Below are 139,753 nucleotides of genomic sequence, written 5' to 3'. Positions count from 1 at the left end.
GCAAGGTATGTTTGACCTCTTTAGAACAACAGCTTATGTACAGCTAGCTGTCCCTCCCAAGGAGTGGTCTACGCAAGCCAAGGTGCTCCAAAGAAGGAGTGGGGGATCTATGATAGAATCTTGCAACCCCAAAAAAAGAAAGAAGAAAACAAAAGTTTTGTAGCTTACCCCTCTATGATGAACCCTCATTCCCTACCTGGATGTACTGCCTCCAGTTATTTATCCCTCCCTGGGGGGGACCATGATTCCTTGTTATTGGTGACTGATATAGAGTTGTTTTGCAATAGTGAGCCCTCGTTCACAAGGCTCAAGATCTACTGGAGGTACTGCCTCCAATAACAGTGGAGAAGAAAGTACAAAGCGAAGGAGAGTATCTGCAACAAAGCAAACAGCTGAAAGCTCATCATCCAGCGATGATAATCTAACTGCGTTTCCGTGTCTTGTCACACTAAATCCAGGAATAAGGATAGCTAGTGTTGCTGCCGGTGGACGCCATACACTTGCATTGTCAGGTACAGTACAGGACCTTGTAATGGACTAGTTTTAAACCCAAGTCCAAGATTTTATGTGTGTTATTTTCTTCCCATTGTGTAACGCAGTTTGATTGAAACATCTTTGATGTCTAAGACGTATCATTGATTTTGGTTGAATGAGAGTTTCAGATACAGGACTGGTGTGGGCTTGGGGTTATGGAGGTGAAGGGCAGCTTGGTTTGGGTTCAAGAATACGTATGGTATCCTCTCCTCATCTCGTTCCATGTATTGATTCCTCTTATTATGGTAAAGATAGATCTGCTACACTGGTTCGAGGAAGCATGGGTTCAGAGGGACAGAGTTTTAGAGTTCCTGGAAGTTACATAAAGAGAATTGCCTGTGGAGGTCGACATAGTGCAGTCATTACAGGTACATATGTGTCAGTCTATTCAGCAACTAAACTGGACAGCCTGCACTTTAGATCTTTGAAGAACCTAAAATGAAATATCTATATGCTTTGTTTATAATGGTGCAATTTTCGTACATGGTGTCAAAATTTGGTGCTTAGTGGTGTTTAGGAGAAAACTAGTTTCTTAACGGATCGAATGGACTGATTGGGAATTGTCTGATTTGACAAGGAGACATAATATCTTAACATTAGATCCAAAAACTTGAAAAAATATTGATCTATATAGAGCGTTGTCTTTCTGGGTACTAGATTAGGAGTTAATTTTGCTAGTATAAAAACTTGTTTCGTAAGCTTGTTTTTGTTTCAAAAAACTTTTGTCATCTTTGGTAAATTTGTTTGTACTAATATTGGAATATCTATCTTGAGTTGACAGATGCTGGAGCCTTGCTTACTTTTGGTTGGGGACTCTATGGACAGGTAAAATTTAAAGTGAACTGGGATATTATTTTTAACTTCTGCAAGTTCATTTCTATTCGGCAGTGTAACTGGACGAATTTGTAATTATGCACTGTCACCAGCATATTGCCAATTCATTTTCATGGCTTCATAACTGAGGTTATTGATGTAATGGGTATGTTATAGCAGATCAAACTTGCAGAGTTTTTCCATAAATTTTGTCAGCGTTTATAGTAAATGAAATCTTCTGATGTGTGCAAGGCTGTAGTTTGCTAGCAATGGTTCCTGAATCCTAATATTAGAAAATCCCTTTCTGATGCAGTCAGCGACTGAGCTTAAATTCTCTCTCTTCCAGTTCTGCTTTTTCCTTTAATTTATTTTCATGGGAAATCCATTTTGCTTCATCATCGGCCATTTTATCATTCAGATCTTATCAGATAATAGTAACCCCTTGATACTGAGGAGCACCCCATGCTCTGAATTACCTCACTTTGCATGATATATCACCAACATCTGTTGTTTATCTTGCTATGTAATACTTCCTTGGTACGGGGAAAAATTTGAAGTGCAACGTGTACTTAATTAAATTTGTGATTTGACTTGCCTTAGATTGTGGGAGTATTATCATACACTTGAATCCAACTGAATTGAATCCAACTGAATTATGTGATACTCGGTTGAAATATATTCATCTGCGGCACTGTTTGGATACCATCACCCCTTAACCATTCTTAAGGATGAATCTGTAGGTAAAGTAGAATATGGTGGACAAAAGCAAGTAGATGTTGAAGATGTGGTTCACTCTAACAAGGGATTATTTATTCTATTCCTTTACAATATTTTATCTTTCTTGTCACCTCTTGGTCAATGCATGCTTAAGCTCATTATACTCTATTTATGTCATCTTGTTTTGGTCAAGTGTGGGCAAGGAAGTACCGATGATGAACTAAGCCCAACTTGTGTATCTTCCTTATTGGGTATCCACATAGAGGGGGTTGCTGCAGGACTGTGGCATACAGTCTGTACATCTGCTGATGGTGATGTGTATGCATTTGGTGGTAATCAGTTTGGACAGCTAGGTACTGGTGCCGATCAAGCTGAGGTATGCTATAATTAGTGTCATCCCATATTCCCCACCCAGTTTGTCTCTAAAACAAATAATAATTACATATCAGTGTGCTGTGGTTATACATTCGTCATAAATATTGATGTCACTGAATGACCTGCTAAGCACGTGGTATTATTTGATTGTTTTATTAGTTGAGGCAACCTGTGATTCAGTTTTTCAAGTATTAACTTCAATTTTTAAGCAGACTCTACCAAGACTAGTGGATTCTCCGAGTTTGGAAAATATTCATGCAAAGAATATATCGTGTGGTGCTCGTCACACTGCTTTGGTAACAGGTATACCATCCTATACCTGCTTATATAATTTTAATAGCTGTCTAATCACAGTTAGGCTTCCATTAAAGTCATTTAACACATATCTAAACACTATAAATCTGAATATCTGTTTGATATCTCTCAAGTAAATGAGCTGTGAGCACTTAAAATTTCCCCAAATGTTAATCATTCGTTCACCTTCCCAATGTTTGGTTGGATTCATTTTTTACCAACACAACTGCGAAGAAAACTGTGGTAAAAATAGGCTGTAACATTTGTTTTGTTAAAAATGTGGGATGTCGGTTCCACTGTGAAGGAATGTAAGGTAAAAAGGTTCTTTAATTATGTGATGTCCATAAAGACAACGGTGCTGGTCAAACTGAACAATCTCGGACATGGTTTGTTATGAATGGGTTATGTAATCTCTGTTTTAGCCAAATCCCACACGGGTTAAATAAGATTTCTAGCATAACTCAAATTCTTAAGTACCTTACTGTATTTAATTTAACTTTTGCAGTAGTCATCAGGATCTTATGCACAACTAATTTTTAATTTTTATCTTTTTTTGCACTTCAAAGAACATACACATGTAAACTGCCATGTCTATTCTTCCACATTTAATTAGTTTCCTTTCGTTTATGTTCTTCAAGAGGGTGGAAGAGTTTTCTGCTGGGGATGGAACAAATATGGACAGGTGCTTATATCACACAACCTTTTTCATATGTACATCTTTTTATTTCATGTTTTAAACAAGGAACGTTTTTTTTACCACTTCTACTGTAAGTGTAGACTTGTGCTGGTATTAGTAACATTCATGTCGTGGAATCATTCTGTTCTAAGTTGTGATTTGTGGGTGTGACAGCTGGGCCTTGGGGACGTGATTGACCGTAACGTTCCTTCTGAAGTCACCATTGAAGGTTGTGTTCCTAAAAATGTTGCTTGTGGTTGGTGGCATACTCTTCTTCTGGCCGAGTCCCCCACCTGATGTCATGCTTTATCGGAATCTCTTCATCAAATTTTGTTAGTTAGATTCGCGCTTCTTCTGAAAGGCAATGGTTAATGTACATAAAGTAGTGGTATACTACCCATACACGTGTGTATTGTTTCATGGTGTGCGATTTGTGAATAACCATGACTAGCTCTAGTATTTAACACCATTGAAAAGCGATAATCTGGCTTGGAAAGAAGTATTCAGTCTTTCCACCTATGTAACATTCTTAACCATTGTGTATATTATATTTTATTGTATAGACTATTCAGTATAGTTATATGAACTGGGAAGTTAGTCTGCTGGCATGTAATTGTTGGATAGGTGTAAATGCAATCCTTTTAATCAATACAATATAAACCAAATTTCACCCAACTCAGCTTCCTTATTTTTGTTATGGATTACTTACTGGCTTCTTGCCAGGCACCATTTACAACCATTACACATTTACCCGGATCAACTTTTTAGATCATTCAACCAGAGACAAATTGATTACGTCCCTTTATCTCTAGAATCTTGGAATCCAATTCAAATATTCCATTTCGACTAATTAACATCAATTTGTTCTGTACCATTTTGGCATGAAAGTTTATTAATATTAATAAGTGAATTTTAAATTTAATTTAATTTTGTAAAATTGATTTATAAAATGATATTTGTGTCTATTTATATATTATTTATTGATTTTATTAAGATTTTTGAACATTCAACTTCTTTCGAGATTGACAAGGACCTCAGAAAGAGTGAAAGAGTATCCTCTGTAAGGACTACCTCTCCCATCCAATACGTTTTTTCTGAACCAAAATAAAGCATGCCTTTTCTTTTATGTCAGTGGCAGAAATAAGATGGAAGTGATTTTCTTTTTCTTTTATTTGACGAAAGTAAGGTAATGTTTTTCCAATTTCATGTAAAAGCGTGTGTTTTTTTATTATTCTTTCTGGTAGAAAACAAAAGATAGCAATTAGGAATTGTTCCATGAAAGCGAAGCTGGGCCTAATAGTCAAATTAATTATCGTAGAAGATGCTCTGAGATCCATATTTCTGGTACTTCTCCAATTTCACCGTCAATGGATTAATAAGGTTGTCTTAGACCATTCACTGGGCTTTCACTGTCATATTCATCCTTTGATAATGATATATGATATGCTCTGGTGTGACTTACGAAACAAAATTGTGGTTCCAATTTGCAATTGGTCACTAATCACTAATCAACAACGAAAGAACAATAACAATATTTAAAAAGTGGAACTATCATTCTGTAGAGACCATAAAAAATCCTGTAGCCAAATAAATTGCCCTGAATACTGAGTATGAAGCTCCACCTTCCATTTCAGGTTGATAGACCTTGGCAGTTATGGCATATTCCCCATCATGAATTCAACCTAGTATTTATGCTAATCTTATGCTTGACATCACACTGGATCTTCATCATGTTCACATTAGTTTTAGTAATTGCTTCTTAATCAAAATCAAGTGGGTGAGGTGGCTACTATCAAACTCACTTTTGTTAAACAGAGTCTGTCAAAGAGTCAAAACCTTTCCTTTAATGCACCCAAAAACTTGTTAATAAATGTTCTTAAAAGCATTTATGAACATTATGATCGTTTTTAATGTAAATTGTGTGCCGTTTGGAAACAATAATATTAGGCAGAATCACTATCAGTAGGCAAACTCTCACTTTGAATATTTTAATATTTAATACAATTCCATATATACAAAACATCTGGTTAAGTTTCTCTAAACAAATAATTCTATTCTGCTCTTAAGAATGTAACTCAAAGAACATACATGTGATCTATATAAAAACATTTATTAAAAAGTTTATATAAGAAAAACATAATGACTAATATTAGTGATATATAATTCTACGATAATATTTATTGCAAATATTTAATTTATTGATTCTTTAGTCATTTTTATTTATTTCTGACTTTGGAGCTTCATAACTTCAAGCACAGGGAACTGAATTCATTGACCAAGTTACTTTTAATTAGAATAACATCAATGTTAAGCCTTTTTATTAATACTCCATGCCAGCTTATCTGCCACAAATCTCGATATACTTTTTTCAACACTTTTCACATTTTTAATAATTATAAATTATAATTTACTCTTCGTTTTTATAAAAATTTTCTGTTTCGTAATGTCAGACTTAATTATTTTAAAATGTTATGTTAAATTTGCAAATTGAATATTAATAATCAATACACTAAAATTGCATGACCAGATCTAAGACTCGTTATAATGTCAAAGGAAACTCAAAATTCAACACGTTTGGTTAGGCCATTTGCGTGTAAAATAATTATCCTTTAGAGAAAAATTAAAATAACAGAAACCAACTTAAATAAATTATATGTTTCACATTGTCACCCTGTCCCCATGTTAAATAGTTTTATATAATAATTTAAATAAAATCTAAAGAATAGAAGTGGACTATGTAACGCCTTTTTTGGTGAGGAAATTTAACAATTTTGCTTTATTTAAGTATTCAATAATAAATGAAGAAAAAATTTCCACTAAACATTAAATGTTTACAAACTTTTAATTTATAATTTTTTTTTCTTGACTGAAGTAGACCACAAGAAATACCCTAACAAGGGGGGAAGTTTAATATAAAATCAATAAAAAATATCTTCTTACATAATAAATTTGAATCTTTTGAAATAATTTTTAAAATTGTTTTTAAACAAAAATATTTCAAAGAATTGTTATCAAGCAAGAACGTTTGAAGACTTGCTGTCAGTCTTATTGATGCAAATGTATTGAATTAATCTTGTGTGTAAATTTATAATGCTAAAATAAGACATTTAAAGAAAAAGACAGAATAACTGTTTTTAAACAATATTATGTATTAAGTTGGTAATTTAAAACGTTTTACAAAGGAAAAAAAAAACTGATTTTGTATATACAAAAGCATGGATATATTTTTTTCAGAAAAGGAAAAAAGAGATGGAGAGTATCTATCAGGAATATGCCAGTTTGGCGCCACTAACGCTGATTGTGAAATGTGAATTTATTTTGTTGCCCTTGGCTGAGTGATTATTTAACTATAATTAATTAAGCAATACTATAATGACAGTTACCAACGACCATTACTCTAGTATGAAAAATATAATAATACTGATTAGATAGTGAAAGATATATAAGATGGTGAATTAATATTAAAGAGAGTATTTAATATTTAAGAGTATATTTGTGAATTATGACGTTATAAAATTAATCTAGCATGTGATAAATAGGATAAGTTAATATATTGCATTTAATTTATGTTGAGATGAAAAAAAAGGCATTGAAAAGAGAAAGGAAATTTCATACAATGGTACAACAATAATTATAGAAAGAACAAAATGTGGAAGAAGGCAGAAACTTTGGTAGCATGTGAAGTACAGAGAGAAAACAATAAGGAAATAGCACCTTACGATTATAACAACAGAAGATGATTAAAGTTAACACAAACAAACAGAAGAATGGCCAAATTCCGAAACAGCATATCAAGCCACCGACACTGAAGAAAAGGAAAAATCCACGCCCATAGGATAATCTTTTTTTATTAATTAAAATTTGTTAAAAATCACGTGGAAATCTTATCCTGTATAATTTTTTTTCTAATTTTTAATAGTTTTGAATGATAAAAAATATATATTTAATTATTTTTTAATCTTATAATAGAAATATACACAAATTTGTTGGTTCTTATGATCATTATTTTATTATTGGTTTATGTTGTATAATAAATAAAATAAAATAAAAAAGTAATAATTAAGAAAGAGTAGTTATAATTTACAGTTGGCGCGTGAGGGTGTTATATAAAGAGGAAGATGGAGGAGAAGAATTTGGGGGTTGTTCTTATTGGATTCGTTCGTTGCAGTTGTGGATTCCGACTCGCCGCGTTGACTCGGTCCGGGTTGGAGTAGACTCAGCTCGATTTTAATTTTCGCCGTCGCCGATCTAAAGGTATTTCTCATTGAACCAATGCCATTGCCGTTTCCTCTGTTCTAATCAATCAGTGCATGTTGTTTCCGAATTCTGATTGTTTAATCGCAACGTTCGTGCTCCTCATTTTTTTTGCTTCGAATTTTGCTCTGCTTTTGATTTCCGTTAGATATTTCAGTGTTCTACTCAGATCTGGTGCTGCTGTGTGGTGCGGAAGTCCCTGCTCTCTCTCTCTCTCTCTCTCTCTCTCTCTCTCTCTCTCTGTAGTTATTTTTCTTTTGCTCTGTGTTGAATTGATTTATTTGTTCGGTAAATTTACTTGAATTTTCATGGATTTGTGAAATTTCTGGCTGAAGCTGGTACAGAGGAATTGAATTATATGTAATAAGAAATTTACACTAGTTTGGAAGAGACAGGGTTTTTCTGCAAAGACCTTGGATAAACTATTCTTAGCAACTATACGTCATGTCATGCTACTTGTTCTGTCCAATTCATGTAACCTCATTGCATATCTTGTTTCATTTGTGACATCAGTTTTAAGTTCTGTCTTTTGTTTCCTTTATGTTTGGTTTTAAATGTTATTTACAGAGTATCCCATGTGGATTGAAGCTAGCCAACCTATTATCCCTGTCTGGAGTGTTTTCGGTTCACGTGTGCTGAACTAATGCAGTATTTTCACCTCAAGGATTCTCTTTTGGATTTTTCTTTTTTAATAAAAATCAAGTATGAAAATTTCTCCCATTGAGAGAAGGAAACAGCCGCCTATTGTGTTTTTTATGTATGGCTAAAACATTGTGTGTGTTTTACTTTCAAGTTCTAGCCTATGCTTCCCGCAGTGACACATAAATGGATCCATGTCACACTCAACAGATTAATTGTCATTTAGGTGTTCTTTGCTAGCTCTTCTTTCGTTCCTAGCATTGATACTTACAGAGCACAGTTGAATTTATCAGCTCATATTTAGATCACATTTTCTGTTTGCTTATTCTGATCTGTTTTTAATTTATAAATTTCCAGGGAAATAAAGGGCACAACAAAATGAAGGCATTGATTCTGGTTGGGGGATTTGGAACAAGGTTGAGGCCACTAACACTCAGTTTCCCTAAGCCTCTTGTTGATTTCGCTAACAAACCTATGATTCTGCATCAGGTAAAGTTGCTTTAAGCTTTTTTTTAGAAGGTTTTCATCTTTTGTTAATAAAATTGAATCAGGGATCTACTTTTTTGTAGAACCCTTTTTCATGCAACATTTGATGCCTCCCTTCTATATAACAGAGACCTATACATTTATGAGAAAAAAAAATCTTATTTATCCTAGATATATAATAAAAAGAGCCAAGTTTTTGTGTGTGCATACATACAGCATTAGTATGTATTACACGTGTCCTTTATGTCTATTTCCTTATATGATAATAAAATTTAGTATACTTCTGATTTCTTTTTTTCCATTTTTCTTGTTTTTCAGATAGAGGCCCTTAAGGCTATTGGAGTTACTGAGGTGGTGCTAGCCATCAATTACCAACCAGAGGTAACGATGTCTTTCCTTTCAACATTGTTTTTAAGTCAATTCTTAAAAGAGATGTACGTGGCTAAATTTATTCATTTTTTACTTTGGTGTAATACTTCCTACTGCAGGTTATGTTGAATTTTTTGAAGGATTTTGAAACAAAGCTTGGCATCAAGATCACGTGTTCTCAAGAAACTGAGCCACTAGGAACAGCGGGTCCCCTGGCTCTTGCTAGGGATAAGCTGATAGATGACTCTGGAGAGCCCTTTTTTGTTCTCAACAGTGATGTTATCAGTGAGTATCCACTTAAAGAGATGATTGAATTCCATAAAGGCCACGGAGGAGAGGCTTCCATAATGGTAACAAAGGTAAGTGATTTGACAAAAAGTAAATCTCATTTTTTACATGCGAGAGTACATTTGAAATTGGAAAATCCAACATCATTTTTTCATCTACTTGTGTAGGTAGACGAGCCATCAAAATATGGTGTGGTTGTGATGGAAGAGAAGACAGGGCAGGTTGATAAATTTGTCGAGAAACCAAAATTGTTTGTTGGCAACAAAATCAATGCTGGAATTTATCTGTTGAACCCCTCTGTTTTGGATCGAATTGAACTGAGGCCCACTTCTATCGAGAAAGAGGTGTTCCCAAAGATTGCTGCAGAGAAAAAGCTCTTTGCAATGGTACTGCCAGGATTCTGGATGGACATTGGACAGCCGAGGGACTATATTTCTGGCCTGAGGCTTTACCTAGACTCATTGAGGAAGAAGTCATCTTCTAAGTTGGCCAGTGGGTCTCAAATTGTGGGGAATGTCATTGTGGATGAGACAGCCAAAATTGGTGAGGGATGTCTCATTGGACCTGATGTTGCTATTGGTCCTGGCTGCATCATTGAACAAGGTGTTAGACTCAAAAGCTGCACAGTAATGCGAGGAGTGAGGGTTAAGAAGCATGCCTGTATATCCAGCAGTATTATTGGGTGGCATTCCACTGTTGGTCAATGGGCTCGAGTGGATAATATGACCATCCTCGGAGAAGATGTCCATGTATGCGATGAAATTTACAGCAATGGTGGTGTTGTTTTGCCCCACAAGGAGATCAAGTCAAATATTCTGAAGCCAGAAATTGTCATGTGAGTAAGGCCAATGATGTTCAAATTGGTAGTATGTTGTGAGATGAGGTAGCAAATTAATCAGTCTGAAATATGTTTGTTCGTTTAATTTGTTTTCCTTTGTACTTCATCCCATTTCTCTCTTTTTTTCTCTACGAATCAGTTTTTGGATTAGAGCGAGTGACGCCATTGCATTGATTAAGAAGGTCAGAATCTTTGTAAAGGGCGTATGTTTGGACTGTGCAAAAGTTGTGTATTTTCAGTGTGTATAGAAATAAATTATTGGTTAGTTGTTTCTCCAGTCATTGCAATTCTCACTAACACCAAAACCAAGGACGTATTTTGATCAACAACGTATTGGGGCATCTTATACTGCTACAAAATTGACAATTGGGTTAGTTGATAGGTCATATTATCATAAGCAGGTAGACTTCATATCATTGAGTTTATATAAAAAGAACATTTATATATTATGGGGTCGAACGAGTGAGTGAGGCCTATATCTACTGGCAAAACCATGTGATGGAGGGACCATAATGAACCAAAATCACTGCCAAAATATCTTTGGAAATAATTGTGAGCATAATTTATTAATGAATTCTTACTCATCTTATCCATTGAAATAAAAATTACTGGAAGTTTCGATTTTTATCCTTTCGGTTGATTGATGTGCAAGAGGGTTTTATCATTGGATAAAGTTATACTACTATTTTAATTTAAAATTTATCTCTTAAATATATATTTCCATATACAAATTCTCTTTTTCACTAACCAAGAAGGTCATGCATTACTCAAGCATGGGTAACCTGGTAAGTCGTATCTCCTTTTGGATCATTTCATGCAGAAATTTTCCGGAGTGATGGAAAATCAAATTTGATTCCTTTTATACAGAAATCTACGACCTTGTTTGAGATTTGAAGTCCAGCCAAAATTTGAAAAATCAACTTATTTAAACTTTTTTATCTACTATTTTTCGCCTGTGATTGTGGTACGTTTGCGCACATGCCTGGCCCCTAAATTTTTGGATAAGTGTCCCTGAAGTCATGTCACATAACATGAACAGAAACTTTTGGTTGTACGGCCTTGCCTTTACGTTCGACTATATTACAAAACTTTCAACACGGTGGATAGAAGTGGAGCATCATTCATTATTGCAGCAATTTTTCTTGTTCAGGACAAATGAAAATGCTACACATATAAACTTCCCACAAAAACATTTTAAAAAATAATACGAGGCATTGCTTTATGAAAAAAGAGAAAGTGACAGAAAGAGCAAAAGAGAAAATAATGGGTGAGTATATGGCGCTTTGGATGGTAGTGAATTTATTTTCTATTCAACTAAAAAAATGATAATTTGTTTTTCTAGTCAATAATGGTTTTTAATTAATGGGTAGCTTAAAGACATTAACAAATCCAGATCCGCAATTACATGATTAATCAGGACAAACCAAACAATTTTCTTGACTCAGCCCTTAATCATATATCATTAGATTACTTTTGGACTCAATACGTCTATTTAAACTTGCTTACGGTTAAGCCTAGCTTTTAAATTCTTTTTAAATGGAAAATTTAAGACATTAAAATAACTCTTAATAGAATAAGTAACTTAAAAAAAGTAATTATGTCAGACCCGCTGACATTATAAAAAATCAAGACCAACTTTGGCGACCTCTACTTGTCTCTCTTAAAATTGGTGTCATGATTTTCAGTGATGAAAATAAATTGCAAAGGTAAAAGTACGAGCAAGACGTATTGGAAGTGGACAATCTCCACTGAATGTCAATCAATCGACTTTGCTTTGGTTAATCTCAGTAACTCAGTAATTACAGGTCAATAGATCACTGGTCCTTCACAACCTACAACAGGAGAATCTTAAAATAAAGCCTACAACAAAGAACCCAAATAGTTACCGAGTGATTGTCCACAAATACAAACTATAATTGGTCCCCAGTAAAACCAATTACATAATCTTATAGAAAGACCTGTTTATCTCGTGCTATCTTGAGAAGCACAAATTTAATCAACAGCCACGCCTTTTTTCCTAAGATGCAGCACGGTCACCTTTTCAGCAATCAACTTAATTTGGTTCACCTTTTCCTGAACTAACTTCTGGAGTTGCTCTTCTTGATTAGCCAGATTGTCATCCATTTGCACAGTATTACTAGCTTCGTTGGCCTCTGACCTGAACATGACAAATGACATCTCCTGATCATCACTTGGTACATCAAAAAGTTGCTTCCCAGATGTCCCAGAATCTTTCCCTAAGATGTCATACTTAACATGGTTGGAAATAATACTAACAAAGTTCTCCGTGTACTTGTCAACAGGATTAAGGCCAATGTAGATCAAAACCTCCCAACACTGGAGAAACTGCTGCTTGTTAATTTTCAGACTTTTCCTTACATCCTCCACAGCACTGAGAGGAGGCAAAAGTCGAGGACAATGTGTTTTCTTTGATAGCTTTCCTTGCTTTAGAAGGGAAACAGCTTTTGTAACTACATTCTGAATTGGGTCAAATCGAAGAAGGCGAAGGGTATCAACACAAGTGCGGACAATTTGGAAGTGATCTAGTGGCTCTTCTACGGTGAAATCAAAAACATTTTCAGCTATTGCAACATCATAAAGCACCTCTAGAAGGAATCGACCATAACCCTTGTGCTGGTACGGAGGTAATACCAGTATCTGCCATAAACAGCAATTATCGTCAAAAGGTGGCAAAAGTAAGCATTTGAGAGAACTTTAAGATCATGTTAAAAGTTATAACTGATTTTGACATAACAGCATTTACGGAATGTCCAGCATCTTACAAACCTGACTTAATCGCAATCTGGAATCATCAGGATAGTGATAAAATCGATAAACAGCAGAAAAACCAATCACCCTATATTGGATCTCTCCCTGCTGATCAGTTGTCGTCTGACACACAACATACATCTCCCACTGTGAATCAGTAACATCAATAGGACTGCTTCCTACACGGCAAACAAGGTAAAAATATATCAGCTACGACAATATGCAATCTAAACAGTTTGTAACAAGGGCATATAAAGTAGTATAATACGTGAAAATTACCATCAACAAGTAGTAGTGTGAGGGGTATTAGATGACTGTAAAGTTGCCCAGTAGCCATGTTCCCTCCCACCAAACGGACAACCTGGCCCAGATGTTACACAAAAATGTCATTCATCTTCACAAAATGCCCCTAAAATATGCATATCAAGTGTCACATAATAAGCGCATTAGGCCACTGGCTAACCAGAGAATGAAAACACCACAGACAAGTGTGACACATGACTTATTTGATGAACTTTCCCATTAGAACCATCAAAATTTAGAGCTGAAGATTTGGCAAAAATCACCGATAACAATCACAAATAGGTGGGCAGGTACAGTTCACTTTCCAAGAATCATTTTAGCCTAAATCTATTCATGCCAAGAAAGGAGAAAATTTAATTGACCAGACATGCAAGTTTTCCAGAAGAATAGCGTTATTATAAACCACCATAAGCAATTCAGCATCATCACACACTAACATAGGCCGATTACATATTCCACTCCTTCAATGTAGTGAAACAGAATTAACTTGAGACTTCACAAGACTGCACTAGAAATTTGGAAAACATTTGTTTAAGATAATCATACAGCCTAACTCTTGACCAAAGAGCAATACATTGAGCCTAAATGTAAATACAACCTCAACATTTGAAGCAGATGAATCTGTATGCTGATTAGAATCACAAATCTTCTCCTTGAAAGCTTTGTGCTTCAAAACTTCTCCCTCTGAGATGTTTGTTCTGCAAATCAATTAAAAAATCATCCACAACCCTCCAATTTTATAAATCAGTTTCCAAACATTACTAAGGAAAGAAAACTTGCATGGCAAGTGTGTTGCTTTTGTGTTGAATGTACAGCATAATAAAGACAAAATACCTAACAAAATCGTTATCCACCATAAATTTTTGAAGGAATTCATCCTTGCTATCAACAAGAGTCTCAGCAAAAATTGTCTACACAAACAATAAACAAGTGGCAATGTCATGACAGAGCACAAGGTGTTAGTGGTCACCCCAGGTGATATTGATGCGTACCTGAAGAGCAGATTTTAGATCAGTGATACCTTTGCCTCGCTTAAAAAATTGAGCAAATTAAAAAAAAAAGTCAGTCATAATGCTTGATGCATAACAAATTAAAATTTTGAACATACATATGATTTTTCCCATTAGTCAAAATTTCAGAACTTACATCAGATGAACTTAGAAATGCAATATCAGCATATGAGTAAAAAGATATGCTGCTAACCCAGATGGTAATCTGTAAAACAAATTCAAAACAGCTGAAAAAAATAAGACACCGTATCATATAAAACATTCAAATACAGTTATTTTTCAATAAATAAATTTACTGTTGTTAAAAATGAATCTAACCTTCAAACCCTCGTAGCCATAAATTTTTCCATCATCATTAAAATAGTTATTCAAATCAACAGGATGAATGACAAAGCTTTCAGGAGCATCAAATTCTTCCTTGCTTGAAACTGTACAATAGTAGCAGACATTAAATAAATATTAAAATTAAAGTATACAATGCAGCTGCAGAATTACAACATATTCACAAGCAACTCGAAGAAATGAGCAAAGAAACTAAAGAGCACTAAAGACCACATAAACGAACTTGAGTAGAAATTGATTAGCAAGATCAAGCCCTTAGCAAACCAAGCTCAAAAGAGGTCATTGACAAGAAAAGAGACACCCCACACATAATTAGCAAAATCATAAGGTCAGCAACCCATTTCCAAAGAAACCACCTTTGACCATTACATACTCAAGTTACACTATAACCATCCAAATTAAGAACTACAGAGCAACATGACAAAATTATCGCGTATTTTAAGCATACCTAGGTAGATTGTGATGCAATCTTTGGCCTCAACTCCATCATCTACAAAACCCGACCAAAATATTCATATACGTCGCAGCCCCATGAAATGAATAATTCAACACAATAAGTACTACAAAATAAGTGAAACTCACCTATTACTGAGAAACCGACACGTCGCCGTTTCTTCACTTCGTTGTCGACATCAGAACTTCCTCGCTGTTTCTGCCCCATTCGCTCTTGCTTCCCTTCCCAGTTCACTCAATCTCAGAGGTAGTTAGGGTTTTCAGAGCGGGAAATCAAATTTCACCAATAATCGGGGGCTTTTAAATAGGGCAAATTCCCGGCACCCTTTATTGGGCCGAACTCCTAACTGTAGGCCCAAATATACACTTGAAGAATAATAGACATCTTTATTTCGAGACAGTCTTCATAAACATTCCTTGGTTTTCGTAATGGTTGGGTTTGCTTTGAAAGGAAAGCACAAAATAACATATTTACGAGGAAACAAAAATAGATTTTGGGTTATTCCCAATAGTTTCAAGTTGAATTATATAATTCAAAACCTTTTTATAGAAAAAATGACTTTGAAATTGGGTAACCCAAAAATAAAAAAATTATTTTTCGGATTAGACAACCGAAAACTTATTTATGTAAAAAAAATACTTATAAATTATTCAATTTGAAAGAGACTTTTGATTTTGGTACTATATAATCTGAAAACCCACCTTTTAACTTCCACATTACACAATCTCTTAAGCTGTCAGATTTTAAAATTAAAAAAAAAAAAATCAGAAGAGCAAAATGAGGTTTTTCATATTTATGGGATGCAGAAGGAAAGTATGGTGGTGCAAAAAATAAAATGGTATCTAAATGGGACGAATTTCGGGTATCAGTTATTGGGCTGAACCAACAGAAACGGACCCAGATTTACAGTTGCGTGTCAAGATAGCTATATAAATTTAAAATGTCTTAAAAATATTTCCCAATCCACGTCCTAAAACCCTAGTAAAACCCTTCCGTGTTTGGCTATGGCGTTCAACTCAATTCTTCGCAAGTCGGGTTCTTTTGTGAGGGCTCTTGCTGTGGCGGGTCAATTGACGAAGAATAACCACCTGGGTCACCGCACGTTAATTTTCTCGGCCATCAACCACCACAAGGATTCGTTTGTTCCAAAGTTTCACTTTTCTTCTGCAGCTGCCCGGAAGAAACCAACCTCCGATGAGAACCTTCTCCGAGTCATCGAATCCGAAATCGCATGCGCCCAGGAAACCGACGATCACAACGCAGTGAGTATCTTCATTGCTTTGCAATTCATACATGTTAATAACTATGGTTGTTTTAGCTTTGAGAGTGTTTTTGTACTGAAAGTTGATTTGGTTTATAGGAGGAAGGAGTTCCGAGTAATTTTCCCTTTAAAATAATTGATAGTCCCGGAAATCAAACTATAACGCTCGAGAGAACGTACCAAGATGAGGAAATTAAGGTAGAGGTTCACATGCCTGATTTGGTTACTGGGGAAGGAAATGACGACGATGACGATAATGAGGGTGAAAGAGCTCCTCAGTCTAGCATTCCACTTTCGGTCAGTGTTTACAAGAAGGGTGGACCCTATCTAGAATTTAACTGTGTGGGTTACCCTGATGAGATTGTTATTGACAGTTTGTCTGTTAAGAATCCTGATCTTACCGAGGATCAAATTGCCTATGAGGGACCTGACTTCCAGTACGTCCTTCTTTCTTCAACTCTTTGGAAAATTTACTTTTTGTTTGTGGTTGTGGTAAGGTGTTGTATGATTGAACTTACTGTGTTTTATTGTCTTCTACAGGGACTTGGATGAGAATTTGCAGAAGTCTTTCCATAGGTATTTGGAAATCAGAGGAATCAAACCCAGCACAACCAATTTCTTGCATGAGTACATGATCAACAAGGACAGTAAAGAGTACTTGGTGTGGCTGAATAAGCTCAAGAACTTCGTTCAAGCGTGAGCCTTCACGTCTTCTTATGTGCTTACCGCGGTCGTTTAATTTGAAGAAAGTATGGTCGTGGCTGAAATTTTGGGTAATCATTTGCTTATACATTTGAAGGAAACAATACCGAAAGATTTTATCTTAGTGGTTTAGTTGTAGCGCTGCTCCTATTACCTATTGAAGGGAGATCATGCGTTTAAGTGTTGGCTGAATTGATTTAGATGCAATAAGTTTGATGGAGAAAATTGTTGGTTTATGTTTGATTGCATGCCTTCAGTGTTTTTCAACCTTTCTTATTTTCCATTGAGTAAATTGCTGTATGTCTTCTTTTAGAAAGTTATCAATTCTCAGCTTGTTATAAACTGATACATTTCTTTTTAAAAAATTGCAGTTAAAAATATTCCTGAAACCCTTTTGCTTTTCTTAACGAGTTAGCATGAGGGTTTCTGATAAGTCAAGTCCAAATCGATAATTTCTCAATTTAATTCTTCAAAATGTAATAAATTATTACTTTTAAGATCATCACTATTAGCTGTCGGTTTGCATAGGAACCGGACTTTAACCAATTCCAACCTGGAATGCCAGGGGTTCCGTCTCAAGTGGAAGAATTACAGCATCGTACATATAAAAATTAACTCAAATTGAAATTGCAGTCATTCAATTAACGTTAAATTGAATTGTAATCATTCAAGAATCGTTAAACATTGTGGACCATAATTGTTGACAGTAAAGATTCTAGACAAAAAGGAACAAGCAAATGATATAAATTACCCGGTTTTATTTAACCGTACAAATGCCGTTCTCTACATGAAAAAAAAACAAACGAAAAGGCTACAAAAGGAATCAAAGCACCATTAAAATTAAATTGCAAGGTCTTTGTGGGTGTAGACAACGCTTCTATCACCATCTACCACTTGTCCCCTTCCTTTTAGTATCCTGCGTATGTAGAAGGCAAAAGACAATACGTAAAACACGAAGGAAGCACCACATAACATGGAGGTTTATTATAAAATGATTGTTTGTGATGAAATTCAAGATTCATGCATGGCTTAAGAACGTATTCTAAACTCTAGAGTAGCCTTATAAGATATATTCCATTAAAAACGTGCAGGTGCAACATCTTTAATTTGGCTACTTTCTGTGATTGTGTTGCAGCAAGTTATTGATATTTAAGATGCGGTTTACACTATCAGTGACAACTGTCAAATGAATGACTGAATTTTGATTGTAGTAATTTTAGCACTGTAAATTGACCATCGGCTCATACCATCTTGTTGTTAACAATCCCTCAACTCCTACTGGACCTCGAGCATGAATCCTGCTTGTACTAATTCCAACCTATTAAACCAAAAGGGAATTACATACTATATCAACAACCATAATGAAAAGATTGATTATAAAATGCAAACAATATTTCTACCTCTGCGCCTAGTCCAAATCGTGCCCCATCACTGAATCTGGTGCTTGCATTGTGAAAAACAGCAGCACTGCCAAGACAAACAATATTTACATAAATGCTATTGCACCCATGTGTTGATGATATGATCATACATAGGTCAAAAATGAAGAGTTTAAAGAGTGACAAAAAGAGTAAAATAGGTTTTTTGGCGTGTATTTGCCTCTTTTGTCTTCTTTCGTTTATTTTGGTTGCAGAGAAGTTTATGCTATTCTATATCAGTTGATATCTTCTTGGAAAGAAGTGAATAATTTAAAGAAAATGTTTGTTTAATATTTACATATGAGCAACTTTGTCAAATCGTAGAGAATAAGAAGCAGCAAAATAGAAAATTAAGAGAGAAATCTTTTATATTATTTCCGTGAAATATTTATTTGTTAAATAAAAAAATAAGATATTTCAAAAGTTACCTGTCTACTTGGCGTAGAAACACATTAGCTACTTCGTTATCTTCAGCAACGATCGAATCAGTATGTGCACTGGCATAAAAAAAAAAAAACAGAAGATGAGATACTCTGCCATAGATGTCAACTGAAATGGAGAACAGCAAAGATAAATTAAAGCAAGAATATAATTCGACATTATCAAGCAGAAAACGACGACGTGCCTTCCATACAGATTTATATGATCAATAGCTGCATACACGTCATCCACAATTTCGACGGTGCAAGCCAGCGAACTGTACTCGTGATGAAATGAATGTGCTTGTGGAATATTTAACAGAGAACTTGCCACAGGTCCTCCATATAATATAACGCCTGCATAAATCTACATATTTTAGTTGTTCCAAAAACTATAAAAGATAATACCTTAAAATTGGTATAATTTGTACCTAAATGGACCTCAATTACCTAAGCTTTTATATGTTAAAAACGATGCCAAGAAATAACTCACCAGTCCAGTAAGGATGTAAACTGGAGTCCATAAAAGGACAACTGACTAAACCTCGGAGCTGCCTTTCAGTTCTAAATGCCTAAAGGATCATTTTAATGGCTAGAATATTTTTGAATCGACAAAAGCAAAAACTAGGTAACACATTTATATATTAATTCTTAATCAACATTTACAATTCAATGTCACCAAGGTCTTTTTGAAAGAACAAAGCTTTTTAAACAGGAATGCTCATTTTAGAAATATTCACAGGATAGATAATATGTAGACAAACTCAAAACCATTAAAAACGGTAGAACTTGTCCACAATAACTTGGATCCAGGAACTAGCCATGTAATGTAAATCAATCTAGCACTACTGAAAGTTAGCATTAGCACTATGAAGATCAAGTTGCATTGATGTTTATCTTCTCACCATAACTTGCTAAAGAGAATTCAAGAAAACAGAAGTGCTAGCAATACACTCTCTATCACATTCAAATACACTTGGTTGACATTTATTGAAAATCAGGAAATTATTAAGTAAAATTCAAACGAGAAAGTGAATTCAAATAATTGAGTCCTAATAAATTTCAATTAGTGTTAGAGGATTATTGATAGCATTTCAAGAAAACATACTACAGAGTTCCTAATTATCCATTTAACAAAATTCAGTTTTGTCAAGTATTCCAAGTACGTGCACTATATGTAGTTGAAAAACGTCAGAATAAGAGGAACGGCGGCTAGAAATCATACCTTCAGTACGAAGGTCAAGAATGATCTCATTGAGCCAACCTTTCTCTATCAAATCCTTGTGGATAAGAAGTGTTTCCTGAAGTTGAAATTTGAAAACAGAAGTTATATACAGCCGATAATGCTAGCTTTACCAATCTTGTAGAGTCATTAGAGCATTTAGTTTACCATGGCATTGCAGGCTGCCGGATAATCAATTTTTGCATCTAATACAATCCGCTTTGCCATCTCCACATTAGCAGACTTATCAACATAGACATGGCAAATTCCATCTGGTTTAGTAACAGCACAGTTTATTAGTCCAAAAAATTAAATAGTCATATGGTTTACCATACCATAACAAGCACCGTTTATACACTATATTCATAGCTTAACTACACTTTTGGCCCATTAAGTTTGGGATGTGTAAGGTTTTGATCTCTCAGATTTTATTCAAGCCAAGTACATTTTATTTTTAAATTAAGCAAAATTTCCTTTTGTCAAATATTTTCAACTAAAACTCAAATTATTATTTTATTCCGAATAGTTAGAAAGTTAGGGAAATATAAAGTACACAATAAAGCTCAACTAAATTTGTTTGATTTAAAATATAAAGGAATTAATTTACTTGAAAAACCTTGAGGAACCAAAAAATTACACAGTACACAATAAAGCTCAACTAATGCTATATTTAAACATTAGCATAATGGTCTTACCAGCATGACCTAAAACAGGAATTTTAGTTGAACTCTTGATCTGAGAAACAAGTTTGTTACTGCCTCTTGGAATTACCAGATCAATTACATCATCCAGCTGAAAGTTCAACAAGAAGGTGCTAATGCTTAAGGGGAATAAGTGTATAAAATGAAATCAAGGTTCACTAATAAATTCACCTTAAGCAGCTCAGGGATTTCTTCCCTTGAGGTCACAAGTCCTATAAGTTTTCCACCAACATTATCTGGTATGGCCTCAATAATTACCTGCATCTCAGGCATACAGAATCACCCCATAAATATTTTATTAATGGCGACTGTGAACAAATCAAATTTAAACAGGAAATAGTTTAGAGATTAATTTATTTGGAACCAAACTTTGTGCAAAATTGCATTTGATCGTTTAGCTTCTTTGCCACCTTTCAAGAGAAGCCCATTCCCACTTCGGATTGCCAATGAAGCTATCTGTACAGATGATAATAAACTACCACTAAAATGTAAATAGACAGCATATAATACAAACACAACATAACTGCTTTAAGCTCCAAAACCTCATTCATACCATAACATTAATCCCATTACAGATCAAAAGTGACAAGTAAAAAAAATCTTAATTTAATAATTACAAACCTATGCATAAAAGTAAAAAAAAAAAAAGGAAAGGAAAATAAAACATAATAGAAGTAAAAAATATTATGCTCCTAATTAATGGGAACAATATGAAATAAGAAATTCATTACCGCAGCATACCACCCTGTTGCAATACATTGGCATAGAGAATCATCAGTAATTAAAAATATGGCTGTCAAAAATTATACTCAATCAGTCATTGGGACAACAATTTTCAAGATTATGGAAAATTACATGTCAAGGATGTAGTATATTATGACTGATTGAAGGAAGTGAATAAAAATACAAAAAGCTCGTATGTCTTATCTAATGTCTATGCATTAAAATGTTCCACTTTTTTTATTATGCAGGTACTTTCAACTCTTACTGCTAAGGAGCGTATGAATCTTAGTTAATTTTTCATAGTCATGATATCATAAAGCTCGTTTGAAAACTCTCACTCATTTGGTAAATAGATCTTCCCTAAGACCTTCAAAGCCTGATACTATAAGCAGAAGAAGTAAACAAGGATAACAAATGAATGTAATGTAAATGCCGAACACTGAGTACAGAGTTAAATGGAGACAGCACGTTTTTCCTTTCCGGAAAATTGAAGTACTTAACCAAGTTTAAACCAAAGGTGAAAAGAGAAAGATAAAAGATGAAAAAAGTTTAATTCACCTGTACAAGAGCATCAGGACGTGATTCAAAAACAATAAGGAGCACTCCCAAAGGAGATGATGTCTTTTCTAAAATTAGCCCATCTGAAAGCTGAATAAAAAAGTAGCTGTCAGAAGCCTTATATATCAATATATAAAAAAATTTGTACAATTGCTGTCCAACAGAAAATTGTTCATTCTTAAGACAAAAACAAAAAACTTAGTTTAGAACAAAGCAACAATCACACTAAAATTCTATCTTATCTAAAGTTATAAGATTGGAATATCCTGTTAATACCATGATCTAAACTATATATTTCCAAATCAACTTCTCATTACCTCAGTACGTTTTAATACTCGACCAATTGGATCTTCCATATTGGCAATAATTCGCATGTTGTTTGCAAGACTTGCAATCTGTCAGTTATCATAGTTTATCATAATGAATTCTTCAGTTTGTTAAAATATGGATAATTTCTTCTAGAAGAGACTTTCTTGCCTTCCCAGGTTTTAAAGCTAGCCTAGCCACCAAGGATTTTTCATATCCTGCTTCTTGTGCAGCAGTAACATCAGCTTCATTTTCAATCCTGATTATTTTTTCATTTGCTTCCAGGGCATCAGCTATTTTAAGTAAAATTTGTTTCCTTTCCTCTGAAGATAAGGCCTACAAAGTGAAATTAAAACATCAGAATTGCTTCACTAACATCTCAGTAATATCCACGATTTCACACATTTTATAAATGTGAAGATACCTGGAGCCTTCTGGAACATTCCCTGGCCGCAACAGCCATCTCACGTGTATCAACCTCTTTTACTTGAGCCCACTCATGTGCATCTTTATGGAAGAGAGTTCCTATACGTTGTCCTTGTAGCACATTAATGATATTCTCAGGTGCAAAACCACTGTAAGGAGAAAAAAAAATGTGAAAGAAACAAACAGGGACAAACCAACTCGCACAGAAGATCATCAATATAGTAAGTTTACTTCTAACACTTGATCTCACAGTTTTCTTGGGGCAGAACGACAAATGAAAAAGTAAAGGAGGGATCTCATAAAGTGGTTTTTTCATTCTCTATGTGGGCATGCACACCATTTTCATTTAGATTTACAAACTCAAAACAAGTGGTGGGCAAGAAGACCAAAAGAAAAGAAATTGAAAGGATAAGGAGTAAAGAAGCAGTCTGTTTAGATGTCAAGACATAACTAACCTATTTCTAATTGAAAACGGCACTGATAAAAAATGCATCGAAGTAATAATCTTTCTCAGAAATAGTGAAATAATATTTCTCAGCAATATGGTGTAATAGTGCACCTGGTAATAACAACAGGAATGCCAGCATCAGCTGCATGAACCGCAGCTTTTACTTTGGCAGTCATTCCGCCTCTTCCCACTCTAGACTTGTCACCAAAAGTAATTTCATTCTGATGTTTTTCCTTGTTATATGTATAAATAAGCTTTGAATGTGGGTCACTTGGAGGGCCACTGTAAAGACCTTCTACATCACTCAACAAAACAAGGAGATCGGCTTTTAACTCCAAGGCTAATAAAGCAGATAAACTATCATTATCCCAAAATATACCAGAAGAATCCTGCACAAAAAATGCGCTAACAACACTTAATGTACTTAACTAGATAGAAATGAAAATAATAAAGCAATCAATCCAGGTAGCAAACTCCAAAATAAACTTTAAAGCCAAAATGAAACAAGTAAAATTTCTGATCTCCAAACAAACAAGTAAAATTGTGCTGAAGGAAAAAAACAGTTTTATTTCCTATATAAAAATTGTTATTCCCTCCCTCTCGTGTAATACACACATCTAACCGAATAATTCATAACACCTATTCCCATGATAAAATAATCTTATCTAACTAAAAACTCTCATTTCATATATGATTAACTACACTGCACAGTTATAGCTACATTTAGTGGTGTATTTATTGCTTGATGATATTATAAAAAAATAATTAAAGCTTTTGATATTTTAAAGAGACAAATAAAATGAGGGAGGAGTATATGCCAGTGATCAGAATTCCAACAAAATGTTCAGAATATAATCCTTGGATACAGAATCAACATTCAAGTCTAACACAACATTAAGGTCTTGTTTGAATAAAAAATCAATCTAAATACTCATAGGAGAAGAAACCAAAAAGATAAAATGAAATTAATCGTCTCTCATATGTTAAAATTTATGCATAAATTAAAATCAGATTTTGAAGAAGTTAAATAAGAGTCAATTCAAGTGTGTTTAAGTCAATCATGACTTATGAAAGTCAGCTTCTTATTATCTTTTCCTATAAGTAGCAGAAAATTGTCCAAATCCCCTGGGTATTTTTCTTGTTGGTGGAACCTTGATCATATCATGCCACAAACTATGAAAAACACATTCAAACTCTTTCATCGGTTCCACGAAAAAATTAGGTATTGTCGTCAACAAACCTCATAGGGAGCCTTCCTGGTACTAACGGCATCGTTCTCATTGAACACCGGAATAACCTTCAGCGCCAACAGCGACTTCACAGTCTCAGTAAGCTGCTTCCTGAAATCCTTATCTCGAAAATCGTTATCCGTCACAAGAAGCTGAGCCGATGTCACATCGAGCTGAAACCGCGAAATGAAAATTAAAATTTAGACGCTAGTGTTATTCTCCTAATAAATTTCAGTTTCTCACACACAAGGTTTTAGTGCAAGACGCAAAATATTGCCAATGTAAAACTGTAATTCTAAATCGAAATCAAAATCCACGAAACTGAATCTAAATTTTGTTGATGAACGTAACTACTAATTAATGCAATAGTAATTACAAATATTTACTTACCTGAGTGAACAGCGTATCGTAGAGAGCCATGAGACTGTTCTGTCCAACGGCGGCGCAGGCCTTGCCGTCGAGTTCGAGTTGGGGTTTCTGAAGGTCGGCGAAGCTGCTGTTGATTAATTTACGGAAACGTAGCCTTTGGCGGCCAATACCGACGGCGCCAGAGGAGACGAGTATAATGTCGTATCCGAGAGAGTTGAGTTGCTTAATCTGCTCGCACAGAGCTCCCAATCTTCCAACCGCTAACCTTCCTTCTTCGCGAGTGACCACCGCGGTGCCAACTTTGATGATCACACGCTTCACGTCCTTCATGAACCCCCGAGAAGGATCCACCGCGCTCTCCATGGCTGAGCACTGATACGAGCAATAGCAGAGAAGACCTTCGAAAATGAAAATGGAATCAGTGGAATCCAAGTGAAAATAAACGCCCAATCACAATCGTACGCGTTTCTCTCGTTCACCTTCGTGGTAAACCCTTCATTAGAAATGGTAATTATGATTATTTTTTTTCTAAATTAGAATCGTTTTTCATTTACCATGTGAGACAGGCGCATATATATTTATATATAATTCGTAGCTAGAATTTCAGTTCCGTTGACCACACACTAAACCACTGAAGAATTTAATTTGAAATTGTATACTAATATATTTTTTTTAAAAATCATTCTTTCAATTTTTTTTCATTATTATGTAAAAATATATATTTGTTTCTAATGTAGAGTTTTATTTTATTTATAATAATTGGAAATTTTCAATGAAAATTATAATTTGATTTTTAAAAATTAAAGAAAAATATAGGTTAAAAATAAATCAATTTGAATGAGATTACGCTCCTATAAATTATTGTTTAAATTTTATATATGCAACACTAATAATCTTAATTTCATTAAAGAAGAAATATATAAATAATAAGTGAAGATAGGTTATAGAAGATAATTGGACATATTAAGACATGGAGTAAACTTCTTTAACATATTAAGACTTGTTGGTACTTAAAAGCTTTTGATTTAATTGATGAAAACTATTTTTTTGACAACAAAACTACAATTAGCTGCTAAACTCCTCTAATTATATTTTAATTATAATTAGATGATACTAAAAACTCAGCATGCATATCATGCTTAAGCTCAGGCGATAGGACGCCTTGTTGCACTCTACCAAGTTGTTATTGAACTAAAAATAAGAAGCAAGGGTGATCCGAGATACAATGTCACTTTCCAAAGGATGATGGCATGACAAAATTTTGATTCACCGTACAAGAAATTGCCTAGGCTCCACGTAAAACAGTCACTTAAAAAATCAATTAAAAAAAGATTTACTTGATTCTGTATATTTACAGAAACATGCAAAAAGCTCAAAGATACACAGATACTACAAATCATGATCATTCATTATCCCCTTCCCGGGTATTGAGTCTTCCACATTAAGCCAAAATGATACAGAAACTCTGATCGGGCTGATACTGAAATTCGCACTAATTCCTCTGCAATTCTTTACCATTCCATTCTAGTAAATCGAAAATACGCAAACCAATTCTGCTTCAGACAATTCCACTCTCGTCTTGAACAAAGTTAGCCAATGCAGTGAGTTCATAATGACAGTGTTCGGGGCTTATTCTTCACTGCTGCAGAGCATTTTAGCTACGGAAAGAACCAAACCTTGATGAAGATTGCCAAAGCTATTTGCAAGAAAAATGCAGCAATAATCGCCACCGAAAGCTCATTGCCTTCTATGTAAGACCTCAGGTTTAAAGCAACAAAGCTTGCTGAGGCAACACCCGTAAGGAGTATTATAACCCACCGAAGAAACTCAACAGGAATTAACAACAGGAACTGAAAGTGTCCAAAGAAATATGAATTAGATCGAAATGCGAAAGTCTCCACAAAGTTAAAGTATGATTAGTGAACTAGTGATGTAATTTCCTATCACAAATTATAAAATTCAGTGACAACTTAAATACAAATACGTGAAAAGAAGTCACGCATCCAATCTGGACATTGGGATATATTATAAGAACGCAGTACAGAATCGGAAAAAAAAATTCATTCTACGACACAATCCATTCACTACAACGTCCTCACCACCTGAGATTTAATGGTATTTTTTGCATGGTTTTATTTTTGGTCAACGTGCTATTTACATGGTGAGGAGGGATTGGAGTCTGAGCCCAAAGGCCCTTCGAGCTTTAAAGGAAGAGCGCCTCACTTGTTGAGGCACTGTCCATTTCAAATTTCGCCTTCAGGGCCACATTCCCCCAAGCTGAACATGTGTGGTATAAATAATTGTGCAATATTATTTGTAATATAAAAACCTTCAGAATGAAATTTACCACGTTGGAGAAAGCAGAAACTTACCGAAGATATGATGAAAATGGTGAGAGAATACCCCCACATGCACCAAAATCTTATAAGGCTGGCATTTGAACCCATATACTGAAGGAAGAAGTAGTATGCCAATGGGACCACAATTGCATAACCGTAGATTGAGCATGCAGCCACGTTCATATAGCTGACATCAAAGCTCCACGACGTACTGTTATCAGCATGTTTTTGCATAAGGAACGTAGCCAGATTTCCAAGTGCGGCAAGCACAAACACCAGTGTTGTTGAGATCCATATAAGCCCATATCTATCACAAAAGAATCGCAACCTTAGTATCCGATATCCATTAAATGCACCATTTACGATTTTTAGGGAAGGGTGCTGAAAATCTAGTCATGACTAGCAAATGTCCCCTTTAACTAAAATAGATATAGAAAAAAAAAATGGAGGGGTGTGAAGAAAAAAAATGTTATGGTAACAGTTTAATTAAATTAAAATTTCCCTCAACTCCCATATATTCACTATGTAATCAAAACGAGTTTCTCTATTTTGATAATTGAAAGTATAAAAGGTAAAATAATAACGCACAAATCAGGGTTAGCATCTATCTTGCTGAAGAAGTCTCCCGCAACTGGATTCAGAGAACTTATTAATCTGATTACGACAACATCCGTGTCTACATCAAAATACTGTGAATACGATGAGATGCTAAAGACTCCCCTCCAGTTGCTTGCTGGCTGTTGTTCAAAAGCTTCTGAGATGAAGAAACAAGAGAATAATGAACACCATTTCTATATCAGCAAGTGACCATGGAAAATGAAAATACAAATGAGCACTATTCGCAAATCTGATTATAGAATCAATATGGGTGTAAACCTTGGTCAATGGTTAAACTCAAATTTGTACATAATATAAAATCCAGAAAAAAATTGGCATAATATTTGGAACTGACACTTAAGATATGCAATTATTAGTGTTGACTGTCTTTAATGATCATAATTGGGTGGCAATTTAATGAAATTGCGTAACTTTTAAACTTTGTTTTACTTTATTCTACTATAAATTCTTTGTAAGTCTAATTAGGGATTGTTTTTATTACCATTTGAACCCTGTTATGCAGGCATAAAGAGAAAATTAAATTTTATTATCTAAGTGACAGCAATGCATAATAGCTTTCTCATCAAGTAGCACAAGGCAAAAGGGGTCAAAATATAGCTAAAGTAAATAGATAATTTGGTCAAGAATGGAAATAAAATAAAATAAAATAACTATTTATTTTGAACTTAATTATTGGACATATTTAAGCAGTTCACGTTGGCTTCATAGCCTGGAAAGAACAAAGGTAAAAGGAACATAGATTAAACAACAATACTTGGGAGTATTGAAAACAACTTTTAAGAATGCATAACATTAAAACAGTAACACATTAAAGAAATTGAAGAATATGCTAACTCTCCCCCAAACGATAGTAGATTAAAGATATGGGATTATATTTGGTGTTTCCTACAATTTCAATTGTTAGGAGTAGGTGAAATTCACTAATGACAACTAATTTAGAAGATATAACACAAATCAGTAGACAATATCATGAGACTAGGCAACATGGAGGGACTGCTTGAAAGTTCCAGTTAAATTGTTCAGTTGTAAGATGCCTACAGCTAAAAAAAAAAAAAAAAAAAACTCCTGATCCCCTTCATTAGTCAAGAATTGACAATACAGTATACCGATTAGTGTCTCACTGTCATGTACTAAATTCACCAGGAAACAGCCATAGACTACCAATATATTGTTAAATCATTTAAAAGGAGAGAAAAGGAAGAGAGAAAAATCAGATAAAGAAACAAATCTCTGAACTCTCCAAGTCACAAAAATTAGAGAACATACCAGTACGGCCGCCAACCGTTTGATATCCAGTTCCTCGGTCTACTCCATTGTTTGGAGGGAATATTTGCATACTCTCATCAGTGGCTACATGCATCATATATATGTGTTCATAAGCAACTATCTAGAAGCACTTAAACTTTAAAAGTAGGAAATACAAGAAACGGAAGCTCGATGCATAAATCCATACCCACATGTTTCGTGCTATTATTTTCTTCAGTAATGACAGCCTGAGTACCAAACAGATTAACAGAACCTGTTACTTTACTATCACAAAGAATCACACAGGAATAACAGAATGATTATAAAGTAACAAAGATCACGCATGCTCCTCAACAAAGTAACTTTTCCATCGCTTCAACATGAACCATAAAAATCAAAACTGAGTTAACAAAATCAATTAATGTCAATATCTTAAAATCACAAACACATTTAACGGAGGCGCCGCGGTTCTCTTACTTAATTTAGAAATAACCTTACAATACAGCTCTAGCTATTTTATAATCGTGGAATCAACCGATTACACTTGTCATTCCATAATTTCACTTCATCCCACTCCTTCCGCTAAATTTCCACACAATTAACTTAATTCCTAAAAAAATATGAAAACAGTTGAAGACGATCGAGCATGCAGAGAGTGAAGTGAAGCGATATGACAAGCAAAGAGCGCAAATTAGAAAAGAAAAACGAAAGATGCTCTCGCTTACAGGAACTGAACCAAGCAAGTGGCTAGTGGGAAGACCGGTGTAGGAAGACTCCTCCATGGAAATCGATACAATGCAGAGAAAAAGCGTAAGTGAAGACGACCTAATTAGTTCAGATAAGCATTGAGGGGGTTCGGACTCGGAATCGGAATAGAGCCCTAGATAGCAGAACGAAAGTTGTTTTTTCTATCGTCGTTTGGAAGGAACGTGTTGCAGAGGGAGGACTCTAAACAAAATAGCGTGCTCTTTCATACACGGGATTGGACCCCACCCTCAACTTCAATTCGCCGGGTCAGCCAAGCACGTACCTAGCACCTTTTTTAAATTTAATAATTAATAATAATAATTGGTATTTTTACTTTCTCCTCCTTTTTCCAACGAGGCTCGCGTAATTGGGCTTCAAGAATGGGCCCGATCTATGGGCTCCGCTACTTTTGGTCAGCTTTTTAACGAAGCGCACCGTGCCGGCATGTGGTTTTATGTATGAAATTATGAAGACTTTTAAAAAAAAATGCCTATCCAGGGTGAATCTGTAAAATTATTATTTTTTGTTCTTTTCTTTAGTAAATTGTTTTTCGAATATTATTTTAAAAGTTATTTTTAAAAAATGTCTGAGCCCGGGTTCGAACCGGGGACCTCTAGTGTGTGAGACTAGCGTGATAACCAACTACACCACCCAGACAAGTTGATGCTGAAGTATTATTCATTGTTAATATTACAAAATATTTAATTAAATAAAATAAAATGAACATATGGTCAACAAGGAATTCTGGACGTACGATAAACGCAGGTTTGACTTTTCTGAAGCACACGAACGACGTGTCGTGGATAGGGGAAGCACTGTGCGTAGGGTTCGTGCTGGTGGTGGTTTCGGAGGGACTGTTAAACGACATGCCGTTTATGGATGTGCTGAGGTGGAGAGAGATGCAATGTTTGTGAGTAGTGTGGGAGGAGTGACGCGTGTGTTGGGTGACACGTGGAGGGGACGTCACGAGCGGATGAGAAAATTGGGTGTGGGCGCGACACGCACTTCTAGTGGAACCAGCATCCTCTGCCGTTCGATGCGTTAAATACTATCATATATCAGCTGTGGCTCAGACGCAGCCATACCGTAAGATACGTTATGGTGCAATAGATATAAATTGAACACGTGGTTTCGACATTATAATATTTGTTGTCGAATTTCACAAATATTATATATTGTTACGTTAATTATGATTTTGTATTTCTTAATTTACAATTGAAATAATCACATTAAAACGCCTTCCTACTGTAAGTTAAATTGTGACTTTCTTCGGTATTCCAAAATAAATTAGCTCTTCATACGGTAAGAGTGTACATTTCTTTGGAAGCAAAGATCAATACGAGAAAATTAACCAACGCAGTAGATGTATCAAGTGAATGTCCAATGGCGTTGGGTTGATGACAAGCACACACTATTGAATTTTCAGAACCGAAGTGCACAACCAGCTCAACAATGAACTGTGTCAATGCCAGAGAAAACTCACCCAGCTTTAGAATGGAAACCCAATCTTGAAGGAATCTTCAAATTCTCCCAACGAAAATCACTTCTTGACTAAGTTCAACACATCCCCAACAAGATGTAAAGAGCCAGTTACAAGGACCTGATTCATCAACCAGATAAATTTGCAGTCAGAATTCTGTACAGATGAAAAAAGATGTATATTTTGCAGATATTATTGACTGAAATTCATTGAAAATCTCTAATTTGATGGTTCTCATGAATTAGAAGTGGGATTCACCAAATTGATGATTTCCAAGAAATTTGATTCAACATTGATTAAATTTCCCAACTGTGATACTAGAGTGTAATCTATGACACCTGTAAACGAAGTGACTGATTCTGTTGCACTCTGTCCCTAAGCCATTTGATTGCCAATGGCAGTGACGGAAACACTGCGCTGTGTTCACAGTTACTGGCACTCGTTTCCATGTCATCTTTTAGTTCTTCAGAAACAATGTCGGTGTTTTTACCTGCTAAGCCAAGTAATCTCAAACAGATTGTTCAAGCCATAAAATATTCTAAGGCCTCAAACTTAATAGGAACAAGTCGTGAAGGAAAAAAAGAAAAGGGATGTGGAAAAATAGAGATTATTCTAGTTCCACATACGAATTCCTGAATCAACAAAAAGGCTAAGTATATTCCATAACCTACAAAGCAATCCTGAATCATCACTACCTTTGCTGCTTTGCATGAGATTTTCCCACACTCTTTGAAGATTGAACTGCCATGACAGATCAACTTTGGGATCAGTGAGAGTAAAAGCCTGGGGTCCAACTTTATTAAACACAGACAAACTTGGTACAAAAAGAGCCTTCTTGAAGTAGACACCTACAATTTCAATTCAGTTCTTTCTTAATTTCCATGGACCAAATAACTTTATTCAGAGATAAAAAATCATTGGGAAAATGTTTACATTACTTTTTCCTTATACTAAACATAATTAATTACAGGACTAACAAAGAAAGAAGCTGCTAAAATCCCAAATGTTAAGCTTTAATTAAATATCTTTTAACAATTTTCATTATTTGGTGAGTATGTTCTAGCATAATCAAGAAAACTATTTACCGTTATCAGCACACGTTTTCATTAAGTGAGGAAGAAGCAACTGCGGATCCCTGACAGTCAAACAATTGAACAGCAATATCTGCAAGTAATTCAATGACTTCAATTCCAATTAAAAAAGAAATAGTGGCATTTTCACTCGTGTATCATGAGTTTCTAATTAAAGTGAAAACAAGAAACTTAAAAGACATCCGATGGCATCTGATCATCATCCTGGTATGAAATACATCAGGTTCATTCGAGAAAAGGACAAATGAATCAGTTGATTTTAAACAAAAACATAAAAACAGGGTGTTTGACGTCAAATCATGACAGTTGACACACGTTATCTGCATCTAATTTCTTCTGATAATGCAACCTAGTTTAGTGGTCAACATCTCTCACCTCCCAGATGTGTTAGTCAAATGTCAGCCAAGAACAGTGTGCAAACTAAATTCTCAACAAACAAGGATAACAAAGCTACAACCAGAATTCTTTTTGCATGAGTAAATTGTTCAGATATGTAACATGGTAACATTCCATGGGTGATTTTAATGCTCTAAACTGATATCTAAATAATAGAATAGGATAAGCTTACTAAGAAGATCATTGCCTATGTCAAGTTATAGACTTAAAAAACATCAGGTCTGAAGAAGTTTATAATCTGTATTTCTAAGGTTGCTATAAGAGTAATCCACATGCCTTCCGGAAGTAAAGATAAACACATGACAGGCTCTCTAAATGGTGATTTTCTAACTAAGTGCATTAGATATTACTCAACAATAGCTATTCTTGGTTAAAATATCTATGGATGGAACCTGCTCAACAGAACAGACATTGCATAACTTCATTTTACAGTGACATATCCAACTTCAGTTTGTATGTGCTTAAATTAAAACAAATCTAGTTTTTAAATCTATACTCTACCGGAGTGGATTTTCCCTGGGATACTCTTTCTCCATTGTGCGTCTTCACTACTTCATGTGAGAATTTAGAATTATCCAGTTGCTGATGAAACAAGGTTTGGTCTGGGCTGTACTCTTTAATGGCCAGAGAAAACCACCTTGCACACACTTCCATGCTTTCAGGACTGTGAGCCCCATCTAAAAAGAAAACAAGTCTATTTGATCTTTCACCCTTCAGGTGTTGGTCAGGAACAATCTGTGCCCTTCCTTGCAAACTTGCACTGATTAAACCTTTTATGAACTGCTCTGGCAACTTGTCCTTCATGCAGGTATAGAATCACTTCAGCAATAAGGTATAAAAGAAAAAGATAAAAAAAAATATACTTTTTAAAACTTACAGTTTGTTCCAAATAGATATCTCCAATATGCTCAGTCCTTTTCAGCCATGTAAAGCACAGTGAAATGGCAAGAGCAGCATTTACATATTGGTGCTCACCTTCAAGCCCAAGTCTTAAACCATTTAGCAATTGGGCATCTAATGGAGTAACCACTTGAAGAGATACCTGACATTGGCAAGATTTACTAAGCTGATTGAAAGCAAGGACCAAAGACTTAACATTTTCAATGAATGCAGCTACAAAAGCTACTTGGATTTAATGTTATGTCTGCCCTGACTTTCAAAAGACCATTGAAAGATGAAAAAAAGTACACCATACATGAAGACACAAGTTGATAAAATGCACTATGAGAATGACAAGACACGCTGAATCACATCGAGGGCATTTTTTTCTCTTTCCAAGAAAGACAATTCTCATAATTAAGTCTTAGTTATATAACACCCTCTGACAAAATAAATAAGATCCAAACAAAGTATGTTAAGTTTTACTCAGTCATCACATGTGTAGTAAATTTGAACTTTTAATCCTAAACGCACTGTAAAATTGTACCATTTTACTTAATATTGACATGCTGATATATATTCATTTAATTATCTTAGAGAGTGAATTTTAAGCCTAACGTAGCCTTCTAAAATTAAATCATAAGATAAGGTTTGTACCCACTTATATACTGTAACTTGTTGATATATTTTGTTTGTGTAAGATCTCCAACAAGTTACACTACCGTTTTATGTAGAGTCATTCAAACTTATTTTATAAAGCAAAACAACTTCATGAAAGAACATACATTTAGTTGAGAAGCCTTCTCTTCAAGTACATGCATTGCTTCGTCAGGTTGAGGCACTGTGAAAGCTGGAATCCCATTCTGAAACCAAACAAACAAATAAAGAAATGAATTTCTCAGCAAAAAAGTGAACACTGCAAAGAAGCAGCAAAAATAATTTTTATCCTTCAAAAGAAGATTTATATTCTAAGAAACACCTTGAAGATACCCGCCTTCTCACCAGCAATTTCTCCCAGAGTATTCCCTAATTATAAAATGATCAAATTAAACTCACTGAACAAAGCAGTGGCATAGCAACATTATGTTCAACGATATTCTGAAACATTTGTATAATATACAAATTTCTAAACATATATTTTCAAACACAATAGCCATGAATTAAACTAGTGATTACCTAGAATTCAAAAATAGAAAACTAACCAAGAATCTCCATGTGGTCATACCCTAGAGAAGTTATTCCACACACAATAGGGGCCCGAACCTGAAATATCAACACATCTGCATGAACTTGTTCCTAGATACAGCTTCATAGAAAACATACATATCCAAGGTTTCAATGCTCATTACTCTTGTAGTCTTGTAATGTTAGACAAACATGTTTCCAATGAAATTTTAAACATACCACATTTGTGGCATCATACTTGCCACCTAATCCAACCTCCAATATAGCAACATCAACCTACATAAAAGTTCAGAAAGAAAGAAGCTCTTATTCATTTAAGATAACATAAAGAAAAAATAGAATATACACTGAAAGATTTTTCTTAGAAATTTAAAGCATGGAAAACAAACCTGCTCTGCTGCAAATATCTTGAAGCCAAGTAAGGCAAGAAAACGGAAATAAGTGGGCATTGGAATGTTTTCATCAGTTTTTTCCTGCACACCACCAAAACATGAACCAATTACATTATTACTATGAGCAAGCACATCAAATTAAATTGTAAAAGTGACCGGAACATGAACATTTTGATGATATAAACTTAACTACGGTATTACTGCTATACTACACCACAATTGTTATTGTCATGGTACAAATATGCATTGGTTTGCAGAACAGAAGGTGATGCTAATAGACTCACCATATTATTAAGTAAAACTGTGTTGCTTTTCTTCTTATTTTTCCCATTTTTATTTTGTCACATATGATTTTCAAATTGACACTAACCACCATGAGTTTAAAACATACAACCTGTTGTTCCTTTTTCTCAAGTTACATTACACTTAAGACCCCTTTCTTCCGTATGTTGTACCAGTTCACACAATCTTATCAAGGGTGCCAGAAGGACCAGTTAGTTGCTCTTCCTTTACTATTTTCTTCTGAAACAATGCAATAACTTCAAAGGGAGCAATGAAATAGCTTCAAAACTTCAGACTAAGTTAACAGAAAATATTCTTTTGGTTGCTCTAAGAGTAATTGGTGGACTCTTAAAGAAATGTAGAGCTAAGTTGGAATAAATTACTAGTAATAGTGTAATCCAATAAAAATATAGTAGCAAGGCAATTTGGCTCAGGTTCAAAATAAATTAAGAAAAGGATGACCTGCTTTTCCACCCCATCATCAAAAGGCTGACAGTATAAATGTCAATGAAATATTTATGCACATAAGCATACCTTCAGTCTGTCATAACACCACCAGAAATATGCTAAAAATTTCTCTTCACAGATTTCCTTTCTGCAGAATTAAAGAACTGCAATTATGTTGCAAGTAAAGGCATAATACAATATATTCTCCTATCCTAGATCTGCATGTGTAATGGAAATTAACAAAAGTACCAATACTAAAGAATAATTTCGTAGGAAAACAAATCAATTCAGAAAATAACTAGAATTCACTCGCTAAATTTGTATTCACCCTATAAAAAACAGATGATAGACTCATAATGACAAACAATTCAAATCCCCAATCAAAATACCAAATTAACACAAAATGAAAAAAGACACAAGTAGATGTTAACGAAAAACACCAAAAGATCAACATATGAATATGAATCACTCACCCATCCAAACGAAATCTTTCTCGGATATCAATGAGATGAGGAGATGTAAAGAGTCCGGTGCGAAAACCACAGTTACGTAATATAGATTCTGTGAAGGTGCATGTAGATCCCTATAAAACCCCAGTATAATAAAAACAATTTCCATCATCAAAATAAATAGAGTTACTAACCGTGAAGAAAAACATAGAATAAGAAATCCAAAGCCACACTTATCAGTTATCTCTAACTATAACGAGCCACAAAACACCAGTGACCAGCCACATAGCAATCACTAAACAAATTCAACTTATGGGCTCATTTCCAAGCAACCACCAAAGTGAAGTGAGAGTACCTTCCCTTTGGTCCCAGCCACATGGATAACCTTCATATTCGCAATTGGCTCCTCCAAATCTAGCATCTACAGGATTAGACAATGCACACCATTATCAATATCTCATGAAAAATGACCCAATTCACAAACATTTTACCTTCAGGTAATCAAACAACAGGTCAAACTGATCCCCCACATTGCTAGCATCAGCCCGAGTGCGTCTAGTGATCAAAGACGACAAGGCCTCCATAGCTTCTTCATAGGGACTCAAAGAAGAAGATTTTGGAGACCCTTTGCCGACTTCTGCAAACAAGAGAAGACCCCGCAACAGAAAATAAATAATCACCATCAAAATCAAAACTTTAACATGGGTTTAAGCACCCCAGAAGAAAAAAAATGAATGGATAATACCTTGGTCAGACATGGCGATTGAGGTTTTGAGTTGTGAATGAAACAGAAAGTGTTTGTCTGAATGGAAGGGAGATAGGAGGAGGGTGAAAAGTGGAAGGTGAGGTTGAGATTTGAAGGACCGAAAAAAGATTGAAGAATTTGTCGTTTGTGGTAAACGTCTTCAGATTAATTCCATTTATTTATTTTGTTTTGGCCAATTGAAAAGAGAAGTACATGCGCTACGCTACAGAAGAAGAATAGGTTCATCCTCAGCTACGTACACTTTTGCTAGTACCCTGTGGCAGAGTGTATCATCGCAGTTGCAGTTGAAAGTTGCATTGAGATTAATATTTTTGGTTTTCTTGCAACACGATTTTGTTCCTCCCAACACTAAAACTATTGGATTTATTTATAATTTTGTATCTTTTTTTATTAGAAAACGTAAGATTTGTTTTTTAACTCTGAAACGAATAAAGATTAAATCAACTTAATTCTTTGAATTTTTAATATTGAATCTGTTCTTAAAAATTATAAAATTAATTTAAATATATTATATTTATATGATTATCTAATTGTAAATTCTTTTACATGATAATATCCTTGATTTTTATATATATTCGTTATTTTCGCATTCTAAACTTTTATATTTCCTAGCCGTATATTAAATGTGAATTAAAAGTTGTTCCAGAAATTTTGAAAAAAAAAATAATGTATCAATGTATTATAAATTAACTATAACGAAAGTTGAAGGATTTACTATAGTTATATTTAGACTTAAATGTTTACTTCGTTCACATGTTAAACATGTTAAGAGATGAATTTGTGTTTAATATCCGGTTTTAAAAATGAAGACACATGTTAAATATGTTAAGAGGTGAATTTGTGTTTAATATCCAGTTTTAAAAATGAAGACATTGGGTTCCTATATTATAAAAAATATATGAATAAGGTCATGTCCGTTAAGTTGACAACGGCGTTAAGTCCATGCTGATGTGACCGTACTTTTTCTCTTCTCTCTTTTGCTGTCCAGTTATTTCTCTCTCTTATTCAGCTTTTTATTTGATGATTTGTTGAACTTGTTCTTTATTTGTGGACATTATTCATACACTTTTTATAACATAGAGACCCAATGTGTGTTTACCTTCATATTGGAATACATGTGTAAGAATATGATATGATAAGTAACATCTTTTAAACACATTCTTATGCAATATTTTTATTGTGTTAATTACTCTCAACATATTTGTAATTTATGGCCTTTGTCAAGATGGTGTGAAGTCATGAACAAGTAAGATAATGCGTTTAAAAAACACATTGTTTTTGTTAGATGTTCTATAATATTGATTTTATTTGTATCAAGGTTGAGTATGTTTACCTCTAAAGAAGATATTAGGAAATAATATGTTGCATTTTGAGCTCTCATTTCCATATGTAGTTTCAAAATCTAGGACACTGTTAAACTAAATTTTAAGAGCAATTCTCCCTCCACCTCCACCTTTCCATCTTGCACCTCCAAAATTTTTATATTACTCTTTTAATAACGAACGTTTGAACACCGATTAACACTTTGTCGACGTTCGAACGTCGGTTAATACTTCGTCGACGTTCAAACGTCTGTTAACACTTTGTTTAGAACGTCGGTTAATACTTCGTCAGCGTTCCAATGTCGGTTAACACTTCGTCGACGTTCGAACATCGGTTAACACTTCGCCGACGTTCGAATGTCGATTAAATTTTTTTAATTTTTTATTTAATAATGCAGATCTTCTTTCAATTTTGTCCTTAATCTCGTTCTTGAGTTCGCTCTCTTTCTTGCATTGTTCTATTCCTTCTTTTCCAGTTAGTTTCCACTCATGGTGGCTCTCACTTATCTCTCTTTCTCTGTAGTCACTCACTGCCCAAAAAGAAAAGCTAAATTTTCCTCACCTCTTTTTCTCGCCACCTCTTCAAACTTCTATGGCCTCCGCACCCATTTCTCCTACCACCATGTTGGCGTTCGAGCTTCCACTTCTAACATGGTTGTTCAATGCATGTCTTCTGTCAGAGGTTCTTGTCTTTCTTTTGAACTTGCTTTGTATGCTTATGTGTGTTATAAGATAAACTTAAGTTATTTCTATCACCTCACAAATTAAATAAAAAATTAATCAACATTCGAATATTGATAAAATGTTAATCGATATTCGAATGTCCGTACCAGCTATAAAATGTTAATCAACATTCAAACGTCGACAAAGTGTTAACCGGTGTTCAAACGTTAGTGGTTATTAAAAGGGGAAGAACCGCTCAAATTTTGAAATCTTGAATACTTTTAAGCACAGGGATGAGCGAGGGAGTGAGTGCGCACAATTTGGAGGTGCAGGACATGAAACTTATAAAAGAAGAAAGGTTTTTACCCTACTTAACCTTTTTACCCTAATCAAAGTCAAAGGTTAATAGTGACATTTTGAAAAAATTAGGGGTGCAAGAAAAATAAGGGCTACAGGAAGAAACCCCCCTATATTTCAAATTTATGTACTCCTTTGACAAAACGGCTCAATATTCCTATTATTAAATAGAATACTTCCCCAAAAAAACTAAATGATGTCACTTATGGCTATACTATACCCTAAGAAAAGACGAACATCAACCAAATGGCGGATTTTCAGGACAGCAAAATGACAACAAAAATGGAAAAATCACTTCAATGCAAAAGGGCGTCCAATACCATTCCAAGTAACACAATTTAGTGTAATTTGAAAACTTGACATTCTTTATTTTATTTCCCCAATTTTTAAGAAAATTGAGAAAAACAATAATTACTCTCGAGATTGAAGAGGCTTTTAAGCGTAAATATACCATTCAACAAAGCTTCTGTAATTGGAAAAATCATGATCCTGTACATTTTCAAAGCCCTATTCTAGTAGAAAGCAATTATCTCATGGTATTTTTCTTCAACCACCACTGACTAAAAACTAAGATGCAATCAAGATGAGGACAGCAGGCATACATCAATTGTTAGTTTTTGAAAATCAAAAGACCCCACAATACAGGACAAAGGCACCCCGCAACAAAAATATATTCACACCCATCAAAGCATTTGTCTGAGTTGCTGATTTTCCTTACGAAGGGACTTCACTTCTTTCATCAACTCAGCTTGGTTTTCCATAAGAGAGTTCATTACAGTTGACATTTCCGTCTGTTGCATGAGACAATTGATTAGGGAGGAATTAAAAAAGGAAAATCAGCATCACTAATTCCAGATACACACCTCTTGCATATGAAACTGTCTTAAAATTTCAATATGAAGGTTTCTCATATCCTCGTGTATGGATTTCTGGAAGGAATCCAGAGTTTCTTCCAGGGTCCGTTGAAAAAGCTGAAGTGTAAATGAAGATCCTTGTGGGTCAGGCTGAGATGCTTTCTGTTGTGGGATTACTCCCTGTCATAAATTTGGAAAGTGAATAAGAGCATTAGAGCAGAGCATAACTAGCATTCCTTATAGCATTGAAAATAACACCATCTATATCAATGAAACCCACTCGCCTGTACCATTCAATGGATGAAGAATCAGAAGAAAAAATATCTACTCTCTTCCAAACACATACATCAATATATGCAAGCAATAATCGAATCTAATTAATTTGTAAATATTAACATACACTTGTCAGTGGAAATGACCCAGATTCTGTTGGAGCAGATGTATCAGACTTCAACAGCAAGCTATTTAGAAGTTCTTCTCTGGTTTCGGCTCCTGATTTCTTAATCTTAGGAGAGCCAACTGAAAGGGAAACTCCGTCGCTGAAGGTAGATGTAGTGCTTATTCTTTCAGCATAAGTAGAAAATCTTCTATTGAAAGCTGACATTCTCGGGGAATCAAGGATTTTTGGGGACTCGATGTTTGCTTGTCCAAGGCTGGATTTTGCATTGACGGGCAAAGGCAAAGAAGTTGAGAAAGTGTGATCAGTAAACCCCAAGGAAGTCTCCTGGCTTGTAGAGGCATCCTTGGTACGTATATTAGCTAAACTCAGGCTTGAACTGGCATAGGAACTAACACCCATAGACGAGGAAGTATCCTGTAATCCAGATAACATTGATCCTGCTGTCTGACCACTAGAACCCAACATCCCAAAACGAGATGGTACAGTGACAGGCTGACGCTGATAAGCATACTTCTCACTTAACCGCTCACCACCCCAGGCTTCAGGAGGAGTGATAGAAGAATCTTCACTCTTTGAAGGAGGAGGAGGAGTCGACCCCGCAAGTGGAAAGGAAGACTGAGTAATATCCTACAATTAGATTGCAGTATAATCAGTCAAAATTAGTCTGATAAAACATAAATGTGTATGGAATACAAAAAAGAAGAGGGATTTAACTTAGTATTCAAATATTATATTTGAAATGTTCATAAAAAAGGAAGCTATTTGTTTATAAAAATATTATGGGTCGTTGCTTTATATTTATAGATACTTTCAACTATGATTGAATTTGCATTAGATTCTATTCTAAATTAGTAAACAATTTTACCGTTACTCACTTCATCATTTTACTTTGCAGAAAAATAAAAATGTGAAGTACTTAAAATCAAATCAATTCCATTTTTAACTAGTTCCAAACAACAGATTTTCAAATCAATTCCAGTAAAATAAAAGTAAATTATTTCCAATTTTGGTTTATTCTGAAACAGAGAACTTCCCCAAACAGGCACAGTACAGAATTCAATCCAAACAAACAATACATAATCTAGGAAATGATTTGATAAAACAATTTAGAAAAAACAGACGATCTTAAGTGGCATGTCTTCCTCAAAGATCACAGCTCAATCAAATGACTGAACTAAATGCATCTAAACAATTCTCCTTCTCAAAGAAATTAATCTTTTAGCTGTGGTTTTGGTGTCAGGGGGGAAGGCAACTTTAACCATGAAGAGAATACGGGGAAGGAGGGGGAGGGAATATTAGCAGTGCAACTAAGATCTGGAATAGTTGAACCTATAAAGAAAACAAAAAAATCTGTGCAAATATTTTGTGGGCATCAGGGCACACTTGGTTGACAAAGTAATTAACAAGAAACATGCATAAAAGATAAATGGCCTTCCTAATCAAGTAATTCCAGTTATGGAGCTCCTATAAACAAACAAATCCAGTAGTCCTCCCGCTGAATCTCAGGGAATTAAAGTGTCACAAATTGACAATGTTTAACTAAGTGGCATCAATATCATGAAACACAGATTTATGTCACTTTGAATTGAAGCTTTATATATCGGTATTTCACAGAGCAGTTAAATTCAAAATCAGGGTCAAGTGAGAAAATAACCTGCTTGACAGATGAGCCAGATTTCCAATCAGATATAGGATGGTCACTCATTCCTTCCTCAGAATTTGAAAATCTTCGACTAGATGAAGGAAACAACATAGGTTTCCTATCAGAAAATAAATTATCCTTCTTCATCCCATTTTCATCCCATAGAGAGGGCGTTAATGGTTGAACATCCACAAGTGGAGAGAACACCTCCATGTCATCCTTTAGGTTATAACTACCACGGGGAGCATGCAATCTTGACAGGTTTCCACCTGGCCATAAATTGTTTCGTTGTGGAGTTTCTTCTGCAGTTGATACATTTGGTACGTTGGATGGAAAACTACTGCCAGATGCCACAAATGAAGCAGCATCAATGGAGACACCCACCCGACCAGAGTTCCTAGGATTCAGCATGGATGTCGATAGAGAAATGTTTGATGAAGTTGTAGAAGGTAAAGGATCAGGCATAAGTATTGAATCTTCAACTGTATCTCCCACAAGAGCAGTCTCTGCAGTGCAATTTCTTTCATCAACAACAACTGGTTTAGACCTTTGCCAGCATAAGCTCGTAACAGCCTGTTACATGCTATAATTATTAGATAAAAAGAAGACATTAATTTTACAAACATAGATCAGTGATCAACATTGGGAAATTTTAATGCTTCATATTAAAGTGACACCAGTTTATATTGTGTTAATGGTATAATTATTTATCACCAAATGACTTGGGATAATATTTTCACTGCTTAGAAAACTCTAGGAGTTTAATTCTGCCTTTACATAATCATCTACAGAAGAGAAAACAACCATGTTACGATCTAAATTTAATTAAATACAAACAAAATCTTCTGCCATTCAATAGTACATGCAACTATAGGTTTATACAAACAAAATATCACTAATCACAGTACTCAATAAATATATCACGTGCCATCAAGCTATTTTCAAACTGAAATTAGATAGAAGAATAATTTTTTTGTCTCTGTTCTGTTATACACAGTTAAATATATATATATATATATATATATATATATATATATATATATATATATATATATATATATATATATATATATATATCAGGTGAAAGAATGGTTTATCATAAGCAAAGAATAAAACTGGTCACATAATCTAGGAACATTGGTCAAATAAAAAGATAAAGTAGTGTGAACAAAAAAATGTAGAAAGCAGGTATTAGTTGTAGATCATAACAGACCTAAAGAACTTTCTTAGAACATATCTGTGTTACTAGTCAACATGAAATTCAAATACCCCTTCCTTAATACATTTGTGTACCACAAATTTGTAAATCTTATGCTCAACAAAATATGAAAGATAGATCTTCATAAGCTTTACAGATCATGTATATCAACAGACATAAATAAGGTAGCTTGCTCACCCATTACAGAGCATCAAAGGAATTGCTATGAAGGCTTAATTCTTGGATAGATTTACTTTCCCCTCTTGGGGTTGAGAAAAAACTAATTTTAAGTAATTGTGAAAGCTTGAAGTGGTCTGGGTGAGTTCAAGCCAGTGGTATATGTAAAATACATCAGGCAATTTTCAACTTCCATGAATCTATCTTAATGTCAGATGAGACAAATATGAATGGTAACCAACTAACAGACTTAAATACATTAAACCACGCAGGTCCAAACAAAAAAAAACACTGTCGATGAGGCTAAGAATTACCTCAGAACTACCATAGGCGTGAAGAACAGCAACAGGTTGTGGTTTGCCACGAACATCATAGAATGCCACACGGCCATTGCTAGTTCCAGCAGCCAGCATCCAACCGTCATCTCTAAAGGCCAATGAAGAGAAAGGTGCTTCATAAGAAATGTAAGATGATGGTCTTCTAGATCCAGAATCATAAATGTACATTTTTTTATCAAGGCCAACACTAGCAATGATCTGTTAATTGAAGAAGGAAATCAGAAAGCAAAATAATTGTAACCCAAAGAATGGGTCAAAAGTTTACAGCGGGATGAAACAATCTCACTGTATACTATAAAAGTCAAACAAGCAATAAAACATGAAACCTTGTCATTGGATGGAGAGAAGCTAATACCAGCAGTTGGAGCAGAATGCTGCTTTGTCCATGAAACCTTTTTTTCAAACACAATGAAAGAAAAAATATATTGTCAACTCAAAATTATCTATCTGAAATAATGATGAAAAATAAAAGGCAAGAAAGGAGAAACTTACTACAGAAAGAGCTAATTCGTTAAACTACAACAGTACCAAATTGATCACTGAGACATATGATTATGAAGATGTTGCAAATACAAGTTATTCTTTATTATTATTTTAATTGGAGAAGACCAATTCGTGGTTCCAACTATCAACCAAGCTCATTTTTGGTAGAATGTTGCAGCATAAGCTATTTATACATATAGAGAGAGCATATTGCATACCTTAGGGCTGCGACCAGTTGTATCCCACAAATGTACTGTCCCATCATCACCAGCAGTCACGAGAAGGTGACGACTAACTCTAGAATAATCAAGAACTCTCAACATCTGGTCTTACAATTTCGAAGATGGAGGGTTAGTCCATACACACATACAAAACAACTCACAATGATGCAGAAGGATCAAGTACAACAAAGCAGAAAAACCTGTTGATTGGGATCTTTGAGCTCAGCAGCCTTTTGCCCAGAAGCAAGGTTATGAAGCATTAAGTCTCCACTAAGGCTGATAGACGCCAAATGTTCATCCTTACAATTGTATATTACACCTGTGACAGTATTAGTATGACCCTTTAGCCATTTAATACAGCGTTTCCTTTGCAAATCCCATATCCTTACAACTTGACCAGTGCCTCCAGAACATACATATCTGGATGCCTTGTTGCTGAAGCTGAGAGCAAATATAGATTCCTGAGAATATAAAAAAAACAGCATGAAGCCATGAATGAAGTAACAGAGAAAAAAAAAAGTAACAGACTGTCTGACTGCTTCTACCAAAGTTATGACCTACAAGGACTATCAGAGAGGAACTAGAAGCATTACACAAAGGGGTCTCCCTGCCTTTGTCACTTCTTCTGAAAAATCCAAGAGCCAATTTTGACAGGATAATCATCCCCCTTATGCACAATCAAAGTTCAAATCTCTGTTAATTGGATCAAATGTTGAAGGAAATTCTTGAATGTAATTTTTTTCCTTAAGAATATCATTAAATTTATCCCACAAATTTCACACAAAAGTTTGTGGTGATATTGACACTGCATCTTCACGAAACATCAAGTGAAAAGGCAACAATTTTAAGGCACTTCAAACAAGTGCAAACAACCAAAACAGGGCATTGAAACTTGTGCACAATGTTGACAGGGAACTGATAAAAACTGACATGAGCAGTCAGGTATAATTGGATTTTAAGTCTTCAAAGCATGGCCCTTTCCACCATCAATGTAAAGTGGATTATATGCCTTAATTTAAATCAATCATGAACTGTTAATCACTCTTTCACAGTATACGTTTCACTTTAGAAGATCTAATTTTTTATATTAGATGCATTTCTAATAACTAGCCTTCCACCCAATCTCAGTTGAAAATGAGAAGTGCAAGTAGTGATATTGGTATTGTAGTGTCCACCCGAAACTGGCCAAGTGAACAGATGCACATCCAGCCCGCATTTTTCCCTGGGCTGTGGAGTGTGGTCAGATTTTAGTATCCAATTGAAAGGTATGAGACTTTGGTCCCACATTGGAGGTATGGGATTCTAGGGTGAGACTTATAGCCCGGTACCCTTAGTACAGCTAACTTTGGTGGCAGATTCTCCCAATATTCACTGTCCCGTTGGTAGTTACGATAGAGTTAGGAGTAGCTACGTATTATCAGACATCGTGCCATAAAATAGCTCATCGTGTATTACCTGCTCAGTTCTATATTATAGAATCAGAAACTGCCTTGATGAGAGTAATGCATTATAGGTTATGTAATTAGGTATAAGTTGTTGTCATTTGAATCTGTGGTGTGTTATTGACTTTTGAGCTTTGTCTCCTGGAGAGCAAGAGCATTGCCACATAGTGCAAATATTCTGTCAACTAATTTCTATTTTTCTACCAAATGTTGCGTAAGGAAAACATCAAATAAGTAAAGCATATGTCAGAAATGACCTCAATGTTGTCTCCACTATCACTGCCGGCAACCGGAATGGTCCCCATCGTGTGCCCATTCTTCCGCCACAGTGAGATCTTCTTATCGTCTCCGGCACTGGCCACAACTAAGTCTGCGAAAAACTCAAATTCAGCGCAATCGACGACGATAAGGGGAAATTCAAACCCTAGAAAGCGAAAATGTGAGAGATGGACTCACTAGTGTGGTTCCACTTGACTGAATGGACTTGGGAACCGGGAGAAGGGGTGAAGCTGAGGGCACATGGATCGCCGGAGGGCGTGTACACGCCGGGCTTGACGGCGGAGGCGTCGAAGAGTTTGACGGTGTCACCTCCACTCGCCGCCAATAACGCCATTGACGGATCGCTAAACTTGCCGAATTTGAATTTGAATTTGAAATGTTAGTTCGAGGAAAAGTAGTTTTGCGAGGGTAGCATTCCCGATTTGATTTGAAATATGAATATGAATTATAAACCCTACAAAACAACCACTCTACCAGAAAGAGAGAGAGAGTGAGTGAAAATTTTGAACTAAGAAAAAGTTAAGACAGTGGGCGCCTTTATATGCTCTTCATCATCGTTCCAACGCTGCAATTGCAATGACTCTAACGCTCATACTGATTACCTCTTACTTTACTTTATTTTATTTTAATAATTATTAATATTAGTTAATAAGTTAATTAATAATTAATATAACTTTTTACACTAGATGGACTGCAAGATTATATTTTATTTTTTATCTTTTATGTTTTAAATTCCTGTTTTTATTCTTTAACTTTTCAATATTACCCAAAAATTTATATAAATTTAAATACTTTTTTAATATCTTTTCTTTTAAATATTTATTCTTATAGTAACATCCAAAAATTACCTAAGTATTTAAATTGATTGTTTAAGTATTTAAATTGATTGTTTAGTAACTTGGTGTTGTTTTGTGTGTACTTAATTCAACTCTTCTATCTCTTGATGCTTAGTCTTAAACACTGTAGATCTAGATCAGTATTTGTCAAATGCTCTCCCAAAATTCGAAACTCAAATTAGTAATCTAATAAATGGTGATCATAATAAAATCTTAAATTAATACAATCATCTATTTTAAATTCACATTAAATTGAATAACCTATTTCCTTATCTCATACTTTTAATTAAAAATTATGTGTTAAGACCCTGTAGGATTTGAGACTTCGATCAACCCTTTACTAACCCGTATGAGTATACGGTATATTAATATTATGATAAGTTAAATTGTTAAAATTATTTATTTAAAACATAATGATGGCTAAATCACTTCAATTTTAATGTTTCAAATCATCTCTTCTCATCAGAAGATATATTTAATAGTTGAGTAAACTTTACAAAAATACTAATATGGATGAGTAGTAGAACTTCTCATTAAAAATATATTTTAATATATTATTAGTTTAAATTCTTAGATCATTCTCATATTTGTTAAAGAATTTTAAGGGAATTCTCGGATTTTAAACTGTAAAAATTGGATTTATATATTTATAAAATTAAACCAATTAGATCTAAATATTTGTAAAATTAAGTGAATTAGATTATTAAGTCTTCACAGACAACTACTGAGCTATATTTTTTTTACATGACGTGTAAATTGAATAGGCGATTTATTGTACAATCATCAATTCCACGAAGTGCAAACAAAACGGATGTGCAAACAAAACCAACAAGTTATACTTCCTCTACGACCACCGGAAACCTTCCTAGAATTGGCCCACTGGCCGCGGCGGCCTCTTCTCCAACCGCCACCCTTCTTGTAGATCTTGAAGCAAAAACCAGCAAAACCAATGGCTCAACTCAATCTCAGAAAGGTACTATTGTTCTTTGTTGTGTTATTGCTTTCTCTCTCCATTTGCATCAGTTCTTCTTTGGAACCTCAATGTGAGACTACACACTTGTCTGCTACAAGAAATATGTTGGGTGCAGAAAAGGAAGTATTAGACAAGCCTTCCAAAAAGAAAACCACCACTCAATCCACCAAAAATCAGACCAAACTCATCAAACCCACCGCTCTATCTTCAAAGAATCAAACCAAGACCATCAAATCCGACAACATTTCCTCAAAAAATCAAACCAACAAAAGCAGATCAAACTCATGAGGCAACAAACAAGAAACAAAAGACTTCACAACAACAATCCAAGAACAAACCTACGAAACAGACACCGCCGAGTTGGATTCTAGACGAGGATGACGATTTGGTTTCAGAGTTCACAGATCTACCAAATAGATTCCACCAAACACTCCTCCCCGACCTCGAACAAATCTCAACCATTTCCAAAGCCTACATCACAACGGACCTAGATCCTTCGGTACCCGCCGACCTCGACTGCCAGAAAGATTTCTCGGTTGTATCTCGCCGGCGAAGTGTTCCATCGCTGCCCATTTTCTGAGCCGTTTGGTCTCTTCACTGAACCAACCTCACAGACCTAACATTGTTCCTTGGACCATGCATTGTTTTCTCTCTTCTCTCACCGGAAAAGGAACGATTTTTCAGTAATTTGGCCTGAGATACATCATCGTTTGAGTTCAGATCGACAAACTGTTGTCGCCTTCCTTTGCTGGTTTGCTGGATTTGTAGAGGGTGTTCTCGCCTTCTTGGTGCGTTTCTCGCGTGGGAAGTAAAGGATGGTTGTTGGGCTGCGCGTGGTGGAGCTCATTTTGTGTGGTAGAGGCGATCTGCGCTCGCGATATCGCCTAAGTGGTTGAAATTTACGAATAATAGTAAATTTAGGTGAATCACCTAAAAAAATTCCACCCACTACTACATGAGCATTTTAAGAGTGGACCATGTCATCACAGTTGAATGCTATCTGTCAAAACATTACAGTTTAATGTGTCTGTCAAAACTTAACGAAAAAAATAAAATTAGTTCAATTTTATAAGTATGTAAACCCAATTTTTACACTTTAAGAAATAAAGACTCACTTGAAATTTCCAACAAATACGAGGACAATTCGAGAGTTTAAATCTATATTATTTTAAATTTTGTTTTTCACTATATTAAACTTGCTTTTGATAACATTCTCTCTCTATATACATACGTGTATTATCGAATTAATTTTTATAAAATAACACTTTTGGTTTTGAGAATTCGTGTTTAAGGTGAAAATTTGTAGAAGGTAAATGTGTGAGAGGATCTAAAATGAAGAAGGAGAATGTCTATGAGAGTTGAAATGAGATATTAAGTTTAATCAAACTTTCCTTCTTTTCCTTTATTCTTTTATAATGTTTTAAAATTTAATAAAATTATTATGGTGATTAAAAGTTTCATTACTTTTAAACTTTATTTAATCACAATTGGTTTAGAACAAAATATTTGAACTATAAATTATAACAATGTATTATTAATCTATTTGAAGGATTAAATTAGTATTTATGGATAAACTTAAAGAAAGCAAAGAAAATGAGAACTGTAAAGTGAGAAATAGATGAAAAATAGAATAATAATAAAGTGAAAAGATATTTAGGTCGAAAGAAAAAAATATTATTAAAAATAACTTACGCTTTTAACATGCCATTTTTTTCAACAACTTCACATCGATCATGCATACTGCTGTCCATTAAAATAAGATCCCATCCTGCAGACGTATTTTTAGCATTATAATCGATTATAATTTCTGTATAAAGAAATTATAATTGATCATATGAAGTACTAATAAAAAATAATAATGAAATAAGAATAACCACGTAAATAATACAAAAGATTTACGTTTTTTATTTTCATTCAAAATTTTGTAATAAATTTCAGACAATAAAAAAAAACAAGTTGAAAAAGCATTAAAAGAAGTGTCACTAATATTTCTCTTAAAATAAAAATATAAAAATAACTACTTATTTTTAATATGAAAATATGAAAAACACGTTAATCATTATAAAACTTATTCAATTCTTATATATAAAAAACCAAACACAATCTAATGGATAAATCCAAGCAAACATATGCAAAGATACTGAATTCTACCCAATAGCATCGGATCATGATCAAACAGAGCAAGTATATACCAATATGAAACCAAAAAATCCAAGCAATTTCACCTTTACTAACTGAATAAAATTGGCCAGAATCACCAATACATACTGCTCTATCAGAGTAAATTTATAGTCTAAGAACCTTTCTGAGCAAAGAAGGTCATTTCCACAGCATCCAACACATATATGTACATACTGTGTCGTAGAATAATTATGAAACAACAAAAAGAAAATGATGATAAAAGCCTTTGCTTTTGTGGCCACCCAGCAGTGCCAAATATCTCTTGTAGTAGTACTTCACGCTCAATGCATGACTGGATGTTCTAGCAGTAAATTTGCTCGTCCATCACCATCACCTCAGAATAGATAGAACATAAGACCATAGAATCTTCAGTATTTAAATATAACCCCGTGAATACATCTGCACCTGTGAGTAGATAAAAAGAGGAAAGAAAAAGTTAATAGTTAACACACAGCAGCATCTGAGTGATGAATACATAGTATAGTAGCCTACTCAAATAGATGTTAACATGAAAAGAGATGAAAAAAGGAGTTTCCATTGGCATTCAGGGGCCAAGTAAGGGAATTTCCTATTCTAACATACCAGATAGTCAAATAAAGGAACGAATACTTTATATAAATACAGAAAAAATGTACAATATACATACACGGCTTCAGTTCAATCTAGTTGTTATCCAGACCACAAATTTTTTATACAAACTAAATTCACCAATTGTGGGAAAGGAGGGAGCAAAAGTTCATAGGAAATATATAACAGAATACAAAATAAAGAAGCTTCTAACTATTACTCTGTTAGGAGCAAAGGATTCAGCATGCCTTGGAAACTGCCAAGCCCAAGAAGCTGTGATATTTTCATGCAATGCTTAGAATAACACTATTATATATTAAAGCAAGCATTGATTAGTAACCACTATTGGCAGTATGACAAACAGAGCAAAAGATTGCCTAATATGTTCTTTGAACAAATACCTCAGAAGATTTTATCTTTAACTGAGTCAAATGACATCATGTGATCCATATGACCAACTTCACCTACTGAGATAAAGCTTTCATTGTTATATAGTTTTTTCAAATAAGAATACAGTCAAAGATCTTACACAATCCCATTTACTTTTCTTGCTATCAACAAAACTTAGATGTAGTTTCTAGGATGCTTTTGATGTTATTCTCCAACCAAATTGAAAGGTACACCTTGGTAGCCAACACCAAACTTTATTGTGAAGATCATTGAAGGGATATAGTTCTGATTGAAGAATAACACCAAAAGCATTTAAAACCTGTACCCAAGCTGTTAGAGATCCAGGTAAGAATTCTAACACACTCGCACTCTTGCTCTCACGTAAACCAACACCACAGAATATGGAATGAGAGATGGTATGTATTCACAACAAAAGAAACTAGTATACAGAGCATTCCAGGAGCTTAACCTCCTCCACCAGTGGCTATGACCGATCAACAATTCACAAATGTCTAAAAAGCTCCCTACTGATACAACAAATAGGTCCTTATAAAGGCCTCTTTCCCCAAATCCCATTACAGTTAAACCCCAACTGACTTAACTGTCTCACAGTTAAGTCCAACTCACTTAACGGTCTCACCGTTACGTCCTCTGTTTCTCCTTTCTTCTCTCATAAACCCTCCATTCTCTAACATTACTCCCCTCCTGAAAATCGACCTTGTCCCCAAGGTCAAACTCGGGGAACTGTTCCTGCATCAAACTCCGATCCTCCCACGTTGCACTGTCTACCCCTCCATCTTGCCATTCGACCAAAACATGTTCCCGTTGTTCCCCCTCACGCTACTGGACCCTTCTATTCAACACCTTCGTTGGCCAGCATGTATATCCCCCTACTTGCAAGTCTGCTGGCAGCTCAGCTTCCACCTGCTTTGTCCCAATCGCCAACTTCAATTGAGACACGTGGAAAACCGGGTGAATCCTGGCGGTCGTTGGTAATTCTAATCTGAACGCCACCTCCCCTATCTTCTGGATTACTTTGAACGGCCCATAGTATCTAGCCGTTAACTTCGGATGCAATTTTACCGCCATAGATGTTTGTCGGTGGGGCCTTATCTTTAAAAATACCCAATCTTCTACCTTAATGGTTGTCGGCCTCCTCTTACGATTTGCTTGCTTTACCATCGCGTCTTGTGCCTTCGACAAATGATATCGCAGTTGCTGCAATGCTTCATCTCTTGTTTGTAGTTCTTGAGCCACTACTTCCACCATTGTTTCCCCCGGAATGAACCTTGACAGCGACGGGGGTGCCCTCCCATATACCGCTTCAAACGGCGTGCATTTGGCAGCTCCTTGGTAACTGGTGTTGTACCAGTATTCTGCCCATGGAAGGACCACGGTCCATGTCTTAGGCTGCTCGGAACAGAAGCATCGTAAGTATCCCTCCAACACCCTATTCAGCACCTCTGTTTGGCCGTCCGTCTCCGGATGGTATGCTGTGCTCATCCGGAGATGGGTTCCCTGCATCTTAAACATCTCTCTCCAAAAGGCACTGAGAAATAAGGGGTCACGATCACTCACTATGGTCTTGGGAATCCCATGAAGTTTCACTACCTCTCTTACAAAAACTTCCGCGACCGTTCGGGCAGTATAGGGATGTCTGAGCGGTATGAAGTGCCCGTATTTACTCAGTCGGTCGACAACTACCAATATAGCGTCCTGGCCCTTGGATTTTGGGAGTCGCACAATAAAGTCCATGCTGATGTCCTCCCATATAGCTTGTGGAATAGGCAGTGGTTGCAATAATCCCTGTGGGGACGCCGTCATGTATTTGTGCTGTTGGCACACTAAACAGCGATTGACATACTCCGTCACAGATTTCTTCATCCCTTCCCAGTGCAGCGACTGTGCCAATCTCCGGTAAGTTCTATAGACCCCCAAATGGCCCCCCGTCGGGGTGGTATGAAACTCGGCCAACAATTTCTGTACCCACTCAGACTGTGCCGGAATAACCAGCCTCCCCTTATAGTGCAATCGTCCGTTCTCAAGGGTGTATGCCGGGTATTTGTTGGGATCCTGGATGACTCCTTCTCTGATTTTATTCAAGTTATCATCTTCCTCCACTTCTCGCATCACGTCCGGGAAATCTTTCCAATACGGTCTCATTATCCCCATCAATTCACCACCCCCGTCGTCCCCTTCAATCTCAGCCTTGTTCTCCAACTCCTCGCTACCTTTCCGTGATAGCGCGTCCGCCACCCGGTTATTGGCGCCCAGTTTATACACTATGTCGAAATCATAGCCGAGCAGTTTGGCTATCCAGTGTTGCTGCGCTTGGGTCGTCACCCTCTGTTTCCAACAAAAACTTTAGACTTCTCTGATCCGTATACACCACGAATTTGTGGCCCAACAAATACGGACGCTAATGTTGCACCGCTAGGGCCACCACCATCAACTCTTTCTCGTAGATCGACTTGCCCAACGTCACTTCCGATAATGCTTTGCTAAAGTAAGCGATCGGTCTCCTTTTCTGGGTGAGCACCGCCCCAAGTCCCGTGCCCAACGCGTCGCATTCTACCTGGAAGGGTTGCGAGAAATCTGGCAACGCCAACACTGGTGCTGTGGTCACCGCTGTTTTCAATCTTCCCATCGCTTCCCGGGCAGTCTTCGTCCACACAAAATTCCCCTTTTTCAACATCTCGGTCAGGGGCTTGGCTATCTTCCCATAGTCTCGGATGAATCGCCGGTAATATCCGGTGAGACCCAAGAATCCCCTCAACGCCTTCAGAGTTTTTGGCTCCTCCCACGCGATTACCCCCTCTATCTTTTCCTGATCCATCTGGACCCCTTCTCCTGATATGACGTGCCCTAAATATCTGATCGTCTTCTTCCCGAACTCACTCTTCTTCTGATTGGCCACCCAGTGATTTTGCTGTAAGCAGCTCAACACTTGCTCCACGTGTCGTAAATGCTCCCCCCATGTCGCATTGTAGATGAGTATGTTGTCAAAAAAGACGAGCGCGAATCTCCGCAAGAATGGTCCAAGAAGATCGTTCATGGCGCTCTGGAAAGTGGAGGGGGCATTTGTGAGGCCGAACGGCATCACAAGGAACTCGTAATGTCCCAAGTGAGTGCGGAACGCCGTTTTCTGCACGTCATCCTCATTCATCCTAATCTGGTGATACCCAGCCTTGAGGTCCACCTTTGAAAAATACCGAGCGCCATGGAGCTCGTCCAGCAGCTCTTCGATTACGGAGATCGGAAACTTGTTGGGAACAGTGGCGCGGTTGAGCGCTCGGTAGTCCATACAGAACCGCCAACTCCCATCCTTCTTCTTGACGAGGATGACCGAGCTTGAATATGGACTTATACTCAGTCGTATAATCCCTGCATGCAGCATGTCCGTCACCTGTCGCTCGATCTCTTCCTTCATGACGTGCGGGTAACGATATGGACGTACGTTCACGGGGTCGGTGCCTTCTTTTAACGTAATCCGATGCTTCTCTTTTTTATTAGGTGGCAAACCTGTGGGTTCTTGAAATACCCCTGCATGTCGTGTTAAAATGTTCTCCAAGTCCCCGTTCGGTTTTTCAACCCACTCTTCTCTCTCTACTTCCTTCTCGCTCCCCTTCGCGCTCTCCAAGCTCCAGACGATCGCTCAAACCTCCACCTCACTCAACTTCATCAACTTCTCTGGTCCGACCACCCTTTTATCCAACTTCGGATCACCCTTAACAACCACCCTTTTCCCTGCATGTTCGAACGCCATGGTCGATTCCCGCCAGTTGAGGGTAATCTCTCCCAGCTTGGCTAGCCACTCCACGCCTAGGATCATGTCGACACCCCCCAGGTCGAACAAGTAAAATTTTTCCCCAATCGCAACTCCCCCCATGTCGACCACTACCTTCGGGCAACATCCACGCGTCCTTTTCTTACGTCCGTCTCCCAAACTCACCTGGTAGGGAGGGGTATCCTCCTGTGCCAACTGCAGTTCCTCCACCAATCGTCTACTCACAAAGTTGTGGCTGGCACCACTGTCAACCAATATTAGCACGTCTTTTCCTCCCACTTTCCCCTGCAACTTCAATGTTTTAGGTTGCGTCAACCCACCTGCCGAGAACGCCGATAACTCCATGTCGGGGGGTTCTAACTCTACATCTTCCCCTTCAACATCCTCTTCTTCATCTTCGGCCAATATCACCACCCGTAAACTCTTCTCCGGGCACTGGTGCCCTGGGCTAAATGGCCCCCCACATCGGAAACACCTTCCTTCTTCTCTGTGTTTCAGAAACTCCGGGTAGGGCAGGTTTCTTGAGCTTCTTCCCCAACTATCACTTCCTCCTTGCATTCCGCCTCTCACCAGATCGCCTCCAGCAGCACAGTCACCTCTGACGGACCCGACACTCTCGGTCGGGGTCGTTCGCATCGATTGGCTCCTCGGCGGTTCGTTTCTTACCACCCCTGATCCTCCTCCTGTCGTCCGTCCCCATGATGGCGGATTCTTGGATGACGTCCATCCCAGCAGACCTATCCCGCGTAATCTTCGACGTCCCTCGCTAGCTTCATCGCCGTCATCAAGTTTCGTGGGTCGTGGGGTCTCACCTGACATCGCAATTCCTCCCGTAAGCCCGCAAGGAAGTATCCCAACAACTGGTCGTCCGAGAACGCCTTCGTCTGTCCGGCCAGAGCTTCAAATTCTCTCACATATTCATCCACAGTGGCTGTTTGCTTGATCGCCGCCATTCTCTCAAAAATGCCGCCCCGGTATCGACTCTCGAATCTGATCAACAACGCTTCTTTGAGCCCCTCCCATGATCGGTCGCTCGCCTTTTCCTTCCAAAATTTAAACCAATAACCGGCGCTTCCCTCCATACTGATGTGAGCCAGTTCGATCTTCTCCGCCTCCGCCACCTTCTGTATCTCAAAGAATTTTTCGGCCCTATTAATCCAGTTCAACGGATCGGCTCCTTCAAACGTGGGTAACTCCACCCGTCGCCTCCAATTGGGTTGATTCTCTGATTGTTCCCCTTCTCTTTCTCCTTCGGCTTCCTCTCGCCGGCCACCCCCATTATCATTGACTGAACCATGGCTCTTGTCAGAACTCTCCCCGTTTGGCTTGCTTCGCACACCCATCAATCGTAACAGTTCTTGGATGTCTTTACACATCACTATCGAGTCTTGCCGGTTGGCCGTTGATTCCGCCTTCAACCCGTCTACTGCCATCTCTAGGTGTTCCATTCGTCCTTCAACGACGTTCATTTTTCCTTCAATTCTGTTCTCCAAAGCATGTAGCTTCCCCTCCATCGCGTTCTCTCTCCGATTGCGATCTGACAGGTCAGACCACTTTGTTAGAGATCCAGGTAAGAATTCTAACACACTCGCACTCTTGCTCTCACGTAAACCAACACCACAAAATATGGAATGAGAGATGGTATGTATTCACAACAAAAGAAACTAGTATACAGAGCATTCCAGGAGCTTAACCTCCTCCACCAGTGGCTATGACCGGTCAACAATTCACAAATGTCTAAAAAGCTCCCTATTGATACAACAAAGAGGTCCTTATAAAGGCCTCTTTCCCCAAATCCCATTACAGTTAAACCCCAACTGACTTAACTGTCTCACAGTTAAGTCCAACTCACTTAACGGTCTCACCGTTACGTCCTCTGTTTCTCCTTTCTTCTCTCATAAACCCTCCATTCTCTAACACAAGCTTTGTTCTTAGACTTATTTTTCGGTTTCTTGCATATGAGATTGGTTTGTTTGTTTCAAAGCAGTATATGCTTGCTATAGATTATTATTGAATAAATAATCATTTATTCTCCAAAACTCTGATGAAGTTGGAAAATAAACAACTATTCTTCCCAAGTGAGCTCAATCAAACATGTTAATGTGTAAAATAATAAATGACCCTTCACCAACAGGAGAAAATTTACTTACCTATTCTTTTGTATTAAACTATCCGATGCATACAATTGATAATTGATAATAACTAGTAACAAGAGAAACCAAACCTAACAAATGCATCTGCAAGTTTATTTCACATATTGGTAGTCATCACGCAGCACAAAGGGATATCTTCAATTAATTTTAAACTAAGAGCCTTGTATTTTCTTTAAGAAAATATTATTTTTAATCAGAAAGATAACTTTCAATAAAATTTATAATTATATAGTTTAAAGAAAAACTAAAAATAAAGGGTTTCAAGTGTTTTTTCTCGTAAATTTATATTAAAAAAGCTTTTGAGAATAAAGTTCTTAAAAAACAAGCCATATCCTATTACTCACTTTTTTCATCTAAGTTTGAAGAAACAGCCATCTGGTTTAGCTAATTTAGGAGAGGGAATCATTGTTTTGCCACCTTCCCAAGAGAGCTTTTATTTTAGATTCCAGCCACTACCAGAATCTAAGAAGTCTCAAAATACCTTCATAAATTAATAAATTAATACATACTTCCACGACTGCCTGATGCTAATGAGCATAGAAGCAAGAATTTAAGTCATTTAACAGGATTTGATTAATAGAAACTTGATCCCAAAATCATAAAATAAAAAATTTAACCCTAACAATACAGTAATAACAGTAAAATTATTCCCTTCCCTTTTAAAATGATATTTGTTACTTGATAAATCAAATTCGAAAATGCAGCAAGACCTGGTAAAGGTGGGCTTTGGGCTTTCTTTTAGTTTAAAGCTTGTTCAATGCTTGGGTTAAAAAGATATGGTTTTTAACCGGTGAAATCATTGCAAGTAAATCAACACAACCCCCATTACAAAAAAAATGGTCAAAATATCCTCTTATTCTGTTTTGAAAAATAATTGATTAAATCTACTAAATTATAAGAACCACTGATAACAATACAAAAACCAGAAATTCATAAACAATATAGTGCACTTTGAATGTATGCTCAGTCAGCGAACCTATTCTATAAGAAATAAAAGAAAAAGCAATAGTAACATAACCTTAGTTAATTATGTGACAGTGTGACAGTAATGTGCAAACCATCATATCTTGTTTGACATCACAAACTTTGTTTTTTTCTCTGCAGGCTTGAGAATCTGAAAAGAGCACATCAAGTTATCATCCACACTCATCATTGCACCAGCATTGTCAAATTCACCACAATAGTTTGGAGCTGAAAATATCGTAACAAGTTGCCTGTCAGCGAAGAATTCATACCCGTCCTCTACAACCTACACAAAATTTAGTGTCAATTTCCAGCAAAGCATCATAAGTTTACCCTTGTATTACAGAAGCTGAATGAGTATTGTCAACAAAAAATAGTAACCTGATGAGCACGACAAATGAGATCCAAGTCATGTTTCGTCAAAAATTCAGCCACCTTATCAGGGCCAAAGGTGTAGGACACTCCTCTGTCATTCATTCCCCAGCCCTTCACATCCCTACCAGGATCAGACCAAAGCAAATCACAAAGCAAGCCAGTGTCGGGAATTGCAGTAGGACGGATTATATTCCTGATTTCATCCAAGTTTGTGAGTTCAGGGGAAAGACCACCATGCATGCACAATATTTTATCATCTATAAGGGCAGCCACAGGAAGGCAGTTAAAACACTCGGTGAAGGCTTTCCAAAGCCTCACATTAAACCTTCTCTTACATTCATCATAAAACCCATAAATCCTATTAATGGAAGCACACTCATGATTCCCCCTCAACAGGAAAAAGTTTTCTGGATATTTGATTTTATATGCAAGCAAAAGACATATGGTTTCTAAGCTCTGCTTCCCACGGTCCACATAGTCCCCCAAAAAGAGATAATTTGCTTTAGGAGGCAAACCCCCATACTCAAATAGCCTTAACAAATCACTGTACTGCCCATGAATATCACCTGAAAATGCGAAGAGAGATCTCAACAATGCCATAAAATAACACTACACTGAATGTAAATAGAAAAGCTAACAAATATTTCAACAACAATAACAAAAATCTTTTCCAGTTAAATTATGAGAAAAGCCACACGAATCTTTCAACCCATTTTATTTTATTAAAGACCAAATTCACTCATGGTTTCATGAACGACGTCTATTAATTGAGTCCTCAACAGCCAATGTAAACTTGTCAACGGATCAAAAGCTAAAGGATAATTCAACAAACAACAGCAAAAGCCTTATCTGTTGAATACCCCATGTTGACTAATGATATTACCAAAATATGATATATACATATATATGTTTGTATGTTAGTATGAATGTAGGTATGTATGTAAATAAGTGGGAAGCAACACCCCACCATGAATGAGTTAACCTAAACCTAAACTCTAAGACGGTACCATAGTCCATCTCTAGTCAATTCGGGACTTGAATTTTTTCCACACTAACCCACTAAGTGAGGTTGGCCATCACTCAGTATCATTGTCTTTGGTTAAAGACCAAATTCCATTTATGGTTGCATAGCCAGTCTCAACCCCGGGAAAAGGAAGAGAGTGATATTACACCCTAGGCAGCCAACGTAATACATCATGCACGGATGTCTCTAAACCACAGAAATTTAAAAAAAAAAAAGAACCATTCGCATGCCCTAAACACCAAATGCGTAACCTACATTTCCTTCCGATCAACCATGACACCCAAAAACCAAAGGTTCGAACTTGTAACAAACAGGGACGCCCAAAAGAATTTCTAAACCCTAAACAGAAAAGGGGAGGAAGTTGGAGAGAGAAAAGAGAAAGGAAAAGGGTACCACAAATCTTGATGGGGGCTTCGAGTTCAAGCAAATTGGGCTGGTTAATGAAGATGTCTCGAGAAGCGACGCAGAGTTGCTTGATCTCTGACTCGGAGAGCTGAACCTGCTTGCCGGGTCGGGCCAATCGGACCTCCGTTAAGCGGCGGATTATGTCATCCAGAACCGTCTCATCCATCCCTTGCCCCTGTGAGCTCATCGCATACGATCAAAATCTGCTTTTTCTTCTTCTTCTAAGCAACTTTCCAGCAACAATAACAAACAAGGCCAAGGGGTGAACCAACCAAGACCTTTTCTTGGTTTGGTTCTCTCTTTCTGTGTTACTCTTTGTCTGTCAGTGTTTGTTTGCACTCCATTGTTTCCTTTCTTGCACCATCTAATATAAATAATAAATATATATATATATATATAGATTTAAAAAAATTGAAAAAATATATATCCCTATTTTATTTATCGAATTAAAGTTACTCACTCTTTACACCTTCAGAATTTTTTATTCTTCTCCTCTTTATTTGTATGTTTTACATTTTTTTTACTTTGGGTGAACTAGAGTACCGTTGGAATGGGTAACCAAAAAATAATTACGGGAAAATAAGGTTAGGATGAAGAAAAAAATGAGTGAAAAGTAAAAATTTATAATACATGTGATTAATACAATAGATTTAGTTGTATATTAATATATTTATTAAATAATCTAATGTAAAAAATAAGTTTAAAAGCATAAATTAAAATTAAAATATAACATTATTACAAAATTTTAATAAATAAATAAGTTCTATTTCTCAATGAAAATATATTAAAATAAATTATCAATATGTATTACTTTTTTTTGTTTTAATACTTTTTATTTTAATTAACTAATTATTTTAATTATTCATTTTAGTAAAAATGGAAAATATATTTATAAATATTTAATTATTATATACTATATATTAATCGAAAACTATATAACAAAAATAATTAATTAATTAATTTTTTATTATATTAATTATTAAATATTAAATTAATCTATGTATAAAATATTAAAATTAAAATTATTTGTTTTATTATAATAATTTAAATTAAATAAAAAATATAATCAATTATATTTAAATAAATATAATAAAATATTTACGCATAATTGATTATGTCTATATCATAATTGCTTTATTTTTAAATTTTATTGGCTCATTTATATGAAAAAAAAGGTGTTTCTTTTTCGTTTTTTTTATCTTGTTTTCTTGTTACTGTTTCAATTTTGTCGTTTAGCTATGAGTTACTGAAAATTATCTCATAAACATTGACAAAAAAATTTGGCTAACATCATAAAAAAGTTGTTTTTTTCTAAAATAGTCCAGAAAAGCTTAATTAGTATCAATCCATAAATAGTTTGGTTTAGGTTCACATGGATATTAATAAAAAAATATCAACTTACATAAGTTAAAATAATCTTAATTAAATTCAATTGAAAAACTCATTTAATATCGATAATAAAACACATAATTAAATTAAAGAAAACTTTAAATAAATCAGCGACGAAATAAAATTATTCCGAAAGTGATAACCAACTTTAACTTAAAAATAATTATCCCCCTAACTATAGAATAAAAAAAGAAAATTTCCCACCAATAGATTGCATTTCGATCAAGTCAATAATATTCTAGCTGAAGTCGAATAAATAATGTTACGATTGAAATTGAATAAATAGAAGAAAAAAAATATAAAATAAAAAAGGGTATGAATTTTTAAATTCCTATTTTTTAAATAGATTTTCAAAACTATATAATGTTAAATAATCAAATTATTATTATAATTTTTGAAAAATTATCCAATAACAGAAGAATGTCACATTAAATAAAATTAATGTCACTAAAAAACTAAAATTAAACAATCGAAAAATAAATAAAAAAATAAAGGAAAAAACAAACATCAAACCAAAACCAACCAAAATTTACTGAAATATATATCCTTGAAATATAAAATGTGGTTTAAATGAGTTTATGGATTCAGCTGATATTTATGACTATAAATCATTAACTTTTTGTGCTAATTTTTTTTAAAAAGTTATATAATTAAAATAAAAGTGCATAATTTCTATATTGTGTTAATTTTAATATATATCTATAAAGTGTTAAATAAAAAACTTACACTAGTGTGACATTTTAGATGTTTAATATAATTTTAAAATCCACCAAAGGATTTTGACATAAATTAGCTAATAAAAATAAAATAATAATAATGATTGATCAGTGTAGGATTAGCCTAAAAAACTTTACTTCTATTTTTTTAAATCAGAATAAAAGTTTTGTATAACATGGAATATATGTCTAAATAATTTTGTTGAATAATATGTCATCGAGATTCATTATTCAAAACCATCATTATCTCACTACCAAAAAAGTAAGAAAACATTCCTACACATAAGGTAAATATGAAGTGGCTTTATATGGAAATATTACTTTCAAATGTTAAATTTTTAAATAATGAAATCATAACATTATTAATGGAGCAGATCAATTATTAAAAATATTACATATTACTTAGTATATTCTGGACCACTGCATTAAAATAATTTTACATTAAAACACTTTCTTTCTTTTTTCTACATTTTTCTAATAATATTTTTTAGTTACCATATAAAACAAAACAAAAATACTTTGTTTGAATAAAAATAAGGTCCAAACACAATGTTATTTTGAATTATAGAGATAGGGTAAGGGCTAATTCTTTGTCTTATTTTTACGATTTTTGTATTATTTTTGTTTGAGAAAAAATCATTTGATTGAGTGAACATAAGAGAAAAAAAAATAATCCTAATAACAAAATCAAACCAGTTTTTCAAAAATAAATTCAACAACTTCAATAATGCTATTACACAACTCAATTGATTAACTTAAAGTATGATTTATTCAAACATAATTTTTTATTCATTTCAAATCAATCTTAATTTATTAATTCAAATATGCATGTTTACATTCACATCAAATTTATAAAGAAAAATATAGAAATTTACTTTATTAATCTAAATCATATTCAAAAACTTTATTCAAGGAAACATCATTTTTAATATGCATGATCTAGTACTAAATAAATATATCAAATAAGAATATCCAATTCAAAACTTATTACATTTAAATAATTTCTCAATTAATCACAATCTCTACATAGAAACAAAAAATTTAGTGACTAAGGTTCTATATAAAAAAATATACATAACTTTTTTTATCTATAATAATTATCCTCAAGAAAAAGTACAAAGTTTTAAAATTCAAGAAATAAGATTATTTAAAACTTAAGAACTTAGAACGAGGTATATAAATATAATATAAATTTAATAAATAGTAAAAACAAGTTGAGATAATATTTTTATCAACTAAAATTGATAACAAATTCATACAAAAAGTAATAAGAAAATAAATCTATAAAATAAATATTTTTTTATTTGAAATTATGTTCAGACAAAATTACTCCTTAGTTCTTCAACTATTGTGAGATGCAATCCAATCTTGAAAAAGATAAGGATTGAAAATGAAATTTTAGAAGAAAAAAAATTAAAAAGAGGAAAGAGAAAAGAAAACATGATATTTGCTATTCATAGTCCAAGTATATTAAGATTTACTCAATCTTTATATATATATATATATATATATATATATATATATATATATATATATATATATATATATATATATATATATTTAACTATGCTAGTCAATATGTAGTCATACTATTGTCCGTTATGGGGAATGAAATGGTCATGTAAGCATTGGTTCGAAATGTCCCTACATCAGTATCTATACATAAAGTTTGAAATGTAAGTGTTCTATCAGCGTAAGTACTTTACCCATTCTAAAGTTTTATACATTAAACATTAAACATAAATTATATGACCACAAGGGTATAATTTCATCTATAGTATTTTTCGTTATTTTACTGGTAGAGCCGTTAAAGTGAGTGAGGGAAAAATTTCTTAAAATTTTATAATGCATTCAATATATCACCCTGTAATAGGTAATGTAAAATTTCAATTTTTAACTAGTATTAATTCAATTATCTAAATATAATTAAATAATTAAAAAGACATTACAAGATCACTTTTCTATCAGATATGTTTCAACACTTATTCTTCGTTATCTCAAAAGAAACTAACAACAAAAGAGATAATACAATAATCTAATATTCAAAAGAAAATTTTATAAACAATTTAACACATCACGTATTAGTTCAACATAACATCCTATAACTTATAAATATATAATCAGTTGACTCTATACTCAATTATCCGGATACATGTTTTGACATATATATATTCAATATAGGTGTGTACCAATAGTAGTAAATCCTAAATCCTAAACCATAAATCTTAATATTTATAATCTGCAGAGTCATAAACGCAAGGGTTATCACCTTACAATTCACGAGGTTGACCAAAAGTCTAGGGTAAAGACTTATTGTCATTCTCTTTCCCACCCATTTATCTCTATATGAGTTGAATGATTATAGTATATTAGGATATATACTTTCAGAATCCCCACATGCAAAAGCACACACTAACAACATCACCACCAATTCCTCATTGGATTGGTTTTAACCATTCTCAATTACACATCACAAAATAGTAATCATATTATCATACATGAATAAACACCATACATACTCATATTCATATTATAAACCAATAATTGTTTTTAACATTTACATAATCACACTCATTAAACACATCATAAGAGGTATATGAAAACTTAGTTAAAATTATGGTATTTTGTTCATCCATTATATTTGCTCACTCAACGAAAGTCTATAGGCTCAACTACCAGATCTATTCATCTAGCTAGTAGTACCTGACAACACACTCGTTCAACAACCAAATATGTTTGCTTAGCGAGAAAAACCACTAAAACTTAAAGGCTTGACTAAAACTTAAAGGCTTGAATTTTCCCAAAAGTTGTCCAGCGAGTATATTCTTGTCTAGGGACAATTAAGTCAATGAACTCTCTGACTTTGACTTCTCCCCGTGAGTATATGCTCGCATAGCGAGTCTGCATAATTCTGCAGAACAAAATTCTACATATTTATGTCATTTTAGCTCTGCAAAACCAGTTTAGTACCAACCACAAATGTCCAAACCAATCAATTCTCAAATCATATGCATTTCAACAATAAAATTTACTTTAAATATAAGCTTAATTATTTAATCATAATAGATTTTAATCACATTATATATAAGGCAAATCGAGCTTCCTAATTCTACTCAACACGTCATATCTCATCAGACAACTTATTTACACAATCCAACTCCCATACAAACATACAAGCATCAATCAAAACTTTCCTATAAGCTAAAGTTAAAGTAACTAGTTTCCTTTACCTGACATGTGACCAAACAACTCTAGGTTCCTATGAATAATAGAAACACGATTAGGATACACTAGAACTACTGATAAAGAAATATTCAAACTAAAGACTCAAAAGATGTATGCAAGTTGAGTGGGGTCGACATGCAACATATACAAGAAAAGACCAAAGAAAAATAGTTGATACTTAACTTTTTCAAACAGAGAAACTGATTCATCTAAATTGAAGAGCTCATCGCCAAGATCAATCCTACGGTCTCGGTTCTTTAATCGGACGAACAGAGGATGAAAACTCTTGGTGAGAAGTTAGGTGATTGTATAAAAGTGGTTTATAGATAGATGATATGTTTTAAAATAAGGAAACTAGTTTATAACGAAACTATTTATATTAAAATAATTTAATATTAAAATAGTTGAGATTCACTAATTTTAAACCACTATAATTTTTAAAATGAAAAATTCTAGGTCTTTAGAGTTATTATAGGGATGGCAACGGGACGGGTCGGGCACGGATAGTGCCTACTCGCAATCCGACCCGACAAAAAAACAAATCCACCCGCTATCTGATAATGGCATATTTTACCATGATTTTAGTGTCGAATTGAGAGAAAATATTAACTCTTTCTTAGCTTTTTGCCTTGTAAATCCTAGTTTTCTTTTAGTTTCTTAAGTGGTTGTATCTTAAACTTTAATGATTCAATTTCATCACTAATCCCCATTGTTTAGTATGTTTTGGTCATTTACATCCAAGCATGTATGCCAAAATGAAGAACTGAAGAACCATATAAGCAAGAATGAAGGTAAAAGAGGAAGTTTTGAGAGCAAAGATAAATGCTGAAGCTGGGGTGCGGTTGGCGTGCAGCTGAGCCCCATTCGTCTAGACTTGCTGTAGTTGAGGTGCAACTGGCGTGTAGCTGAGTGCTAGCTCTCTGGAATGCTGCCGCTGGGGTGCAACTGGTGTGTAGTTGAGCGGTGGCAACACTGATGTGGAAAATTTGGTCTATTTAGGACTGAAACGCAAGGGGATCTACATCTTTTGCTGCCCAAACACGATTTCTCTCATTTGGAGCTCTTGGAGGCGAGCTAGGAGCTGTGGGGATAGTCCTTCACCCTTGGGTCTTCTTCCTTCTTCCATTTTCACCATTGTTGTAAGCTTGAGCTTTCCATTCATGGAGGGCTAGTTTCATTGTTGTTGGGGGATTGATGTAGCCACTGAACTCTTATGTAAACTACTGTGTTTTAAATGAATATATGCCTCTTTGATTGATTGTTAGTGTTTAATTCCTTTTCTTAATGCTTGTTGTGAAGTTGTTATCCATGACATGATTTTAGGGTTTGCTTGATGTTGGGAAATGTTGGGTAAATCTGAACTTGGATTAAACACTTAAAAGAAATAGTATCTAGATATAAAACTAGGACCTTTGGTTGTCTTAAATATCAATTCTTAATGCGAAAATAATTGTTAGGTTTTTCAAGGGATTGGAGCCTAACAAGGAAGTCTAGGCTCTCTCTACCAAGGGATTGAGTTTGGGTAATTTAGTAGATTGACATTGGCATATTAATGAAGAGAAATTGATTTTCTATACATAAAAGTGAAGTAGGTGAAATCATAACCCCAACAATATCATTCCATATCATTTCTAATATTTCCATTTCCAAGTGTTTGAGTATCTAAGATCACTTTTATCATTTATGTTTCATGTTTACTTTAATTGCACTAAAACCCAAATTATGGAAGCATTCTTTAGTCTAAAGTGATTAGAAATTATAAGATTGTTTGGTGACACGAGTCTCTTGAGAAATGATATCCGCACTAATACCGGCTTAAAAAATATCTGCGGATATTTTAAAACTTGCAAATACTTGTGGATACCCGCGGATACCTGCAAATATTTAAAAAATATATGTTTATAAAATATTAAAATAAAATTTAAATAAAATTACAAAAAATATATAAAATATAATATAAATTAAAATTTTATTTTATTTTTAATTAAATTTAACCTTATAAAATATAAATTAATGTTAATTTTAATTAAATTTAACTTAATAAAATATAAATTAAATTTTTATTTTTAGTTTTTTCCGGGTAGCGGATATCCACGGGTACAGATAGTATAATACCCGCATCCGACGCGTTTATAAGCGGATATTAAAATATCCGCTACCCACAACCCGTAGGTAGTATATATCTGCGGATATTAACTTTCCGTCGCGGGTTTTATCCGCAGATATCCGCGGGTGCGAATTTTTTTGTCATCCCTAAGTTATTACTACTTTGTTGACAAATTTCATTTTTATACATGAAAAACAAGACAATGTATACTAGACATTAATGAGTGGTTCTATAAAATAATATGAACAATAATTTTTACTATGATAAACTTTAATAATGACTCTGATATCATGTTAAGGAGTGAACTTTAAACCTAATTTAATCTCACAAATTTTGATTTATAAAGTGAAGTTTACATGAATTTATATACTCTAAATTAACTTTATTTCTAATAAGACTTTCAACCGGATGTATAACAAAATATTACATAAATGTTTTTGCAAACTTTTTTTGTGGTGAAAGATTTGTCTTTCAACGGTGATGGAAGTTATGATTTGAGAAAGATGATACTAACCTTTGAGATTTTGAAGGCAAAAGCTTTAGAACAACTTGAAGTTGTTAGATATTATAAATCTTCAGCACTCTGCATCACTGATATTTGAGACAAATAATTATTGTGCCATAACTTATAAAGGGGATTCTGCCAAAATGGACTTGCTTTAACAAATTTGAATTTGTAAAGCTTTATGATTCTTCAAACCAAACCATCTTTGGTCTCCCTTCGTAACTGTTGTTTTCATGAATTTATTTATTATCTGCTTCTTCTTCATTTGTGTGCTCCATTGACAAAGCAAAATTCTCTTAACATCAGCATATCACATTGACTTCAAATTTTTCATTTTTTTTCAAGTGTGATTGTGTCGGTCCTATGTATCATATGGCACGTCACAAAGTATCATATCTTGTTTATTTTTTCTTTATGCCAATAGGTTGAAAAGGCGATTTGTATTTGATTCGCAATTCTAAATTGTGAACTGTGATGTCTTCATAATTGAATGGCCAAGCAAGAGTTACAAATTGATTAATTAATTTAATATTTTTACCATTTAGTACTTTTGTTACTTAATGGACATTGTTTAATTACTGATTTGAGTTTTGAATATACAATTAGTTTATAGGAAAGAGTTTCATTGCTCCTAGAGATCCAACTTAAACTGCAATTTTTTCCAATAAAATGGATTATACTTGTGATTTTTTTAAGAAAATAATTGGTCCGATGGGTCATATATTTGTGTTTCAATGTGTTTTTCCACCCTACTAATCATCATAGGTATTAAATAATTTTTACTAACTATGCTACCTCTTATGGATATAGTTTTCTTGCGTTTGAGTTCTTTTTGTAACACACTAAAAAGAATAGAATTTATTTAACATATATTTTATTTGATCTAATTAAAAATCACTGTAAATAATAATTTTTATAAGAACTGTTTTAAAAATATTTTTTATTAAGAAATACCGTGTCTCGTGATTAAACCAAAAAAATATATGCGAAATTCGTTACTAATACAACATCCATTTCTGATCATATATTAATCTTATTATTTGATAACTTTTTATCAGATATAATCTTACTTTAAAGGCATTAAATTCAAAGTTCTATTCAGATGTGTAATACAAATCTTGTATACATCAATTAGATTCAATATTCTTCTAACAAAAAAAATAAAAATGAACACAGTACATACTTTTAAAACATAACTATTGAAAATCTAAGAGTCTAAATCCACATGGAGTATGAATAAGAAAGTTGTATAACTCAAACGTATTATCTTAAAATTTTAAGTTGGATGTATCCTTATCAAAAACTATGTACCTCTATTTAAATTAAGCAACAATGTGTATCTTTTCATGATTTGTAGACTAGTATTAGATTGATTCAAATTCTCTAAGTTGAATAATTTCATTGACAGAGATGAAAAATTTGCTGGAATGTTAGAAGTGAACTTTAAACCTAACTCAACCCAACAAAATCGGTTTGTAAAATGAGGTTTACATCCACTTATAAACTATGAATTGATCCTATAAGATGAGGTTTGCACCTACTTATAAATTATTATGAATTGATCTTATCTCTAGTTAATATGTGACTTCCAACATGGAACAACAGACAATTATGTGAAAATTAGAAAGAGGTACTTTGCCCATAAATAACATGTTTAGATTTTGTATTTTTGATGGACACTGGATTGTGACATTCCAAATAAAAATTAAAAGGACTTAAGGAGCACATAGTTCCATGAACTGGGTACCATTTTAAGTAGAAAAAGGTGGAAAAACGCATCTTGAAGGTGCTCCCCAACATGTGGTCTGACTCAGATATTATGTGTTTCTAGCACACAAAATCTAAAGATGAGATTTGAGGGTGAATAGCTTTTCTAACCCCTTTTGCTTCCAATTTAATATTAGTATGCACCTTTTCTGTCTCACTAGTAGAGCTACATAAGAAAGCTTTAAGGCTGCCAAATAAGATGTTTCAGCTTATAAGCTTCAAAACTTTAGGCCATAGACCCAATTTATAGCTCCCAAAACTGTTTGAGGATGACAGACAATACCCTTTTGAGATTAAACACAAACATCCACTTTATTTATTCAGAAGAGAAATTTGCCATTCTTGAACCTCAAGTAGCAAATATTATTTAAGTTTAACTCAACTTTGTACTTTTTATAAAATGATACTTGCATATATAACTCTAGCATTTATATTAAGTAATTTGGGTCAGGTGGAAAATTCAAACTTTACTATGCATGTCTTTTGGTCACTGTGACATTTTTGATCTTCCACTAGAACTTGTTTCTCCTTATTGTCTTACCCAGATGCTTGCACCTACTATGTTAACAAAGGAGAAAAAGAGAGCAAAGCATTAAATACTTTTGCTTCTTTATTAACGAAAGTAGCTCTTTGAAAAAAGATGTGTATACTCCTAAGAATCATGTGAATATTTAAGATATGATGAAATTATAATATATAAGGATTAAAACTTATTATGTTTGGTTTTGTAGAGTTGAGAGAGAGATGTCATAAGAGATAGTTGGCTCCTAAAGTCCAATTATTTGGTTGATATGATATACAGAATCGTCAGAAAAGGAAGGAGGCATGGTTGTAAAATGCTTTTTCTTTAGCCCTTAGCTTACGAGGTTCCTAATTTTCAGTGTGCATTCTGCAAATGATGATCACACTTCTAAAGACAGAGAAGGCCTTTTTCTTTTCTACTTTTGTCTTCTTTTTATGTGTTATGTGGTTACTATAAGAGATGAAGTTAGCAGATCAACTTGCTTTTCAGACAAATGTTTATAGACGGCATGCAGAGATTCTTTACTGAAAATTTTTAAATTAAACAAAACTACTTCTGAGTAGATTTTGTTCCCTATCCTTTTACCATCGTTTGCTTGGATGTAAAGCTAAAAAGTCATATACAACTCCAAGAATACCTTCATGCATTTCTTGGCCGTCCAAACTTTGGAATAAAATGATTTTTTATTTTTTTTTTTCTGGCCAACTTGAGCATTTGCCTTTGGCATTGTGATTTTTTTTTCTTTTTTCTTAGGAAATTACATGACAAATTCAACATTGTTCTTAATGACATTCAGTCACTTTAGGACGGGACAATTCCATTTTTTTTTTGGAACATTTAATAAACCAGTCAATTAATCACTTTATCTTAAACAAGAATTAAGATGGATGATGATTATCTTAAATCAAAATGCGATCATTACTAGTTGAGCTGTCTATGTTATTTCAAAATCTATTTCGAAATCTATAACTACATATTTAAGGTATTGCAGTGAATTTTACATTTAATATACATTTGTTAGAATAGTAAATCTTTATTAACTTTAACCTCAAAGTATCTTATGATAATCTCTCAATAAGACTGAAGAAAGTGAACGAGTTAATATATGTTATGGACTAATGAAACTTAAAAAACTCTTGACCTCGATCCATAAACCAATACAAACATCAATTAAATGTAGTGAAAGAGTTAATATAATAAGATATTAAAATATTACACTTTCAACTAATAAAATTTAGTCGATGAATAATTATATTTCATGCTTAAACTCATTTTTACATGAAATTAAAATGTCATTTCGAAAGTTATACTGATGTTCGAAACCAGGGCAATTTCAAATAATTCCTCAAAGTTGTAGTCTAATTCCATATAGCAGAGATATGTAAGAATTGTAAGCTTGAACAGGGACGAGGATGATTCTTGTGTTGTGGGTGTGAAGAGTGTGTGATGGAGGAAACTATATATATATATATATATATATATATATATATATATATATATATATATATATATATATATATATATATATATATATATATATATATTATTTTTTGGCTTATTGAATGTCATGTCAAATAGAAGACAAAGAGAACAAAAGTGTTTGCTTTGGTAGAAGGAATAAAAGGATGGCTATTTATATTCGCAGGCTATGAATGTGATTTGAAAAAAGAAGATAAAAGTGAGTCAAGTTGCGATTAAGTGATCTGTCAAGAACCATTACCATATTACTGGATTATCTGCAAATGATTTAAGGAAATAATTCTCCTAATAAATTTTCATAAGAAACTTGAGGTTTCTAATATATATATATATATATATAAGAGGATAACATAGAAAGGGAATAAAAGGAGAAAAAGGTTCTTTGACACCATTTATCAATCATTTTACACTTATACATGATAAAATGATCATTAAAAAAAATAAACTTTTATATTCATAAAAAAGAAAAGAAAAGTAGTGAATAATAGTATGAAATAAAAAAAAAAAGATTTAGAATATAAAAATATTATTCAACAATAAAAAATGGTTTATTTTCATGTTAGACCTAAGTCCAAAATGCTAAAACATTTTTTAAAGGAGGAACCTTCCATATTCATTATTAATCGATTGAAATAATTTGTTCAATGTTAACTTTTACTTTTAACATGTTAGATAAGCATTTCCAATGGCATCAAAATTTGTTTTGTAATCATATTACTGATATATTTATTGATTTTAAACTATTATTTTTAGTAGGAAAATTTGGAAAGCCTCTTTATTCACATTTGGTGAATTCTTCATTCTCATTCATAATGTTTTAATGACATTATATTAATATATTTTCTTTCAAGAGCTATAAATATTCAAACACGAAAAGGCGACCTGTTTTCTTTCATAGGAAATGTACATTCTTATGAACAAAATTAGTGTATTGCTTTGAATTTCATACGAACTTTTTATCTTCTTATACATTTTTGTTATAATTAACTTCACCAAGAAGAAGCACAAGTAAAAATAAAAGATATTATTCCTCTACAGTTTTAAACTGATATAACCACACTTTAAAAAACCGTTAACCAAAATCAGGCGTTTCAACGCTCTTCTAAACAGACAATTGGATCACTGTCACAGTACTTAAACAGACATGTTGTTGAATCAAAATTTGAAAACATGAACAGTTACATTGAAAACAACATAGGTTCCTAAAGTTGACAGTTACTAACTATCCTGAAAACTTTGAAACTGTCTTTTTGTCTGTCCTTTTAATACCTTCTGAATTCAAACCACTGAGACAACAAACAGAAATTTTTTCAACAGACACACACTCCTCTAACTCAACTCCATGCGTGCAAATACAGCATTGCCTTTTCTTTTCTTGTTCTCTCTCTCTCTCTCTCTCTCTCTCTCTCTCTCTCTCTCTCTCTCTAAATCCTCTTTGATTCTCTCTGCAATCCACCCCTTACTTAATATTCTCCTCATCAGCAGATTCCCTCCTCGCCCACCCCACAACCCATCTTTCTGCCTTTCTCTTCATTGCTTTCCAAGCCAAGAATCTCTTTGATTCCTCTCTTCATCTTTCTCTTTTTCAACCACTATTAACTCTTCTCTCACGCCCCTTCTTCTCCATCTCTCTGTCATTTTCATTTCCCTCATCTTCTCTCTCACAACATTGCTTTTTTCCTCCTTATGGCTCCCTCTTCAGATGTCAACCATCTTTCTCATCCATGCATATACGGTATCATCACCCTTTTCTCTCTCTCTTTCACTACTATTCAGCAAAATCTGAGCTTCATCACCACCATCTATTCAAAACGGTTGCTTTACAGATATTTGCGTGAAAGAAAAAAAAAAGGATTTTGCAGAGGCGTGAACCACCCCAGAAGCTGTTATTTGAACTTAACTTTTTCTATTGATTTTACTAAATGGGTGTTCTCAAAGTTTCGGAATTTACTTTTCACGTGGTTCCAATAAGTTATCTAGACCATGGTGCTTTTTTTTTTTTCATTTAGAGCTTGAATTTTCACTTCTTCTGGTTCTTACTAAGCTTGATATACATGGTGGAATTTTGGTGGGATGCAGGGGATTATATTTCTCCTCGCTCAGAGAGAAAGTCTGGTTTCATGAAATGGCTCAGTAAACTTTTCAGAGGTGGGTCCAATAGAGGAAGGGGTGGTCGTCATCTGCATGAGCCAGCAGAGGAAAGCATAGTTTGGGGAGCTCCATCAAGAGCGTTGGTAAAATGAAGCACTGCCTTTTAGTTTTCTTCAATTATGTCTACTGTTATTGGCTTTGTCATATATATTACTATGATGCACCCAGAGTATAAAGGATCTTTCCCGTGTCCTTCACCTAGACTACTAAGTTTGTAAACTTTATAGTAATTATTTTGAAAATTATGAATAAAATATTTGCATTGGGTGTCAGCATAAAATCTTTACAGTAACAAACAAGCATAAAATCTTTACATGAACAGTGCATGAAAGTTAACTCTACTATTATTGCTTTGCCTAAATTAAAAATGCAATTAGCCAATGAATGTAGTATACAAGGTGATCTTATACGTCATCAACCATAGCTTAGTCAAAAGCATTAGAAGCTTTGCTATTTTTTTTTCTTGTTTGGATTATTAGATTGCCTCTTGGTCTCATCATTAAGTGCAGCGAAACTTTGTATTTGAACTTCATCGAATCTCAGAGCATTTCTTTTGAATTTTGCAATGTACATTTTTCTTAACCAAAGATTTGGTCCCACAATGTTAAGTTGGTCATTTAATTTTAGATATTGCATTGTTATGTAGTTATGTGAATCTGATTTCTTATTGCAATGATGGTGCGCATTTAAGAGCAGAACCTTTTCATTAACTTCATTTCATGTTTGTAATCTGTCAATCTTGCTTCATTGCATATATAGTTATATTATATCTGTTATCTTGTTTGTGCAACAGCAAATTATGCCATATGCATTGTCCTACATCAACATCAAAAAATGTATAATTAGTTTGGATTTACTTAGTGTCACAAATATAATTGATGATATGCTGTTTGAATAATACTCCTGATGTAATGATCAGGATGATCGTGCTAGAGCTCAGAAGGAGAAAGAAGATCTAGGGCATGCAATGGCACTTTCTTCAGCCGAAGATTTAAAGAGACCAAATGGTTGGTATTTGATTTTCAAAAAGGTATTTGTTATAGAAATGTTTGGTATTAATCTTGTGTTTCCATTAGCCCATCAAGGATATAGTTGGGGAGAAGACACTGAAGATGATTACTCAAAGGCACCTATGGATACCCTTAGTTCATCAGCACACCCTCCATTTGCCCCTACACCATTTTATCCCCACGAATATAGGTAAAATCCCTCCCAAAGCTATAAGAAATAACTTCTTTCTCTTATTCCTCATGCTCAGAAGCCAAGATATTTTGACACTGTGTGTGCATGAATGTCACTTTACATTATGTGATAATTTTATTGACTCCATATTTTCATGTTTACCAAGTAACAACAATTCTATGAAGAGATATAGGGCTTCACATGACCACATCATCAGTATATGAATAAATGATGGTCCTGCAGCATCATTTCTTACTTGTTTCTGGGAATCAAGTTGCAGAAGGAATCAGAATCTGTTCCTTCTAAACAAATTTCAAAAGAGAAAAAGAAACTTGCAGCATGTGCAGATTTTGGGGGGATAGAATTCTATGGCAATGTCTAAGCAAAAAGAAATTAACTGATAATGTGTAGTTTGTCATTGAACAGAAGAATATGTGGTGGCTGCAACCAAGAGATAATGTATGGAAATTGTTTGGGGTGCATGGATACGTATTTTCACCCAAATTGCTTTCGCTGTCATTCATGTCGCTACCCCATTACTGAGCGTGAGGTAGTTTTATTATCCTCTTTGATATTCTTAGGAGATGATGAGATCACCACTTTTCTTCTTGATTCATCTCTTACTTGTTTTCTTTTCTGTTTTGATCGTAGTTTTCCTTGTCAGGGAAGCATCCATATCATAAATCCTGCTTTAAAGAATTGACTCATCCAAAATGTGAAGTTTGCTTCCAATTTGTAAGATTGGTTTGCCTTTGCTTATTCAAACTGTCATGCTTTTTTAATTCTTTTGTCTGTTTAAGGTTATCAAAATTTCAGTTTGTTTCATGTACCTTAGATTTTTTTGACCTCTGGTTCATCTTTTTAACCTATCACTTTGCAGTTAATAAAGAGCTATATTAACAGAAGAGTTTTTTTTTTTTAAAATTCCAGATTCCCATAAATGCAGCTGGCTTGATTGAGTACAGATGCCACCCCTTTTGGTCCCAAAAGTATTGTCCATCTCATGAATATGATAATACAGCTCGTTGCTGTAGTTGTGAAAGATTGGAGGTACTAATTTAAGTACTCACCCAATTTGATGATTCGGATATTTAGAACAAGTAGTTTTCTGAAGTTATTTTTTTTTGCTACTGTTGTATTTTCCTTGAAGCCTCTGAACATAAAATACTATAGACTAGAAGATGGACGAAGCTTGTGTTTAGAGTGCATGGAATCTGCTATAATGGACACTGGTGATTGCCAGCCTCTTTACCATTCTATCAGAGATTACTATGAAGGAATGCAGATGAGAATAGATCAACAAATTCCCATGCTTCTAGTTGAGAGAGAAGCACTTAATGAAGCTATTGTAGGAGAGAAAAATGTAAGGAACATCCCTTCTTTGTTTTAGTGAAATAACTACTAGTCCACCTTCTCTCACTCTATGGTTTTTTCCAGGGTTTTCTACACTTACCAGAAACAAGGGGTTTGTGCCTCTCAGAGGAGCAGACTGTGACCAGTGTAAGATATTAAAAGTTTTTACTTCTTGTTTTGGAAGAATGTGGAATCCATAGTGAATGAGATTACTATATGTTTGTTTCAGATACATAGAAGGCCAAGAATTGGAGGCCATCGACTGATAGGGATGAGAACTCAACCTCAAAAACTGATTAGAAAATGTGAAGTTACAGCAATTCTTGTTCTATATGGTCTTCCTAGGTAAACTAGTGGACAATGGAAACTTTGCTTTTTGTCCCCTTCAAATTAGAGCTGATTGATTCCCTTTTGAATATAATTGTGAGTTCAGATGTTTTTCCAATACTCATAAGACAAAGTACCGATGACAGACTATAATGTTACTTCTTATTGATGATGTTCAAACTTCATTAAAGGAGTTCTCGTACCTTAATGACATGCAGGTTACTCACTGGTGCTATACTTGCCCATGAGTTGATGCATGGCTGGCTACGCCTTAAAGGTATTATTATATTTTAATGTTTATGGTATTAAACAATGTCAGCATTATCTCATGCATTCATCTTGAACAACCAAGCAGGTTACCGAAACCTTAACCCTGAAGTAGAGGAAGGCATTTGTCAGGTTCTTTCTTATATGTGGCTTGAGTCAGAAGTAATGCCTAGCTTTCAAAGCATGCCATCAACATCCACAGCTTCTGCTTCTTCTTCTTCCTCCTCCTCAAAGAAGGGTGCAAAGTCTCATGTTGAAAATAAATTGGGTGAGTTTTTCAAGAACCAGATTGCCAATGATTCTTCCCCTGCTTATGGTGGTGGCTTTAGAGCTGCTAATGAAGCTGTTAATAAATATGGTTTGCGTAGAACACTTGACCATATTCATTTGACTGGATTTTTTCCAGTGTAACAAGAACGCAAGTTCTCAGTGTATGGATATAAGTCTTTGTTTTTCATTTTCTTTGGTTCCATTCCACAAATGGAGGACCAGGACCGATTCAAAGTAAGATTGGACAACTTCTGCTATTTGTATCCTATGAGGATGTCCAAGTCTAATTTGACCAAAAAAATAAACGCATTACAAGTTCCTATTCAACAACTGTTTATTTTCCTTGACCAAAAAATAAGGATCTATTATTTTTTATGCATTTAGCAACTATTTAGTAAATAGAGTTGGCAAAGCTGGGCAATGTTGCTTTTACAAATATTCTAGGAAAAACATGCCTCCCTCATATTAGAATTCTAGCTTAATAGCAAATGAATTTCTTCAATCATCCAGTAGAAGTGACTTCGAATGTTGACCTATCATTTTGAAAACAATATTTGCAGAAAATTACAACTTCAATAATATGAGAATGACCCTATGACAACTATAAATGACATTGTATATATGGTTCTCTTAGCGCATGAGGTAAAACAATGGCCCCAGTTCATCTCATTAATCGATAAAAATAAAGGAAAAATACTTTTACATTTAGGGGCAAAATTAAGAATTAGAAGCACTTTTCATCAACGACCATTTGTCATTGAACAAAATCAATTCTATACAAAGTTGATGAGAACAACCTCTACATATCACTTAATTTCTCCCCTGAATTGAAAAGTGACTTTTAAACTAAAATAATATCAACATACTCAACATTTAAGTTTGTCAGAATCCATTTTTCGTATAAAATGACTCCCATCTTAGAAGCATAAAATCCTATTATGAGAACATGACTGGCTTTTGTAACATGATTCTCCCTGTTCTTATCAAACTTGAATTCTGAAAAAGTTATTTTTAATTCGAGTTTTAAGATAAAAAAAAAAAATCGGGTCATTAGCAACCAGCTGCAGTCTTGCAGACTTATAGATATTGCTCATTTCACTTCCCGTTTTTCTTTAGCGCTAAAGACAAAGCAGACCACGGGAGAAGCCATGACGATAAAATCTTAATATTAAATGTTATGCAAGTTTCTGTACATGCAAAAAAATGTATCCCCAAGGGAGCATTACAAAATTTCCCATGTCGAGGACTCGTGAAATAAAATGAACTACAATTGTTAAATCGTAAATGTAACTCAACCCTTTTGCATGGGTAAATAACTTTATCCATTTACTTCTTGCATATCAGACCCCAGTGTTGATGGGTGTAGTTATCCGGTAGCAATATCTGATAAAAGCATCTTCAACGTTTCATAAGTCATAAAACAAATACCTACACCTGGCACCACCTTGTAGTATTCCGGCAAAATTCCTCTGTAAAGACCACGCACGCCTTCTGTCTGGATTATATGCCTAAAAACACCATAGAGGCCTGTTGTATAAACACGGGCTCGCCCACCAGCCCCCTCAAGTTGCTTCCTCCGCCTCACAAGATCCAAGGGAAACGTTGCTGCATACAGAATAACAGATGAATTGAACTATACCCATTCTAGTAACCAGCAACTCGATTTTATATCAGATCGTTAATGTTTGGGACAAGACATTGCATTATCAAAAGTGGTATGATGATTAATCAACTGAAGTGCAAATTAATTCCAAAGCAAGAAATGAAATCAAAATAAACTACATTTGAAGTCAATAACCAGTGAACTGTAAGACAAATGGGAGTTTCTTATTGTAGTGATCCTGTATCTCTGACAAAGTTGCAAAACCTGCAGTTAAACTTTATAGGATAATCTAAAGAATAACCAAGATGAACATAGAATTTGTGATCATTTGACATCAAGAAACTATGGATGCACAAGTCGATCATAACATGGTAATAGCTGCAGTATTTAACAAATCCAAACACGCAAAAGCATGAACGGTAAAATTGGCTTCAAGTAGTAATAGTCTAAGTAAAATACAGCCTTACCTGAACATACAATGGCTGCAGCAGAAGGGCAGACAACCTTTATTGACAGAGTTGATAAAAGGACACTACTAAAGTTCATGCATGAATATTTTGGATGCATGTGGTTAGTCTCTATCTAAATAATACTTGACACAATTATCCATCTCCCAATCAGTAATATTTGGTTTTGGTCCCCTGTTTAACAGTAGTTCTTTGTGGACAATTCCATTTATCAAAAATACTTTATCATAAATAATTAATTTTATTAATTTGGTACCACAATTTCCACCGTTCAGAATTTTAGAATATGCTGAAAGCAATACTACTAAAGCTGTAAAACCAGATTCTTCAGAAACACATCAACAAGGTCTGAAGAGGATTCCGGTACCCAGCCATACATCAGGTGAAGGTAGCCTTAAGTGAGAAGCATACCTCAAAGAGGACAGCTCTCACATTTGGTAACTGAGGAAATCATATAGGTTCATCCAAGCAATGCCACCCCATGATGAAATCCACTGCAAAGCTTGGGGAGACATGTCATAGAACAAACCTTGGGAAGATGATTACTTGAGCAAGATCTTTAGACAATAATGAAGTTAGAGAAAGACAAAAAAAGGGTCTTTTTAACGTCTTCCTTACTATATATTGTCATATGCCCCAGATAAAATAACAACTCCAACCTGGTCTCTGGTTCTAGGGGTCAATCTGGTTAGATACTTGGTGCAGTTCCTGCACCAAACTCTCTTTCTCTGCATCAAAAAGCATAATAAACCACTACAGACATTAACTTCTTTGATGTTCTTGGGTGGAGCAAATTCAATAGTTTGACTAAAGGATTCTTAACTGTAATTGAACATTTGATACAACAAAACTAAGTTGAGTGCCCTAATGCCACACAGAGATGTAGGAAAAAGGTAATATACCAAAAGAATGTGCATAACCCCATTTGGAAGGAACATCAAAAAGAAAATTATCAATACTACTTGTCTGACAAGGAACACCAAAAGTTCACGTTATAAAAAAAACTTATGAGAAGGAATGCCAAGTATGTAATTTACAATTCCGCCCTTTAACTGCTCACCTGTTGATGATGCAATGCCTGAAAGACTACCGCATGCCAGACTAACAGCAACAGGAGAATCATTGGATCTGATATGTATTAATAAAGAAATATTAATATAAGAAAAAAGGTGATTATACATAAAATAGAGGGAATATGGGTTACATCAAACTGCTGAATTAATTTGTGGATCGATTACCTATTTGACTGCCAAAAAGATCTCAGGGATTCATATACAGAGAAGCTGATAGCTATACTTGGCCCTACAGTCTGCATTAGCACCAGAAACATGTAGCTATTTAGTCGCAAAATAATATAGTCTTCGAGTAATGATGTTAAATTGATCATAACACCATACCAAGAGTGTAGTTCCAAGTCCCTTATAAAGTCCAAGTATCCCCTCTTCCTTGCTAATTGTGTGTAAAGCATGCCAGATACCTCTGTAATAGGTAAAATTTGTCTGCAAAAAATTTAACAATCCTAATGGTTCATAATTAAACTTCAAATATAAATGCAAGTATCTTTAACCAGTCACTATGCATGAACAGTTCATCAAATTTAAGTAGATATCTCTAGCTGATAATCTATTTCAAAATAAGACAATTTCATGGTCAGGGTCATCAGCATGCGAGGTTCAGAGCGTATAGGCTAAAGATCACCTAGAAAAAATAGTACAAAAACAAAAACTGCAACAACAAATGTCTTATCCACTAGGTGAAGTCAGTTATACGGGTTGTACAACTAAGCCCAAAGAAGACTAATGCAACTACTTATAATAGGAATGGGTAAAAATTAAATTGAACTGAATGAAAACTTGGTCACATATATCATTGAACAACAGTACTCATCAAAACTGGAAAAAAGATGAGGGCCAAACGCACAAGGGAAAAAGGGCTACCCGAACACCTAACAAAAATGAAAGACATGTGATATTACCTGCGCAGCTAGCCGCGTTCTTACAAGGTCCAAGGGATAAGTAGATGTAGCAGCAGTAATTCCTGCCATGCCACCGCTGACAAAATGCACACAAAGGTCTGCACTAACATTATCTGTATGACTTTGCAGTCCCGTAGCCTTCTTTAGCAACTGATCATACAACGTACCAGTAAACACAATTCAATCCAAGGACAATCAAGTACTCATCATAAACACAAATGTGTTACTTCTCAACAACATAATCAAATGAAAGTAAATATCCACATCGCAGCACCTATCACCTTACCTTCTTGTAGTGCTCGTAAGTATAAAAGTTAACCGAAGAATAAGGTAACCGGTGAGCAATGGTCACCAGATTCCCTTTCCAGAAAGCCCTAAACCCTTCTTCATGGATAATCCGTGAAGCCTCATTCCATATACTGGCCTTTCTCAAAGTCACAACGTTGGAATGCATTCCCTGAACCTGAAAACAATTTACAAAAAATTCTACTTAAAAACCAAAAACGCAGATTTTATTTTTTTATTTTTAAAAGTTAATATGAAATTAAAAAATTGGAACCTGAAAGAGGATGGTGAGTCTCGCAAGCGGCGCCGTACATGTCTTACTTAAGGCGCCAGCGACTCCTCCGGCGAGAAGTTGCGAAACAGTTCCAATCTGCTTTGGCGGCGGCTGCACAAATTTCCGTACACCACCGTCCACCGCGACGCCAACCCTAGCTTCCATTTGCATCTCCTGGTTCCGATTTTCACTTTTCTATTCCCTCCCACCCCTTTCTCTAACCAAAATTAAACCTCAACCTATCTTCACTACCTCAAGAATATGAAGGGCTTGCAATTGTAACTATGCATCGAGCATTTATTCTCTTCACTTTCTTCACTCTGCGCAAAATCAAACGACACCGCGTTCTTCTTCTTCTTCCCCGCCCTTCTCAGGTCGGCGACGTCGTTTTTTGCGAACCAGATTAACCAAAACGGTGACGTATCAGCATGGAGAGTTCACGGGAAAAGATAAAAAGCAGTGTGGATTTTAGGCGGTGCGGTGAGCTGCAAGGTGATTCTGTGTTTCGCGTCGATGATTTGAAAGGAACGGTGATGTCTGGATGGTTTTTTTGAGTTTAAAAGGGGTTTAGTGTGTAAGCAGATACAGGGGACCAATTCCACTGGCGAATATGAGTGGGGAATATGCTGTTGCCTGAAATTTAAGTTGAGAAGGCACATTAGGCAGCTGTAAGATATCAAGCTTAGGGCTACGTCGGTTAAACCAAGCCTCCAATCAAACAGTGACACGTGTCACGTAAAAAAATTCTTTTATTTTTTTTTTAAATTTCACCTGTAATTAAATGAAAAGAAAAACCACTTTTATGACTCAATTTGCTAGGTTTTGAAAATGATAATGAAAATAAATTGTATGAACATTTATCTATGTAATTTTTTCCAACTTGAACAGTAGTCATACCAATCTACCACACTTACAATGTTAGACACATGGTTGATTTTCGTGAACAAAATATTTGACTTATTAAACATAACAAAACAATAATACTATTATTTTCTTAGGGTAGAACGGTGACAACAAAACAACTTAGGTCTAAGTTGCAATTTTCCCTATGTTACACGGGGAAGAATTTTCGATTCTAATTAGAGGAAAGTGGTTAGGAAATATAAGAAATATTTGTAGCAATTGTTGATGTGAAATTTCAAATTTTCAAAAGTTTAAAGTCATACAAAATGATATTTAATTCTAAAATTAAGATTCTAGAACTCGTATCAATTCTCAATTGTATGAATGATAATAATAATATAATAATAATCATTCTTTAATATATTTGTTGTGATTTATACGGTCAGATAAAGATGTCTGATATATTTTATGAGTATATAGAAGGCGGAATTTACTGATTTTGTATGGTATTTTTTTACTAAAAAATTTAATTGATTATTTTAGTACAAGTTGTTGTAGGTTTAATATATTTTGTCTAATGAGCAATTCAGGTCACATATTTTAAAATATAAATATTTCATTTTATTATTTTAAAATTTTTGTAATTTAGTCTACCTGCGTTCTTACATTTTAATTAATTAAATAATTTATAGTGTTCTAAATGAATATGTTATGATTCGTTTAAATAAAAACAAACAGCTAAAAACATATACACAATTAAAATTTGAACATTATTTTTTCTTGTTATAAAAGAATTTCCTACTGTGTAAATTATATGAAGTATAGATAGAATACATTTAAGAAATGATTATCTGTGATTTTTTGTGGGTGACCAAAAAGAACCATTATGAAAGGGTCGTTGACATAAATAGCTGCATGGCTTATACACCACATTTCAATGGTGATGATTCACCAAGTTTGGTGGTGATAGAATTTGGTTATGATAATTATTATGCATTATTTCCACGTGCTATAGTTCCCATACTCCCATGTCTACTGATAATTGGTTGAAGGAAAAGAACAATACCCACGAGTCTCAATCTTTGATCTCGAGGTTCTTGGTTGGAACAACATTTTTCTGGTTATTGGTTGGAACAGGATTTTCACATGCTCCAATTGCAGCCTGTCTTACTTTATGGTTCACTTCCAATGATTGAGTTTCAGCATGCTGTCCTCAAGCATGGCACTGCTATTTTCATCCAATATTTTTCTTTTCTTTTTCTCCCAAAATAGTGTAGAAAAGAGGCTCTTACCAGATGGAAAAATGAAATTGAAATAGAAACACTTTGGACTGATATTTAAGTATTTGCATATCAGAAAGCAATTTCATTGCTTGTAAATTGAATATGGCAGTGGTGATTGGTGAAGTTATATTTACCAAACAGTGAATTCCTGACCAAATTCTAGTAATATTTGGCTGATCTGTAATCAATGAACAATACTTGATATCATTCTTTGCCTGTTCTGATTCTACAACATATATGTCCATTAATTGGAGTATGTTTTGTTCAGACTTTTTGTTTGAGATTGATGGTTATTTTCAGGTTAAATATATTTTTCATCTTTTAACTTTAAAATTAGAATTAATTCATTTTTAAAATTTATAATCTAATTTAATAATTCAATTTTAAAATTCTATAGATTTAATTTTTTTAACTAAATTTTATTAAATTTATTTAACGCTTCAAGTATATTTATTTATTAATATTAAAGTTAAAATGTGTCAAATAATTCATGATATAACGACACAGATAAAAATTTCAAATAAATTTAATAAAATTTGATTAAAAAAATTAAATTCATGCATTTCAAAAATTGAAAGATTAAATTGAATTAAGCTTTTAAGATAGACTAATTTCAATTTTCATTAAAAATTAAGGAAAAAAACATATTTAATTCTTATTTTTATTAACTTTAAAAAATTAATCCCTTTAATATGGAAAAAACTATTGTCTAAATGTAATATCCCCGTAACTCAATGGTTAATAATACTTTTAGTTTGAGTTTTTAAGCTGAAAAGGTGGTGTAACTTCTGAGTTAACATGTGATTTTCAACGTTAATGACAGAATTGTTAGGTTCCACCTTGAACCAAGCATGGTAAGTGGAGAGTTTACGTGTGATTTTAGTATTATAATTGTGTTGAGAACTAACAAAATATACATGGTTTATAGGACTATATTAAACTATTACTCTAAATACAGTTATACATATGCAATTAAGCTATGATTTTATTATGAATGAAACATACACCAGAAAGAATAGGAGCAACTTTACAATATTAAAGACTAAACCTAAGATCCTAACTCCTAATGGTATATATCATTTCAAGAATCAGCAAACGCCAAAGCAAAGAACATGAATTGTTAAAACGTCATATTCATTTTCAATCGAGATTGTTGAAGACTATAGATCATCATCCTCCCACATCTTACACAGAATCAAAAACAGACCTGACAAAAGGTCTAGCAACTATTCCTCATGTGTTTTTGAATAACATTTTTTAAAAAACCTTACTTTTCCCTCTCTTTTTCTACATTACTAGTTAGAGCAACAACTTCTGGTGGCGGTATTACCTTGCATATTGGAGACATTTATGGTAGTTCCTTGGGGAAGGCCAGAAGAGGCAGTGGCCTGTTGTGCTGCCAGTGCCTTTTTACTCATGATTTTATATATATCAAACAGAATGGTTTGGAATGCCTTCTCCACATTGTATGCCTCCAATGCTGAAGTTTCTAGAAAGGACAAACCTTCCTTCTCGGCCAAACGTTGAGCATCATCAGTAGGGATTGCTCTCAGATGATTCAGATCAGATTTGTTTCCAGCCATCATGATAACAATGTTGGAGTCTGCATGGTCCCTTAGTTCACGGAGCCACCTCTGCACATTCTCAAATGTTTGTCTCTTGGTTATGTCATATACCAACAAGGCACCAACAGCTCCTCTATAGTAGGCACTGGTGATTGCTCTGTACCTCTCTTGCCCTGCAGTGTCCCATATTTGTGCCTTTACTGTCTTTCCCTCCACCTGTACAAACATGTTTTTTCAAGGGAGTGATTAATCAACTCTTCATGCAGATGACAGAGGAAATATATGTTTATAGCATTGGATATTCAATTCCTTTCTTTTTCTCACATGGGAATATCATCAAACATGTAAGAGGAATCATAAAAAAAGAATCTTGTTAGCTTAATCTGTTGACAGTTGACATTTCTACGGATCTTATCAGCCCTCAAACCTCATGCAGATCACTCTTATCATACACAGCTCATTTTATTGTTCTTTGGCAACAAATTTTGCATAAGTACTAAGTAATTTCATTTCAGTTCTTTTTCGTGTAAAATCTTATGTGTTCTTAGATGGGATCTATACAAGAATGGCAGTGACTCAAGTCTTTTTCATTGACAAGAGTATATTGGATGAGTTTCAATTTGCAAATACGATTAACTGTTGGAGAAAATACATACTATAATATGCAGTTCTTCAAATTCCTATTCAAATGAAAAGTATGAATACTGTTAAGAAATGCACTCCACCTACTTGCTTAAACTTCATGAACAGAGCCTCCTTTATCAAGGCTTGAATTATTGTCATTTATTCTTCTAAGTACAGACTAAATTTCACATTAAGGTCAAAATGAATCATGCCACACCACAAGTACCGTGATTCGTGATATAAATAATGAAATACTTTTTCATGGATTCACCCTATTAGAATGGATTGTTAGCATTTTCTCCAAGAAGAGAGAAAGTTCCCAAGACATTGTGAAAGACCGACCAGTTTATAGATGACTCCATTATGATTTTATGGATTAGTGCAACAAGTTGAAAACATAACATTTATCATATAATAAACCTTCAAAGATTACATAGTTTTCTGTCATGGTCAAGAACCATTCTTTCATTAAAGTTTTTCTCAATGAATCAAAGAATGTCATCATCCAAAAATAAAATTGAATAAGAAAGCATGCATATGGTATGTGTAAATGAAGGAACCTGCAATGTTCTGGTTGCGAATTCAACCCCAATGGTAGACTTAGATTCCAAGCAGAACTCGTTTCGCGTAAACCTGGAAAGGATGTTAGATTTGCCAACCCCGGAGTCTCCGATCAAAACGATCTTGAAGAGGTAGTCATATTCATGATCCACTTTGTACGCCATGCAAAAGAATGGAACGAAAAATCAAACTGGGAGAAATAAATTGTTAGTTAGAGGATTCAAGATTCAAACTTTGGTGAAGAGGAGTGAGGAACAAGGAGAGAGAACGAGGGAGAAGGAAGAGGCACATTGCAAGGCCAACAACGCTACCCCAACCAAAATTAACGGACGACAAACAAACCAACTTTCAATAGGACTTTATGAACTCCCGCAAAATCGGAATGTGGTTTTCAGTAATTAATTATTTAATTATTTTTTTAATAATACTAATAATAATAAAAATTAACTATTCATTTTCAAATTTGCATGTTGAGGTTGCAATACCACCAACATCACCGAATAAGAATAGTTTTTTAATCGAAGGAGTTAATTTATTTTTAAAAGTATCAATTTGGATTTTCTTTATAAATAATTGTTCATGCTCTTAATAGAGGATTTTGAAAGTGAAATTGTAAAAGAAAATGACGATTGTGTAAATTAAAATTTAAATCGAAGTTGTTATTTTTTGTAATAATTTCATTATGATTGAATTTGAACTTAGTATAATTGATTTTGAATTAAAATTATTTTTTTTTTATGACTTCCATATAATTGATTTTGAATTGAGACCATAAAAGAGATTACCACTTTGGTTAAAAAACAATTGTACTAAATTTCACATAAGAAACAAGTAATTAAATGGCGATTTCAATTCTAAAGCAATTACGTTGAAGTTGAAAATGTAATTTCACACAAGTAAGTGAAAACAGGTTCATGCGGACTGACAGGCGAGATTATCATGTTGATGCCAGACTATTGAGTTGTATTTGAATAATTTATAAGACATTTGATTTGAATATAACATCTCTGCTTGCATTTGAATTTTCTAGAATATATCAAAACATGTTCACACATTAAATAATTTTTATTCACACAATCATTAGATCACTATATTGTTAAAATTTTAAAAAATTAACAATAAGCTCCATCATCATTTATTGGTTCAGTTTTCATCATTTTCTTTTTCAAGGTTATTAAATGTAGCATTAGAAGAACTTCCCTCCTCCACTCCTCCATCTCCGTCAACATCATAATTTAAATCACAAAACTCATACTTTCATATGGAAGTACTAATTATTGCTTTAACATTTTTTTGTTAATTAATGACTTGTATACTTATTCAAAATCCTTGAACTAATGCTGAAAATAGATTCATATGCAACGATAGTAATTGGGATACTTAACAAGTCTCTAGCCATGATTGACAAATCTGAAAAACATTGATAATTACTCTTTCACCATTCAAAAACATTCATGCGTTCAATAATATCAACATCCAACATTGGCTCATCCAAGCATATGCAAAGTTGGGTCATTCTTGTAAGACCTATGAAAAATATTCACCTTAATAAATAGTAACAATTTTATTACTAGTAGTAATAAATTTTTCTTTATGAATGGAAAATGTAATTAATAAGTTTATGTAAAAATAAAATGTGGAAAGTTAAATAAGAAATTTTGGTAGCTTAAATGGTAGAAAATTGTGGTGATTTCAAGGACATGGGTTCAAACTCTTTTCTACCTTTTTGTTTTTTTTTAAAAAAAAAAAGAAAAAGAAAACAAATGGACAAAGAAACTTTCGACCAAATCTTGGCCTATAAATACCAAGCAAGGGGGAGGGGGATTTTGCACCAAGAAGTAGAGAGAAATCATAAGAAAGAAAGATTACGAAGAATTTAGAGTGGGAAGGATTTTAGTGTGGAGATTCTGGAAGTTTTTCGGGAACAACCTCTGATCAAGAAACCAAGTCTAGAATAGAGGTAGGGGGAGCTAACCTTTCTAAGCTTTTATATTATGATTTAGTATTGTTTTATTATTATTCATGTCTTGAAATTCTTTGTGAATACTGTTAATGAAAAACATATGTGCTTGCTATATATCTATCTATATTGAAATTCTGTGTTAATATTATATGCTGTTGTTTTGAATCTGTAAATAAGAAATTTGTTAAAAACTAGTTGAGGAACACTTTGGCTAAGGAAAGACTTGGTACTTAAGTTGTCCATTGTGACACATCTCTCTTTCCTAGAAGTCTACTCGATAGGTTTTTAACTTAAATCTTATTGAACATATTAAGTACTGTTAAACTATTATGCAATATACTCAATTGATACAAAATATGTGATGGATTCATCTTTCTGGAAGGATAAGAAGATGTCTAACCAGCTATGCCAGATTCAACTTCTTAGTTCCCCAGAACGTTTATATTAAGGTTATATTTGTGATGGTAAGATAGAGGAATCTTAAAAACCGGAGTTGGTACATCCCTGATCATAGAGCAACCCTGGTCAAATCCAGTAAGTTATGACTAGTCATATGTACTGGCGTTTATGGTGAGTTTGATTCGTCAAACATTTGATTCTTCTCTAGTGATCATTTATAGTGATATTTTATTATTGTTAATTTATTTTGTGATATATTCATTTTGTATGATTTCTGTGATGATTGTATTTTATTATATTGGATTTGAATTTAAGCATCTGAACATGATATGAGTATTATGGGGAGATTTTGTAATGAGTTGAGGAATATGAGCATGATATGAGTCTCGTGGAGAGATTCTGTAATGACATGGTATTAGTGTATATGTTGATGTTGAGGGTCATGTTGTTGGAGGTTATCCTGATACTCTAATAATCATCCGGTCTCAAGTAGAGAAGGATGAATTATGTGGTGAGAGGGGCAGGAGGTCCTGGTCTATGTGTCGGTTTTGAACATAATGTTGAGGACTAACCTTGTGGATGGTATGAAGTATTTTGGAAGTGTATTTTTAAGGAGAAGTAGAGGTCATCACAAGTGCATTACCTCCTGTGACCGCTCATCAACGTATCATCTGGATGAGTGTCTATTGGGGATTGTGGTATGATAGGATGAGTGTCTATTGGGGATTGTGGTATGATAGGATGAGTGTCTATTAGGGATTGTGGTATGATGGGATAAGTGTCTATGGTGCGATTGTTGTATGATGGTATGAGGGTGTCTGACATAATTATTATATGATGTTTGTTGAGTGTATCAAAGTAATTATGCATGTTTTATAAATGATTTGTTGCATGTTAGCTCACCCTACTTGTTTGTGTTTGTGTTTGTGCGATGATCGTATAATTCGTTATATGGGAGCAGATGAAGGAATGTTGTCCGATTCAATGTCAATGAAGAAAGAAGTTCAATGAAGGAATGCCGAAAAACAGCTTAAAGACGGCAACACCCTCGCCAAATACAACATCCAGAAGAAGTTCACTCTCAACCTCATTCTCCGTCTTCGTGGTGATGCAAACAAACAGAAACTATCAAAGAATTAAAACCGAAAGGTTTTACTTGCTTGGTCGTCCGAGTCTAAACTAATTTGATATTAACTATCTCAACTTTTGATTATGTAACTTTTTATGATCATTTCAATTTGAAATATTATTTTGCTTCAAAGTACAGGTGATAGGACCTGGTGCATAGGTCACCTAATCAAAAGAGAGCTTACCACTCGATGACGTTTTCAACTGTTCAGTTTTCTATGGATGCGAGTGTTCAATAATTCGGTCATTCGGCCTTCCAAGTGTTCAGCCATTTGGCCTTATAGGGCAGAAGACAAGATCAGGCACACGTCTCATTTGGTCAATATGGAGTCAACCGTTCGGTCAGAAAACCCAGGGAACATTCAAAACCGAACAGCAAAGACAGTCCCCCATGGACTATAAATCAAAGACAGTCCCTCATGGACTATAAATCAAAGATAGTCCCTCATGGACTATAAATCAAAGACAGTCCCCCATGGACTATAAATCAAAGTCAATCTCCCATGGACTATAAATCAAAGACAGTCCCCCATGGACTATAAATCAAAGACGACCATGGACTATAAATCAAAGACAGTCCCCCATGGACTATAAATCAAAGACAGTCTCCCATGGACTATAAATCAAAGACAGTCCCTCATGGACTACCATCCGAACGGTAAAGGCATTCCCCTGATGAATGCTCACTCACACGCATTCACGGCCATTCAGCCTCACAGATAAACATAATGCTATCAAAGTCGCTAATCAACATGGGAAAAATTTCTACAAAGAACTCTCATCATAAGCCGATCGGCTTAGTAAAAAGTACAATAAGTAACTTGTAAAGTCCACCATTCGGTCAGAGACGAGCAAATGACTCAAATTACAATTAGAATAACCTCCCCAATAGAACGAGGACGACTTTCCCCAAGCACATATAAGTCCTATACTTAACCTTGGCTAAAGTCAAACTGTTAACTCGGACTTGGGGGCATTATGTATACTATGATATATAGGCCGAACGGTTAGCATTTAAGACTGATCGATCTATCTACTGTAGCAACGCTCATAAACAACAACACTCGTCAACCAGAACAAACCGGGACAACGCTCGTCAGAGCTAGGCCACAATTGGGCCAGCGCTTATTTTATTATTGGGCCAAGTGTCCAACGGATGATAAAATAGTCAAAGATATCTGATTAAAGATATTGATAAGCGGTTTATGAGGCAACCGCCCAGATTTTAAGGTAATTCTGTTTATATTTTATTGGGCCTGTATCAGATTAGATCCATGAGACAACTTATAAATACAAGATCAGGGCCATCAGCCAGGTATGCTCAATTCACACTCCAAAACGCTTCATTCACATTCTACTCACACTCTACTGAGTTCATAATACTCAATTACCATAATATTCATTTGTGAGTAACAACTCCTTCAACAGACACCTAACTTGAGGTCGGAGTGCCTTTGCAGGTACCTCCTCCCCTCTCTACTGGTGAAGGAGAACGAACGATGCAAATCGAAGAAGCGTGAGCGATCCATCAAAGGACGAGCGTGCGGTCTATATTGTAGGAGAGCGAGCGGCAAAGTCATCCAGGAGCAGTAAAGTCACGTATCTCGGTCCCACAAAAATCTTAACCGAAACACAAAACATTTATAATCCAAAAGTAATTAATGGTCAAATGTCTCTTTCTCATATGTGGATTCAAAATGATGGTAATGCTAAAATCAGTCTTGGATGGCAAGTAAGTTTTAATTTTATTATTATATACATTTTTCTAGTAAATATTATTCGAAAAAAGAATTATTTAATTTGTGTTTATTTGATGATGTAAAACACTATACTTTGTAATGTCACATTTTGATACAGGTGTTTCCAGAATTGTATGGTGATGATCGAACCCATTTATATGCATCATGGACGGTATGAACATTTATATAAATATCAAGTTCGAGTTTTGCTTCACATGAACATGTATAATGTGATGTTAAACAATATGCAGAATGACAATTACCATAAGACGGGATGCTACAATGTTCAATGTCCAGGTTTTATTCAGATTGATCGTAAAATTTATATTGGTGCACCCTTTATACATTCATCTTCTTATGGTGGACAAATTTATGTATACATTCATCTTCTTAATCAGGTAATGTTCTTGGCATACATTGTTCATGAAAAATTGTATGATACAAATTCTTGACAAAAATCCGTGTACATACATTTTTAGGGTCCATTGTCGAAAAACTGGTGGTTAAGTGTAAAAAACTATGATATTGGATATTTTCCTACGAAATTGTTATCCAACTTGAAAATGGGAGTTAAAGTAAGGTGGGGGTGGAAGAACATTAAGTCCTCAAGGTTCTCCTAGCCCTCCAATGGGATCGGGACATTTTCCTGATTTGAACTATGCTCATGCGAGTTTTTTCAAAGAGATCTCTTTTAAAAATACATCAAAAAGGAATTGTGGACCTGAACGCTACCAAATACAAGAATACATTGATAAACCTGATTGTTTTGGTCTTAGGTACTATGGTGATGTTCGTGAAAGCCTTCACTGTTTTCTTCAGTTTGGAGGACCTGATGGTAATTCTGAAAATTAATTACTATGAACTTCAAAAAAATAAATATTGTTATTAATTATTATTATTATTTCAAATTTTTTCTTCTTTTACCATTTCTCATATTTTCATTAATAGTTCAAATATTTCAATATTAAAAAAAATTACTAGAAAAACGGTTGTAATTAGTTGTTAGAATATAGTGTTCAAAAAGAACATTTTAAGTCATGTGAGCTTTTCAAGTCTATTTTAGAATAGCCTTCAATTCAGGAGACATAAATTTTAAATTTTTCATTAAGTAACAAACTTAAATTTTAACTATGTTATGAATAAGACTTAAATTTTTCACTCAAAATTGCAAATCCAATCATATACTCCATTAACACTTCGATCAACCACCAGAAAATTCATCTTTCTTATATAAGTTCTCATACAGAATAAAGATGAAATTAGGATATAATACACACAATCATACTCTAAATTCAATTCATCTTCACAACCAAAGAAATTCACCAAGAACCCATAAATTAATCCGATCACAATCTTTACATAACATAATACAAATCAGAAACATGGACAAAGAAATTAGAGAAATTAGAGCAATTAGTAATCACTCCCAAGAAACCCTTAAACCCTAAAAATCACTATAACATAAATATTACAATCTAAAACCCTAAATAGACGCGGTGACAACAATGACAAGAATGACTACACAAGTAACAACCCGTGGTAACAATAGAAAAAATAGGTTAAAGATAGATTTAGATTTAATTAATATAAAATTAAAGTGTTGTTTTATTTGAAAAGAATTAAAATATTAATTTAAATCAAATAGAAAATTTAAAAGATAGAAAAATTAACTCGATTTATATTTTAACAAATTTAAAACCAAAAGTCTATCATAAAATTAACAAATTTAAAATATAGATTTTTATTTAGAAAATGTCACCCTACATTTATTTATTAAGTTTATTATTTTAAAAACGAACTTAAATTATTAGACTTAAAAGACTGATTTTTAGTAACTGAAATAAAATTAAAATATACCTAACCCAACTCTATTACCATATCGGGGCTTCTTTCTGCACTACACATTTTTCTTCATGGATTTTCAAACTTTCTTATATTTCTAAAATTTTTCCTATTTCGTTAAGGTTTAAATGCTTACTTCGTCTTCATATTAAGAGATGAATTTCTGTTTAGTATCCAGTTTTAAAAAAATGAAGACATTGAGTTCCTATGTTATGAAAAATATATGAATAAGGCTCACAAAGAAAGAACAAGTTCAACAAATTATCAAAGAAAAAGTTGAACAAGAGATAGAAAAAGCTGGACAGTAGAAGAGAGAAGAAAAAAAGTACGATCACATCAGCATGGACTTAACGTCGTTGCTGTCAACTTAACTGACATGACTTTATTTATACACTTTTCATACATAGGGATCCGATATCTTCATTTCTAAAACCAAATACTAAACATAAATTCATATGCGAACGAAATAAGCATTTAAGCCAATTTAAAATTCTTGACATATTCGGACTGCACCTCATTTCCACCTCATCCTTCACATGGGCTTCCTTTCTTTCATTTGTGCTTCATCCTTGCACTTCTTTCGTGTCTTTTGTCTTTTTCCTTCATCCAAGATCAATAAAAAAATTTGAAAACAAATTTAAAAATTTGGTTTAAACCAGATTTGAAAATTCAAAATATCCAAAAATAAATTTGAAATCTGGAAAATTTCAAAATTAAATTTGAAATCTGAAAAACTCAAAAATTATATTTCAAAATTCAGGATTTGAAATTTTGAATTCCGGATTTCAAAATGTAAAAAATCCATAACGAAATTTCAAAATTTCAACCATTCAGAATCAAATTTCAAAATTCGAAAAATTTAAAACTAGATTTTAAAATTTGAAAAACTCAAAAATAATTGAATTTTGAAATCTAGGAAATTCCACACGAAAATGGAAAACTGAATTTCAAAATCTGAAAAATTCTAAAACTGAATTTCGAAATCTAAGAAATTCCAAAACCAAATTTCAAAATTCTTAAAATTTTAAAATTGAACTTCAAAATCCGAAAAGCTCAAAAACTAGATTTTGAAATCCAATAAAATTCAAAACCAAAATTTAAAATTCCTGCAAATTTTTTTAACAGAATTTTGAAATTCTAAAAAATTTAAAATCAAATTTCAAAATTCAAAAAAAATTCAAAATTTAAGATTTCAAAATCCAAAGAAAATACAAAACTAAATTTCAAAATCTAAGAAATTTCAAAACCAAATTTAACAAAAGTATATATAATATGAAGGGTTACGTTAGGTATCACAGCAAAATTTAAGAGCGAAGGAAGAAAAACAAAGTGCGGGAAGAAAGCCCCTAATCACATCTACTTTAGTATTTCTAAAACTCAAAATTATGGATATTTTTTATTTAACATCCACTTTTCTTCGTGACATGCATAGACAGTGCCACATGTCATTATTAAGTCAGGTGTCATTGTATTTATTTCAATTTGATTCCTATATTTTTATTTTGTCTTAATTTTGTTGTTATATTTTTATTTTGTGTCAATTTAGTCTTAATTTTTTTAAAAATTAAACAATTTTATCCTTTTTCAAATTCAAACAAAATTTAATTTGTACATAAATCTTTACAATTTTTTTTATACAAATTGATATTTTTTTATTAGAAAAATAAAAAAACTATGAATTAACATACGACACATTTTTATTTCTGTAGTACTAACGAAAATAACTTAATTGCATTACAGTTTTCAAAGCAAAAACTAAATTGAGATAAATAAAAATAAAGAAACTCATTTACAAATTTTCTACAAAATTAAACAACAAATAAAATCATTTAATCTAAATAATATGAATGAGCAAATTATAAAAATTAACATTTCAATAATTAATATTTTTGTGAAGATGATCTACACAAAAATAGTCTTTGTACTTTCTCAACAATTCATAAAAAATTTCTGGAGTTAAACATTAAGAGTTAGAATATATCATCACTAAAAATTCACTTAACAGAACAAACTTTCTAAAAATTCACTTAACATAACAAACTTTCTAAAAATTCACTTAACAGAACAAACTTTAAAGATAAGGATTTGGAAAAAGTACATACCCTTATTTCATTTAGTTAAATCTTCTAAAATTATTCATGTGTCAACTTTCTCGAGCAAAATTTATATTTAGTTTAACCTTTTAATCATTTGATGTAGGGACCAAATTGAAACCAAATAAAAATACAAGGACTAAATTGGTACAAAATAAAAATACAAGAACTAAATTGAGACAAATGCAATGACACATGGTCTGATAGTAACACATGGCACTGGCATTGACATGTGGCACTAATAGTGCTACACCACACTGTCATTGCCACGTAACACAATGTCAGCTTTACACGTGACAATTTTTTTTTCAAAAAAAATTAAAAAGTTAAAAATAATTAAAAAAATATTTAAAAAATTAAAAAAAAAACACATGTTGACACGGGACACCTATTTAATAGTGTTAGTATGGAATTAACGACAAGGACCTAATGACTTGAATTTTTTCAAAATAAGGGCTCAATTGAGACAAAAAAATAGGTGAGAAACCTATTTGGGAAAAATCACCAAAAATAGGAACTATCTGAATGATTAAACCTAATTTTTACAATAAACCTCATAAGGTATAGAAACCCTATAAATACACAAGGTATTACTAGGAAATACACACAATCCTCTCTTATTTACTCATACACTCATATAGATCCTAAAACTCTCTTACTAACTTTAGCATTAGAAAGTCTTTTGGAGATCGATCTTCCTCTTCTGAAAAATTAGGTATTTGATTCCAGTCATTAGAAGTATTCAAACCACCATTAAAATCTTGTTACTTGTCCAAAAGTCTATACTCTGAATCTTGATAAGAATAATTGTATATAACAAGTATTGCATTGTAATTTTTTTTTTATGTTACAAAAACCATGTTTATATTCATAGAATGAATCAATAAATATACACCATTAAACACGTAAATCTCTTGGGAAACAATACTTAAAATTTTCAAAACAACTATAACGATTATATAAACTTGCCAAAGGTTAACAACTTCTAATTTGTTATCCCTTTACTTCTCACTTCTAATTTTCTCAAACAAAGTTGATAAAATTCTAACTCTCTACAAACTTATTGTTTCCTTTTTAATTACCCTTTTGTTGCTTTTCCCAATTTCTTGAACCAGAGTTGATCAATTAGGATAATTCACTTTGAAGTTAAACAAATTTTTCACTCTCTATATAGAATTTTGTTGATTTCATTATAAGAAAATATCAAATAATAGGCATAAGTAATTAATAAGCTAAAGATTATTTTATAAACTAAAAATTATTATTATATAAAATAGTCTCTATTATTAATAAAAAATTATAATTAATTTGTGAATTAGAGTCGAAATTGACCTCTAACATTAGTGACTAATCCTCTTTCTATTTTTACAAAACAAATTTAACCTAGCTAGATATTGGCTCACCTAGCAAACCAAAACACTAGGGGTTAAAGTTTTTTAGCTCCCTTGACTAACAACGTTATCTAAGTTCTCTATATTTTAGTTAAACAAATTTTGCTCAAGAGAATGACTCGCTTCACAAATCTACATAATTCAAACCTAAGACATGTATCCATTGATCAAATTGGCTTTTTCACTTCATTCCTTAGCCAAAAAGTGATATATATATATATATATATATATATATATATATATATATATATATATATATAGTCAAAATAACATCAAACTCAACCAATTTGACTAAATGAACCTAAAATTAAACTACTAAATTACCTAACATACCACAGTCAATTCATTATTTATGGTACATTCATAAATTAAACTAGCTTCTCTTATTTAGATTAGAATTTTGGCTCAAGCTAAGCTCCAAAAACTCTCACTCTTATATGATATATATACTTGAAAAACCTCAAATAAAAGATATCAACATTTATAATGTTAGACAAACAAATACCCATTATGATCCTAAAAGAGCAAAAGATGTAGATGCACTATCCCATTTATGTAGACTCTAAAAATTGACTCAAGAAAATGGATAAAGATGAACTTATTCAAAATAAAATTTTGATTAGATAAGATTGTTCTACCCTACACAAGAATCTTTCTTACATTCAAACAAATTATGAGATTTGATAGAATGAGATAAAAAAGTAAAAGAAAAGAAAGAATTTCATTTTATAAAGATAGTGATATTTTTTTATATAGAAAAATTTAATAATCGATTTTTCCACTTGTAATCTTTACATTTTAATAATAAAATATTCATATTTCATCTTAAATAAACTAATATTACTCTTAAAACCATTTTGTAGACTCTTATAAGGTTGTGACAACTTGTAATCTAAATCTTTGTTCTAAAATTGAAAAGACACAAAATTTAATCATAATAATTTCAAGTAAATATTTCATAACTATTAAAATATTAAAATAAGGTTTTATGTTTCAATTAAAAATTATAATAACATTTAAAAATATTGAATGACTTAATTTAAATATTGTGACAACTAGTCATCTTAATATTTATTTTTAAATTTCAAAGAATTAAAATAACTATAATCACAAAAAATCATAAATAAATTAATAAATTGGTTTGGGTGTGTAACATCCCAATAAATAGTAATTACCATTAATTAGAACTAATCACATTTACAGAGTTAACAGTGCAGTCTTAATTACAGCAGCTATTAAAAACGAATGCACAAAACTTACAACGTTCAGAAACTAAATAACAGGCGTCAAGATCTGGACGAGCGGTTTTACAAAACTACACAACCGAACGTCCCAAAACAACAATAAAGCCACTAATAGCTACTAAAGAACGAGCGATCTACTGCTCGGCCTTAACCTCCACCTCGACTAGATTGGCGTCCGCCAAATTTTCTTCTTCCAGCATATCTTCAAGTGGCGCCTCTCCATCTGCTCACATCCACAACGGATGATCATTGCATTGACAAGACGGACATACATAACCAATAGACAACACAAGGAAATCGAAAGGGTAAGCTTAGGTAATTTAATTCGTACAACTCACATACAATTTAACATCAGAAATTAACACTCAAGACATACATCAATAAATCAGAATAGAATAAATTAACCAACACTCATAAATGACGACTGTCCGGACTGTATGAATCCATGTAACCGCAGGCGTTCGTGCACTCGGGTGATGTAGTAACTGGAACCATCCATCAGCTGCCACCCGAGGTTAACCCTATCAGCCTCAAAGTACTCAATAGGGCTAGGGCCTCCTGCCATTCCCACACATGACCTACTCCCCTCTACATGAGGATGAGCACTCACGGAATATCAGGATGATTAGCCATCAGCGATTTTACCATGGTCATACTATACAACTTATCACATTCAGATCATATAGACGTTCCTCCTTGGAACGTTCGTTAAAAATCCACTTTCAATATTCCTCTTAAAATAACGTTCACACACCTTAACCATTTCTATTATTCACATTTTCATTCTGTGTTCCACTTTCATAAATTAACGAACGTTCATCCTTTTCGAAATAAGGACGAACGTTATTTCAGTACAGAGAAATAATCGTTTCTGAACAACAGAAACGAACCTCAGTCCTCTGACGGACGTTATAAATACATGACTCAATTAAAGGGAATTGACTTTAGAAGTTCGGAATAATACTTAGAATAATTTAAGTATAAAGATTTTAGATTGAATCCAGAGGATAGATACAATACAATTCCTTTAGATAAATAAACCAAGCGTGATTAAATTTCAAGAGGGAATACCGCCAGTCAATGACCGAACGTCAACTAATAATTTGAACGAACGCTATTTAAAATCAGGACGAACGCTATTTAAGATTTGGACGAACGCTATTTAAAATCAAATAATTATTCAATTTGTACGAGCGCTTGATAGAAGACCTTGCGCGATTCAGAACGAACGTTCGATATAAGGCCGAACGCTATCCAAGACGAACGCTCGACTTAAGGCCGACCGCTATCAAGAACGAACGCTCGACAGAGGGCCGAACACTATCAAAGACGGACGCTCGACATAAGGACGAGCGCTACTTATCATTTATATTTTTGAACGAGCGTTCGGTCTAAGACCGAACGCCACTTAGGACGAACGCTCAATTAGCATTTCAAATGGGACGCTCGTTCTAAGACAGAATCCTTTCCAAATGAAAGAATTTCACTCTAAATCAATTTTAGAGAAACCGAACGGTATATGACCGTACAAGGACGAGCGTATTTTATCAAGCAGAGAACATGATATTTTCCAGATTTTTCAGTTTACAATAACTTTACCGTTTTCATACGATTCATAACTTATAATTTCTCTCCACCATAAATCTCATACATTACAAAATTTATATTATTATCCCAAACCATACAGAAACTTATTCATATTCCAAATCATACATTTCATTCTCAGCATACAGTTCAAACAATATTCATCACATACATCCAGTACAACCATGCTCGTTCATGTATAACTAAACATCAAATATTTCATGCATTTCAGACATCCAGTACACTTCATTGCTTTCATACACATCAAACAAGTATTAAATTAAATTACTAAAGCTTCCCTTACCTGGTCTAGCAGTGAACTCCCTAAGCGAATGCTTTTAACTTGCCCAAATACCGTTTTCCTACCCTCAACGTGCTTCTCAAGCGTTTCACTCAATCTAACTACAAGAAATGGAGAAAAACTCAGCTTATATTCTAACATGCAGCAGTACCAGCGCTGCATATAACTCGGAACGGAGCGTTTTAGGGTTTTAGAACTTACCAGTTCGGAGTCAGTTCTGTTCGGTTCAAATGAAAGCTCACGACACCGTGAACGATCCTACGGTTTCTGAAATGGAAGCAGAGATTTTGATGGTGAGTTATCTTAGAGAGAAGATGAAAGATTTTAGAGAGAAGCTGGAGAAGAGAAATGGCCAGGGTTTCGCGAGAAAGAAGGTGAATGCATGGAATGGAGTGAAGTGTTTTTCAGAGAAATCATTTTATCATTCTCGTCAAACGGCCATGCATTCACGTACGGCCACCTGGCTTCCACTACAGCTTTTAGAAGCTTCTGACGTGACAAATGGCGTCAGTGCATGCAGAGGGTGAATTTCCCTTCCCACGTAGGACGAACGTCCATCCTCTGCACGCCACTTGTTTTCCACCAACGTTTTTGGAACGTTCTTACAGAGACACATGGCAGGCGCATGCAGTGTGTGTTTTGACGTGTCAAAGTGCTTTTAATGGTGATCAGAGAGTGGATTTAGTGCGTTAATTATTCAGGTTCTCACATTCCTCCTAACTACAAAAAATTTTCGTCCTCGAAAATTCTAAAGCTTACCCGGAAATAATTGAGGGTATAGCTCCTTCATGGCCTCTTCAACCTCCCATGTTGAGTCTCCAGTCCTTGCATCCCACACCACCTTCACCAGAGTAACTTGTTTTCCCTTGTAGAGTTTGATACGGCTATCTTCCACTCGGACGGGTTGCATTTCCAGCGTTCGGTTTGGGCGAAGCTGGACGTCTTCCAACTCCAGTACGTGTGATGGATCAGCTATATATTTTCGGAGTTGAGAAACGTGAAAAAGTGGATGTAGGTTGACAGTTGAGGTGGTAAAGCTAGTTCATACGCAACTGATCCAATCTTCTTCAGAATTTGATAAGGCCCTACGAACTTGGGTGAAAGCTTCTTTGGACAAAGGACTCTTCCCACTCCAGTGATTGGATTCAACCTGAGGAACACGTGATCACCAGCAGCGAACTCTAATGGTCTTCTCCTCTTATCAGCATAAGATTTCTGCCTGCTTTGAGACGTCTTCAATCGTTCTTGAATCAGTTTCACCTTCTCGGTGGTTTGCTGGATTAATTCTGGTCCAGTCAATACGTTCTCACCTTCTTGGAACCAACACAATGGGGTTCGACATTTCCTTCCATAAAGAGCTTCAAACGACGCCATTCCTATGCTTGCTTGAAAGCTGTTGTTATACGTGAATTCAACGAGCGGTAGAACTTCATCCCATACTCCCACATGATCTAGGACGCACGTCCTCAATAAGTCCTCGAGCGTCTGGATAGTTCGCTCAGATTGGCCGTCCGTCTGAGGGTGATAGGCAGAACTCATTTGCAACTTGCTTCCCAACTCGCCTTGCAACGATTGCCAAAAACGAGATGTGAATCTCGTGTCTCGGTCGGAAATGATGCTCGAAGGAACTCCATGCAAGCGAACGATCTCCTTAACGTATAATTTGGCCAAGTTTGTCATTGACATCTTTAGGTTGACTGCTAGGAAGTGGGCGCTCTTAGTTAATCTATCCACAATCACCCAAACTGAATCATGGTTTCTGACCGTGCGTGGCAGATGGGTCACGAAATCCATGGAAATGCTATCCCACTTCCATTCTGGAATCTCCAATGGCTGCAGCAATCCACCTGGTCTTTGGTGTTTAGCCTTTGCACGTTGACAAGTTAAACAAGACGCTACAAAACGTGCAATGTCACTCTTCATTCCAGGCCACCAGAATGATAAACGGAGGTCCTGATACATCTTAGTCATGCCCGGATGCATGCTAAGACGGCTGTGATGTCCTTCCTCCAGGATGATTCTCTTCAGTTCGCCGTCGTTTGGAACGCACGCTCTATCCATATAGCGCAGTAAATCGTCCGTTCCAATATTGAATCCCTTAGCCTGATCTGTGCCGAGCGTACTCAATATCTTTGCCAATTCCTCATCTTCATGCTGTTTCACTCTGATCCGATCAAACACATCACTGGAAAGTCTAAGGTTACAGCATCTAATCACGTTCGCTCCTAAATCGAACTGTAACCTTAGATCTCTAAAACTTTCTACCAAGCTCAGCTCTTTCACCATCATTGTCGAGACCCTTACTGCCTTCCTACTCAAGGCGTCCGCCACTACGTTAGCTTTTCCAGGATGGTACAACAGCTCGAACTCGTAATCTTTCAAGAATTCAAGCCACCTCCTTTGCCTCATATTCAATTCTTTTTTATCAAAGAGGTACTTGAGACTCTTGTGATCACTAAATACTTGAAACGTTGCTCCATACAGATGATGCCTCCAAATCTTAAGTGCAAACACGACTGCTGCCAATTCTAAGTCGTGTGTGGGGTAATTCTTCTCGTGGATCTTCAACTGCCTAGAAGCGTACGCCACTACCTTCCTTTCCTGCATCAATACGCAACCCAAACCTTGATACGACGCATCACAATACACCTCAAAAGGTTTGGCCGTGTCTGGAATGACCAACACTGGGGCGCTCGTCAATTTCTTCTTCAATTCCTGGAAGCTCTCCTCACAACGATCAGTCCATGCGAACGGCTGATCCTTCCTGGTGAGATAAGTCAGAGGGGCTACTATCTTAGAGAATCCCTCAATGAACCGCCTATAGTAGCCCGCGAGCCCCACGAAGCTTCTAACCTCTGTGACCGAACGTGGGCTCTCCCAATCCAACACCGCTTTCACCTTGGCTGGATCCACTGCAATACCACCTGCAGAAACGACGTGCCCCAAGAATTGGATTTCCTTCATCCAGAATTCACACTTTGAACGCTTGGCATACAATTCTTTTTCCCTCAACACGCTCAACACGATTCTCAAGTGGTCTTCATGTTCGTCAAAGCTCTTGGAGTAGATAAGGATGTCATCAATAAACACCACTACAAATTTGTCAAGGTACGGCCTAAAAATCCTGTTCATGTAGTCCATGAAGATTGCAGGTGCGTTCGTTACTCCAAAGGGCATCACCACGTATTCATAATGACCATAACGAGACCGAAATGCTGTCTTATGAATATCTCCCTCCTTCACTCTAATCTGATGATAGCCCGAACGTAGATCAATCTTTGAAAACACGCACGCACCTTGCAACTGATCCAGTAGGTCGTCTATCCTTGGCAGTGGATACTTGTTCTTGATGGTCAGCTTATTAAGTTGTCTATAATCAATGCAGAGCCGAGAGCTGCCATCCTTCTTCTTGACCAACAACACAGGTGCTCCCCATGGTGAAGCACTCGGCCTGATGAACTTCTTATCCATCAATTCTTCAATCTGCATTTTTAGCTCGGCCAACTCGGCTGGTGCCATCCTATAAGGTTGAACCGAGATGGGTGCAGCAGTTGTCACCAGGTCGATCGTGAATTCGACCTCACGAACGAGAGGTAGACCAGGGACTTCATCCGGAAAGACGTCCGGAAAGTCATCCACTACCGTTCGTCCTCCACTGCTCTCATCATTGGACGAACGTTCCACTTCGTTGTCTTCATACGTCATGATCAGAAAACAACTCGCTCCTTCCATGATGTCCTCCATCAACTGACCGCGATCAACAGATAACTCCTCCTCTTCTTCGCATGGGAAGACTAACTCCTTCTTCCCACAATCAATGAGAATCCGATTGGTAGCCAACCAATCCATTCCCAAAATTACTTCTAAGTCTTGAAGGGGTAAACAAATGAGATTGACCTTATATCTACGCCCCTCAACTTCTATAGGACATCTTACACAAACTGTAGACGTCTTGATCCCACCAGCCGCTGGGGTTGACACCACCAAGTCGAACTGTAATTCACTCTCCACTAGCCCCAGTTTCTCAACGCATGCCTTCGAGATGAAGGAATGAGTTGCCCCCGAATCATACAACACGCCACACGGCTTTCCAAATAATAAGCAAGTGCTGGTGATGAGTGTACCTGAACGAGCAGCTTCTGCACCCGTAATTGCATAAACTCTTCCTGTAGCTTGCGCACGTCCACCTCTTCCTTGTTGGGTTCTTCCAGCGTTCGGCGGCCTCATTGCCGCACGTCCTCCCATATTGCACTCGTGATCCGAGTGTCCACTCCTTCTGCATTTAGTGCAGTATTTTCCCCCATTCAGTTGAGGACAAGCCCACCTAAGGTGCGGTCCTCCACACTGGAAACATGCTACACTCCTTGGCTGTCCAGACTGGCCGACAGTAGCCAAGGCTTGGGATCCACTAGAGGATTGGCCTGGACGAGCGTACGGGGGTCGTCTCACGTTCGTTGCACCTCTGGATAAGACCGGCCCCCTACTCACTTGCTGTTTCTTCTGTTGCTCGGCCTCAGCAACGTTCTTCTCCAGTACCTTTGCTCTCTCAACCATGGCTGGGAAGGATCTAATACACAGACTTGATATTAATACCTTCAAGTCACTTCTCAACCCGTTTTCAAACTTCCTGCATTGCCATTCTCCACTCGTAGCCATGGTATTAAAACGGACCAGGTGTTTGAATTTGTTGGTGTACTCCGAGACGGACATACCACCTTGTACCAACTGAAGGAACTCCACCTCCTTAGCAAACCGCACACTGTCCGGGAAATACTCTTCATAAAACTTAGCCCTGAAAACCTCCCAGGAAATTGGACTCTGAGCTTCGGTCAACAATATCTTCATACTTGACCACCAATGGCTAGCTTCTCCCGTTAACAAATACTCTGTGAATGCCAAACGGTTGTCATCTGGACATCTTTTGGCATCATAAATCCTTTCCATGTCTCTTAGCCATTGATCCGCTTCGTCCGGAAGGCCCTTCCCATTAAACTTGGCCGGACGATGTTGGAGAAAACTCTCTAAACTCCACTCAGCAGTAGGCGGGGCAGCGTTAGAAGAGGACGCTCCAGTCGCGCCCCTGGTTGCAGCCAATATCTCCATTAACTGCCGCTGCGTCGCCTCAGAGTTGGATCGAGAGGCTTCCAAACTTTGCATAGCTGCCTGATTTTGCTGCATCAGAGTAGCATTCTGCTCCATAAGGGTCGTATTCTGTTGTTGCAGCCTATCGATCACCGTCTCCAACAACCGAGCGCTGTTGGACGTATCCGGTTCGTTGGGTTGAGGTGGCGGAGGAAGTCTAGGTGCCATGTGATTCTCTGGACACAGAGAAGACGTACGTTAGTTATGTTCAAGAGTTAACTAATTCCATAACTCGTTAAACACAATACAAGCACACAACGAAAACATAGTGTACTCATAACCCTACTTGTCCTTAAAAGAACAAAACTGCTCTGATACCAATAAATGTAACATCCCAATAAATAGTAATTACCATTAATTAGAACTAATCACATTTACAGAGTTAACAGTGCAGTCTTAATTACAGCAGCTATTAAAAACGAACGCACAAAACTTACAACGTTCAGAAACTAAATAACAGGCGTCAAGATCTGGACGAGCGGTTTTACAAAACTACACAACCGAACGTCCCAAAACAACAATAAAGCCACTAATAGCTACTAAAGAACGAGCGATCTACTGCTCGGCCTTAACCTCCACCTCGACTAGATTGGCGTCCGCCAAATTTTCTTCTTCCAGCATATCTTCAAGTGGCGCCTCTCCATCTGCTCACATCCACAACGGATGATCATTGCATTGACAAGACGGACATACATAACCAATAGACAACACAAGGAAATCGAAAGGGTAAGCTTAGGTAATTTAATTCGTACAACTCACATACAATTTAACATCAGAAATTAACACTCAAGACATACATCAATAAATCAGAATAGAATAAATTAACCAACACTCATAAATGACGACTGTCCGGACTGTATGAATCCATGTAACCGCAGGCGTTCGTGCACTCGGGTGATGTAGTAACTGGAACCATCCATCAGCTGCCACCCGAGGTTAACCCTATCAGCCTCAAAGTACTCAATAGGGCTAGGGCCTCCTGCCATTCCCACACATGACCTACTCCCCTCTACATGAGAATGAGCACTCACGGAATATCAGGATGATCAGCCATCAGCGATTTTACCATGGTCATACTATACAACTTATCACATTCAGATCATATAGACGTTCCTCCTTGGAACGTTCGTTAAAAATCCACTTTCAATATTCCTCTTAAAATAACGTTCACACACCTTAACCATTTCTATTATTCACATTTTCATTCTGTGTTCCACTTTCATAAATTAACGAACGTTCATCCTTTTCGAAATAAGGACGAACGTTATTTCAGTACAGAGAAATAATCGTTTCTGAACAACAGAAACGAACCTCAGTCCTCTGACGGACGTTATAAATACATGACTCAATTAAAGGGAATTGACTTTAGAAGTTCGGAATAATACTTAGAATAATTTAAGTATAAAGATTTTAGATTGAATCCAGAGGATAGATACAATACAATTCCTTTAGATAAATAAACCAAGCGTGATTAAATTTCAAGAGGGAATACCGCCAGTCAATGACCGAACGTCAACTAATAATTTGAACGAACGCTATTTAAAATCAGGACGAACGCTATTTAAGATTTGGACGAACGCTATTTAAAATCAAATAATTATTCAATTTGTACGAGCGCTTGATAGAAGACCTTGCGCGATTCAGAACGAACGTTCGATATAAGGCCGAACGCTATCCAAGACGAACGCTCGACTTAAGGCCGACCGCTATCAAGAACGAACGCTCGACAGAGGGCCGAACACTATCAAAGACGGACGCTCGACATAAGGACGAGCGCTACTTATCATTTATCTTTTTGAACGAGCGTTCGGTCTAAGACCGAACGCCACTTAGGACGAACGCTCAATTAGCATTTCAAATGGGACGCTCGTTCTAAGACAGAATCCTTTCCAAATGAAAGAATTTCACTCTAAATCAATTTTAGAGAAACCGAACGGTATATGACCGTACAAGGACGAGCGTATTTTATCAAGCAGAGAACATGATATTTTCCAGATTTTTCAGTTTACAATAACTTTACCGTTTTCATACGATTCATAACTTATAATTTCTCTCCACCATAAATCTCATACATTACAAAATTTATATTATTATCCCAAACCATACAGAAACTTATTCATATTCCAAATCATACATTTCATTCTCAGCATACAGTTCAAACAATATTCATCACATACATCCAGTACAACCATGCTCGTTCATGTATAACTAAACATCAAATATTTCATGCATTTCAGACATCCAGTACACTTCATTGCTTTCATACACATCAAACAAGTATTAAATTAAATTACTAAAGCTTCCCTTACCTGGTCTAGCAGTGAACTCCCTAAGCGAATGCTTTTAACTTGCCCAAATACCGTTTTCCTACCCTCAACGTGCTTCTCAAGCGTTTCACTCAATCTAACTACAAGAAATGGAGAAAAACTCAGCTTATATTCTAACATGCAGCAGTACCAGCGCTGCATATAACTCGGAACGGAGCGTTTTAGGGTTTTAGAACTTACCAGTTCGGAGTCAGTTCTGTTCGGTTCAAATGAAAGCTCACGACACCGTGAACGATCCTACGGTTTCTGAAATGGAAGCAGAGATTTTGATGGTGAGTTATCTTAGAGAGAAGATGAAAGATTTTAGAGAGAAGCTGGAGAAGAGAAATGGCCAGGGTTTCGCGAGAAAGAAGGTGAATGCATGGAATGGAGTGAAGTGTTTTTCAGAGAAATCATTTTCTCATTCTCGTCAAACGGCCATGCATTCACGTACGGCCACCTGGCTTCCACTACAGCTTTTAGAAGCTTTTGACGTGACAGATGGCGTCAGTGCATGCAGAGGGTGAATTTCCCTTCCCACGCAGGACGAACGTCCATCCTCTGCACGCCACTTGTTTTCCACCAACGTTTTTGGAACGTTCTTACAGAGACACATGGCAGGCGCATGCAGTGTGTGTTTTGACGTGTCAAAGTGCTTTTAATGGTGATCAGAGAGTGGATTTAGTGCGTTAATTATTCAGGTTCTCACAGGGTGTACATCTGTATTATTTTTTTCCATGATCTTTGAGCTGTGATAGTTCATAATTTTTTAATAAAAAATAAATAACAGAAATTTACAACTATTAATAGACAAATAATTTTTATGCAAAAACTGTGTAACTCTAATTATCTGTTATACCTAGAGATACGTAGGAGTAGGAATCCAGTTTAATCAAGCTAAATAAAAGAATTTTTTTTTCTTGTATCAAACTTCACCCAATAATAACAATAATAATGAAAACTCATTTTTTTAAAAATAATAATATATGTTTAAATTTTATGGACAGCACTGATAATTGGAAAAACGTTTCTAACATATTATCTTCATCAACACCTTAAGAATTTTGTTTTTTCTACTATTAAATGTTATAATAAATATAATATTTAATGCTATTAAATATTTAAAACGTTTCTAACATACTACCTTTATCAAACTCTTTAAAGAATTTTGTTTTTTTCTGCTATTAAATGTTATAATAAATATAATATTTAATGCTATTAAATATCTAGCTTTATTTGTTTAATGTAAAACATTAAGATTCAATATATTATTTGTTTCGGTGTGAGTTGAGAATCATTCTCAAACATTTCTTTACACTTTTCTTTTGAATGACTTATATTATATTATCTTGAGTACGTTTAATTCAATTCTTATATGTCCTTGATGTTTGTATTCTAACCCGTATGGACAGGTACTTTGTCAAACTCAAGTCAGTTATTTAATCGATCAGGGATTACTCTAATATCTTAAATTCACAATAAATCGAATTATCTATCTCTTTATTTCTGACTTACATTTGTAAGTTTCGAAATAAACTTATAATTAATCAAACCGTAATCCTAATCCAATACTTAATAAATAAGATTTACAAGTAAACTTGCGTGATAGGGAATTTGGGACCACTCGTCTGCCTTACTCTGACTGAGCGGTCTGTTGTTTGTCGTATTTTATCTCTAGTTTGAAACGTGAGCAATCAAAAAGTGATTGAAAAATGATCAAGACATTGATCTTTGTTTTGTGTTTATATATGTTTACATTTTATGGACAACACTGATGATTGGAAAAACGTTTCAAACATATTATCTTTATCAAACACCTTAAGAATTTTGTTTTTTCTACTATTAAATGTTATAATAAATACAATATTTAATGCTATTAAATATTTAACGTGATTTGCCTGATGAGAAACATTAATATTCAATTTTAAATACTATTTTATCTCTAGTTTGAAACGTGAGCAGTAAAAAAATAATTGACAATCTAGAAAAATGATCAAGACATTGATCGTAGTTTTGTGTTTGGTGATCGGTGCAAGTCCTACAGGTCATTGTATTCGAGATACACTCAAAGAAGATATGGAGCTCGAACGACAACTAAAGCTCATTAACAAGCCTCCTGTTAAAACTATTCATGTATTTATAGTTTTTTTAATAAAATTTCCTTATACATTTTTTTGGTGAATTCAATGTAATTATAGTTACTGATATTTTATTTTTTTTCTTTGTTGTATTTTAAATTCTGGAGACAAAATATGGAGACACAGTTGACTGTATAGATATTAATAAACAATCAGCATTTGATCATCCTATACTAAAGAATCATAAGTTACAAGTATATATATATACATTTCTTTCCTTAAATAATTTCTAATTTTCAATCTTTATATAATTACATTTCCTTATAGTTTCAATATATGTTTATGTTGTTTAATTGCAGAAAAAGCCTAGCATACGAAAACCAATTGAAAAATCAAGTATGAAGAAATTACAAGGTACACAAATATTTGGATTTGTAAAATGTCCTAAAGGCACAATTCCTATTCGGAGAACAACGAAAGAAGAACTTATTCAAGAAAAACAATTACTAAATAGTAGTATTTTTGTCAAAGATGTCTCTGGTGTTCATGTATGTTGGGTCTTTGACTGAAATTCAAATTTTCATGGTTTATTTCTACAAATTAGCTCATATTCGATGTTAAAATCTATTAAACTTTGCAGCTTGCTGAGATGGCTCTTTCTTCAAAATATGGTCCATATTATGGGGTCGAAGGAGGCACTAGCATTTATAACCCAAGAGTTACTAAGGGTCAAATGTCCCTTTCTCATGTATGGGTTGAAAATGGACCCATAGACAGTAATAACAAAATTAGTGTTGGATGGCATGTAAGTTTTAATTTTATTATTATAAACCTTTTTTCAGTAAATAGTGTTTATTTAATGATATAGAAAACAATACCTTTCTGATCTCACATTTTGTTATAGGTGAGTTTGGATTTGTACGGTGACAATCGAACCCATTCATATGTATCATGGACGGTACACACATTTATATGAACATCAAATTCGAGTTTTGTTTCACATGAATATTATTTCTTAGTTTATTTTAACGTAGGAAATATTTTTGAAAAAGAAATTCATTTCTTCAAAATGTAATGTGATGTTAAAAAAATATACAGAGAGACAATTTTCATAAGACGGGATGCTACAATTTACGATGTCCAGGTTTTGTTCAGACTAATCCTGCATCTTATATTGGTGGACCTTTTCTAAATACATCGTTGTACGGAGGACCAACTTATCGTTTTGTTGTTTCTATTAGTCAGGTAATGTTCTTGGCATACATTTTTCATATAATATTATATGATACATGAAAGTGAGGTATTATTTTCTTGACAAAATTTTGTACATACATTTTCAGGACCCAAAGTCCAAAAACTGGTGGATACATCTAAGCAATACTATTGCTGTTGGATATTTTCCAGCCAAATTGTTCTCCAACTTGAGTTCAGCGGATAAAGTAGGATGGGGTGGAAGAACATTAACTCCTCGTGGTTCTCTAAGCCCTACAATGGGATCGGGATATTTTCCTGATGGAAACTTTTATCATGCATGTTATTTCACTTATATCTATTACAAAAATGCATCCAGAAAAAACTACGGACCTGAAAACTATCAAATAAAAAAATACGTTGACAATCCTAAGTGTTTTGGTCTTACTTTCTACGGCAATCTTCATAGAAAAGTTGAGTATTGTCTTCAATTTGGAGGACCTGGTGGTGATTGTGGTGATTGATTAGTTTTATTTTCTGATATGAACTTCAAATAAATAAATACTATTATTATCATTGTTTCTAATGATTTTAATTCTACAATTCTCTTATCTTGATCCATAGTTCTTATATTTGGATATTGAAAAAATGGCTATAAGAATTGTTACACTTAATTATTAATAATAATTTTTTTTAGCATTTATGAGTATCAAGAAGGTCAAAATAGCTGCTATCCTTCCAAATCAAGTCTAAGTACGAAGCTTGCACATTGAAATGTTAACGCTTGTAAAGACACTACAAAAAGGTCGAATAACTAGTGTTTATGGTAAAATTTGCTCGAGATCTCACATTAATTATAAATAAGATAATTTTATGAAATTGAGTTAAATTTAAAGTTTATTTCTTAATATGTTATTGAGTTATGATTATAGTTTATCCTAATATATGTATATATCTTAGCGAAGAAATATATTAGAAATCTCACATTGACTAATAATTAAACTTAAACTTCACTTTTAATAAAACTTAATCTTATTTCGAACTTAAACTTCACTTTTTAATAAAACTCAATCTTATTTTAAAAGTGTTATCTATTCTCGTATATTGGAATATATATGGAAGTCTCACATCGACTAGAGATAAGGTCAATTTATAGTTTATAAATGGATATAAACCTTATCCTACAGGTTATTTGTGGAGTTGAGTTAGGCTTAAAATCCATTTCTAACCCATTATATATTCCTCAAGGTTATGAATATGTTATAAACGACTTTGTGCTCATATTTGAAAGGTTGTATTGATTGTTGTTTTTTATACTTATTTGAAGATTGTAATAAATTATCCATTTTTGTGATATGCTCGTAAGCTAGTTACTAATTGCTATTGATTACTGTCTAATTTAATTCTTTCGGTTTATTTGCTCCTAGTGTATTAGAGAAAGCTCTTCAGGTTGAGCCAATCTCTTTTGGTTAGCATTGATGTTACCTTTCTCATTGATGTAGATCTTAATGTAACAAAAATATGAAATGTTAAAACAAAACAATTGTTACAACGTTATTATAAATTTTTTGTTTTTCAAGATTTTGTTACGCAGGTTGACTTGGTAGCCCATGACAAAGTTATACAGGCCAACAAAATTAGATCATAATTCTTATATAAGATGAGTCAGTCCGTCCACACTATCATCCCCACCATTTTAAACCAGAAAGTTTTTGGAATTATGATTTATTTTTTCTTTTTGGGAGGTTGGGTATTGCGTTGAAGCTTTATAAGTGCTACATGTTTATTTAGATGCATTAAATAATAATCAATTAATTAATGTATTTTGTAGGAAACATGTACATATGAAACTTGTCGTATCCATGGGTTGTGAATTGATGTATATTATCTCTTAATTAAAGTTATAACACAATAAATATTAATAAGACAAAAGGTTTTATATTAAGGACTTAATTAGGGCTACATTTTTTTTAACATTTTTATCTTCATGTTTCAATATAATAATGTGTTTGACTTTTTAAAGTAAATAATATTAATAGTAATGGCTACACTAGAGAATTACTTATTTTATTTAAAAATGTATATTATAATAATTTTTCTCTCTCTTTTTTTTTTCTCTAAATGTAATATTATATGTAATAAAAGTTAATAACAATGCTACTTTGTAAAAAAAATCTAACTTATTAACATTTTCAAACACTCATTTTTTTTTCTTACTATTAAATGCTATAATAAATATAAAATTTAATTTTATTGAATATCAACTTAATCAACAAATGCAAGTCGTTACTATTCGGTTTAAATACTATTCCTATCTCTAGTTTGCAAGGGGAGTTACCAAAAACAATGGGCATTCGTGACAAAATATCAACGCATTGATCTTTGTTTTGTGTTTGGTGACTAGTGCAAGCCCTACTCACTGTATTCAAGATACACTTAAGGCAGATATGAAATTAGAACAACAACTAAAACTCATTAACAAGTCTCCTATAAAAACCATTAATGTATTTTACACTTTCTTTTAGCAAAATTACTTTATACATAATTGTATCCAATATATAGACTAATAATCTTTTATATTTATTGTATGTTAAATCTTGAAGACAAAAAATGGGGCCATTGTTGATTGTATTGATATTAACAAACAACCAGCATTTGATCATCCTCTATTAAAGGATCATAAATTACAGGTATATGTTTACTTATCTAACTATATCAAACTTTAATTTTTCTTGGATTGCATCTACTTATAATTTAAATGTATGTTTGTGTTGTTTAATGACAGAGAGAACCAAGTTTTCAAAAGTCAATTAAAAAGACAAGTACGAAGAATTTATCCAGTAGATCCATATTTGGACTTGGTAAAGTTCAATGTCCTAAAGGAACGGTTCCTGTTCAAAGAATAACAAAAGAAGATTTTCGTAAAAAATATATATTAAATAGTAGTATCTTTGTTCAAAATATTTCTGGTGTTCACGTAGGTTGTCTCTTCCAAGTGAATTTCAAATTTTCCATGATTTATTTTTTATAAATTATATCATGATTAATACTTAAATTTAATTTACTGAACTTTGTAGATTGCAGAAATAGCTCTTTCTTCAAAATTCGGTCCATACTACGGAGTTAAAGGACGAAATAGCATTTATAGTCCATACCTCACGAAGGATCAAATATCACTTTCTCATTTGTGGGTTCAACACGGACCTATAGAAAGTAATGACAAAATCAGTCTTGGATGGCATGTGAGTTTTAATTTTATTATTATATATCCTTTTTAAGTAAATATTTTTAAGAAGAAAAATATTTAATTTGTGTTATTTAATGATATAGAAAACAATACCTTTCTAATATCACATTTTGATACATAGGTGTGTCCGGAGTTGTATGGTGACTGTAAATCCCATTTATATGCATCATGACGGTATGAACATTTATAAGAACACTAAGTTCGAGTTTTAAGATGAATAGTATTTCTCACTTTATTTTAATTTAGTAAGCAGTTTTATCATGAATTTCATTTGTTGAAAACTTAATGTGATGTTAAAAATATACAGAGAGACAATTATCACAGGACAGGATACTACAATCTTCGATGTCCAGATTTTGTTCAGACTCATGATGCAATATATCTTGGTGAAACTTTTACAGTTGTATCTACTTATGGTGGACCAATTTATGATTTTCTCTCTTCTATTACTCGGGTAATGTTATTTTTCATGTAATATTGTGTGATTTGTGAGGTATTATTCTTGACATAAGTTTGTGTACATACATTTTCAGGACCCATTGACGAAAAACTGGTGGATACTTGTAAACAATCATACTATTGGATATTATCCTGCAAAATTATTCTCGAACATGACTATGACAGATAAAGTAAGATGGGATGGAAGAACAGTAACTCCTCATAGTTCTCTTAGCCCTATCTGGAAATTTTCCTGATTCCAACTTTTCTCATGCAAGTTATTTCAGACTTATGGCTTATAGAAATATGTCAAAAAGAAGTTATGGACCTCAAAACTACCAACTAGAAAAGTACGTAGATAAACCTAATTGTTATAATCTTAATTACTATGATATTCCAAGTTGTGTTCAATTTGGAGGACCAGGTGGTCATTGTGGTGATTGATTAGTTCTCTTATGAAATTCAAAAAATAAATATTGTTTATTATTTATTCTAAATGGTTTCTTTTTCTGTCATTCTCATCAGTATAATTAACTACCAGAATATTTTAATACCAAAATAAAAAATATTAGAGTCGTAGTAAACTTTAATCCAACACTACTAAAATAATTATATAGATTAGAGGTATAGCCTCAGATCAATCCTAACATAAGTTAAAAATAAATAATAAAATTGATAGGACGCTTATATTGATATTAAAATTATATTTAAAATTAAATAATTATATTATTGTTTCAATTTAATCCCACAAAAAGAGTATGAAAAATTCTAATGCAAACAATACAATAAAAACGGAAACTTTCTGAGACTTCAATTCAAACACAAGAGTTGAAATTTGTAATGTGATATAATACACTTAGGCTTTATTCACTTGAATAAATTTGTGGAAAAGTGATTAAATAAATTTGAGAGGATTTGAAGGTAAATTTTTTATTGATTATTTGAGTGGATTTGAAAGTAAGTGAGAATGAATTTAGAAGTAAAGTTTGTGAGAATTAGTGTAAGATTTGATTGATGTGATATATTAAAAAAATTTACTTCCAGATCCACTCTCACTTACCTCCAAATTCACTCAAATAAATAATAAAAAAATTTACCTTTAAATTCTCTCAAATCTATTCAATCACTCTTTTTTAAATCTATTCAAATGAATAAAGGACACCGACGAAGTATAAGAGTTGGTTAGTTGAGGTGTAAGCAATCTTTTGATTTTTTTTTCATTGAGTATTGAGAAGGCCTACTACCTCCCAATCTTCCAAATGTCTACTTTTTATTGCACCTCCTAAAATCACATGTTTCAATTTTACCCTTATAAATTTATAATAAAATATGAGAAAGTTTCGTGCACCTTCTAAACCTTTTTTTTTTTCACTTCTTCTGGAGAAAGTGGGGTGTTGCGTTTGGGATTTTTAAGTAGGTTACGGATTACAAAATTCAGAAATATGTTCCGGATTAAATATTTTGAAACATCTTTGTAACCATGAGGTTGAAGTAAACATCGTCCTTCACGTTTTTCAATTAATGAACTTTTTCATTCAATATATCTATGATAAAAGGTTCTTCCTTTTAGCTTTATCTCAGCCCCAATGTTTTCTGCTTTGTTGTTATCTCAGCCCCAATGTTTTTCAATTATTATTATTATTAATTATATTAAAATGTTATAATAGTTTTTTTGTTAAAAGTTTTGTGTTGGAAAGTGAGATATTGGATTCAAGTCTTACTTATAATATGAATATGATGATGTGGTGATAATTTAGACAGTAGAAGCTTATGACGATAGGAATGTCATGTATTCAACTTCTAATGAATAAATTAATACTTTGGAATTAGAGTCAGATGTGTTTTTGAAAAATTGGTGAGATCTAGTGGGTGCAAAGTAAGGGTGTTCTTGTGATCAAGGTTGATATGTTTTTTAGTAGTTTTATTTTGATTAAATTATATATTTGTGTTTTGGTTGAATAAAACTTATCATTTCTTGAATGATTTTTTTATGTGCATTTTGAAATGAGATAAAGGTAATTACGGATGATAGAATTTCGGGAAAATTTGTATATATTTAGTTTATTATACATAAATATAGAGTATTATTTTTTGTTATATGGTTATATAATATATCGTATGTGAATTATTTTTATTATACAGTTTACATACAATGCAATATAATAATGTTTTAATGTATATTACAAAGTTTACATACAATGCAATATAATAATGTTTTAATGTATATTACAAATGAAAATTTATGCGGTGGTAAATTAATATTTTATTTTCAAATAGATATTACGAAATTTTGTATATTCTAAAAGTTAACAAGTTTGAAAATTGCGACTTTGTTTTCCTTTTACATATGTATTTAAGGATTTAAGGTTAGTAAAATATATATTTTTGGGTATAAATAATCATGTTTTTTATTTATTTTATTTATATTTAAAAAAATAGTTTAACAATTAATATTTCATTATGATATCTAAACGTTTAGTTCATTGGGTTATATTGTGTTGGAAAAAAATAACAAATTGCATATTTGAGTTCTTATTTAAGTTGTTGTGGATATGATTGTATTTGCATAAACTTCTACAATTGAAGTAATGTAAATTGAATCAGTATTGTTGGTTCCAACTATTGGTGATTACTAATGCATAAACTTCTACAATTTTGACTGTCAGTAATGTTTATTTTTTTGTATTGTTCACCTTTTTCTTTCTCATAATTTCAAGTCTCTAACACAATCTTCGATTTCTATAGTAAGTACCGAAGGTCAAGGATGGTGAGCAACATACACACACCAAAACTATAGTGGCGAAGTATGGTATGGATGAATAACGATCCTCTAAATGACTTTGATTTAAATATGAAATTCTAAAATATTTAAACAACTCTTGTATTTTCTATATCTAAGGAACTCATGACCATGCTCCAAAATTTGAATCATCGAGTTGATGATTTATCAAGACCATACTTGGATACTTAGATAATATAGGTTAGATGGATTTTGAATAACATTGGTGATATTGTGAGCTGTGTTGAATTCAATTTCCATGAAACTTAATTCTCTGTTAAACTTAAGGTTATTAAACTCGAGAGTTTACGTAAACTCATGAGAGTCGAGTAAACTCGACTCATAAACTCAACTCGTAAACTCGTAAGAGTTTACTTTAGGTGAAAAAAAATTATATAAATAATATCTTAATTCAAATAAGTTTACAAAATTATATAACTTTAAATAAATAAAATTTATAGATATATTGTTCATAAAAATAAATATTGTAAAACATAAATACTTGGATTATTGTCATTAATTTTGGTGCATTTCATTAAATATATAATAAAAAAAGAATTGTAATAGTGATAAGGACTTAGGTTTTATTGTTTAGAAAAACGATTTATTTTACCTATTACAAACTAAAACAATGCTCAACTCACGACTTTGTTAAAAAAAATAACTTCACTCAATTGTGAGTGACGTAGTTGGAAGGACGCGAGACCAGTATAAGTGACGGCGAGCGTGACGGTAGGGGCGACGACAAACGCGAAACAAACATGACGATGACCACAAGCGTGAACGGAGTGCTATCGAGTGCACACGACGGTGACCTGAAGGAGGCGAGACGATGGCCATGGAGAAAGACAGAGGGGTGCGAGAGATAATGACAATCAGGTCATAAAACCCTAAACCCCAAACGAACTCGTTTTTCTTAATTTTTCCCCCTTTCAAGCTCGCACAATCGCTCCAAACTTGCGATTCTACACGATCCTACCGATTTCACAGTCGATTCTACCAAATTTACGTAGAAAACGAGTTTACTTATGAGTTAACTCAGAAGCCATTTCTTGGAACGTAAACTCGTACGAGTTTATGAGTTAACTCGAGAGTTTGATAACCACTGAATTTGATTTTACAAAACTTGTACCTTTATTTATATATCTCGATTATATAATGTAAATTAAATTTAAAAGAAAAAAAAAAGAGAAATCGAAGAAAAAAAAGCAATAACAAAAATATAAAATCAAAATAGTTAACTTATCAAGTAATTATCTTAAGTCATTTGATCTCAAACCTTGTTTCAGAGTTGTCTTGCACAACACACATGAGGCGTTGGGTGTCCCTGTAACATCCCGATTATATAATAATCAATATTACATAATAAAGACGTCAACATTCAAATATAGAGAACAGTCAGAATACGACGTGTAATTTAAGTACTAAATTACAGTCATCCAAAATAAAAGAAACGGAAATTCAAACTTAAACAGTTTATAGATTCGAACACTACACGTGTTCAGATAGGAATTCCTAAGAAGACTACTCCGCAACCTCAATATTCTTCAGCTCTTGCTCCAAAGGACTCTCCTCGACAACATCTGCTCCCATCCAAGTGGATGATCATCGCCAAAGAATCATATCCAAACGGCACACAACACAAACAATGCAAGGGTGAGCTAGATATAAAAAGCATGTTATCATACATAAATTCATATACAGAAATATTTAGGCATGCTTATTAAACCACAATCCACATATTCACACAACTCATCCGGATTCTTGTATAATTGTCGAACTATTGGTCGTCTCTACACTTGCTAGCTCTGCTGGTCTTTCTCCAACGCTAGCAATATAAATCCCCCAAGCTGCCTATGTCTAAATTCAAAGACTATAGACGAGGATCTCCCTCTACTCTCACCACTGACATTATTCTTCTCTACTTGAGTGTGAATAATGCTTTGAGTGTAGGGATAGACATACCATTTCGAAGCCCCTACAATTATACAGACACAACCACAATATTTCACATAACTACTTCCATCCATCTCTCCCTGAGATTTCCGAATCATACTCACATTCATCATTTTCATCATACAATCACGGTAATTTATCATAATTCATACATGCTCACATTTTCAAATAAATCACATCGTATCATGCTTTCAACATTTTACATATTTTATTCAATCCAAAACAATAGCAATTTAACCCTTTGCACACTCTTGGACGAACACTATTCACCACCAAATTGGACGAACGCAATTAAGGATCTGGACGAACGTTATTTAAAAAAACGGACGAACGCTCAAGTTTAGGACGAACGTCCACTTTTCACAGTTTGGACGAACGTCCATTTTCCGGACGGACGAACGCTTGCCGAACACTCCACTGGACGAACGCTCTTTGGAGTTGAAGGACGAACGCTCACTGGGACGAACGCTCGTTGGGAAGGACGAACGCTAATTGGGACGAACGCTACACTCAATGGGAGGACGAACGCTCGACAAACACTGTTTGGACGAGCGTCCTATACTAAGACGAACGAACGCGAAATACCAAATGGACGAACACTAATCACCTTGGACGAACGTTCAACACAACACTTCTTTGGACGAAAGCTCAAGCCGAGGACGAACGCTACACTCAGCATTTAAATAATACCGAACGCTCACAAACTAAGGCCGAACACTCACAAATTAAGGCCGAACGCTCAAGATCAATTACTTAGGCCGAACGCTCGACTACCGAACACCAAATTCAATACTGGACGAGCGCTCAAAGATCAAACCTTGACAAGACCGAACGCTTACCATTTATACATACAGAAACAAAATCTACTAAGACCGAATGCTAATATCACTAAAACTCAACAAGAAAGAACGCTAACGAACTCCTAACAGTATGAGACCGAACGCGCAACTTGGACGAACATTCAATATCTGGACGAACGTTCTTAGGCATTTGAACGAACGCTCAGGCCGAATACTCTTTGGACGAACGCTTAGCAGGCCGCTTCCTTGGACGAACGCTCATGCTGAACGCTACGTGGCGAACGCTCAGCTCAACAACAGTACGAACTCCTAACAGGCCGAACGTTCAGGAACTTGAACGAACGTTTAAGATTGGAAAACGAATTAAGGCCGAACGTCTAATATCCACACCTTAGAACACCCAATAAAAAAACCGAACGCTCACCATTACTCTTACATCAAAACCGAACGTCTAGTATAACTTTTTCAAAAAGACCGAACGCTATATATTGAAGGACGAACGCTCACTACTACGGAACAGTTTGGACGAACGTCCAATTTCACTTGGACGAACATTCAGCCGTTTTGGACGAACGTCCAATTTTCATCAAATTGGACAAGCGGCGTTTCTGCAGAATTCTGCAGAATCGCGAACCAGAATCCCAGAAAACCAGAAACCCAAATTCATCCCCAAAATTTCCAGATTTACATCCAACACAGCATAATTCAACAATCAAAGCGAAAAATCTAGCTCCCCTTACCTCTTGAAGACTTCCTTGAATCACTTTCAGAGAGTTTGATTCCCTTCCAATTCCAAAAGTCCTCCTCTTCTTCTCTTCTCCAACTTGCAGCACCAAAGCTTCCTTGCAGCTTCAACTTCACCTCTGATAATGCTAAATTTTACCATATTTTAAGCATCATTTTAGTAGCAAAATCAACTCCTTTCTAACTTATAACTTGCTTAATCCTCTTATTTTGTCTTGTTTTCTATATATTTGTGTTTTTGGCTACTTTGATGTACTTTCATCAATAATCCCTTATTTTGTAGCTAAAAATGAGCTTGGAAGACTCTCCAACAAACGATAGAACTTGACCAAGAAGTTAGCACGGAGAAACGCTCGCCACACATGCAGGACACTCGCACAATCAGGACGTTCGTCCAAGATTCAGAACGTTCGTCCAAAAGAGAAGAGAGAACGCTCGCCAGAGAAGTGGACGTTCGTCCAGAAACAAGCGGACGCTCGTCCTCCATGCAGAGCGGACGCTCGTCCAAATGCGAGAGGGAGAGGACGCTCGTCCCAGGCAGAGGACGCTCGTCCAGCCAGGCGGGCGCTCGTCCAAGAGAGCGAACGTTCGTCCAGGAGGACGCTCGTCCCAGAAGCGGACGCTCGTCCAGAGGCAGCAGGCGCTCGTCCAAGAAGTGGACGCTCGTCCAGCCAGGCAGAGGATGTTCGTCCAGAACGTGTTAGCAAAATGATGAAGATGAAGTTTTGATGATGTCCAAATCAAGTCAAGAAGAAATCAAGATTCAAGATGTTATGAAGACTTGTATTGCTATGGAAAGCTTTTGTAATACTCTTAGAAATATGTATAGGACTTAGATTAGAAAAAGAAAAGTGTTTTGTAAAATTACTATAGTAAATCATTGCAACAAAACACTATAGTACTATTCACATGAATAGTAACACTATTCACGTGAATAGTGACGGTTAACGGTAAGAGTATCGCACTTAACACGGACGTGGGAGAAACTAGTCGTTGAAGAAACTAGCCGTTTATGACTATTGAAGAAACTAGCCGTTTATGACCGTTGGACAAACTAGCCGTTTATGACCGTTGGACAAACTAGCCGTTTATGGCCGTTGGAGAAACTAGCCGTTAAGTTTGTCTTTTAGTAAATGGAAGAGCCTTTGGATGAGTCTATAAATAGACTCTCATTTCCTCTCAAGAAGAAAATCCAGAGACACAGAAACTCTTCCCTTGTGCTCAAATACTCAGAAATTCTTGAGACTTGTGTGTTCTTGTTCGGCTTGTGAAACTCGTGTCTGTGGAGCTGGTGAAGTGCTGCTACGGTGATAGAGGAAATAGCCGGTTCATCCTTGGTGTGTCTAAGGAGGTGTTCGGAAGAGAATCATCCTTCGTGAAGTATTCGGAGGAGGTGTTCATCCTTTGTGAAGACTCAAAGGAGGTGTAGTTTCATCTCTTGTGGTATCAAGAGAGGTGGTTTCTAAACTCTTACAAATTGTTTCTTTGTGATTGTAATTTGTAATTGTTTTGTGATTAGTGAATTGTTTATCTTGCTTTGAGATAAACGACTGGACGTAGGATTGGTAAGATCCGAACCAGGATAAAATCATCTGTGCAATTTTCTCTCAACCTTACTCTTGCTTTATTTGTCTTTGTTAATTGCTAAGTAAGTTTAATTGAGTAGAAATTAAAAGGCACACGTTAGTATTAAAAACCCTCTTGGTTTGTTATTCCACGCTAACCATTCCGCTGCAGCCGCTCCTGACAATTGGTATCCGAGCTTGCTTTGATAGTCATTCAAATGGCGGGATCGCATCAAACATTTGCAGAGGGTGCTTCTATCAATAGACCACCACTATTCACAGGTGAAAATTACGCATTCTGGAAGGTTAGAATGCAAATTTTTATGGAATCTATTGATATAGATATTTGGGATGCTGTTGCATTTGGTCCTTTTGTTCCAACTAACAATATGCAGGAACCAAAGCCCCGTGACCAATGGACTGCTCAAGATAAGAAAAAATTTGGTAATGATGTAAAAGCTCGTAATATTATTTCATCTGCTTTAACTGTTGATGAGTTTTACAGGATTTCTATTTGTAAAACTGCACAAGAAATGTGGGAAGTACTTAGAGTAACCCATGAAGGTACAGATGATGTTAAGAGAGCTAGAAAGAATACCTTAATCCAGGAATACGAAATGTTCAGGATGAAGCAAGGGGAAACAATAGTAGATGTTCAAAAACGCTTCACCAACATTGTCAATCATCTCATTGGACTAGGTAAATCTTTCGATACTGATGAGCTTAATATAAAAATTCTGAAATCTTTAGACAGGTCTTGGCAACCAAAAGTGACTGCAATTTCTGAGTCACAAAATCTCAACACCATGACTATGGCGGCACTTTTTGGAAAGTTGAGAGAGCATGAAATTGACCTCGGAAAACTTAATGAAGAAGAAGCAAAAGCCAAAAACAACAAGAAGAGTTTGGCGTTAAAGTCGGAGGTTGAAAGAAGCAAAGGTAAATCGGAAGATGAAGACTCAGACGAAGAAGAAGAATTGAGACTCATGATAAAAAGGCTCAATAGGTTCATGAAGTCTAAAGGTAAAGGAAAATTTAGATACGAAAAGAAAGATAATCCAGTATCTTCCTCATATTACCGATGCTACGGTTGCGGAGAAAAGGGACATTTAAAAGCAGACTGCCCAAATCAAAAGAAAGGTGAAGAAAAGAAATTCTTCAAGAAAAAGAGAGCGTACATCGCATGGGAAGACGACAATGAGACCATTTCAGATTCAAGCTACTCAGATGAAGAAGCAAACATCTGTTTAGTGGTAAATGACGACGCTGGAAGCCAAGTAAGTACATCTAGCGATTATGATAATTCTAGTCAAATTAGTGAAGATGAATTGCATGAAATTTATGCTGCTTTAATAGTAGAATCTGAAAAACTAGATCTTGCTCATAAGAAATTGAAAAAGGATTTCAAAAATTTAAAATTAAATTTTGAAAATATTTCTGAAGAAAATAAAAATTTGAAATCAAATTTTGAAAATATTTTTGAAGAAAATAAAGATTTGAAAAATAAAGTTTTAATTTATGAAAAAGGTAAATTTACTAGTAGTGATAAATGTGCATCTTGTGTTAATCATAAGAAACTACTAGATGAAACAACCTCAGGAGAATGTAGTAAAACTAATGAAAATAAGGTTGTTAAAAATAAGTATGTTCCTAGAATTAAAAATAAGCATAATTATAGAACCCGTAGAACTTGGGTAGAAAAAGGAACAACTTATAGGAACACAAATGTTGTATCATGCTTTTATTGTATGAAAAAGGGTCATACATCTAACAAATGTAAAATTAAGCATTATGGTGTTCCAAGTGGTAGATATATTTGGGTTGTAAAATGATTTCAAATTTTCAAACTAACCCAAAGGACCCATACAAGTAGTTGGGTACCTATTGTTTAAAATTTAGAATTTCTTTAAAACAATATTTAAGAAATTTTTTTAAAAAAAAAAATTTTGTCTTTGTTCTAAATATTTGAAAAGAAGAATTAAGAAATTTTTATTCCAAGGTAGATGGAACTATTCTAATATACAAAGCATATATAGTTTTCAATCGAAAAAAAAAAAATTTATGTGTGCATATTGTCTTTGATGAAATTGTAGACCTTGAGGCAAAACCTCTTGAGTCAGTTGAATTACATGCAGGCAATGACGAAGATTTTTAGAAGACAACAAATGAAGCAAAGATTGATGACAATCCTCAAGATGAAGATCTCAACAATGTTTTATAACCTATTTCTCCTAAAAATATTTGCTTTAAATATCCTATTATGCATGTTTGAATGAATCTTTAAATTTGAAATATTTTTAGCTCATATGCATACATGCTTTTATTAAGGGGGAGTATTATCTTAGGAGGAGAACATCAAACACAACTTTTTAATTATGATCAAAAAGGGGGAGAAAATGTTTAAAGCTTATTTGCCTATTTGTGCTATTTGTGCTTATTCACTAATGCACTCTTTCTTCCATAAGTTGTGTTTTAAATACAGATTATTACCAAAAGCTTTAAATCAAGGAGTTTTTGATCATCATCAAAAAGGGGGAGATTGTTAGCAAAATGATGAAGATGAAGTTTTGATGATGTCCAAATCAAGTCAAGAAGAAATCAAGATTCAAGATGTTATGAAGACTTGTATTGCTATGGAAAGCTTTTGTAATACTCTTAGAAATATGTATAGGACTTAGATTAGAAAAAGAAAAGTGTTTTGTAAAATTACTATAGTAAATCATTGCAACAAAACACTATAGTACTATTCACATGAATAGTAACACTATTCACGTGAATAGTGACGGTTAACGGTAAGAGTATCGCACTTAACACGGACGTGGGAGAAACTAGTCGTTGAAGAAACTAGCCGTTTATGACTATTGAAGAAACTAGCCGTTTATGACCGTTAGACAAACTAGCCGTTTATGACCGTTGGACAAACTAGCCGTTTATGGCCGTTGGAGAAACTAGCCGTTAAGTTTGTCTTTTAGTAAATGGAAGAGCCTTTGGATGAGTCTATAAATAGACTCTCATTTCCTCTCAAGAAAAAAATCCAGAGACACAGAAACTCTTCCCTTGTGCTCAAATACTCAGAAATTCTTGAGACTTGTGTGTTCTTGTTCGGCTTGTGAAACTCGTGTCTGTGGAGCTGGTGAAGTGCTGCTACGGTGACAGAGGAAATAGCCGGTTCATCCTTGGTGTGTCTAAGGAGGTGTTCGGAAGAGAATCATCCTTCGTGAAGTATTCGGAGGAGGTGTTCATCCTTTGTGAAGACTCAAAGGAGGTGTAGTTTCATCTCTTGTGGTATCAAGAGAGGTGGTTTCTAAACTCTTACAAATTGTTTCTTTGTGATTGTAATTTGTAATTGTTTTGTGATTAGTGAATTGTTTATCTTGCTTTGAGATAAACGACTGGACGTAGGATTGGTAAGATCCGAACCAGGATAAAATCATCTGTGCAATTTTCTCTCAACCTTACTCTTGCTTTATTTGTCTTTGTTAATTGCTAAGTAAGTTTAATTGAGTAGAAATTAAAAGGCACACGTTAGTATTAAAAACCCTCTTGGTTTGTTATTCCACGCTAACCATTCCGCTGCAGCCGCTCCTGACAGAACGCTCGTCCAGAGGATAGGACGCTCGTCCAGCCAGACACGAGAGACGCTGACGCTCGTCCATGCAAGAGGATGCTCGTCCATGCAGGAGGACGTTCGTCCAGCAGAAGTGGACGTTCGTCCACTTTCAGCGTCCAGAGAGTTTCACGCCCGGGCGCGACTTTTACTGATGTGGCAGACAGCTTATTTAACCCAGAAATGCGAAGGGTTAAGGGTCTTTGGTCATTTGGAGGCGCGATTTCACTGAGAGGAGAGCTTGGAGGGTTGCTAGGGTTCGTGGGAACACTCCCTTCTTCCTCTTGGGTTCTCCTTCTTCTTCCATCTTCCATGTTGTAAGCTTTAGGGTTCTCCATGGAAATGGAGAACCAAACCCATCTTGTTGGGATTAGTTGTAGCCTTTGAATTCTTGTGTAATTGTTGAATGATTTGATTATATATATGCCTTTTCTATCAATTGCTAGTATTCTTGTTTCCAATCTTAAAGCTTGCATGTAATGGGAACGTTCATGGCTTGATTTTGGGGTTTTATGGATTATGGGAACGTAAGATGAAATCTTAAACTGAAATAAGAGTCCTTGTGGGTCATTGATTCTAGGAATGGAAGATGATTCACATGTTGTCTTAGATCCCAGCTCTTTAATGCGGGTTTTGCTTGTTAGATTGCCAAGGAATTGGGGTTTGATAAGAAAAACCTAGGCTCTTTCACCTAAGGAATTAGGGCTAGAGTGTTTTAGTGGATTGACTTTAGTAAATTGATAGAGAGGAGACGAAATTGGTCATACACAAGAGTGCATTGGTGAAAACTAGCCTTAGCAATGTCATTTCATATCATTTCTAGTCTTTTCCATTTCCAAGTGTCTTCAATACCAAAGTCCAACCTTGTAATTATGTTTGAATTTACATTTCTGCACTTGTTCTGTATATTGATGTTATGTTATTGAGTCTATATGAGTTGTTAATCGCACAATTCTCTAGTATTACGAGTCTCTTGGGAAAACGATACCCGGTCTTACCGGTTTATTACTTGAACGATTCGGTGCACTTGCCGAAATCGAGCCCAACAAGTATTTTTTGAGCTAACAAGTTTCTAGCGCCGTTGCCAAGGATTTGGGGATTGAACCCGAGTCCTAGCAACGACTAACAAGTTAAATTGGGCCTCATCAAGTTTTTGGCACCGTTGCCGGGGACTCGTGTCAATACTAGACTTTTGTGAGGTTTTTAACTTATGTAGACTTGATTTTGTATATAGAACTAACTCTTTTGTTGTAAATAGATTTTCACTTTTATTTGGGCTAATTTGTGGCTTTAGCCTAGTTGTGTCTAAGTGTATGCAGGGAGATGTTCACATAAGGAGGACTGCAGCCTCAAAAGCATCATGAAGACCCTGAGATTGAAGGAATTATAGGACACAAGGAGACAACTAGGTTGAGCACTACAAGCTGCCCAAAATTCTTCCTCCCTTGAAGATGCTCCAAGTGCTAAGTGAAAGAAGATGAAGAAAGGGAGAAGGAAAAGAGAAAGACTAGTCACCACCACCCTTTGATGAGAGACAAGGAACTCAAGCCTAGCAAGCCAAAGTTGATCAAGAGGATTGAGTATTTAAAGATGTCAAGGTAGTGGAAGGGCTAAAAAGAAGAATTCAAGCTATGAGAGTTGATTTGGTGGCTAGAAAGTGGTTCAAGAAGAGTTGGTGGAAGGAGCACACCAACATCAACATTTTCACTTCATTGAGTAATCTGTCAAGCTAATGACGTTAAACAAGCGCTTTTGGGAGGCAACCCAATTTTCTTACCCTTTTTACTTGTGTTTGTGTGATTTTTGTGTTATTTGCATTTTTGGTTTATGTTTTGTATGTTGTGTTTGGTTGCATTTTCGTGATTTTTGAGTTGTAATGTTGTTTTTGTGGTTTGTATAAGTGTATTATGTTAGTTTTATCTTGTTTTGTGTGTAAGTGCATTGAATGAAGGTGTAGAAAAAAAAATCACATGGTGAGTGGCCAATTTCGCAGAAATCTGCATTATGCAGAAAACTGATATGGCGCCCAAGCGCCCCCTGCTGAGGGGCGCCCGGGCGCGAGCTGCACCAATGGCCTCCTGCATCAAACTGACCGAGTGGCGCCCAAGCGCCCCCTGCTGAGGGGCGCCCGAGCGCGCGATGCACCAGTGGCGCCCAAGCGCCCCCTGCTGAGGGGCGCCCGAGCGCGAGCTGCACCAGGGCCGCCCAGCACCAAAAATTCTGGTTCTGCACTTTTCGTTTTTTCTTGATTTATGATGAGTTTCCCATTCTTTTGCACTCTTTCACACACTCCTTTTGATGTGTTTCTATACCTTTTTGTGTTGTTGTACCTTTGGGAAGCTTAATTCTAAGACTTCCCTCTTTGTTCATGTACTTTTGTCTTTGTTTGTTTTGCCTTTCATTGTCTTGTTTCTTTGCTTTATTTTGCATATTTCTTTTAGTTTGTTTTATGGATTCTTCTCTTCAGTTGTTGACTATGGGATACTAATTTTGCTTTGAGCTTTCTTGTTACAGGATAAGATCTTCCTTAGGAATTAAAGAGTTTAAAACCACCAGTGGCCAACCTTTGAGGCATGCGTGAGTTGAGCACCATATGAAATGAAGATTTTGCTGCTCGTGTAGCATGGCCTGGGGGCCAGGCCCCTACTGATGGGGGAGGTGGAGCAGTTGCGGAGTATAAGCTACTGTTGGAGGAAGATGTTTCAAATGAAAGTGAAGCTAGTGTCCTACACTGCTGGAGTTGCAAAGAGTCCATCTAATTCGGTTTTTCAGTTTTAATTTCCAGTTTTTATTTGCTTTCAGTTTTTAAATTTGGATTTCTTTTTGACTTGCCTAGTGGATAGTTCTTGTGCAATTGGTCTAGTGATTTGAGTGAATCATTAGTTATGCTTGAATTGAATACAAATCTGTTGTGCTTGCTCTTTATCCATGAGAATTATTTTGAAAATCTGATTGAGATTATGTGGTTGAGCTTGTTGAACAGAGATTGTGGTTGCTTGTATATGTTTAGATAGATGCTTGGTTTTAAGTGTGATCAATATTCTTGGCATGATGTTTATCAAATTTTGGAACCCTGAGTAAACCTGTGAGATGTTGTGCCTCAGAGTTTATTGATGAATGTTATTACTTTGGAATCACAGTTGATTTTGCCTGAGTTTCTCTATTTGAACTGTTACTTGCATGTTACAAATGATCAAGGCCATCTTGTTCTTCCACCTCTTCTACATTTTGAGCCTAAAAGCCAATGTATTTCTCATTCCTGAAACCTTAAGCCTATTGAAAAATCATTAACCTCCTTACCTTGAGTAGAGATGATCATATATATTAGAGTGAGGAGAATGGTCTAAGTTTGGGGGAGTTCTTCTTGTCAAAAGGGGAGCATTGAGAAAAACAATAAGTTGAGTTAAAAAGAAAGAAAAAGAAGAAAGAAGAAGAAGAAAACAAAAACATGAATTCAATGAAAAAAGAGTTGGGAAATAAGTTGAGAGTGGTTTATTCAATTTTGGAGAAAAAGAGATACTATGCTATATCATGAATTAAAATGTTTGGTCTCTTATCTCAAGGTGCTTTGTTGTCCAGAAAAACCAATTTTTCTTCTTAGCCCAGCCACAATACAAGCCAATCAAAGTCCTTGTGATGTAACTTGTTTGTTAATGTGTTTGAAATTGTTGAAACGAAAGGCAAAGTTGATTTGTGTAACATTGTGATATTTGAGAGTTAGACACACATCCTTATACACCATTGTGCTTGAGTGAAACACTTTCCTTGGTGAGGATTGGTTCCATGCACTCATTGAAAACAACTTGCCATGTTTGTTGATCTATCATTTGCATCTATCTTGTGATTTTTAATCTGTTAGCACCATGATTGAAGTTTAGCTTGCTAAGACTATATTGTCTCTTGAATGTGATTTATAAGTTGAGCAAGCACGATTGATTTTGTTTATTTGATTGAAACTATGCTTGAGTTGCTAGACCATTGTGATTGAATTGTTTGCTAGGAGAAGTACTTTTGCTTGAGGACAAGCAAAGTTGTAAGTTTGGGGGTATTTGATAATGCTAAATTTTACCATATTTTAAGCATTATTTTAGTAGCAAAATCAACTCCTTTCTAACTTATAACTTGCTTAATCCTCTTGTTTTGTCTTGTTTTCTATATATTTGTGTTTTTGGCTACTTTGATGTACTTTCATCAATAATCCCTTATTTTGTAGCTAAAAATGAGCTTGGAAGACTCTCCAACAAACGATAGAACTGGACCAAGAAGTTAGCACGGAGAAACGCTCGCCACACATGCAGGACACTCGCACAATCAGGACGTTCGTCCAAGATTCAGAACGTTCGTCCAAAAGAGAAGAGAGAACGCTCGCCAGAGAAGTGGACGTTCGTCCAGAAACAAGCGGACGCTCGTCCTCCATGCAGAGCGGACGCTCGTCCAAATGCGAGAGGGAGAGGACGCTCGTCCCAGGCAGAGGACGCTCGTCCAGCCAGGCGGGCGCTCGTCCAAGAGAGCGGACGTTCGTCCAGGAGGACGCTCGTCCGAGGACGCTCGTCCCAGAAGCGGACGCTCGTCCAGAGGCAGCAGGCGCTCGTCCAAGAAGTGGACGCTCGTCCAGCCAGGCAGAGGACGTTCGTCCAGAACGCTCGTCCAGAAGATAGGACGCTCGTCCAGCCAGACACGAGAGACGCTGACGCTCGTCCATGCAAGAGGACGCTCGTCCATGCAGGAGGACGTTCGTCCAGCAGAAGTGGACGTTCGTCCACTTTCAGCGTCCAGAGAGTTTCACGCCCGGGCGCGACTTTTACTGATGTGGCAGACAGCTTATTTAACCCAGAAATGCGAAGGGTTAAGGGTCTTTGGTCATTTGGAGGCGCGATTTCACTGAGAGGAGAGCTTGGAGGGTTGCTAGGGTTCGTGGGAACACTCCCTTCTTCCTCTTGGGTTCTCCTTCTTCTTCCATCTTCCATGTTGTAAGCTTTAGGGTTCTCCATGGAAATGGAGAACCAAACCCATCTTGTTGGGATTAGTTGTAGCCTTTGAATTCTTGTGTAATTGTTGAATGATTTGATTATATATATGCCTTTTCTATCAATTGCTAGTATTCTTGTTTCCAATCTTAAAGCTTGCATGTAATGGGAACGTTCATGGCTTGATTTTGGGGTTTTATGGATTATGGGAACGTAAGATGAAATCTTGAACTGAAATAAGAGTCCTTGTGGGTCATTGATTCTAGGAATGGAAGATGATTCACATGTTGTCTTAGATCCCAGCTCTTTAATGCGGGTTTTGCTTGTTAGATTGCCAAGGAATTGGGGTTTGATAAGAAAAACCTAGGCTCTTTCACCTAAGGAATTAGGGCTAGAGTGTTTTAGTGGATTGACTTTAGTAAATTGATAGAGAGGAGACGAAATTGGTCATACACAAGAGTGCATTGGTGAAAACTAGCCTTAGCAATGTCATTTCATATCATTTCTAGTCTTTTCCATTTCCAAGTGTCTTCAATACCAAAGTCCAACCTTGTAATTATGTTTGAATTTACATTTCTGCACTTGTTCTGTATATTGATGTTATGTTATTGAGTCTATATGAGTTGTTAATCGCACAATTCTCTAGTATTACGAGTCTCTTGGGAAAACGATACCCGGTCTTACCGGTTTATTACTTGAACGATTCGGTGCACTTGCCGAAATCGAGCCCAACAAGTATTTTTTGAGCTAACAAGTTTCTAGCGCCGTTGCCAAGGATTTGGGGATTGAACCCGAAAAATTCCAAAAGTCCTCCTGAAGACTTCCTTACCTCTTGAAGACTTCCTTGAATCACTTTCAGAGAGTTTGATTCCCTTCCAATTCCAAAAGCCCTCCTCTTCTTCTCTTCTCCAACTTGCAGCACCAAAGCTTCCTTGCAGCTTCAACTTCACCTCCCTCACAAATTTGACAGCAATCAATCCCCACCTCAGATGCAGAATCCATCCTTTTTATCTCCTACAAGCCTCCATCTTTCCTTTCTTTTTCTTGTTTTTGAATGGGGAAGCAACGTTGGTTGTCTCCTTGTGGCCAACGTTCCTTCCTTCCCCCTTTCCCCCGTTGTTGTTTTTTTTTTTTTTTTTTTTTTTTTTTTTAACTTACGATTCCTTACAGTCCCCCTCTTGCACAACAGACTTGAGGCGTTGGGTATCTAAGTATAGAACATTATTTATTAGTAATTTTAAAACTTTTTGAAGTTAATGCATTATTTCACTTGTTAATGATCTAGGTATTAGACTTTTACGAGTTATTACATGTTTAAAGTAAGTAGAAATAAGATTTAAAGAATCTTTTTAGTTGATTTTGACTTATTGGAATTGAATTTGAGATGTTTGTAAATATATAAAACTAAAATAGACTAAGTTAATTTTTTATTACACACCAACTATTTAATAAAAATTAAAAAAAATATTTGTATTTTTGTAAACTTCATTGTACGTGGAAATTAAAAGATTGTATAAAGTTTTTTAAAAAAATAATATTTATCACTTATTACATATCTATTCACTTACCTTTAACTTAAATTACGTGTAAGAGTGGGTTTAGCTATCTAGTAGTGGCCTTAATTTCTTGCACCGGTGACTGTTTTGACGATAGGCTATTGGTTTTTGAAGATAACCATTATCCCCTGCAATGGTGGCTGCCTTGATGACGACTTATCTTTGATGATGGTCCTAATCCCCTTGCAGTGGTGGCTGCTTCGATGATAGGCCTATCAACTTTGATGAAGGGCTACCTCATGGAAGAAATAAAATTAAGTAGTACGCTTTTATAACATTGATTGAAATTGAAATAAAATTAAGTTTTCTACAAAGTAAATTTTTAAGTGTTGTACTAAATCGTACTATTTGAATAATTATTTGTTATAATCTAATATTTGAATAAAAAAAGTTATACATGTTTTATTTTAAAAAATTTAAATTCCTGTAAAAGAAAATAATGCTTATCTGCACTGATATAGTATGATACCGAAAATTTTTTGGTCAAGTCAAAATTTCCCTTCATAGCCTCAAACGAATATGCTTCGTAAGTTGCATACAATCTCTCAATTATTCCATAAATTAGAGCCTCTCTTTTATGTTTCTCTTAAATTAATCAAAGAAGCAATCATTATGAAGTCAAATCGGAAGAGCCATTGGTCCAATAATCAAGCCCCTCCGAAAGGTAAGTCGTCCATTTAGAAAGTTATAAATACAAAACACAGATATGGTAGTGATTCAATTTTAATACTGTATTTATTAATAAAATAACCTAAATCAAACTTTTACTTTGAAATTGAAGTGTCTTTTACACATGATCCACTTGTTCATACACGACATCAGAATCAACTTAGAACAAAGCCTTTTATTAGTACTCATCCTTAATATATATATATATATATATATATATATATATATATATATATATATATATATATATATATATATATATATATATAATTAATTAATTTTATATTTAATTTAAAATCTTAAGACAATAAATATATAATTTTTTCTCTTTATGTATTATTATATATTATTGAAACTTTTTATTTTTATAAAAAACTATGAGTATCCAGACTTTTTGTTTCCAAATCTTTTCAAAATTTGTTTGTTTCCAAGTCTTTTTTCCAAATTTGTTTGTTTCCAAGTTTTTTTCCAAATTTGTTTGTTTTCAAGTCTTATTTTTCAAATTTGTTTGTTTCAAGTTTTCTTTTCAAATTTGTTTATTTCCAAATATTCCTTTCAAAATTAGAAAAAAAAAAGAGAATATAGCGCGTTGCTCAGGTTATTTCTTTCTTTCTCACTCTCTCATGTTGATAAGTTTATTGAAATAATATTTTAATGATATTTCAACCTCTAGCTAAACATTTTACCTTTAAAGCTCGTTATTTTATAATGATAAACAAATTATAAAAAATAAATAAAATCTTGAGAAAACGTTGTGTAAAATTTGATTTAAAAATTGAAATTTCCTGTTATGAACATGTATATTTCATCATTTTAAGTTAATAATAGGTTATTTTAATGCAATCAAAATTAATTTTTATTTGATTTCTAGATAATTAATTATTTTAAAAGTAATTTATTATGCCAATCAAAATTACCTTTATTAGTCTCGCAAAGAATTGATTATTTTAAGAAATATTCCATTATGTTTAATAAACTTATAAACTACTCTTTTTAAAATATTTGATTATATTTATAAATAACTGATTATATTGATATGCGTATTTTTTTTAATAACACAAATAATATAATAATCAATTCTAATTAATAATAATTGATTATTTAAGACAGTTATTTCAAAACTCTATAATTTTTTTTTCAATTTGTTGAAGGAAATTTGTGAAGAAGTTTCCCTATATTTTGTTCAAAAAAATTGTTCAAGATCGATTAAGAGTTTGAATATGCTATATATTTTTAATATGATTCCTTTTGTAAAACATTTGTTACTCTAGGTGACATGTTTTTTTGTTTGTATTTCTCTTAATTGATATGGATGAGATAAGTATGTGATGTTTTTATTTTTTTCATAATTGAGTGTTTTTATTACTTTGAAAATTTTTTATAGGTATTTTAAGAAATATTGCGTAATTCTTCTTTTAGCATATTTTATAATTAAATAATTAAAAATTTAATGAAAAATAAAATTAAGGTTATTTCAATATTATTATTGCTTATTCTTACTCATCATATAAAAATATTCAAAAAGAAAAATTAATAATAAAATGTCAATTTTTTCAAAGCAATTCATCCGCTTAATTGTAATTTTAATGATACATTTTTTCTTACCATTCATTCATTTATTGTTATAAAGTTCTAAAACTATTTAAATTTATAAATATAAGTTTGAAGTAAAAAAAAAAAGTAATTTGAGATTGAAATTTAATTAGATTTTAACGTGAAGTATGTTTTTTCGGAGTAGACATCTTTGGTTTTATGTACTGTTTATTTAATTTGTTACTTAGTTGGTTGGACCAGCTGGATAATGCTATCTTTGTTTTTCATTATGGTTGTCTCCTTCAAGAAAATGTACTAGATAGCCAAACTGACCATATAAATATGGTCAAGAAAAATGGAGTTATTTTATAAATAAAAAAATTGTTAATTTAATCTTTGACTATAAGCATTTTCACATCATAAAGTTGTAAAGTGATTAGATTAGAATTAAGTGCGATATATATAGATCAAATACCATGCAATTAATTTAATCTTTGACTATAAAGGTCAACGATTTTTCTTTACTTTTTAAATTTTAAATAAATAAAAGAGTAAAACTAAAGCTTAATGACGTCAATTTTTTTACTGGTATTTATATTTCCAACTTAATTAAAATTAGATGTAGACATTTTTTCAATTAAAAACTTTTTTATATTCAAAAGATTCTACGTAGAGGCCAAAAGGAAAACTTAAATAAGTATTCAATCTTCCTGATAGTGTAAAGAAATCAATTTTACAAACTCAGTGAAGTTTTGTGTAACATCCCGATTATATAATAACATAATAACCAATATTATATAATAAAGACGTTAACATCCAAATATAGAGAACAGTCGGAGTATGACGTGTAATTAAATGTGAAATTACAGTCATCCAGAAATAAAAGAAACAGAAAATTTAAACTTGAACAGTTGAAAGGATTAAACACTACAAGTGTTCAATCAGGAAATTCCTAAGAAAACTACTCCGCAACATCAGTAACCTCCAGCTCTTGCTCCAAGGGTATCTCCGCGACAACATCTGCTCCCATCCAAGTGGATGATCATCGCCAAAGAAACATATCCAAACAGCACACAACACAAACAATGCAAGGGTGAGCTAGATATAAAAAGCATGTTATACATATAGCACAGTTAATTCATGTTATCATACTTAAATTCGTATAAAAGAACAATTAGAGCATACTTATTAAACCACAATTCACTCACTCACACGACATGCAAAAGTCATCCAAACATGGTAAACTGACATCACAACCCCGACTCGTCCGGACTAGAATGATAGTCGAGCTATGGCGGGTCTTGCACTCGTGGTGGCTTATGAAACTTGGGTTCCCCACCCTACCACACTCACGAGGTTAATCCGTTATCACTCACCTTGGATCATACTGGAAGCACCCAAGACTAGGACCTCCTACTACTCCTCACCACATGGTTCAATCCTCTTTACATGAGAAGAAAGACCATTGGAGTTTTAGGATGACCCCCAAGACTGAGCTCCTACTTTCATTCTAAACACTACTAGGGCACCACCATGTATCCTCTCCTTGAGGATCATGGAATTACGTTCATGAACCATACTGTCACTTTGAAACTTAACCCAAGACATGAATAACCAGATACCATCATATTATCATAGTGAATCCAACATACCTCATACATTCACCTACTTCCCACAATAATCACATCATGTTCAGACGCATAAATTCAAATCAACATCATAAAATACATTCATCACAGAAACCATACAAGATAAATATATTACAAATAAAATAACAATAATAAAATATTACTATAAATGGTCATCGTAGAAGAATCAAATGTTTGACAATCATTAAAATAATCTTAATACATAAAAATTCTTGGGGAAACAAGAAGTTGAATCTGGCAGAGCCGGTTAGACAACTTCTAATCCTTCCAAGAAGATGCAATAAAAATTAAATAGAACAATAAAAGTTATGGGGAAACAAGAAGTTGAATCTGACAGAGCCGGTTAGACAACTTCTCATCCTTCCAGGAATACAATGTAATTAAATAATAAGAATAATAACAAGTTTGGGGAAATAAGAAGTTGAATCTGGCAGAGCCGGTTAGACAACTTCTAATCCTTCCAAAAGTAAAAACGAATTAGGAAAACAATATAAAGTATGGGGAAACAAGAAGTTGAATCTGGCAGAGCCGGTTAGACAACTTCTAATCCATCCAAAAATAAAAACGAATAAGGAAAACAATATAAAGTATGGGGAAACAAGAAGTTGAATCTGGCAGATCCGGTTAGACAACTTCTAATCCATCCAAAAATAAAAACGAATAAGGAAAACAATATAAAGTATGGGGAAACAAGAAGTTGAATCTGGCAGAGCCGGTTAGACAACTTCTAATCCATCCAAAAATACAGAAATAAACAATTAATAGCATACATATGGTATAACATAATCAACATCACATTTAAAACTATCACACTTGAATCTAAACACAGAAGCATTTCTCATCCAAAATTTAAAAATCATACAGAAACAAAATACTTCACATTCAAGATTTAAGATCAACCAAAAGCAACATATACAAGACTCAAAATAATACCAAACAAAAATGTAACTCCCCTTACCTCTATTCCAGACTTAATTTCCTTCTCTGAAACAGTTCTCTGAAAACTTCCAGAATTCCCCCTTTGCAACTAAAAATTTCTCCAACTCTCTTCTTTCACAAATTTTTCTATAATTTTGGTGTAAGTTTCAGCCTTCCATCCCTTGCTATTTATAGCCAAAAAAAATTTTACTATTCATTTTTACTATTCATTTTTTTACTATTTATTTTTACTATTCATTTACTATTACAAAATATTATTTTAATTCAAATTCTATCTGATCCACCTTGCACCAACGTGGCTTACTTATCACTTTGGCACTATTCATTTTTACTATTGTTTTTTACTATTTACTATTTACTATTCACTATTCACTTTTTACTATTCAATTTTCTAAAAAAAATCCTAAATAAGTTATCAAAAATTTGAACCTCTCATTCTAGAATTACTAAAATTTTATATCCAAAATTTACATTTTTCTATCCATTAAAATTATTATTACAAATAAAATGCTAAAATTTACTATTATAAATATTTTTCATGAGTCTTACATTTTGTATCTAATATATATATATATATATATATATATATATATATATATATATATATATATATATATATATATATTATATTTGATAGATTCACATTTTCAATAAAAATTATCATGGTGTGTGACAATTGTACTGTAGATTTATGTTTTTTTATATATTAAATCATGTTATTTGTATCTATTTTTGTAGGAAAATATTAAATTAGTTTTATTCTTTTATACTTTTAATTTAGTTTTTATTTTAAAAATTAATGCAATTAGGTCATTTCATTTTGTTATTATTATATTAACTTTCTTAAAAGATATTATATGTTAGTTTGTGGTTTTTTTTATTTTTTTTATTGATTTTAAAATTAAAAAAAGTTGTCAAATGTCAAGTTAAGTATGTCATCTCACAGTATGTTTTTGTCCCTTAACTTTAATTGCAAATTGAATTTAGTCTCTTTTTGAAACTTTGGACCAATTTAGTTCCCAAACTTTGGAATTGTGTTAATTTAGTCCTTTTAACTAAATTTTGTTAACTTCATTTGATGTTTCAACGCATTTCTTAGTTAATATTAAAGCAAAAATGTGTCAAAGGGTGTAAACAACTCAAATACTATCATGAAACGCATTCATCAAATAAACCTAATAAAATTTAGTTAAAATGACTAAATTCACACATTTCTAAAATTTGAGGACTAAATTAGGCCAAAGTTTTAAAGAGAGACTAATTTCAATTTTAACTAAAAATTAAGGGAGCAAAAACATATTTAACCGTAACATATATCATTGTTATATAAGATGTCATTCCTTTAAACTCAATTTAGTTTTTATATTTTTTATTTTGTCTCGATTACAACTTTTTTAAACAGAAAACAGTTTCTTTACTCTCCAATTTAAAAAAAAATTATTTTTTTATATAAATATTGCACAAATATTTTTACTAAAATTAATATTTTTATTAAATACTTTTAAAAAAATTAAGTTATTTTATATTTATATTTTGCATTAAACTTTATTTAAATTTGATTTCAAATTTTAACTTATTTGCTTTAAATTTTTATAAAAATGTTTAAAGTTATTTTTAAATTTTACATTTGAATTTATAAATTTTTTTATTTTTAAACCAACTCAAACATTTGCATAAAAATTATTGAATTTTATACATTTTAAAATATAAAATTATTTAAAAAAAATGAAAAAGTTAATAAATTTATTTTATTTTAAGAAATGTAATTGATAAATTAAATTACCAAATTTGTTAGTTAAAATTAATTTTGAAAATTTTTCTACTAACATTGCTTTCTATTAAGAACTTTAAAACAATTTTAAATAAAATTTAA

At 34.2% G+C, this 139,753-nt stretch overlaps 14 protein-coding genes, 3 long non-coding RNA genes and 1 other non-coding gene across 39 annotated transcripts in view; 6 read left to right on the top strand and 12 right to left on the bottom strand.

Annotated features, from left to right (window-relative positions):
* Nucleotides 1–3,995, top strand: part of LOC108338366 (ultraviolet-B receptor UVR8) — a 5,505-nt gene extending 1,510 nt beyond the window's left edge. For both annotated transcript variants that reach the window (XM_017575201.2, XM_017575200.2), the window contains exons 4-11: nucleotides 1–5; nucleotides 288–512; nucleotides 663–902; nucleotides 1,316–1,359; nucleotides 2,258–2,440; nucleotides 2,652–2,742; nucleotides 3,372–3,415; nucleotides 3,584–3,995. The exon at nucleotides 1–5 is cut by the window's left edge and continues 127 nt beyond it. In XM_017575201.2, coding sequence (XP_017430690.1) covers nucleotides 1–5; nucleotides 288–512; nucleotides 663–902; nucleotides 1,316–1,359; nucleotides 2,258–2,440; nucleotides 2,652–2,742; nucleotides 3,372–3,415; nucleotides 3,584–3,706 — 955 coding nt within the window. In that variant the 3' untranslated portion in view covers nucleotides 3,707–3,995. The remainder of the gene's footprint in view (nucleotides 6–287; nucleotides 513–662; nucleotides 903–1,315; nucleotides 1,360–2,257; nucleotides 2,441–2,651; nucleotides 2,743–3,371; nucleotides 3,416–3,583) is intronic.
* A 3,510-nt stretch (nucleotides 3,996–7,505) lies between these two features.
* Nucleotides 7,506–10,560, top strand: LOC108338533 (mannose-1-phosphate guanylyltransferase 1). 3 transcript variants are annotated; one of them, XM_052879869.1, is made up of 6 exons: nucleotides 7,528–7,663; nucleotides 7,821–7,850; nucleotides 8,660–8,791; nucleotides 9,107–9,169; nucleotides 9,277–9,516; nucleotides 9,613–10,560. In XM_052879869.1, the coding sequence occupies exons 3-6, from the start codon at nucleotides 8,681–8,683 to the stop codon at nucleotides 10,282–10,284; spliced, it is 1,086 nt and encodes a 361-aa protein (XP_052735829.1). In that variant the 5' UTR covers nucleotides 7,528–7,663; nucleotides 7,821–7,850; nucleotides 8,660–8,680; the 3' UTR covers nucleotides 10,285–10,560. The 3 variants fall into 3 exon arrangements, with proteins under 3 accessions (XP_017430948.1, XP_052735829.1, XP_052735830.1); XM_052879870.1 differs by having other exon boundaries at nucleotides 7,812–7,850; XM_017575459.2 differs by lacking the exon at nucleotides 7,821–7,850 and having other exon boundaries at nucleotides 7,506–7,663.
* Nucleotides 10,561–12,011: 1,451 nt separating this feature from the next.
* Nucleotides 12,012–15,480, bottom strand: LOC108336356 (histone acetyltransferase type B catalytic subunit). The gene is made up of 10 exons (XM_017572783.2): nucleotides 15,290–15,480; nucleotides 15,156–15,197; nucleotides 14,684–14,793; nucleotides 14,502–14,570; nucleotides 14,348–14,386; nucleotides 14,190–14,266; nucleotides 13,954–14,053; nucleotides 13,332–13,413; nucleotides 13,071–13,231; nucleotides 12,012–12,941 (listed from the first exon to the last, which is right to left on the bottom strand). The coding sequence occupies exons 1-10, from the start codon at nucleotides 15,366–15,368 to the stop codon at nucleotides 12,276–12,278; spliced, it is 1,425 nt and encodes a 474-aa protein (XP_017428272.2). The 5' UTR covers nucleotides 15,369–15,480; the 3' UTR covers nucleotides 12,012–12,275.
* Nucleotides 15,481–16,111: 631 nt separating this feature from the next.
* On the top strand, nucleotides 16,112–17,416 carry LOC108337310 (uncharacterized protein At2g39795, mitochondrial). Its single transcript, XM_017573806.2, has 3 exons — nucleotides 16,112–16,423; nucleotides 16,522–16,859; nucleotides 16,963–17,416. Exons 1-3 carry the CDS (start codon nucleotides 16,166–16,168, stop codon nucleotides 17,120–17,122), a joined length of 756 nt encoding a protein of 251 aa, XP_017429295.1. The 5' UTR covers nucleotides 16,112–16,165; the 3' UTR covers nucleotides 17,123–17,416.
* A 446-nt stretch (nucleotides 17,417–17,862) lies between these two features.
* LOC108338195 (delta-1-pyrroline-5-carboxylate synthase) lies at nucleotides 17,863–25,458 on the bottom strand. Of its 3 annotated transcripts, XM_017574941.2 has the most exons (17): nucleotides 24,965–25,456; nucleotides 24,586–24,747; nucleotides 23,457–23,734; nucleotides 22,896–23,046; nucleotides 22,643–22,807; nucleotides 22,483–22,560; nucleotides 22,166–22,255; nucleotides 21,254–21,340; nucleotides 21,056–21,142; nucleotides 20,879–20,975; nucleotides 20,352–20,455; nucleotides 20,187–20,262; nucleotides 19,168–19,318; nucleotides 18,971–19,039; nucleotides 18,525–18,591; nucleotides 18,372–18,442; nucleotides 17,863–18,040 (listed from the first exon to the last, which is right to left on the bottom strand). In XM_017574941.2, exons 1-17 carry the CDS (start codon nucleotides 25,304–25,306, stop codon nucleotides 17,965–17,967), a joined length of 2,151 nt encoding a protein of 716 aa, XP_017430430.2. In that variant the 5' UTR covers nucleotides 25,307–25,456; the 3' UTR covers nucleotides 17,863–17,964. The 3 variants fall into 3 exon arrangements, with proteins under 3 accessions (XP_017430430.2, XP_017430431.2, XP_052735828.1); XM_017574942.2 differs by lacking the exon at nucleotides 21,254–21,340 and having other exon boundaries at nucleotides 24,965–25,457; XM_052879868.1 differs by lacking the exons at nucleotides 20,187–20,262; nucleotides 20,352–20,455 and having other exon boundaries at nucleotides 24,965–25,458.
* Nucleotides 25,459–26,157: 699 nt separating this feature from the next.
* Nucleotides 26,158–30,159, bottom strand: LOC108336265 (uncharacterized). Its single transcript, XM_017572652.2, has 6 exons — nucleotides 29,871–30,159; nucleotides 29,354–29,393; nucleotides 29,167–29,250; nucleotides 27,871–28,036; nucleotides 27,316–27,589; nucleotides 26,158–26,793 (listed from the first exon to the last, which is right to left on the bottom strand). Exons 1-6 carry the CDS (start codon nucleotides 29,925–29,927, stop codon nucleotides 26,602–26,604), a joined length of 813 nt encoding a protein of 270 aa, XP_017428141.1. The 5' UTR covers nucleotides 29,928–30,159; the 3' UTR covers nucleotides 26,158–26,601.
* Nucleotides 30,160–30,475: 316 nt separating this feature from the next.
* Nucleotides 30,476–30,549, bottom strand: TRNAV-CAC (transfer RNA valine (anticodon CAC)). The gene has a single exon. It is a non-coding gene; the product is annotated as a tRNA-Val (tRNA).
* Nucleotides 30,550–31,140: 591 nt separating this feature from the next.
* On the bottom strand, nucleotides 31,141–37,537 carry LOC108338658 (folylpolyglutamate synthase). 4 transcript variants are annotated; one of them, XM_017575678.2, is made up of 16 exons: nucleotides 37,239–37,532; nucleotides 36,985–37,130; nucleotides 36,849–36,914; nucleotides 36,518–36,627; nucleotides 36,132–36,192; nucleotides 35,313–35,396; nucleotides 35,143–35,199; nucleotides 34,941–35,001; nucleotides 34,718–34,764; nucleotides 34,524–34,601; nucleotides 33,737–33,901; nucleotides 33,361–33,657; nucleotides 32,458–32,536; nucleotides 32,068–32,220; nucleotides 31,711–31,865; nucleotides 31,141–31,492 (listed from the first exon to the last, which is right to left on the bottom strand). In XM_017575678.2, the coding sequence occupies exons 1-16, from the start codon at nucleotides 37,249–37,251 to the stop codon at nucleotides 31,433–31,435; spliced, it is 1,632 nt and encodes a 543-aa protein (XP_017431167.1). In that variant the 5' UTR covers nucleotides 37,252–37,532; the 3' UTR covers nucleotides 31,141–31,432. The 4 variants fall into 4 exon arrangements, with proteins under 4 accessions (XP_017431167.1, XP_017431168.1, XP_052735827.1 ...); XM_017575679.2 differs by having other exon boundaries at nucleotides 31,711–31,862; nucleotides 37,239–37,529; XM_052879867.1 differs by lacking the exon at nucleotides 31,141–31,492 and having other exon boundaries at nucleotides 31,724–31,862; nucleotides 32,068–32,113; nucleotides 37,239–37,536.
* A 2,497-nt stretch (nucleotides 37,538–40,034) lies between these two features.
* On the bottom strand, nucleotides 40,035–47,204 carry LOC108338492 (protein NEDD1). 3 transcript variants are annotated; one of them, XM_017575401.2, is made up of 10 exons: nucleotides 46,813–47,204; nucleotides 46,614–46,726; nucleotides 45,115–45,375; nucleotides 44,912–45,016; nucleotides 44,537–44,602; nucleotides 44,187–44,408; nucleotides 42,510–43,070; nucleotides 40,856–41,482; nucleotides 40,465–40,635; nucleotides 40,035–40,392 (listed from the first exon to the last, which is right to left on the bottom strand). In XM_017575401.2, exons 1-10 carry the CDS (start codon nucleotides 46,967–46,969, stop codon nucleotides 40,285–40,287), a joined length of 2,391 nt encoding a protein of 796 aa, XP_017430890.1. In that variant the 5' UTR covers nucleotides 46,970–47,204; the 3' UTR covers nucleotides 40,035–40,284. The 3 variants fall into 3 exon arrangements, with proteins under 3 accessions (XP_017430890.1, XP_052735823.1, XP_052735824.1); XM_052879863.1 differs by lacking the exons at nucleotides 46,614–46,726; nucleotides 46,813–47,204 and adding an exon at nucleotides 45,476–46,607; XM_052879864.1 differs by lacking the exons at nucleotides 46,614–46,726; nucleotides 46,813–47,204 and adding an exon at nucleotides 45,508–46,605.
* Nucleotides 47,205–48,196: 992 nt separating this feature from the next.
* On the bottom strand, nucleotides 48,197–49,421 carry LOC108337451 (uncharacterized). Its single transcript, XR_001832908.2, has 2 exons — nucleotides 48,642–49,421; nucleotides 48,197–48,532 (listed from the first exon to the last, which is right to left on the bottom strand). It is a non-coding gene; the product is annotated as an uncharacterized LOC108337451 (long non-coding RNA).
* Nucleotides 49,422–50,641: 1,220 nt separating this feature from the next.
* LOC108338046 (serine/threonine-protein phosphatase PP1 isozyme 4) lies at nucleotides 50,642–60,648 on the bottom strand. Of its 2 annotated transcripts, XM_052879862.1 has the most exons (5): nucleotides 60,278–60,648; nucleotides 58,867–59,426; nucleotides 58,758–58,771; nucleotides 58,541–58,636; nucleotides 50,642–51,030 (listed from the first exon to the last, which is right to left on the bottom strand). In XM_052879862.1, exons 1-4 carry the CDS (start codon nucleotides 60,474–60,476, stop codon nucleotides 58,600–58,602), a joined length of 810 nt encoding a protein of 269 aa, XP_052735822.1. In that variant the 5' UTR covers nucleotides 60,477–60,648; the 3' UTR covers nucleotides 50,642–51,030; nucleotides 58,541–58,599. The 2 variants fall into 2 exon arrangements, with proteins under 2 accessions (XP_052735822.1, XP_017430193.1); XM_017574704.2 differs by having other exon boundaries at nucleotides 58,541–58,771.
* Nucleotides 60,649–73,226: 12,578 nt separating this feature from the next.
* Nucleotides 73,227–77,740, top strand: LOC108337220 (protein DA1-related 2). Of its 5 annotated transcripts, none has more exons than XM_017573697.2 (12): nucleotides 73,227–73,735; nucleotides 74,080–74,234; nucleotides 75,071–75,158; nucleotides 75,228–75,351; nucleotides 75,745–75,883; nucleotides 75,985–76,068; nucleotides 76,264–76,383; nucleotides 76,484–76,696; nucleotides 76,771–76,833; nucleotides 76,916–77,031; nucleotides 77,232–77,290; nucleotides 77,369–77,740. In XM_017573697.2, the coding sequence occupies exons 1-12, from the start codon at nucleotides 73,687–73,689 to the stop codon at nucleotides 77,689–77,691; spliced, it is 1,533 nt and encodes a 510-aa protein (XP_017429186.1). In that variant the 5' UTR covers nucleotides 73,227–73,686; the 3' UTR covers nucleotides 77,692–77,740. The 5 variants fall into 5 exon arrangements, with proteins under 5 accessions (XP_017429186.1, XP_017429188.1, XP_017429182.1 ...); XM_017573699.2 differs by having other exon boundaries at nucleotides 73,228–73,735; nucleotides 75,760–75,883; XM_017573693.2 differs by lacking the exon at nucleotides 73,227–73,735 and adding an exon at nucleotides 73,745–73,986.
* Nucleotides 77,741–78,692: 952 nt separating this feature from the next.
* Nucleotides 78,693–82,796, bottom strand: LOC108338590 (uncharacterized). 5 transcript variants are annotated; one of them, XR_001833052.2, is made up of 8 exons: nucleotides 82,155–82,793; nucleotides 81,882–82,058; nucleotides 81,596–81,745; nucleotides 81,018–81,119; nucleotides 80,859–80,929; nucleotides 80,681–80,748; nucleotides 80,032–80,348; nucleotides 79,018–79,155 (listed from the first exon to the last, which is right to left on the bottom strand). XR_001833052.2 is itself a non-coding variant. In XM_017575553.2 (7 exons), exons 1-7 carry the CDS (start codon nucleotides 82,323–82,325, stop codon nucleotides 78,917–78,919), a joined length of 978 nt encoding a protein of 325 aa, XP_017431042.1. In that variant the 5' UTR covers nucleotides 82,326–82,796; the 3' UTR covers nucleotides 78,693–78,916. The 5 variants fall into 5 exon arrangements, 3 of the variants coding, with proteins under 3 accessions (XP_017431042.1, XP_017431044.1, XP_017431043.1); XR_008250293.1 differs by having other exon boundaries at nucleotides 79,019–79,155; nucleotides 79,333–80,348; XM_017575553.2 differs by lacking the exon at nucleotides 80,032–80,348 and having other exon boundaries at nucleotides 78,693–79,155; nucleotides 82,155–82,796.
* A 2,586-nt stretch (nucleotides 82,797–85,382) lies between these two features.
* Nucleotides 85,383–87,349, bottom strand: LOC108318800 (ras-related protein Rab11C). Of its 2 annotated transcripts, XM_052879858.1 has the most exons (3): nucleotides 87,320–87,344; nucleotides 87,030–87,220; nucleotides 85,383–86,061 (listed from the first exon to the last, which is right to left on the bottom strand). In XM_052879858.1, exons 2-3 carry the CDS (start codon nucleotides 87,192–87,194, stop codon nucleotides 85,576–85,578), a joined length of 651 nt encoding a protein of 216 aa, XP_052735818.1. In that variant the 5' UTR covers nucleotides 87,195–87,220; nucleotides 87,320–87,344; the 3' UTR covers nucleotides 85,383–85,575. The 2 variants fall into 2 exon arrangements, with proteins under 2 accessions (XP_052735818.1, XP_017411752.1); XM_017556263.2 differs by having other exon boundaries at nucleotides 87,030–87,349.
* Nucleotides 87,350–92,189: 4,840 nt separating this feature from the next.
* On the top strand, nucleotides 92,190–93,111 carry LOC108336586 (uncharacterized). The gene is made up of 5 exons (XM_017573058.1): nucleotides 92,190–92,252; nucleotides 92,378–92,431; nucleotides 92,511–92,657; nucleotides 92,739–92,839; nucleotides 93,036–93,111. The coding sequence occupies exons 1-5, from the start codon at nucleotides 92,190–92,192 to the stop codon at nucleotides 93,109–93,111; spliced, it is 441 nt and encodes a 146-aa protein (XP_017428547.1).
* Nucleotides 93,112–98,809: 5,698 nt separating this feature from the next.
* On the bottom strand, nucleotides 98,810–101,020 carry LOC108337912 (uncharacterized). Its single transcript, XR_008250292.1, has 3 exons — nucleotides 100,916–101,020; nucleotides 100,718–100,815; nucleotides 98,810–99,052 (listed from the first exon to the last, which is right to left on the bottom strand). It is a non-coding gene; the product is annotated as an uncharacterized LOC108337912 (long non-coding RNA).
* A 5,304-nt stretch (nucleotides 101,021–106,324) lies between these two features.
* On the bottom strand, nucleotides 106,325–108,468 carry LOC128197671 (uncharacterized). Its single transcript, XR_008250291.1, has 3 exons — nucleotides 108,364–108,468; nucleotides 108,166–108,263; nucleotides 106,325–106,500 (listed from the first exon to the last, which is right to left on the bottom strand). It is a non-coding gene; the product is annotated as an uncharacterized LOC128197671 (long non-coding RNA).
* Nucleotides 108,469–109,478: 1,010 nt separating this feature from the next.
* On the top strand, nucleotides 109,479–112,017 carry LOC108337530 (uncharacterized). Of its 2 annotated transcripts, XM_017574081.2 has the most exons (8): nucleotides 109,479–109,574; nucleotides 110,207–110,295; nucleotides 110,408–110,494; nucleotides 110,600–110,788; nucleotides 110,881–111,045; nucleotides 111,145–111,198; nucleotides 111,339–111,485; nucleotides 111,581–112,017. In XM_017574081.2, the coding sequence occupies exons 2-8, from the start codon at nucleotides 110,239–110,241 to the stop codon at nucleotides 111,953–111,955; spliced, it is 1,074 nt and encodes a 357-aa protein (XP_017429570.1). In that variant the 5' UTR covers nucleotides 109,479–109,574; nucleotides 110,207–110,238; the 3' UTR covers nucleotides 111,956–112,017. The 2 variants fall into 2 exon arrangements, with proteins under 2 accessions (XP_017429570.1, XP_017429569.1); XM_017574080.1 differs by lacking the exon at nucleotides 109,479–109,574 and having other exon boundaries at nucleotides 109,584–110,295.
* Nucleotides 112,018–139,753: the final 27,736 nt, after the last annotated feature.

This window comes from Vigna angularis, chromosome 7 (assembly GCF_016808095.1).
Source record: "Vigna angularis cultivar LongXiaoDou No.4 chromosome 7, ASM1680809v1, whole genome shotgun sequence".
Classification (NCBI taxonomy): domain Eukaryota; kingdom Viridiplantae; phylum Streptophyta; class Magnoliopsida; order Fabales; family Fabaceae; genus Vigna; species Vigna angularis.
This window is presented reverse-complemented; position numbering and strand designations above follow the sequence as displayed.

Bases quoted from the DNA above. Each gene is read 5' to 3' on its own strand.
- LOC108338492 (XM_017575401.2), bottom strand. From the start codon at position 46,969: ATGGCGTTATTGGCGGCGAGTGGAGGTGACACCGTCAAACTCTTCGAC. The intron at 46,727-46,812 runs GTGAGTCCATCT...AGTTTTTCGCAG, and splicing joins AGTCAAGTGGAACCACACTA to ACTTAGTTGTGGCCAGTGCC. The intron at 45,376-46,613 runs GTCATTTCTGAC...TTATATTCTCAG, and splicing joins ATAGTGGAGACAACATTGAG to GAATCTATATTTGCTCTCAG.
- LOC108336265 (XM_017572652.2), bottom strand. From the start codon at position 29,927: ATGGAGGAGTCTTCCTACACCGGTCTTCCCACTAGCCACTTGCTTGGT. The intron at 28,037-29,166 runs GTATGTTCTCTA...TCTTCATCTCAG, and splicing joins AACGGTTGGCGGCCGTACTG to AAGCTTTTGAACAACAGCCA. The intron at 26,794-27,315 runs GTAAGTTTCTGC...GGACACTTTCAG, and splicing joins CCATTTTCATCATATCTTCG to TTCCTGTTGTTAATTCCTGT.
- LOC108338590 (XM_017575553.2), bottom strand. From the start codon at position 82,325: ATGCAAATGGAAGCTAGGGTTGGCGTCGCGGTGGACGGTGGTGTACGG. The intron at 82,059-82,154 runs GTTCCAATTTTT...AATTGTTTTCAG, and splicing joins GACTCACCATCCTCTTTCAG to GTTCAGGGAATGCATTCCAA. The intron at 81,120-81,595 runs GTAATATCACAT...AATTTTTTGCAG, and splicing joins GAACGCGGCTAGCTGCGCAG to ACAAATTTTACCTATTACAG.
- LOC108338046 (XM_017574704.2), bottom strand. From the start codon at position 60,476: ATGAGCTCACAGGGGCAAGGGATGGATGAGACGGTTCTGGATGACATA. The intron at 59,427-60,277 runs GTACCCTTTTCC...TCGCATTTTCAG, and splicing joins AGCCCCCATCAAGATTTGTG to GTGATATTCATGGGCAGTAC. The intron at 58,772-58,866 runs GTTACTATTTTT...AATTTTGTGTAG, and splicing joins TCATTTGTCGTGCTCATCAG to GTTGTAGAGGACGGGTATGA.
- LOC108318800 (XM_017556263.2), bottom strand. From the start codon at position 87,194: ATGGCGTACAAAGTGGATCATGAATATGACTACCTCTTCAAGATCGTT. The intron at 86,062-87,029 runs GTTCCTTCATTT...ATGTTTGTACAG, and splicing joins TCGCAACCAGAACATTGCAG to GTGGAGGGAAAGACAGTAAA.
- LOC108337530 (XM_017574080.1), top strand. From the start codon at position 110,152: ATGATCAAGACATTGATCGTAGTTTTGTGTTTGGTGATCGGTGCAAGT. The intron at 110,495-110,599 runs GTATATATATAT...GTTTAATTGCAG, and splicing joins TAAAGAATCATAAGTTACAA to AAAAAGCCTAGCATACGAAA. The intron at 110,789-110,880 runs GTATGTTGGGTC...TAAACTTTGCAG, and splicing joins AAGATGTCTCTGGTGTTCAT to CTTGCTGAGATGGCTCTTTC.
- LOC108338658 (XM_017575678.2), bottom strand. The intron at 36,193-36,517 runs GTGAGTGATTCA...TTAATTCTGCAG, and splicing joins GAAAGATTTCGTTTGGATGG to AAAGGAAATCTGTGAAGAGA. The intron at 32,221-32,457 runs GTAAATAGTTTT...TTGAAATTGTAG, and splicing joins GAAAACGTGTGCTGATAACG to GTGTCTACTTCAAGAAGGCT.
- LOC108336356 (XM_017572783.2), bottom strand. From the start codon at position 15,368: ATGGGGCAGAAACAGCGAGGAAGTTCTGATGTCGACAACGAAGTGAAG. The intron at 14,794-15,155 runs GTATGCTTAAAA...ACTATTGTACAG, and splicing joins TTGCATCACAATCTACCTAG to TTTCAAGCAAGGAAGAATTT. The intron at 14,267-14,347 runs GTACGCATCAAT...TTGTTTGTGTAG, and splicing joins ATCTAAAATCTGCTCTTCAG to ACAATTTTTGCTGAGACTCT.
- LOC108336586 (XM_017573058.1), top strand. From the start codon at position 92,190: ATGTCTCTTTCTCATATGTGGATTCAAAATGATGGTAATGCTAAAATC. The intron at 92,253-92,377 runs GTAAGTTTTAAT...ATTTTGATACAG, and splicing joins AAATCAGTCTTGGATGGCAA to GTGTTTCCAGAATTGTATGG. The intron at 92,658-92,738 runs GTAATGTTCTTG...ATACATTTTTAG, and splicing joins ACATTCATCTTCTTAATCAG to GGTCCATTGTCGAAAAACTG.
- LOC108338533 (XM_017575459.2), top strand. From the start codon at position 8,681: ATGAAGGCATTGATTCTGGTTGGGGGATTTGGAACAAGGTTGAGGCCA. The intron at 9,170-9,276 runs GTAACGATGTCT...TTCCTACTGCAG, and splicing joins CCATCAATTACCAACCAGAG to GTTATGTTGAATTTTTTGAA. The intron at 9,517-9,612 runs GTAAGTGATTTG...CTACTTGTGTAG, and splicing joins CTTCCATAATGGTAACAAAG to GTAGACGAGCCATCAAAATA.
- LOC108337310 (XM_017573806.2), top strand. From the start codon at position 16,166: ATGGCGTTCAACTCAATTCTTCGCAAGTCGGGTTCTTTTGTGAGGGCT. The intron at 16,424-16,521 runs GTGAGTATCTTC...TTTGGTTTATAG, and splicing joins AAACCGACGATCACAACGCA to GAGGAAGGAGTTCCGAGTAA. The intron at 16,860-16,962 runs GTACGTCCTTCT...TGTCTTCTACAG, and splicing joins TATGAGGGACCTGACTTCCA to GGACTTGGATGAGAATTTGC.
- LOC108337220 (XM_017573693.2), top strand. From the start codon at position 73,923: ATGGGTGTTCTCAAAGTTTCGGAATTTACTTTTCACGTGGTTCCAATA. The intron at 73,987-74,079 runs GTGCTTTTTTTT...GGTGGGATGCAG, and splicing joins AATAAGTTATCTAGACCATG to GGGATTATATTTCTCCTCGC. The intron at 77,291-77,368 runs GTATTATTATAT...ACAACCAAGCAG, and splicing joins TGGCTGGCTACGCCTTAAAG to GTTACCGAAACCTTAACCCT.
- LOC108338195 (XM_017574941.2), bottom strand. From the start codon at position 25,306: ATGGAGAGCGCGGTGGATCCTTCTCGGGGGTTCATGAAGGACGTGAAG. The intron at 24,748-24,964 runs GTAAGTAAATAT...TCGCGGTTTCAG, and splicing joins ACGATACGCTGTTCACTCAG to CTCGATGTGACATCGGCTCA. The intron at 18,443-18,524 runs GTAGAAATATTG...TTGGTTTAATAG, and splicing joins GATTTGGACTAGGCGCAGAG to GTTGGAATTAGTACAAGCAG.